The following is a 144,179-nucleotide window of genomic DNA, read 5'->3' on the forward strand; positions in this document are numbered from 1 at the left end:
GGATAGATCTGCTAATAATGGCTTTATGATTGTATGTCAACTTTAGACTCAATCCAAGAAGAGCTATAACTAATATGCGATATCTAGATTTATGATCTCTATAATATAACAATCCAATAATTATGTTTCCACACATCTATACCACAACACAAACATCATGCTAGTGTTCAGCCATAGCAATTGATATCCTAATTACAGAATGTGAAATATGCACATAACTATGAATAAAGATTAAGAAAAACAAAGAAAGATGCTTATTGCAAACATAAATGACTAATGGACAAGAATTGAATTCATTGTAGATAGTTTTGAATATCAAATTCACTTATTTGTGTGCATTTAGTAACTCATGTACTTGTGGCCAACCATTTATCTCTTTCATAAATTAAACACTTATTAATAACATTAAATGGCTGAGTAATTATGTTTTAGTAGAAACTGAAAATAAAATATTTTATTTCAGGACAGCTCACACTATTCCCTATCATATTTTAGACTCTCAGTTTTGTTAGTAGTGGTTTGATGTCTTTGGAGCTGATCATTGCATTTCTTTAGTTATGTTTGCCAGCCTACTCCCAGCCTGTGCCAAAATGGGAGCTTTGGAACAAGGTATGGACATCCATCAAAGCATAAAAGATAGAGGAATTTTGTCAAATGTAGTTGCAACTGCACAAAATGGATTTGTTGAGAAGGCTTTAGAAACTTTCAAGCAAATGCAATCGGCAGGTGTAAAGTCAAATTCCACAACCATTGCTACTATCCTCCCTACCTGTGCCAAAATGGGAGATTTGGAACAAGGTATGGACATTCATCAAAGCATAAAGGATAGAGAAATTTTGTCAAATGTTGTAGTTGTAACTACCTTGGTAGACATGTATGCAAAATGTGAAAGCATAGACAAGGCACGTGAACTATTTGATAGAATGGCTGAAAGAAATGTTGTCTCGTGGACTGCAATGATTGTTGGATATGCACAAAATGGATTTGTCGAAAAGGCTTTAGACACTTTCAAGCAAATGAAATTGGAAGGCATAAATCCAAATTCCACAACCTTTGCCAGCATCCTCCCTGCCTGTGCAAAAATGGGAGCTTTGGAACAGGGTATGGACATCCATCAAAGCATAACGGATAGAGAAATTTTGTTAGGTGTTGTACTTGCAAATGCCCTGCTTGACATGAATGCAAAATGTGAAAACATGGACAAGGCTCGTGAATTGTTTGATACGATGCCGCAAAGAGATGTGATCTCATGTGAACAATCAACACGCACATATATGGGAGGAAGGGATTGCTGATACAAAATTGAACGCTCACTCCTCAATCACAATTCTATGATTTTACGAGATTAAACTAGGACAATTAACCACCACATGTATATTTTTTGCAACATGAAATTAAAAACTAGGGCAATTTGAATCTACCTCCTGCGTGGGATTGCCTTTGACGTGGGTTTGATGTTCTTGGGGGTTGAAGTCGCCACGGACGTCTACGCGGGATTGCAATTCACAAATGAATTCCCTACCTCTTTTTATTTTTGTAATGGTCGTTGTCGTCGGAATTATGACGAACTCGAGCACTTTTTTGAAAAAAAGAAAATTCTCATTGCTAATGCCTTCTTTGTCGAAACCAAATGGGTAATTTTCGTCGGAATTATGACGAATGTGGGCATTTTTTCAAAAAAAAATCAAATTTGGCCACAATATACCTTCTCCGTTGGAAACCTCAGTTGAAAATCTAGTCCAAATGTATTAGTGTTAGTACTAATTATGGACGATCAATGAATGCTCTTTGGATCCTACCCTGATATTGTTGAATTTATATGTTGATGTCAATTGCATGATTTGATTCTTGTTTTTCTCAAATGGTCCCTTATGTCTTTTTTATGTTTCCATCAACCCCAAGAAAAATCGTTATAATGAGTTTACAATTGATTGTATATTTTGCATGTTTCTTACTTGTACCTCGAACTTAGTGTGTGTGGTGGCACACTTATTTCTTATTTCTTCAATCTGCTTCTTGATCTCTTCCATTACTTTTACTCTTATTGCTTCCTCTTGGTTCTACATTTACTAACCATGTATTCTAGAGTATTTGTTTGAGCTATTCCAAAGTCGATTAAATATTCCTAGTTGGTTGTGGGGATGTTTTAATGTATTTAGTACCTACTCTGCTTTGTTAACTATATCAACCTATTTTTTGAGTAAATATTTTCTTGTTGTAGGCTATGATACATCCCTTAGAATGTTTGTAGAGGTGAAATTTGTGCTAAATTTGTGATTGGAAGTTGCAAGCTTGGAGGTGTGAGTGGCTACATAACAAATGAGAATACACCTTTTAGCCTTAAAATCTAACTTAGGCCACATCTCTTATGAACCTAAGCAAGTGTCTCATAACCGAAGACCCACAAATTTATCACAAGTGGTTTTCTTCTAACCCACATTTTATATGACATCTTGTTTTGCAAGGTAAACATTAGAGACGCATTCTTCAATCATGTAATTATTTCTACAACTAATAGCTCTTGGCCTAATATAACAAGGTTCTATTTAATCGCTTAGCCATGTTGTTCTAATGTGGTGTGTATATGTATTGCTTTACTAAATAATTCCAACATGCTTACATAATACATAAAAATCTTTAGAGAAAAAATGCATTGCCTTAGAGAAAAAATGCATTGTCACTATCTATCCTTAGTACCTCAATATTCTTATCAGTTTGATTCTCAACAAGAAAATTGAACTCCTTAAACCTGAGAAAAACCTCAATATTTCCTTTAAGAAAATACAACCAAGAATATGGACAATAATTACCAATAAATGACAAATAGTATAAAGACTTGCTAATGGATGAAATATCCACCAGTCAGAAACATCATTGTGTTATCACCTCTAAAATATCCTCTTCTTTAGTGCTTACAGAGTTGAACTACAATATATTCCAAGCACATAATGCTCAAAAAAGTCAATACCAACCAAATAATCAACAAGAATTTTTTAACATATCCTCATTAGGGTAAAGTGATAAATAATTATAATCTAATGTCAGCAAAACAAAGGTTAGAACAAACCCTTACAACACACTAGCAGTACAACTAGGAACCCGCAACAAATGTGGGAAAAAAATGCCCATAACTCAAGGAGGAGTATGGGAGGAGGAAGAACTACCTTTCCATCTATGACTAAGTGTTAGCAACAATGAAGAAGGAAGACTGAGAGGGGGGGTGAATCGGTCTTCACCGAAAATTAGATAATCAAACACCAAACCATAAAGTGATAAACTACAACAACTGAAAGATAAGCAAATAAACAACACAACACACAACACCAAGAATTTTGACGTGGAAAATCTGGTCAAGGGAAAAACCACGTTGGGAACCTACCCACAATAAGATGATACTTTGCAGTAGTATGTGAAAATATTACAATGGGGAATGCATATGCATTCAGGCACACTACCTAGGCTCACTATCAAAAATATATATGTTTGGAAGGCTCCGAACCTCAAGGAAGTCTCACTAACTTACAGAATGAATCATACTACAATCCGAAAGAAATGAACTGCAATAATAGCATCTACATATGCCTGATAATAGTTCTGGTTAAGCACAGTTGTCTGCTCTGCAACACTGATCTCACCACAACACTTCACCAAATGATATATCTCTTGTTCGCACATACAACTCTCTCTGATAATGTAGACATCACATCAACTACTAAATTACATAAGTATATCACCTATATATACAAATCATCAACCTTGATAGCAAGGTCGGCTAAACCCTCAACTCATAAATACAAAAATTACATTACACGATACAAAGATCGACCACTGGACCAATATTATGATTTGCATTGCATAGCATGGACCTAATTCAAATTTCCAAATGATCACATCCACTGAAAATTGCGCCAGGATCAACCGCAACACGTTACACTACTAGAAATACCGCATAACACACAAATCATCACAGGTTGATAGAAATCGCCAAAACTTGCACAATGATCAATGCGGATCACCAAACCAAATAGGACATGATTAGGAGACACCAAAAAACACGTTAGAATCATTTGGAATAGTTGCACCAACACCTCAAATCAAATCTTCATCAGTCAATGTCTCAAAGCTCCAGAACACAACTAGACAACAACTGTCACGAAGAAAGATAAGTTGTGGCTCACCAAATCACAAACCATCTAAAATTAAGATACACAAGATCATCCCAAACAACATCCGAAAGCCTCAGCACAAGATCTGATCATACTGGAATATACTAGAGGGAATACCGACTGGAACACCAACAAGAAATGCCAGGAACCGATAACCAAAGAACAACAAACCGGATCAGAAAATCTTCACAAGCTCACCGGAAAAAACTCACGGGAATATGTTGACATCAATGACAACAACATATCAAAATCCAACAACCAAATCCAACAGACTACGACAATCTCCCAACAATCTCAACAACTCAACAATCTCCCCTTTTGGCATTGATGGCAACATATGAATGTGAAAAAAATTCAATGCAAAGAAAGAAGATATCACCAGCAAACTCCCCCTAAGATCAAGATAGATAATGCATTTTTCACATGATCTCTCCCCCTTTGACAACAATGCCAAAGCTTTCCAAAAACATAAATTCAAACACATTCTCCTCCTTGAAACATAGATCTCTCTCCACCAAAACATAGAAAGATGAATTTGTCACAACCAAATCAATAGACTACTCCAACAGAGGAGCAACACTAACACATCAATCCGGATAAGAAGAATAAGGCTCTGAAATTCGTTGGATCGATGCAACTCAATGCATCTAGTTCTCATCAGGAGAGGTGGTTACCCCTAACTTATCTATCAAATAGAAAAATGTATCTATATGCAAAGGTTTAGTAAAAATATCAGCAATTTGTTCCTTTGTAGATACATATTCCAGCTTCATCTTTTGTTCATCGACCTACTCTTTGAAGTAATTGTGTTTGATTGATATATGCTTAGTCTTTGAATGTTGTACTGGATTCTTTGACATGTTTATAGCACTCGAATTATCACAATATATGATAGTAGGCTCATCATAAATAATTTTGATATCTTTCAACATTTTCTTCATCCAAACTATCTAAGTGCAATTACTAGCAGCAACAATGTACTCAGCTTCAGCAGTAGATAAAGATACCGAGTCTTGTTTCTTGTTGGCCCATGAAACCAACTTCATACCCAAAAAGAATGCTGCACCGGTAGTACTCTTCCAGTCGTCTACATTGTTGAGATACATGTGTCTCAACCTTGCAATTTTTAGTAAATAGTTCCAAATGTAGTTGGGAGGTTTCCCATGTGTTGGTGCCTTGGAAAAAGGTATATGAGTTGTCAAAAGATGCCCTGTCCATAGTATAATATAGGAGGGCCTTTTTTAGAGATTATATGACACATTTCATGTTAGTTATGAGGGTCAAAACTAGGGGATAAGAGTTTGGACGTGAGTAACTATATTTAACCTGGTTTTCTTATCTTGAAAAAAACAAATGTCAAGGGTGGGCAACACGTGTCATGGAGATTTTGCCCATGGTATTGTAAAACCACAAATGGTTTCCAGGTTGTAAAATTCCTATATAATGAGGGCTTGGAGAGGAGTTTGTATGATGGAGTTTGGTTTGCAAGGTTGGGTGCTGGAAGGATGCTAGTGAAGTCTCTCTGAGCTTGAGTTGAGGTGATGCTCTTGTAAGAACTTGCATTGCAAGTGTATTGTAATCTCTTGTTGATTTGCTAATATACTATGCAGGTTTTAGAGTGTGGGGTTTTTCACCCGTATGGGTTTTCCCCACGATAATCACTGTGTTATGTGTTTCTTGTTTTATTTCTACTCTATTTGCTTCTTGTGATCTCTGTGATAGTTAAGTTGAAATTTGCAAAATCATCCTCTCAAGATTAGCGTAGGAAGCGTTTCCGCACACCTTTGCTTCCTTACATACATCACCTGCCCAATCTACATCAATGTAAGCACACAACATAAAATCATCTTTCTTAGGATGCCATAAACCATAATACATAGTTCCCTTAAGATATCTAAATATTCTTTTAACCAAAATAATATGACTTTCCTTCAAATCAAATTGATATCTAGCAACCATACATACAACATGCATAATGTCAGGCCTAGTCTGAGTAAGATATAATAGTCCACCAACCATAGATCTGTACAAACTCTTATTAGCTCTAGGAGATTCATCATTTTTAGACAATTTACAACCAGTCACCATAGGAGTTCCAACCGGTTTGGAATCATCTACTCCAAACTTCTTCAACAATTCCTTCACATACTTAGTTTGAGATATAAAGATACCTTTCTCTGTCTGTGCAATCTGCAAACCTAAAAAAAAATCATCTCACCAATCATTGACATTTCAAATTCCTTTTGCATATCACTGGCAAACTTCATACTCATATCATCATCACCACCAAAAATAATGTCATCAACAAAGACTTCAACAATCAAAATTTTATCATTTTCAATTTTAAAGTATAGATTACTATCAACAACACCTTTAGTGAATCCTAATTTCAACAAGTATTTATCCAATCTAGCATACCGGGCTCTAGAAGCTTGTTTTAGTCCATAAAGTGCTTTCTTCAACTTGCATACCATATCACCATCATGTGACAATGAAAATCCATCAGGTTATTCAATGTAGACTTCTTCATGACCACCATTCAAAAATGCAGATTTGACATCCATCTTGCATAACTTAAAATATTTATAAGCAAGCAACAACCTAATAGCTTCAATTCTCGCAACTGGAGCAAAAGTTTCTTCATAATCAATTCCTTCTTGATGTGAATACCCTTTGCAGGCCAGTCTAGCTTTATTTCTGACTACTTCATCGACTTCATTCAATTTGTTCCTAAAAACCCATTTAGTACCAATAACATTTTTATCCTTAGGTCTAGGCACAAGTTCCCAAGTATTATTTTTTTCAATCTGATCTAATTCTTTTTCCATGGCCCTTATCCAATTCTCATCTTTACAAGCTTCAACAACATCTTTAGGTTCAACTTTGGATATCAAACATACCTCTTCTACAACTAACCTTCTTCTAGTCATCACACCTTTATTCTTATCACCATAATTTGATTCTCATAGTGATTTAATCTAACATACCTCGGAGTCTTCTGATTCTCAGATTCCTGCACATCATCACTAGCAGCAACAACGTCCGAATTAACTGTCTCTGTCTCTACCGGATCATTTTGTTTAGGTCCTTTAGGCTGAGTAGGAGCTAAAACAACATGCTAACCTTCATCATAAGATCTGATCTCCTTTCCAAGGTTCCCATCCACCTTCACACATGCACTCTCAACAACTTTCTCAGTCTCTTGTTATAGCATCAATAAGCTTTACTCTTCGTGGAATATCCCAAAAAGATACCTTCATCACTTCTAGCATCAAATTTTCCAATATCCTCATCTCTCTTGATATAACATTTTCTACCAAAAACTTCGAAATATTTCACAGTAGGAACATGACCAAACCAAAGTTCATAAGGGGTCTTATCGGTATCACCTTTGATATGAACTATGTTAAATGTGTAGACTACGGTGCTAATGGCTTCTCTCCAGTAGATCTTCAAAATATTTCCTTCAATCAACATAGTCCTTGCAACATCCAAAACAGTACGATTCTTCCTTTCAACAAATCCATTCTATTGTGGGGTTCTAGGAGGAAAGTTGTCTTTTGATTCCATGCATCTCACAGAAAGAATTGAACTCACCGGAACATAATTCTCCACCTCTATCAGATCTCAAACACTTTAGCTTCAATCCGGACTTTGTTTCAGCTTTAGCTTTGAATATCTTAAATTTCTCAAATGCTTCTAATTTCTCCTTCAAAAAGGCAACCCACATCATCTTGGAATAATCATCAATTAGTAGAATAAAGTATCTATCACCCTACACACTTCTAAAATTTGTAGGTCCACATAGGTCAGTATGCACAAGATCCAACAATCCATCTGATGTGTATCATTTGTTCTTGAAAGAAATTCTTGTTTGCTTACCCAACTGACACTCCTTGCATACGAGATTAATAGGTTTAACAATCTTAGGCAGATCTCTAACTGCATTTGTAGAACTAATCTTGATCAGTGAATCAAAGTTTACATGACATGTTCTTTTATGGCATAACCAACTCTCATCTATTTTAGCAATCAAACAACTTTTCTTACTTGCATTCAAACGAAAAATGTTACCTTTAGTCTTAGTCCCAGATGTAATCTATATACCGAAGGCATTCAATATTTTGCATTTACCATCCTTGAATTGCATATCATAACCCTTGTCAATCATTTGTCCAACACTCAAATGATTATGCTTCAAACCTTCAACATAGAAGACATCATTAGTGTTATGCTTACCATCAAAAGAAATAGAACCTCTCCCACAGATTACACAGGCTTTGTCATCTCCAAATCTAACTATTCCACCATCATACTTTTCCATACTTACAATTTTTCTTTTATCACCGATCATATGATGTAGCAACCATTGTCAATCACCCATACACTATTTTCTTCAACTTTAGTAAGCAAAGGTTTTTCTTCAACAGAACAGCTAGTGGAATCAATAGGCACAGGACCATCTTCCTTAATGGCAATAAACACAACTTCATCTCCTTCTAATTCTTGATCTGCAGCATAATAACAGTTCTTTTGGTTCCTAAACTTCTGGTTAGACTTATAGGCTTGTCATACTTCTCATGCTTCTCATATCTATCATTCATATCATACTTATCAAACTTATCATGTAAGTCATACTTAGCCATTCTCTCTAGACATCTAGAGGCAAAATGTCCTATCTTATTGCAAGTAAAACATTTCAAAGGCAACTTTCCATCATACTTACCAGCACCTTTAGGCAATCTTTGGGCAATCAATGCTTCAAGATCATCAAGCTCTCTCTCTTGCTCTTCTATCTCTCTCCTTTCTCTTTCATACCTGGATATCCTGCACTCATTAGGATCATACTTCTTCTTACCAGAGACAGATGTTGATGCTTTAGATGTTGTCTCAGACTTTCCATGTGATTCTCCAAATTCTCTCAGCTCAAATGCAACAAGTTTTCCAACCAACATATCTCTTGTTACTGTAGTTACACTTCAGATCTCATCTATAGCAGCAACCTTATGTTTGTAAGCAATAGGAAAAGATCCCAACACCTTAGCAACAATATTATCTTCCTCAATCTTTCCACCAGCACATCTAATACCAAGGACAAGCTCATTCACCTTAGCCATGTATGAATGTATGTTCTCATCATCTCCCATCTTCAATGCCTCATAATTTCCTTTCAAGCTCTACAACTTAGCAACTTTCAGTTGACTATCACCTTCATACAGGATCTCAAGCTTCACCCAAATCTCATGTGCGGTCTGAAGTTCCATTACATTTGTCATTTCAGAATCAGTCAGGGCACTGAGTAATGCTTCCTTTGCTCTAATATTATATTCAGCTTCCTTAACTTCATCGGGAGTGGATGGTCCATTCTGAGGAACAACATAAACATTCTTAGTAATCTTCTATAAGACATTTCAAGTGCACCTCCATCCAGTTCTTACACATAGTATAGTTGCTTCCATCAAACCTCAGATTGTCCTTCTTGAAAAGAATACCTTGAGTTTCCATCCTAGATCTCCCCAAGCGATTAAGCTTCTACCGGAGGATCTAGCTTTGATACCAATTGTTAGCAGCAATCAAGAAGGAAGATTGAGAGGGGGGTGAATTAGTCTTCATCGGAAATCAGACAGTCAAACACCAAAGCATAAACCGATAAACTCTAGCAACTGAAAGATAAGAAAATGAACAAAACAACACACAACACCAAGATTTTTGACGTGAAAAACCCGGTCAAGGGAAAAACCACGGTGGGAACCTACCCACAATAAGATGTCTACAATATTATGTGAAAATATTACAATGGGGAATGCACATGCATTCAGACACACTGCCTAGGCTCATTATCAAAAAGATATATGCTTGGAAGGCTCCAACCCTCAAGGAAGTCTCACTCACTTACATAATGAATTGGACTACAATCCGAAAGAAATGAACTGCAATAGTAGCATCTGTATATGCCTGATAACAGTTTCGGTTAAGCACAGTTGTCTTCTCTGCAACACCATTCTCACCACAACACTTCACCGAATGATATATCTCTTGTTCGCACATACAACTCTTTGATAATGCAGACATCACATAAACTGCTAAATTACATAAGTATATCACCTATATATACAAATCATCAACCTTGATAGCAAGGTCGGCTAAACCCTCAACTCATAAATACAAAAATTACATTACACGATACAAAGATCGACCACCGGACCAATATTATGATTTACATTATATAGCATGGACCTAATGCAAATTTCCAAATGATCACATCCATCGAAAATCGCGCCAAGATCAACCGCAACACGTTACACCACCAGAAATACTGCATAACACACAAATCATCATCGGTTGATAGAAATTGTCAAAACTCGCACAATGATCAATGTGGATCACCAAAATAAATAGGACACAATTAGGAGACACCAACAAACACGTAGAATCATTTGGAATAGTTGCACCAACACCTCAAATCAAATCTTCATCGATCAATGTCTCAAAGCTCAAGAACACAACCAAACAACAATTGTCACGAAGAAAGATAACTTGCGGGCCGCCAAATCATGAACCATCTGAAATGAAGATACACAAGATCATCCCAAACAACATCCCAAAGCCTCAGCACAAGATCTGATCATACCGGAATATATCGGAGGGAATACCGACAGGAACACCAACAGGAAATACCAGAAACCAGTAACCAAAGAACAACAAACTGGATCAAAAAATCTTCACAAGCTCACCGAAAAACCTCACAGGAATATGTTGACATCAATGACAACAACATATCAAGTCCAACAACCAAATCCAACAATCTCCCAACAATCTCAACAGCTCAACACTAAGAACAGTCCAGGCAATACTATTGATTGGACCATCATTACAAATGGGATCAAGAGGGAAACCCCCTTAGAGAGTTAGTCAACACCAAGAAAAAAATGTTAACTGTCAATCACCAAAGGCTAGGACAAAATAAGAGCAGCAAGAGTAGATCCATATGGCCAAAAGAGGCCACACTATTAGTAAGAGGTGGAGTAGAATCCATGAGGCTTGAGGAGGCCACACTAGCAGCAAGAGGTTGAACATCATCTTGGGAGGAGTCATCAATCAACCTATGAGGATTCATCAAAAGAAGATTATGAAGGCTAGAGATTTAGGTGATCACCATTAGCGTTCTTTCACCAAGTACCAATGCCTTTACGATGCAAGAGAGAACAATACATAATTAAGTGACTTGTAGAAAAGCATCTCCGGCAATGAAAGGGGAGGCCCTCCTAATCTAGCAGCCGAGTCCATGGCCTATCCCCAACAATAAGAACCACATCCCTAGGAAAAAGCGTAGAGATGTCAATGTCAACAAAAATGTGAGGAAAAGTAGAGTAACCCATGAAGGAAGTGGTATCATCAACCTTCAAAAAGTGGCCAATAGAGTTGCCAATGACCTCATAACAAGAAATCTCCCAAAAATGAAGGGGAAGATTCGGAAGATGAATCCATATGGGACGCACATTGAGTGGTTTAGTAAGAGGGTTAAAAGAGGTTGTTTAGGGTTTGATCGAAAATGACTTTGCTCCCCAATTCCACAACTTGCTTAGCACCAAGTCACGGGCATCAAACAAATCAAAGAATGCAATAAAAAAAACCTTTAGCACAAGGGAAATGCTCAATGTTACCAACTACAAAGGGCTTCTAGGAATCCATCACCCAACAATGCATATCCAAGAGTGAAGGCCAAAGCCCAAAAAATCAACACACCAACCCACCAACCCACAACATTGGTAGAAATCCGCATTTTCCACCACATCTTGGCCACAAAGCGCAATAGGGGAGGTCTTGGCACAAAGTAGAGGACGGGATTTTCCTTTGGAAGAAAGACTAGTAGAAAATTTGGCAACCCGATCAAAGCTCCACCAACCAACTGTAGAAGAAGGTATTGGAGCAAGGACACCAACACCCACCACACCAACCAAAGAGTCGGGAGTAGGTCAACTGAGATAATGCATAGAGGGCAAAAGCCCCCAAGAGCAATAGTGAGAGTAGCGCCACCAAGGAGAGCCACCAAATTTACCATAGCCCCAAACCCATTTGCATCACAAAAGGGCTCAACAACCCCACACGAGAGCCAAAGCTCACCGATGTAGGAGGCAAAGACCCCATAACAGAGACAAGCATTGAAACAACAACGAGATCAATAAATGTTGCAGGTGCAAGAAACCCATTCAAAACCTTCGCATGGGCCAAAGTAGTTGCATGAGTAGGAGACATAATGTTTTTACCCTTTTGATACCCATTTTTTTGAGAGATTAATATTTTATTATTATTCTCCTTGTTGACTTGGAATATTAGTTTCAATGACATTCATGAAAGATATGACATTAGTGGCAATTACGAAGTTAATTTTAAAAAAAAGGTCTCAACTTGGACATTAGAATTGAGTAATGGAGCATCTTATATGTTGCTGGTGGTTCCCATATGAATTAGGTGGTGGATTTGGATATGAACCATTGTCAAGAATTTACAAGTTAAAAGATTATGTTTATTATTAGTAAGTGTTATTTTTACTTTTCATGGCTCATTTGAAGCTACTTTTACTACTCTTATAAGATCCTCTTCATTTCGAATTCAATAGCACATTATTTTAGGAAACTATTTGTGGTATTCTTATCCCATTTCTCTATAAATTAGAGGGATGAGATATTAGTTTCATGAGTAATTTTTATAGGTACACAAGTTGTGTCTAAAAGATGTCAAATTGAAGGGAGAAAGTTGTTGCATATGAACTTTGTTATAACAATTAATACATTATTGAGTCTCTCTTTGATAGTGGATTTTGTTTTGAAAGTTTTCCCCATAAACATCCTATCTTATATGCTTCAAATTTAGGGTTTTCTTATTTTCTTATTGTTGATTTAAGCTTCCTTATTTAAGATTGAGAGATTAATTTCAAATTTGTACACTTGAAAAAGAATTTATCACTAGCTTTTTTGCGCTTGAAGCTAATAGTTTTTGTATAGAAGTTATTAACTTTTTTGAAATTATTGAAAAAAAATTAGTGTACTAAAAGCTCTTTTTTTTGTGTGGTTTTTCATAAATTTATGAAGGATTAGAACTTTGGCTTCTACATCTCATTATTGAGAAATCCAATGGCAACAACTATAAGATGTGGAAGCTAAAGATGGAAGATCTTCTTGAAAAAAGAGATTAATAGAGAGTCATGGAAAAAGATAAGTCATTTGTCTAATCAAGATTGGTTAAATTTAGACAAAAAAAAGACAAGGAACTATTTGGTTGTGCCTTGCAAATTTCATCCTCTTGAATGTCTCTAAGGAGACCACTACATAAAAATATGGAAAGAGAGATTAAATTTATCAAACCAAAATTCTAATTGATGCATTGTATCTATAAAAACATTTTTTTAAAAGTAAAAGATGATTTAATCATACACCATTTAAATGCATTGAATCTCATTGAATCAGCTAGTTTGTGTGTGTACACACACATGCATGACATAAATACATATATATACACATACATATGCATATACATACGTACATAAACATATAAAGTAAAAGATGATTCAATTATAGACCGTTTAAATGCATTGAATCTCATTAAGTCAATTATATATATAATATTTTTAATTGTTTCCATTACAGGTGGTGGTGTGGGGATCAAGATGGGCAAGACTCATTGCTAGTTTGATTTTTAAGGATTACAGAATCCATGAATGATGGCTCAAAGGATGTTTTGCATAATTAGGGAATGCCTAAGGATAAAGGTTGGGCAAAAGAGAATGACAATAAAGACAGAATCAAGACACAATAATAAGCAAAGCTCCAAGGAAAAATAAAGTGTTTGGAAAAAAAAATTTGAAAAAGAGTGCAGGTGAAGAAAGATTACAGAAATTATAAAAAAGTCCTTAGATTCCTTCGTAGAGAAATTTTCTTATGACAATGAATGCGATAGCAGTAATCCATAATTGAATTCAACTATCATGGACGTGCAATTTGTACCTTCCACGGAGATCACTGCTTTTGAGAGAGAAGCAACAGATACAAAAGTGAGCGTGGGCAAAAGTGAACCATCATAATATCATGGACGTGCAATTTGTACCTTCCACGGAGATCAGTGCTTTTGAGAGAGAAGCAACAGATATAAAAGCGAGCGTGGGAAAAAGTGAACCATCATAATATGTTTGAGGATGATAGTTCTTTGAAGAAAATCTTTATCCTCCCAATCAACGGTGCCACCACTCAGGAGCTTTATTCGAAGGAGAAATTTGTAAAATATTTATATGAATTTGGAATTTTTATGATATTGATCAATCATCATATATGATGTCACGATAATTGTTTTTTAAATCCAGAACTAATAGAAAAGTTACCATCATGTTCTTTAAACTCCATGTGTTGCATGTTATTTAAGTTAATAATAGAAATTCGTCCACTTTTTAACATGCTAAGTTTTTGTCAAAGTCCGAGTCAAAATTTTGACATTTTGAGTTATCGCAGTCTCAACATTTAAAATATGATTTTATAAATTAAGAGAAATTTTTCCAACGGAATGAGTTATGTGATTAAGTAACTGACATTTTCTTCTTCAAGGATTTAGTATACATTGAAATACAACTTTATATTAAAGGTCGTTTTTTTTTGGCCACCGCCACACAACACGCTTTGGCATATGAGACTCCCTTGTAAAAACATTCTGCTGTTCTGTGTAAAGCATTCATACAGACAGTTTTATTTTAATGAAAGTATGCTGGATTTTACTCATAAGAATGTAACTCTTAGGAGTGTTTTTTAATGCCATTTACTTCTCTTTCCCCAAATATGACAGCAGAATAAAATCATTCAAAGACTATTTGTATGCATTCAAGTCATCCCACGTTGTTCATAAGCGCTACAGTTCCATCTTCTTATTAGGATTTTATAAACTTCTAGCTAGACCATGCTTTCAGTAAATATAGAGACCTCCACAGCACATATGAACAAATTTAGATCCACAATACTTTTTAAGGAATGATTCTTCCTCTGACAAAAATAAAGATGAGTTAAGGATCAAATTTAGAACCTATCAAATCAAATTGTCAAAGGAAATGATAAAGGTTTCTTCAGCAATCCAGCACATGACCATGCTCGCAACGGCATGTGCAGCCTAAGCAACATCATAGGCACTGCTTAAGATAAAAAACAAATTCACGTCATGATGTGAATTTCCTATATTGAGCCAACACGATGAATGATCACAATGTGTGGATCCATTTTAAAGCGAACAAAATTGCATCGAATTTAGAACCTATCAAATCAAGTTGTCAAAGGAAATGATAAAGGTTTCTTCAGCAATCCAGCACATGACCATGCTCGCAACGGCATGTGCAGCCTAAGCAACATCATAGGCACTGCTTAAGATAAAAAACAAATTCACGTCATGATGTGAATTTCCTATATTGAGCCAACACAATGAATGATCACAATGTGTGGATCCATTTTAAAGCGAACAAAATTGCATCCAAAGAGTTTGATGGCTATCTATATTACAGTTCTGTGTATAAACATAACATATCCTTATAGAGTGAACAGATTATCTAAGAAAATTCAAAATTAGGCTTCGGTCATACCCTTTGTTAAATAAGGCCATGTGAACAAAAAGTAACTAGTAAGAAACCAAGTAAATTCCTTCAGACACGACTTTAAGTATAACTCAATGCAAAAATATTTGATTGATCGGCCCGCGTAATTTATATAAGGAAATCAGCTAGTGCATATTTAACATGTATTCCAACCTCTTAGACCAGGCATTATGGAAGATCCCATGATTGAACAATTCCATCAACCTTACCTCCAAGCTATGCTCTTGAAAATAGAAAAGCAAAGCTTTGCTTTTGCTTAACCCACATTAATTTTTATGTTACAACCTCTAATAATACTCCAGTCACCATGTAGCCATTGATCTACAAGAATGGTCATACTTATTTACAGACTGAATCCATCAATTAAGGGGTATGATTTGCAAGGTTAAGAATTTCATTGAGCATATTTACCATTGTTTCTTGCCCTTTCTTTTTTTCTTGTTATTTTTCGCATGATTCCCACTTTTTGTGCCTGCATTTTCTGGCACTCCGCTACCATTGTCAAACATCCCAGAGGCCACAGCATTTTGCAGCCACTCAAAAAACTCTTCTTCCGTCATATTTTCTTCTAGGTTTGTAGGTACTCCCCCACTGGTACCAGCCTTATAGGTTGAACCACCTCCACGACCAGTATTTTTCCCAGCCATTGTAGTATTGACATGGAAAGTGGGTTTATGTGTGTTTGGTGGGCACTTCATTCCCTGTCACCAAAGCACCAACAAAATTCAATGAATCTGGAATATATGAGGAGAAGATAACAAATCAGCATCTACATCTTGTCTATAAACAAAAAAATTCAGCAGCTTGCATGACACTACAAAAACATATTCCAGAAAAGGGATTCTTGTTGATATAATACTTAAAACAGAAACCATCCCATATTATGAGGCACTGATTCAAACAAATACTGCCCAAATTCGAGGCAATAACAAAGGCACACAAGTGCTCAACCAACAATTGATAAAGATGATAGAACTATAAGCCGTCAATGAACTCTGAAATTTGTTACTCGATAATCTTTAATGTGCTTGAAAATGGCAACAACTAAATAAACATATCTGCAAAAGTCTGAACAAAACTTGTGGACACTAAAAATATTAATAGTATAAATAATTATGGAGCACAAGCAAGGGATTAGTTTAGATAAACATAATTATAAACAATATAATTTACTTTTGCATAAAAAACCAGACTAGCCATTCAATACTCAGAACTTGAATCTTACATTTTGATTTTACGGATAAGGTAAGCATTGTGAAGTAGACAAGTCATAAAATAATACAAAACAGGAGACAGTCATGAAGATTTATAGCAAATCTGCATCACAGATTTTGAGAAAGGAACAAAAATATACATTAAAGCTAAGAAAGATATTTGGATTCAGCTGGACGGGCACTTATATTTACTTGAGTTGTTTGTGTTCCCAAATGATATTTGAAAGCATGTCATAAAATCTCAGATCATTTCGACCACAATGCCAAATGGTAACTAGCTGGCAAAATTGCTTGTAAGATTGGAATTTCTCAGAAAAACATCACTAACAGAGTACAACTCAAAATCATCTTAAAATCACATCAGATAGAGCTACGAGAAGGCCTCATTCTATGGAATGTTAATATCATATAGGCATTTATAACTCTCATTGGAAGTATCTTCAAGTCATTAAATTACCTGACACACAAGCCACTCAGTTGCATCATATATTTTACCTTCGACACAGGCATATGCATGTGGTACATCCACCTGAAACATTTGAAAAAAAAACTGTTACTGCTTGTACTTGATACTTTAAAACATGCAATTTATAAATTCAGGTTTACAGGAGAGATAAACATTGGTCCGATAAATTTAACTTTCTTTGTAAGAAATAACTTCAACCACTCATTAACGCTGCAAAAACACAACAAACAGCCCAGACAGAACAAAGTCTGATATCAAGTAAGTGGCTCAAGCAGGCCCAAGGCAAACATAAGCAGGCAACCTAGGCTGGGTCTAGATGGATGTAAAGTGATCCACATATGACCAACATAGGAGGGACAATCCATCTCCCCCAAAATAGGGGTTGCTCTATCTTTCAAAATAAAAACATAATGGCTACATAAAACCCTTCTACTTTTTAGATATGTTCCAAGGCATTTCAGGGTGAGGATGGCGGGACAGCAAGGGATACATTTCAGTGATGGAAGTCTAAAGGCCATTATTTGGGGACAACCAGGGGACGACAGCACACACACACACCAATACTCAAATTTCTACAAATTTAACTAGTATTGAGTAACAAAATTAAGAAGTGAGAACAATATTGCAGCAATAAATAAAACATGACAGCAGTCTGTTAAATATATCATGAAAGCGGTGTCATTAATATAACAGCATTAAAAAAATAATCATCATTTTGATTCTTACTACAATAACAATATAATGGGAATTTCTAATTTCATTGTTAAAACTTCAAAGTTTTCAATAGATAGCAGCACCAAAAAATGTAGTACTACTGGTAAGTACAACTATTCCTGATCTGGGGTATCAATATCAAAAGAGTTATTTGTGTCACTCTGTGGCTGAAGTTGTGGCTCGTCAAATGGAAGCCCATTCAACCCCAACTACACCTCCTCTTCATCAATCTACCTAACATCCTCAAGATCAACATACCAAAAAGCTGTTGGAATCTGTCCTTACCGAGTAGTTTGCCAATCCTGAAGTCTTAAGGCACTATGAACTACATCTAGTTTCTCTGCTCATCTTAAGGTGAGTATGTTCCTCTTAATCAAATGGACGAAACCATAGGTGGACCAATTCTTCTTTGCAGCGAAGGAACTTGCAATCTATGAGAGCAAACAAATGGCAAGTTGCTTCAGCTCCAATGTGTCCTCCGCATGAAATATTCACCATCTAATAGGATTTTTTAGTGCAATAGTGGCCCTTTCTGTCCCAGCCTTTGGTTTGCCCCATGTAGAACCTAGAAGATCAGAAAACTGAAGCCACTGCTTCCAAAACATGTTTGCGCCCTCAATGCTACACATTAATAATATTAAAAATTCAAATGAAAAACAAAAACCAGATAAGATAGAACAAAAATATCTACAAACAACATTAATAATATTAAAAATTTAAATGGAAAACAAAAACGAAGTACAAACATATTAAATGAAAATTTCTTACCTAAAACTGGACCACCAAATATCATCAAACACATCAACAGTACCTACATATCAGAGACCACCCGTTGGAAAAAAATTTGGGATTTGTTGTGACGTTTTCACACCTTTCACTTGGAAGAGGTGTAGCATCTTAGGTGGCCAGAAGGTAATCAAGTTAAGTCTCTCTTTAGGATGAAGTGAGGTCAATCAGTTTTCAAGGCTTAGGAAATGAATGATTTCATGATGATCATTCCATTTGATCATCATCTTGCAAAATTAGAGTTAAGTGCTAAAATTTCGCTAAGGCATTTGTTTTCAATGCTTGGAAAGATAGGCTAGAAGTTTGAATCATCATGAAAAAAGGCTTAGGGAGAATTGATTAAGTTATCAAAGTTGACATTGTGAGGTCACTTCTGGTGGAACCCCAAAGGCACGACCTAAGCTTTTCACTTCCTACAATCCCCCCAAATCTGCGACCTAAAGCATAACCATTTCCACTTCCCGCCTTTTCCAGTACTGCTAGTGGGTGCTCAAACCCAACCACTCTCATCTCCATCCCCTATCCATTCCACCCTCACCTTCCATTTCCATTTCCTTCCATCTTTCCTTCACCTTCTTTCCCCTCATCTATCCTTCCTTCCACTTCTCCTTCATTTCACCACCTTTCCTTCCACCCTTAGCACATACTTCCTTTCCCTCACCTCCTTCCATTCATCTCCCACTTCTTTCCCTTCACTCCACTACTTCCCTTCCCTACACCCTTCCTTGCTTTCATCTTTACTTCCTTCCTCCCACCTTCAACCCCACTTCCTACCTTTCTTCCATCCCCTATACCTCCCAACTTCCATTTCCTACATCCTCCAACCCACATCTCACATCCCTTACCCCTTACTTCCCTTAGCATACCTTTCTACTACCCCGATCCTATCCTAACCTACACCCCTTAATCCCTTCCTTTGCCACAACATCCCTTTACCCCTTTATTACGCTTTGCATATCCTACCCCACCGCATCAATCAATCTAACCCACATCTTTCATCTACCTTAACCCCACAGCTTCTCCTTACCACTCATTCCCATGGCACCCTTCCACCTCACTACCTTCGACCCCCTTCCACTACCGTGCAACATTGCTTGGGCCCCACACATTTTAGAATGGAGATCGAAAGTTTTAAAGGCATTTACAATGCCACTTCACAAGCCAGATCATCATTTCCTTTGCCATCCCAAAAGAGCGACTTAAGCATTGAAAATTTCCTTTGACCCCTTCAAAGCACGAGCTAAGCATTGACATTTCCTTTGCCTAGCCAAATCAGTGAACTAAGATCTTCCTTTTGTTGGCAATGGGCCAACGTACCTTGTGGGGATTCGCGACATGGTTTAACAGCCTCCTATGGATTATATAAGTCCAGTGGTTGTATCGGGCATTGACAGGTTGATCTTTTGGTGCAATGGCAACCCTAGCTTGTAACAAGAGGTATCAGAGCTTGGTCACAAGTTCGAATCACGCAGGCCACGACAAGTGACGTTGGGAGGGGGATTCTTGGCAGTGGGTCAGCATCCCTCGCAGGGATTCACGACATGGATTAACAGCCTCCTATGGATTCTATAAGTCTAGTGGTTGTATCGGGCATTGACAGGTCGATCTTTTGGTGCAACAGCAACCATAGCTTGTAACGCCTTTGCCTATTGAAAAACACGAACTAAGGATAGTGTGACTTCCATTGACCCCCTGAAAGAGTGACTTAAGGGTTTGATGACTTCCTTTGCCATGTCAAAAATGCAACTTAAGTTTTAAGGACTTCCTTTGCTATGCTAAAAGTATGACTTAGGAATTTAATTTCCTTTGCCCTCCTAAAAAAGCGACTTAAGGAAATAAGATTGTGCAAAAGGGAAACATTTGATATGTTTAGTGCTAGCTTGTAGGAAGGGGCTCACATAGGAAGAAGACATGTTATATGCTGAATTTACAAGAATAAGACTAGTCGACCTTCTTCAAACGAAATTTGAAATTGTAAAGCATTAAATAGAAAGAAACAAGTCGGCCCAGTTAGATTAAATGATGTATCCTTTGAGGCCTATAAGAGATAGGTTGATCATTTCATTTGATCAACAATACTTATCAACGAATTTGACTTCTAAAAGTAGCGATCTTATTCGAGCACAAGGAGAATTCACTATTCAAGTTCAATAAATTTACCTTCAAGATAGTGATCTTCATCATTGCAAGCAGAAAAAATTCTCAAACATCAGCAATTCATCTCTTCATCAAATAAATAGTGAATTTGTTGCACCAAGAGGACAGCAACCTTCACCAAATTTCTGAGCGCCTAAGCAAGGTGAATACATGAAATGATCAAAGCAAGGAAAAGGCTGAATTGATCAACTTCACTAATGGCTAGAGGTAAAGATCAATATTTGTCTATTAAGTGAGCACTCGAGGAAGGACTTTTACAAATACCTTGTATTTCCTTCGGAAATCCAAGAATCAATGCTAGTATAGCCCGACGAAAGCTTTAACCCAGAGATGATCAAGATAGGAGATAGTTTAGTTAAGAAGATGACACGATTTGGGAATATCTCCCACCATCACCTCATTCATGATTGAGCTTGGAAATGTTGAGTATCAAGAGATATGCCCCATTCGATTATAACTTGTGATGAGTTACAAAGATCAAGCACATTGAGGTGGCGCCCAGTCATCACTTACCCAACTATATTATTTCAAGCTAAGACGTCCAAATTCAATGAACATGACCCATCCATCAAATAAGATAACTACCACATGTGGGCATAAGGTTCGATGCACCTACCCTCACCATCTATTGGTCAATTATTCAAGGAAGGACATGTGTCCAATAAATTGTAATTTTGTCATTGGTCAAGCATTAAATGCTTTGTAATGGGTGTAACAAACTCTAATTGTGGTTTCTATCTTTCAATCTTGGCCATTGATTGTTTATCAATCTGAGCCACTCATTGTAATGAGGGCACTATATAAGGCTCCACTTCTTCATTTGTAAAGGTTAATAGTTAGTAGTTGATCAATAGAAGTTAGATAGCAAGCAAATAGTTAGAGTAGAGTAGGAAGAGACAACAAAGATTGTTGCCAAGACATTGTTGTGTATATTGCGGGAGGTTTATTATATCTGTTGGGAAGGTAATGTCATTGCCCCCTACTATTCTAAAGGGCTCTGCGTAGATTAATTAAGAGGGATTATCTATTTGTTAGGTAGCTAAAATTCCTGATTGAAAGACTTGGATTCATAGGGCCATTTTTTTTGGGGAGATATCAGATCTCTCCCAGCCACTCGCATAGACTTCATACACAGGTTGATCAATCGAGTACATTCCAATGACATGGGAATGACGTTTTTGTTGGGCTGCATTGGGTTGGGGGTGTGACTATAGTTACCTTTCTTGATTCTATATGTAACATGCCTGGCACCCACCACTCCCTTGGAATAGTAGGGTCCCTCATGCACACCCAGTTCTCCCTCCCACAACTATTCCCGGAACTATAGATTCCCCATGAACGCGGGGTGGGTGAATGGAATAGAAGTGGTGGCAAGCTGATTAATTAAGCCCCTACTATTCGAAGCATGTAAAATTCATTGAAGATATGGTGAAATTCATGTGTCAATTCGACAATTTGCATGGTCTCTACGTCTCAATTAATTTTCATGTTGTTCAGATGAATGGAAGAACTTTGTGCATGATCAATGGTGAAACTTGTACATCCATACTACTAACACCTTACTGATCGTAAAATGTTTTGCGTAGTCAACTGGATCCATCTTAGCCAAGCTCAACTTCAATTGCTACTTCTTCATTGATATGCATCAACTTGATAGTGTCTTAGTGGTGATTTGAAAATCATCAAGCTATCCCTAGAAGATCGCACTAGCCTTGTGGAGATGTTCATGGCATGTCAAAGCAAATCTTAGATGAAGTTCATCAAAGATTGTCCATCGCTCTTACATTCCTAGAGTTATAATAGCTTTCTCAACCCTCATCCTTTTTCCTTTTTTTAAAATCAAGGAAAATTCCCCTCGTTAAAACAATATTCAAAGCATTCAACGTAGTCCCTGTTAGTTTTAATTAGGGTGAAGAGCGGATTCCAATTGCCTAAGGCAACATTGGAATCCGCCCTTAAGGGCTGGGCCCTTTTACCTTGAAAGGGTAATGTGTACCCTTTAGGGCTCGGCCCTTCTCGCACGCCACTCTCCTACAGGGCCGACCCTATAACTCACGCCTCATAATATGCCTCTCACTAAATGATGCGTGTTAAGGAAAAGGTAATTAATAAATAATATATTATTGCAAGCCGACCTAAAGGGCTACTGCCAAGAGAAAGGTATATATATGTGTACTTCAAGATGAAGTAATTCAATTCATTATTACATACATCATCAGCAAATGCGATCTGCTCTGCTCCTAAATGCGATCTGCCCTTCTACACTTGGCGAATCTGTTCTTTGAAGAACTCCAAGGACATTTGGTTATAATGCTGCTTCAGCCTGTTGAAGTCATCTTCTGCTGATTAGGTTCTTGGTCATCTAACAGCTAGGGCATCATTCTTCATCACCTTGGGATCTTGCTGTTTGGACAGCAATCAGAGATGAGTGTTGTAATCAGGACATTATGCTCAATACATAATCAGGTCCGAGGATCTTTCTTGCTGGGTTTTTCCTCCTAGGAGGTTTTCCCAAGGTACTTGTGTGTTGTGAGTTCATTCTGTTCATTTTCTCTACTTATGCTTAATTCTGGAAAATCCTAACACTAACAGCAATCAACATTAATCTGAAAATTAAGATAGATTTCTATTTTCTGAGTATTATATTAATCTGAAAGTCTAAAATCAACAGTCCCCCTTGTGATTCCAAAAATATCACATCAAACAACCAAGTCTATCCCAGAGCACGTCAAGACCTGACATCTAGAACCTTGGAGTCATCCCATTTGATCACGCAGCTTAGCATTTGGGAAGTCTTTGTTCAAGAGAGGATAGAATACTTAGTATTTTATTTTGTGTTGCGCAATGCATAAAAACACCATCAATAGGATCCATATCCCTCTTCCCCACTCTGGTGTAGCAGCAGCAATTAATTGTTTGCAACGGAGCATATGTAGGTAGGTTAATTTGAATTTCAAAAAACAAGAGGGAATTTTTGTGAAGGGCATCAAGAGACAAATAGAAGGAATGTTGTATGCAACTGTAGAGTTTTTTGGGTAGATCAGAAATAATGTTCTGGGTGTGCAGCAGCAACTGAGTTTGGAAAGAGAGTGCAGTGCAGCAGCAGGCAGCTCCAGATGAATATAAGAACAGGGAGTTTAGTGTAGCTCCAAGAAAGGATCGATTCGTGTGCAGCTCCAGACCAGGAGTGATGGGTAACAACTCTGGATAGCTATACGAAATATTTCTAGTAATCATACTATAATCTTAGTTTGAAAGTCATCTTGTAAATGTTAATTTTACGATTAATAAAAAAAGAAATATTGCCTGTCTCCAGCTATCTCTGTGCTTGGATTTGAATTTTGTTTGTATTGCCAGCAGTTTCGCAAACAGAGAAGCAGCTCTGTGTGTTGGTTTTGTGTTACATTGGGAGTTTAATTCTTATAGATTGGTATCAGAGCTAGGAGGCCCTAAGTCTTAAATGAGTTGCGCTTTATTTTTTTGGTATTGAAGATTTGTTGAGTTGGAAACATGGCTGGAGAAGAAAGTAAGAGTTGGCAGCAGCCACCATCATTTAACAGACAGCACTATGATGTTTGGGCAAAGAAGATAAAGACAATAATGATTGCAAATGATTTGTGGGAGCTGGTGGTCAATGGGTTCACAAATGTGATTGACCCAGCACAATATGTAGCCATCACAAACAACCAAAAGACCCAACAGAAGGAGACAAGAAGGAAAGATGCAAAATCCCTCAGTTTGATTGAGGCAGTCTTGACAGAGGCAATATTTCCCAGAATAGCAGCAGCAAACTATGCAATGCAAACTTGGGAAATCTTCCAGATGAGTTATAAAGGGACTGATAAAGTCAGATTAGTGAAGCTCTAGATGCTTCGAAGAGATTTTGAGACTCTCAAAATGAAGGACAATGGGTCCATTCCAAATTTTCACACAAGAGCCTCTGGTGTGATAAACCGATTGAGGACAAATGGTGAGACAATGGAAAAACTGAGGATTGTGAAGAAAATCCTCAGAAGTTCACCCTCAAGGTTCGATGCAATAGTGATTACCATTGAAGATGCAAAGGATCTCTCAAAATTGGCAATTGATGAGTTAATAGGTTCACTTCAAACCAATGAGCAACACTTGAATAGGTTTGCAACTTCTTCCCATGAGCAAGCTTTCAAAGCTCGGTCCAATACAAGAGGCAGGGGGAGAGGTAGGAACAACTCTGGATGGAGCGTGAGAGGCAAAGGTAGAAGCAACTCTAGACGAGGAAGTTCTAGAGTAGATAGCCATGGACAAACAAACAACCAAGAGGGAGCAAGAAACTCTCTGTCCAACTCTGGAGCCAAGAAGAACAGCAGCAGCTCAAGTCAGAGGTATGATAAGAAAAATGTTAGAGTGTTATTATTGTCATAAATTTGGTCATTATGCAAGTGAGTGCTGGAAAAGGCAACATGATCAGTCAAAGCAAAGTGCAAATGTGGCTGATGAAAAGGTAGTTGAAGGTGATCAATCAAAGGCCTTCATCATGTGCAACATTGGTGAGCAGGGCAGCGCTGGAGTTTGGTATTTGTGTTAGGGTTTCAAGCAGATCCGAAGCAAATATGAACTAACAATTATATGCAGATTTAAATACAAAAGATAAAGAAATAAAACAGGACACAGATAACACAAAGATTTAACGTGGTTCACCCAGAATGGGTTACGTCCACCATACACAGCCGTCCAATCTTTCTTATTATCCAGCAAAAACAGTACATCAACCTTCCAATGCCTTAAGCATCCCAGCCGCTTATAACATGCGTTTTTAGGGCAACAAACAAAGTCGGCCTTTTTTAGGGTTTTATTACAATGTCGGTTTTCATCAACAAAAAACGGCAAAAAAAATGGGGAACCCGGCGAGGATACGTGCTGAGTGTACAGTACTTTGCTGATCAGTCGCCACATTTCAACAATTTGGACAATGAATGTAGCAACCGCATGAGTTATAATGAAAGTATATTTTCTTTTATTGATAGAAATGTCAAGTCTTAAATTAAAATGGGGAGATATGAAATAGTTCCAATTGTGGGTAAAGGGTTTGTTAAGATCCGCACCAAGCAAGGTGAGAAGAAAGAGATAGAGAATGTCTATTTTGTTGAGACATGGACCAGCTAGGACTCGAACCTAGGACCTTCCATACGCCGCTGGAGTGCTCTACCACTGAGCTACTAGCCCCTCTTGGAGCAGTCCATCGTCGGACAGGGTGTGGCTTATTTCCAACACCAACACCCCCCCTTAAGCCACACCTCTCGTGTGCTTGGGGCTCCTAGCCTGGACCTGGCTCTGATACCATGTTGAGACATGGACCGGCTAGGACTCGAACCTAGGACCTTCCATACGCTGCAAGAATGCTCTACCACTGAGCTACTGGCCCCTCTTGGACGAGTCCATCATCGGTCCAGGTGTGGCTTATTTCCAACACCAACATATTTTGCCTCTGGTATTAAACACAATCTCTTGAGTGTTGGACAAATGGTCCAAAGAGGTTACAAAGTGCTGACGAAGAAAGGAGAATGTGTCATCTTTGACAAGCATGGGAACAAAGATATTATTGCAGCAATGCGAACAGAAAATCAAATGTTTCCTTTGAGGATACAAACATGTTTATCTACCCAGTATGTAGCTGCACCTCCCATGCATGGAAAATGTACAACAATACAACGGCAATCAGTCTTCAAGACTATCATCTAAGACCCCTCCAAACATCAGCATCTAGGATATGGACATTTAGGCTATTTTTGTCCAAAAGGGTATGGGTATGGTTAGAGATTTTCCAACTAGAGTAGAGCCTAGTGGTAGATTTGAAGCCTGCATTTTAGGCAAACAACATAGGCAACCCTTCCAATCAGGCAACTCTGGAAGAGCAAGAGCACCATTGGAACTGGTGCACACTAATTTGTGTGGCCCTGTTGATGTGTTTCTTAGGCACAATCGAACACAGAATAAAATACCAAAGTATTTTACCCCCTCTTGAACAAAATCACCTTAGATGCTAAATATCTAATAAACTAAGACGATTCCAAGGTTTCTACGGTTAGTTCTTGACATGTGGGTAACTCAATGGCTGATGTGATTTGCTATTTTCACTTGGGGACTTACATAATTGTTTTTGTTGACCACAAACTTATCATGAATGGAGTAGGCTTGCCAATGACTTATGATTTTGCAACTGAGCTCTTGATTTATTCTAACAAAGATTTTAAATAAAATGCAAAAGGATGAGGATTTAGAAATTCTACTCTAACTCTATCTAACCTAGAATGCAAGAGGCAATGAATGATTCAATGAAATTCAACTAGGCCAGGTTTCACAATCAAAGAACAATTCAACACAAGCTTAGTGCAATCATCTAAGGTAAATTCATAGCTGTTCAAATTACTACCATCAACATCAATACCATCGAGGCAATGCATACCAATGGACAAGAAATAATTGAAGTTAAGTTCAATTCAAATTCCAGTTGACCACACACGGCAAACTTACAATCAGCAAGAAGCTAGTGGTATGGATTAAACGAATTTCTTTCAAATGCATTCAACACTTCTTTCGTCCAATCTAAAATACTTGAAACGAATTCTAATCTAAATTTGGAGGCAATGAGAACCACAAACGCATACAAAATCTAAACAAAATCACCAAACTTCAATGATTATATTCAAACTTGCAGCATGTAGACGATAATTCTCAAAAATCCCTCCCTTACAAATGAGAGGCAAATGGGTTTATTTAGAGTCTCAAATAGAAATGCACGGCCAAGTTTCAATCTAGAATCAAGGGCCAAGATCATGCAAACACTGCCCTAGTATTGCCCTAATTAGGGTTTACATCAAAAGGTGGAATAAAAAAGGAGGTTCAATGGGATGACGCCTAGTCATCAAGTAAGGAATCTTCTAGAAGATTTTGGCTTGCATCCCTCTCTCTAGCTGCATACTCAATGAATCGAGCCAAGACCGAGTTGAGTTCCTCCATTGTAACACTAGGTAGACCTTCCTGTTGCAAATTAATCACATCCAAGGAATCTGAGCAAGCATCGAAAATGCTTTCCCAATCTGGCATAAGCTTCTGCAAGTTGTTGATGTGAATCAGGAGAGAAACCAGATCATCTAGTTGATTTTTCCTTATAGATTCCAACTGCTTGAAGTAAATGAACTTCATCTTCTCCCTCAATTCTTCCAAGTTCAAACTACTAGAAGTATGGACATCTTGTCCCAATAGTTCTTCAATAGATGTAAGGATCTTGGATTGCATTTCTTGAATGGATCCTTCCATCTTAATGCACTCTTGTTTTGCATGATCATACACTTACTTTCGCATGGCCAAAGACCAATACCATGGAAATCATAAACATTACCCTCTTGAACAACTCCCTCTTAGATCAATGTGGACATTGGAATTCCCTTCAACACTTTGAGGTAAGGAATAGTCTTCTCCTACACTGGTTAGAAATCTTCCCAAACTCCTTCCAAGTACAGCATCTTGAATATCAGCATAGCCATCTTGTCAAATGCTTGGACAAACTAAGCTAGAAAATCATCCACTTGTTTCAAAACGTCGTCTATCTATTTCCCAACCTCTTGATATGTATTCTCCATTGCCTCGTGATCAAAGGGGGATCCATGAGCGATAGCAATGGGTAAGACAAACGTAGGATCCTCACACCTTAGGAAATTCATCCCTTCAATGTACTCCTTGAGTCTCATGTTCTCACTCTCAAGCATCTCTTTCTTCTCAATAGTCTTATCCAATCGCACCTCAATTGCCTTGACCATATCATCTAGCTCTTGAAATTCTTGCTTCTTCGTAGTAGGTCCAACGTCAATTGTGGTGACCTGATAATCCATAGGAGTAACCACATCTCTAGTCTTGTCACCCATTGGGACACCCACTTGTGCAATACGTGCTCCTGTATCATCTCTAATAATCCTAGAGAACATCTTGGCTTTCTTCTGCTCCTTTTCCTTGCCAACCCTGGCTAGAGAGTCATCAATATCTTCTTCGAGTTGCACCTCTATCATTTTCTTCTTTTGCATGCTACTCAACAACCAATCGGGTATGGTAGAGAATTCTATCTCGTCCTCAAGGCATTGATCTTCATCAATTCCTCTCAAGGCTGAAATAACATCATCATCTATATCCTTATCCTTAGTCAAATCTACCACATTGTTGCCCAAGTCGACCTCCATCTAAACTGTGGGAGATCCTAGTTGTTCTTCATCATCATCATGCAGTGCCAATTGTGTTGTAGCAATTAAATCCTGGTTATTCTCTAGTAGGATCGTCGTGTAGGAACATTGTTTGGACTCTTTGTCCTTCTCTGTCATATCATTCTCCTTCACGGAAACTCATGGTAGATTGAGGAGTGTTAGACTTGTGTTTGTTTTGCCTTGACTCTTGGCTAACAATCTTCTTGCCTTGCGATTCTCCAGGCATACCTTTCCTTCTCTTGGGAGCCTGATTCTCCTCATCATTGTGCATTCTAACATTGTTGATCGTCCTTTCATCATCATCAAGAGAGGACTCCTCATTTCTCATCTTATCATAGGTAAAGGTGACTTTTAGTGTTCTAAACCCATTGACATACTTGTCCACCCATTCCCTGGAGTAATCATTTACTTCTCTCATCAAAACATTCAAGTCTACCAACTCAGGTTGCGTCCAACTAGGCAACATGATAGGCTTGTCTTTCTCATTTTCATATTGTAGATGGATGTGATCCCCATCATCTTGCACCTGATCTGGAATGGAGAAGAGGTTACATTTCCTCATGAAATCCACTGACATATGAGACCACATCTTCCTTTTAATTGAGAACTCATCCATGATATTAGCCCAATAGTCTTCGATGTCGATTTTGTGTATAAACTTCCCTCTGATTTTTACAATTCTTTGAAATGGATAGAATCGATCCCTGCCTCTATAGATTCCAAGATGATAGGATTCCAATTCCTCATTGACGATATCTATTGTGCCCGTGGTGTAGCATACCTCCATCATCTTTCCAAGTGTGATACGAAAAGTTATTCCATTCTGTGATTCACCTTCTAGAGGAAATCATACTCCAAAAGTTGTCTCACTACCTCAAGTAGAACCATCATGTCTATCGGATACCTAGGAAGCTTGTATGATTCCAATCTGAATCCTAGAATCCTTAGGTATGTGAAGCTAAGAAACTGGATATACCATGATCCGTACTTCTCTATAAGTATCGTTGCCTCCTTGGACAACCGTTTGTGTATCCTGCCTTGCAGCAGTCTCGTGATGTGCATGGTGAAAGCATTGTTCACCCTTTCTGAAATGTTCAATCTCGTGCAAGTGGAGTTGCAGATAGCACTTGTAAACTCTGTATTGTCCAAGACCATTGCCAACTTTTCCCTTGCATATCAATCCTTTGCACCCAACATATCTAATGTAGACAAGGTAGGAGGTCAAACTGAATGTCTTCATTTTCTCCAAACCTCTCGACTAGATATCAAGGTTATCACTAATTATCTTCCCCTAGTTGATCATCGTTCCTCTTACTATCTCTTCAATAAAATAGTACATCCATGATTCAAATAGTGCCCCTTGAGGTGCTCCCATGACTCGATTGAGTAGAAATATTAGATCAATATACTCCTCTTTGAAGTCTAAACTTAGGAGCCTCTTGGGTAACTTGGCATGGTGACGCCTTGTCTTAATGACCCACTCAATGTTGATAACTATCATACATGATTCTACTCTTCTATCAAATTTAGCTTGGGCCTCTTCCTTGGTCCTTTCTTGCATGTCTGTACACCTAGGGATTGCAAATACTTCCCTAATGGATTCCTCAGCTAGGTACGCAAGCACTATCCCCTTAGGTGACTTGATCATTCTAGTTTGTGGATCACAACGCTTTGCACACTCGACTACAAGCTCAGAGCATTGAATGGATGGTGGAAAACCGGTTGCTTGGTAGATTCCACTCTTCATGATATTAGCCGATAAGGTGGATGGGAGATGATTCTTTGTTCCGAACATTCTCCGCCTCATCCGCTTCATGTCTAGGTATTCCATGTTCATGTCTCGAACCTTCTTCCATCAGGATGATATCTGCGACTCCAGATAGAAGCCCTCCTCTACGATCTTCAATTGATTTTTCCTCACTGATATCCCTGCTTTAGACATGGTACCTATACGAAACTGGAAGTTAATATCATGATAAAATAACTCTAGTAACTTAATTTCAGAATCTCCTAGGTTCTGATTTTAAAAGATTTTGTCGCATTTATGAGTTCAAAATGTTGAAATCAATAGCTAGAATCAGATTATTTAAATTAACATTTTTAAATAACATATTTTAATAATTTAATGTAACTTGTGGCCATATGAGATTGGTCCTACTTGGGCACATAAACTAAGGGTAATGTGCTAGGGCAATACTAATGTAGCGTGTAATGGCATGACAGGTCAAGACCTATTCATGTAACTTGCAATGTAATCCGAACTTATCGTATTGTTTGGCGCCAAGGTTGCTATAGCCAACTAAGACAAAATCAATCAGTTGTATCGCCTATATAATCAAGACAATGTAATTCATTTCACACTATTGGATATTGTTGGCATATGATGACCCGGAATGTTGATATGATGATAATGTATGTTGTCATTGATGTCAATAAGTTTAAGTGAACCGGTATGAAGAGGTATGAGGAGATGCAGAGAACCGGTGTCAGGGTTTCACTAAGTGTGACTACCGGTTGGCAGTCTCAGCTCTAGGGTTATCAGTTTGGCGATCCAGCTTGTGCGATGCAACCAGTGATACTCTGTGATGAGTTAGCTAAGAGATATGAGTGAGATCGAGGTGCCACGTCAGCCTTGTGCGCGTGAAGGATTTCCTTGAAGATCTTGCATGTGGAGATCGATTGCATTAAATGTCTACCTCGGGAATGATCATTCTTCTTGGTGGTATGAGAAGAGAGTGTGATGGGTTACTGATTCCCATGTGCGGTGAAGAATGAACAATGCAGATTGTCTTGTGATCTGTTTGAGATTGTATTGCTCTATGCAAAGTGTTTGGACGGTCAAGATTGGACCGCCTGTGTTGTAAACCTAAGATGCTTAGGGTTTAGGGTTTATGCTACCGACCTAACTGTTGTCTATAAGGTCGATGATGTTTGTTGTTGTAAGTTGTTGGCAAAAGTTGTGTGTGTGTATCCAAGTGATGAGATACTTGCCAAACCAGTAAGTGGAGAACTACAGAGTGTGATTGCAGAGTAGAGGAACTGAAAAGGATCTACCTTGGCATGTAGTGCTGGTATCAGATCAGAAGTTTTACCTGTTGTCTTCTAATCATTTCAACAGTTGGGAAATCCCTTTACCGGGTAGCTTTAACAGGCTTATTGTAAAACCTTTAACCAAGTGACTCAAGATCATTGAGTTCTTCCAATCCTCTAGCGAGGTAACCTTTAACAGGGTTTCAACCTTTAACAAGGTATATAGCCATCCCTTAACCGGGTGATCTTTAACAGGATCGGTTCCTAGTAGAACCTTATTGTAAAGTCTTTAACCGGACTAGGCTCCTAACAGAGCGAGCTTCAAAAGAGTTCAAAACAAGCTTGTGGGTATTCATCCCCACCGTGGTTTTTCCCATTTGGGTTTCCACATGAAAAATCTGTGTTATGTGTTATGCATTTTTCATGTGATGTGTACGTATTATTTGGTTGAAAGATTATGCATGCAGAGTTATTAGGTTTTGGTATTATTGGTATACCACATGTATATGTTTATGGGTGAAGTTGTTATCAGGTATTGGATGTAGTTGAAGTGTTCACACTTATTAGTTTATGATGTATGATGTCTTACTGTGTTTAACCGGTATTGCCATGGTTAAGTTCAGTAATGATGACAATCATTTGGTATTGCTTTAACTTGATAAGTTGTGGAGAAAGTTTTTGCCTGTACTGATTCACACCCCCCCCCCCCCTCTCAGTACCGATTAGGGTATTTTATGTTCATCATTATTCATCACACACAATCATTCTTCAGCGGATTATCTATCCTTTAGTATGTGAGTTACCTCTGCACATCACCAGTGAGCTGGCGAATCATCCTCAGCAAAGTATATCTGCTATTCAAGATAGCGATCCACCTCAGGTCTCTAATCAGCAACATTAGCGTGTGAACTAGTGTTTCCTTCAAGCGAATTCTGTCTAAGACTGGCAATTCATCTTCTAGACTAAGCAAACATTATACATGACTGCATAAACATCATTCAGGGACAGTGAACACCTTTCAGTGCTGTTGAATGAAGTTATAGTGACAGCGACCTGCATTTGAAGGATTATCAAAGTTGTAGCACTTCAGATAAGTCTGCTCTAGCATAAGAATATTGTAATCGGGCTACTGTGATTGATCTAATTGAGATAAGTAATGCTGGGTTTTTCACCTCCAGAAGGGAGGTTTTCCCAAGGTATATGTGTGTCATGTGTTGATTTTGTGGTTGTTTATCTTGCATCTTGATTTTCTGTTCCTTAATGCTTATCTGATTACTAAAAATTAACACAAAATCATAAATTTCGACAATGAATAACATAAATTCTGAAAATTAGATGAAATTTGATTAAATAAGGCATATTGCCCACATAGAACCTTATTTTCAGACCTAACACAAGTCAGATCACAACTGGTAAAGTCTGAAGACACCCCACTAAACTCAGAAAATGAAGGATTTCGCTGTTTGAAACACTTTTCAAAGTCCGAATACACTTGTCAATGCTCAAAAAATGACTGATTTTGAATGCTAAAATGTATGTCAAGTCTGATTTTCTGAAGACAATGTCTGAATATGCCCCTTGAGGACTGGAAAATGTAGAGTCTAAGTGTCCTCAACACGTCTCAGGTCTCAATACACTCTTTAAAGTCTGGAAATACCTCTGAAAACTGTTGGCATTATGAGAACCGGTATGTGGACATAATGACATTGTATGTTGTCATTGATGTCAATATGTTGCAAAGGTGTGAACTGGTATATTAGAGAACCGGTATAACACTGTGAACCGGCATTTGTGCCAAAGTGAAGCGGTGTGCTTGTTCAAAGGTGAACCGGCATATGGTTATGGGAACCGGCACATGGAAGCGTTGAATGACTACCGGTTCGTAGTCTCAACCTTAGGGTTTCCGGTTGAAGTGCTTCAAGCCTGTGTGGCTCAACCGGTGACTTTGTGCGATGAGTTGGCATGATAACAAGAAGAAGATCGTGTTGCCACGTAAGCCTTGGGTGCATGAAGAAGATCTTGCCTATCTACCTCGGGAATATGAGAAGACTATAAAACGGTGATAACGTGTGATGGGTTATCAGCCGCCATGCAAACAGTGGAAAAAAGATCTTGCCTATCTACCTCGGGAATATGAGAAGACTGTAAAACTGCGGAAAACGAACGATGGAGATTAACGCAGTATGCTCAACGGTCAGGATTGAACCATTTGAATTCCTTAATCTATTAGGTTTAGGGTTTAGGGTTTATGCTTCCGACCTAACTGTTTTCTATAAGGTCGATGTTGTGACTCTTTCTAAGGTTGTTGGCAAAAGTTGTGTGTGAGTATCCAAGAGAAAGGATACGTGTTTCTTGCCAGACCAAAAGGAGAGAAGTGATACCTGCAGAGTGTAAGTGCAGAAGGAGAAGATGAGCTTAAGTGGATCTGCATTGGCATTGAGTGTTGTTACCAGATCATTGTAATACATGTTGATCTCTAACCACCTCAACAGTTGGAAAATCCCTTAACAGGGTAGACTTAACCGGCTTGCTGTAAATCCTTTAACAGGGTAACTCTAAGCTACTGAGTTTGAAGTCCTTTAGCTATTGAGTTCTTGAAATCCTTTAGCAAGGTAACCTTTAACAGGGTTTAACCCTTAATCAGGTATTGTAGCCATCCCTTAACCGGGTGATCTCTAACAGGATCGGTTCCTAGCAGAACCTATTGTAATGTCTCTAACCAGACAAAGCTCCTAATAGAGCGGATTTCTAAAGAGTTCAAAAACAGCTTGTGGGCATTCATCCCCACCGTGGTTTTTCCCAATTGGGTTTCCACGTGAAAAATATGTTGGTCATGTGTGATATTTTTATCTTGTGATGCTTTGCTATTGTTTGTCAAACATATGATGGTTTTGTGTTTTATGTCTGTCAATAAAACATGTTGAACTAGCTGCTATTATGATTTGATGATAGATTACCTGTTTATGCATAAGGGTGAAATGGTAGTGTAGTCTCAAGTTGAGTGAAAGGCTAAGCGAGTAACTGGTTAGTGCTTGTCTCAGACATTCTTAGCTTTACTGGTTGCACTCTGTTTCAAACCGGTATCTCTGTCTCCCAGTCTTTTGAAGTGCTTGCAATTAAACCGGTTTAAGATAGTGTTGTTTTGTATGTACTGATTCACCCCCCCCTCTCAGTACCGGTTCAGTACTATTTGCTCATCATTGAGTTATCAATTGGTATCAGAGTGTCCTCCAGATCCTCTGTGTTATAAGCTTAACCGCTTGAGGTAAAGATCCCAGTCAAATGATGAAGAGGGAAGGTCCAAAGTTTAATAGGGAAAATTTCGGTATATGGAAAGATAGGATGAAGATATTCATCAGAAGCATGGGTGCTCAACACTGGAGCTATGTTGAGAATGTCTATGTTGCCCCTACCGGTACTCTCACCGATGACCAAAAGAGAGAGATACAAGAAAATGGGCAAGTCATGGAAACCCTAATTAGTAGTCTATCTGACATTGAGTTTATTGATGTTCAGGACAAGGTAAATCCCAAAGAGGTATGGGATGCTCTTGAAAATATCTATGGCGGTGATGAACATGTAAAACAGGCTAAGGAAGAAAGCCTGAGAGGGAAGTTTGAAGATATGCGGATGGTTGAAGGTGAGACCATTCAACAGTATGGAATAAGAATCAAAATCGTTGTTGGAGATATCAAGAGTACAGGTGGTAAAATAGAAGATTCCACTGTGGTAAGCAAAGTCCTGAGATCCCTATTGCCGGTCTATGCAAAAAGGGTTGCTACTATTCAGGAGCTGAGATCAATAGACAAGACTAAGGTATCCTTGGACTCCATCATAGAAAAGTCGATAGCCTATGAGCTAAATAGTTTTGATGCCAGTGTTCAAAAGACTGAATTGGCTTTTAAAGCTTCTGCTATTCCATCCAGAAAAGGAAAAGAAGCTAGCACCAATGGTGAACCAAGACAAAGCAGAGAAATGGATGATGAGGAGATTCTGATGGCATTTGAAGCTCTCCTTGCCAAGAAGCTTCCTAAAGGAACCAGTAAATACAAAGGTAAGCTACCTTTGAAATGCTTTTCTTGTAACCGGATAGGACATATTGCTGTAAACTATCCTAATGGCGATAACAAGGACAAACCGAAAAGGTTCAGGAAATTCAAAGGAGGAAACCGGAGAAACTGTTTTGTGGCAGTTGATGAAGGTGTCACAGATGAAGAATCGGAGGATGAAGAAAATGAAGATATTGTGTTTGTTGTTGTCAAAGAAGAAGTGTCAGACAAGAAGGCTCTTGTCTCCCAGTTTGATAATTCCAATGAGTGGATCATTGACAGTGGCTGTTCTCACCATATGACTGGTGACCGGAGCAAGTTCCTATCCTTGGAGGAGTATGATGGTGGTGTGGTTCGTTTTGGCAATGATGCACCATGCATGGTCAAAGGCAGAGGGTCCATCTCTCTGAATGGAAAAAGTAGTGCTGACAATGTGTACTAGGTTGATGGTCTCAAACACAACCTTCTGAGTGTTGCCCAGCTGAATGACAGTGGCCTCACTCTGGAATTCAAGAATGGAGTTTGCAGAATCAAAGGAAAAGATGGTGAATTGCTAGCCATCGGCATGCAGACCAAAGGTAACCTATTTCATCTGAATGCAAATATAAGTACATGTCTTATGGCTAAATTTGATGACAACTGGATATGGCATAGGAGACTCTGTCATGTAAACTTTGATAACATTGTAAAGGCCAGTAAGATCAAGGCAGTTAGAGGGTTGCCGGTGCTAAGCAAACCGGATAATACCTTGTGCAGAGAGTGTCAATTGGGGAAAATGTCTTCCTCAACCTTTAAAGGTAAATCTTTCACTGCTGACAACTTGCTTGATCTTGTGCATACTGATTTGTGTGGTCCTATGAAAACTAGGAGTGTGCAGGGTGATAGGTACTTCGTGATTCTCACTGATGACTGCTCAAGAATGATGTGGGTCACATTCTTGAAAGACAAGTCTGAAGCCTTCGTAAAGTTTAAAGCTTTCAAAGCACTAGTGGAGAAGGAAAGCGGTAAAAGGATCAAGTGCCTGAGAACTGATCAAGGAGGGGAATTCACTTCTGGTGAATTCAACAAGTACTGTGAAGAACATGGCATCAAGAAGCAATTGTCTGCCCCCCAGACTCCACAGCAGAATGGCCTAGCAGAGAGGAATAACCGGACTGTGGTTGAAGCAGCTAGAACTATGTTGATTCAAGGAAAGGTTGCTCACACCTTTTGGAGAGAAGCGGTGAGCACTGCAGTCTACACAATGAACCGGGTACTCATCAAGAAAGGTAAGGATAAAACTCCTCATGAGTATTGGACCGGTAAGACACCGGTGGTTAGCTACTTTAGAATGTTTGGTAGCAAATGTTACATCAAGAGAAGTGAACACCAGAGCAAATTTGATGCGAAATGTGATGAGGGAATATTCTTAGAATATTCCACCAAGAGTAAAGCTCTCAAGTGTTTCAACAACAGGACTCAGAGAATTGTGGAAAGCATCAATGTAAGAGTTGATGAAACCTCTGAGAAAACTGAGGAAACCGGTAGTGTGCAAGCGGTAAGTGAACCGGTTGCAACCTTTTGGGAACCGGTTGTCAGTCAACCAAGTCCCAGCAGCAGTGTTCCTACACCGGCAGATGCAGATGCTGACACTGATGGAGAAGAGGATGAAGAAGAAAAGGAAGAGGAATCTATCAAGACCATTCCTCGGTATGTCAAGCTGAATCATGATCCTAAGCAAATCATAGGAGATAAGGATGCAAGAATCCTTACAAGAAGAAAAGTCAAAGAAAACTCATGCATGATCTCTGAATTCAAGCCTAAAACATTGCAAGAGGCAAATAAGGATGAAGACTGGATCAAGGCAATGGAAGAGGAACTTGACCAGATAGAGAAAAATGGTACATGGTCCTTGGTACCCAAACCAGAGCACAAAAATGTCATTGGTACCAAATGGGTCTTCAGAAATAAGCTGAATGAGGATGGCACAGTGATTAGAAACAAAGCTAGACTGGTGTGCAAAGGATATGCCCAAGAAAAAGGAGAAGACTATGGTGAAACCTTTGCTCCTGTAGCCAGATTGGAAGGAGTTCGTATGCTTCTAGCATATGCAGCTTTTAAAGGCTTCAAAGTATATCAAATGGATGTAAAATCTGCATTCCTAAATGGTGTACTTGAAGAGGAGGTGTATATAGAGCAACCAGATGGGTTTGACCTATCTGAAGACAGTGACATGGTGTGTAGGCTACATAAAGCCTTATATGGTCTAAAGCAAGCACCTAGAGCATGGTATGAACGCCTGCATTCCCATCTTGTGAAGATTGGATTTGAGAGAACAAGTGAAGATAGCAATATCTACTTGAAGTCTGAAGGAAATCAGATCCTAATCTGTGAGGTATTTGTTGATGACATTATCTTTGGTGGAGATGACAAGATAAGTCATGAGTTTGCAGATGAGATGAAGAAAGAGTTTGAGATGTCACTCATAGGCGAGATTAAGTTCTTCATTGGACTGCAGTTCCAGCAGATGAAAGATGGAATCTTTATCACTCAATCCAAGTATGTCAAAGAGGTGTTGAAGACCTTTGGCATGGAAGATAGCAAACCGGTTGGTACACCGATGGTGATCGGTTGTAAACTATCCAAAGAGGATGACTCAGCATTGGTTGATGAGAAGGAATACCGATCAATGATTGGTAAATTGCATTATGTAGTGCATAGCAGACCGGATATTGCACAAAAAAGTCCAAGGGAATCCCACTTGGTTGCAGTCAAGCGGATTCTTAGGTATCTAAAGGGAACTGTTGACTATGGATTGTGTTATCCATATAGCAAGGATTTCAACTTGAAAGTGTTCACAGATGCTGATTGGGCTGGTAATGTAGATGACCGGAAGAGCACAACCGGTGGTGCATTCTTCCTTGGTGGTAGACTGGTCTCCTGGATGAGTAAAAAGCAGAGTTGTATCTCTCAGTCTACAGCGGAAGCAGAGTATGTTGCAGCTTTCATGAACTGCACTCAGACAATTTGGATGAAGCATGTACTGAATGGCTTCAAAGTTCCTGTATCTGGATCGGTAAGTATATTTTGTGACAATACTAGTGCAATTAATACCTCCAAGAATCCGGTTTTACATTCTAGAACCAAGCACTTTGAGCTTAAGTATCATTTCTTGAGGGAAAAGGTTCAGAACAAAGAGATTGCACTGGAGCATGTTTCCAGTAAGGAGCAGCATAATGGAACAGGGGAATTTGTGCCTCCACTTTGGCATTGTTGTCAAAGGGGGAGCAGATGTGAAGCGGAGAGATATCTGTGTATATTGCCATCAATGCCAAAGGGGGAGATTGTTGGCATTATGAGAACCGGTATGTGGACATAATGACATTGTATGTTCTCGTTGATGTCAATATGTTGCAAAGGTGTGAACCGGTATATGAGAGAACCGGTATAACACTGTGAACTGACATTTGTGCCAAAGTGAAGCGGTGTGCTTGTTCAAAGGTGAACCGGCATATGGTTATGGGAACCGGCACATGGAAGCGTTGAATGACTACCGGTTCGTAGTCTCAACCTTAGGGTTTCCGGTTGAAGTGCTTCAAGCCTGTGTGGCTCAAACGGTGACTTTGTGCGATGAGTTGGCATGATAACAAGAAGAAGATCGTGTTGCCACGTAAGCCTTGGGTGCATGAAGAAGATCTTGCCTATCTACCTCAAGAATATGAGAAGACTGTAAAACAGTGATAACGTGTGATGGGTTATCAGCGGCCATGGAAACAATGGAAAGAAGATCTTGCCTATCTACCTCGGGAATATGAGAAGACTGTAAAACGGCAGAAAACGAACGATGGAGATTAACGCAGTATGCTCAACGATCAGGATTGAACCATTTGAATTCCTTAACCTATTAGGTTTCGGGTTTAGGGTTTATGCTTCCGACCTAACTGTTTTCTATAAGGTCGATGTTGTGACTCTTTCTAGGGTTGTTGGCAAAAGTTGTGTGTGAGTATCCAAGAGAAAGGATACGTGTTTCTTGCCAGACCAAAAGGAGAGAAGTGATACCTGCAGAGTGTAAGTGCAAAAGGAGAAGATGAGCTTAAGTGGATCTGCATTGGCATTGAGTGTTGTTACCAGATCATTGTAATACCTGTTGATCTCTAACCACCTCAACAGTTGGAAAATCCCTTAATAAGGTAGCCTTAACCGGCTTGCTGTAAATCCTTTAACAGGGTAACTCTAAGCTACTGAGTTTGAAGTCCTTTAGCTATTGAGTTCTTGAAATCCTTTAACAAGGTAACCTTTAACAGGGTTTAACCCTTAGTCGGGTATTGTAGCCATCCCTTAACCGGGTGATCTCTAACAAGATCGGTTCCTAGCAGAACCTATTGTAATGTCTCTAACCAGACAAGGCTCCTAACAGAGCGGCACTTCTAAAGAGTTCAAAAACAGCTTGTGGGTATTCATCCCCACAGTGGTTTTTCCCAGTTGGGTTTCCACGTGAAAAATATGTGTGTCATGTGTGATGTTTTTATCTTGTGATGCTTTGCTATTGTTTGTCAAGCATATGATGGTTCTGTGTTTTATGCCTGTCAATAAAACATGTTGAACTAGTTGCTATTATGATCTGATGATAGATTACCTGTTTATGCATAAGGGTGAAATGGTAGTGTAGTCTCAAGTTGAGTGAAAGGCTAAGTGAGTAACCGGTTAATGCTTGTCTCAGACATTCTTAGCTTTACTAGTTGCACTCTGTTTCAAACCGGTATCTCTGTCTCCTAGTCTTTTGAAGTGCTTGCAGTTAAACCGGTTTAAGATAGTGTTGTTTTGTATGTACTGATTCACCCCCCCCCCTCTCAGTACCGGTTTGGTACTATTTGCTCATCATTGAGTTATCAAAAACACAATTCCAAAAGCTGAGATCAATCAAAAAAAACATGGCGCAGCTCCCCAATATGGGATGATTTGGCCCCAAACTTGACTGAAAATGCACTTGCCTTCCACAATTAATGACTGGAAGTGACCACTAGACCAGCAAACAATACTGAGAACAAATCAATGTGGCATTAATGGAGCTGGTAATGTTGCCTCAGACCCTAGTTCAGCAATGGCATCCTTTCAAATAATGTCACAACTCCAACAATGGCACCCCTAAATTATATCGCCAGCTCCCCAATGATGGCTCCACACACAGAGTAAGACAAAAATCGCCCCTCAATCAGCAATGGCACCAAACAAAAGCTCAACAAGTCTTCTCAAATAATGGCACTACACCACACTAAAACAAATTCGAACTCCAACCAGCAATGGAGCACCTCCAATCAGCCTTCAAACTGTCACATCAATGGCATTATAATTTAACTGTTGGGCTGGGCCCTTTTATTCTTGTTTTTGCCTTGTAAATCCACCACACAAGCAATGTGGGATAAAACTTCTCTTCTTATCAGCCTAGTGGAAAAACGATTTGCATAGAGATTCCACAATTAGCATTAAATTTATTTCACTTGATCATTAAATGTTTGTGGTAAGGCAAAATAAATTCATTTGAGGCACACTTTACCATTTAAACTTCATTTGAATTCAATTCCAGACACCTGGGGGAAAATCGAATTCCATCTAGACAAATAATTTCACTAAAATTCATCTACATTTCCCACATATACTCTTGAGGGGAAAATTGCCCTCATTTGGACAACTTATTTTCATCACTTAACTTATTTTGAGCACAAATTCAGCTCCAGGGGAAAATCGATGGCTATCTAGACAATTAAAATTCATTATTTCATGCAAAATTTAACTTCTAGTGGAAAAACGTCCTTCATCTGGACAACAAAATCTCATTAAAACTTGTCAAATTCCATCAAAATGATCTCCACTTCGGGACAACATAAATTTGTTCGCACATTACTTTGTCTTGCTCATTTCCCTCTCTAGTGGAGATTCGAACCTCATCTGGACACTTAATTGCACTTAACTTGGTCATTTACCTCCTAGTGGAAAAACATGGGTCATCTGGACTCACTTTCCTTGTACATTTTCGCTCATAAAGGCCTAGGGAAAAACGACCTCTATCGGAACAACCATAGTGGAGAATCCAAATGCATCAGGATTTTTCCAAAAAGCACTTGAAACTTAATAGAGAAACGCCTCTCATCAAGACAGATCACTTTATGCCTTAATTTCATGGGGAAAACATTTTCCAGCAGGACCGATGATTTTCACCTTGTAAAAGCCCAAACTTGTCAAATTTTATCTTTTTGCTCATGGAAATTTTATTTCCATCAAGACTTTTAGCATTTTAACTCGATTTGAGGAGTGGAAAACTGGTGTCTATTGAGATTTGTGCACATTTGAATTGTTTAACCTCCTAGGAGTGAAAAAACGACTCCTATAGGGACTTTTGACACTCTAGCACAAAATTCACACCGATTTGCAACACTTAAAACACATTTACGCTCAAATTTAAAACAAGGTGCTACATCAAAACACTTAGGAAGAATTTAGGATCACCTTGACATTTTAACATTTTCCAACACTTTGATCCTATTGACTTCAAAACTTAAAATTTAAACAGTACTACCACTTTGAAGACCTTTGGGCATGATCAAATCAAAATGAGACTCGGGCATTGAAACTCAAAATTGCCACCTGACAGCCAAAAACCCTAAACTAACAAAACGCGGAAAGCAGGAAGAGGGGGTCCCCATTTGCAATGGGGCGATATGTGAAAAGGTCACAACAGGCCCTATGCAAACCATTTCAATATGGAAAAGTCAATATTTCATGAACTTCATAGATGATTACAACCATAAGACATGGGTTTATTTTTTGAAGCATAAATCTGAAGCTTTTGAGAAGTTAAAGGTGTTTAAGGCCTGTTGTGACCATTTCACACATCGCCCCATCGCAAATGGGGACCCCCTCTTTTTGCTTGTTTTTCGCTCGTTTTCGCTTTCGTTTTTAGGGTTTTGTTAGTTAGTTAGTTGTCTGGATTTAGGGCCAAGCCTTAGGGTTTTAAATTTTGCCTTTTCAAGCCAAAATCCAGTCGTTCTTTGAGAGCTTTTGAGCTTCCTTTTCTGGAATGCAAATTTTGAATGCAATAAATTCGCCAAAATGGTCTAATTTTCAATTGGAATGTTGATGCAGAGCTTTAATTTGTCTAGGTGTTGACAGTGAAATGTGAATTTTTGTCCGATTGAATATTTTGACCAAATTTTGACTTTTTTTTTGAATTTTGATCCTGGGCATTGGAATTGATTTGTTTTCGCCTCGTGAAGTGTTAAGATGTGAAAAATCTTGTTATTTTGGCCTGTAGGAGCAAAATCGCTCCTGTCCCTCAGTGAAGGACGGGAGCTCATTTTCAAATATCTCATCATCCCTGCAGAGTCTAGGCAAATTTCAAGTTAGACGTGATGGAGAACGGCGAGATCTTTCCATTGAATATAAATTGAAGATTTTCATGAGCACAAAAATACCTCCAGGAGGAAAATCGCTCCTGTCCCTCAGTGAAGGACCGGAGCTACAATTCAAATTTCGCCTTGTCCTTGCAAGATTTCGAAAACTTAATGATTTTAGGACGTCCAAGGGAAGATGCTTTGCCAAATGAATATAATTTGAGATGCAAAAACGAAGGAGAATGACCTATATTGACTAAATCGCTCCTGTCCCTCTCCAAGGGACCAGGGCGAGGTACCTTGTAGCTCTCGTCCCTCTCCCAGGGACCAGAGCGATTTCCTTAATTATGCAAAATCCAGACAAAGGTCAAGGCAAGTTTACGTTCAAAAACAAGGAAAGACATGAGATAAATGCATTGAATATAAATTGAAGATTTTTGGGACGTCCATACCAGTGTTAAATGCCTAGTTCGCTCCTGTCCCTCAGGAAGGGACCAGAGCGATTTTTGATATAATTGCTTTTCTTGCAAGGTTACAAACAATGTCAAGGCATGAACGAATAGAGTGAAGAAGGACGAGTCCGTTGAATATAAACTTGGAACCTGGCAAAGTGAAATGAAGACCACAAGAGCAAGTTCGCTCCTGTCCCTCTCCAAGGGACCAGGGCGATACAATGGTGATGATACTTCCTACGCAAGTTCAAGGTCGTTCCTCCAAAGTTCAAGGTCGACACAAGTCAAGACAAGGTGGCGAGGGACGTTTCAAGGCATTTTCAATCAAACACAAGCATCAAGGTCGTTATGATGGAAGGATTTGCGCTCTAAGACCCCAGATCGCTCCTGTCCCATGGGAAGGGACCAGAGCGATATTTCCATTAAGGCATCGATTTCAAAAGACAAGCAAGTGTTAAGCTAGCAAGGGGATCGAAAGGACGTCATTACACGCGTTGAAGATAATTGTAAGTTGAAATAAACAAGAACAAGCTCACAATGTTGAACTTCGCTCTTGTCCCTCAGGAAGGGACCAGAGCGATATTGAGTATATTGATCAATTCATGCAAGAATTACGTTGAGTCAAGGCTTCACAAGGTTGTAAAGGGTTCAAGATGTCTTTTGAGGATGACATGCAAAAGTTGTGAACGTCCAAACATTATCAATCAAGCTAAGGAGTCCATATCGCTCCTGTCCTTTGGACAAGGACCAAAGCGATTTCATCAAAAACACTCATACTCCTTCAAAGTCAAGGCAAGGCGAGGATGGACGAGGTAAAGGACGTTATTTCGAAGGCAATAAACAATGAACCAGGGTTAAACGTTACCAACTTGAGTTCAAAATGGAGAAAAAACATGGATCGCTCCTGTCCCTCTCCAAGGGACAAGGGCGATGATCCTTATAACATCAAAGGTACCTTGCAAAAGCAATTGGGACGTACGTGGAATAGACAAGCAATGATATTATTCGCCTTACAATGGAAGTTCGAAGGTCAAAGATACAAGATGAACGTGAAGACATGGAGATCGCTCCTGTCCCTCTCCAAGGGACAAGGGCGATGTTAGGCAAAACGCATGATATTTTTTGAAAATCACGTTAAGACAAGGACGCACAAGGTTTTAAATGGCACTTGGAAGATGATACAAGGAAAGGATCGTATCAAAATGGAGTATTTCAAGCAAAAACCTTAGGATCGCTCCTGTCCCTCTCCAAGGGACAAGGGCGATGATACATCTAAAGACACTTATGCGCACATGCAAGGCAATCTAATTCGAAGAACCCAACCAGATGATCGATTTGGAACGTGGAAATGAAGGAGTTGAACGTGAAAAATGCAAAATCATGACAAAAATAGTGAATCGCTCCTGTCCCTCTCCAAGGGACCAGGGCGATGAGGTACGTCCACTTCATTTTCAAAATTTTTGGCGCCAAATAAACCTTTTTAAATTCATTTTAATGCCAAAATTCGATAAGATTTAAAGTCCTATTTAATTGGCATTTAATATGGCGTTTTGCATTAATTAATTATTTTGCCTTGATTTAAAAAATCGAAATTTATTAATTAAAATAAAAGGCATTTAATTAATTAATGAATTAAATAATTAAAAGTCAAATAAGAACGCTCATGCATGTAAGTCGGCCTTGTTATTTTATTTAAAAATCGTTTGAAATTGCTTTATTTTATCAAGTCGGCCTTGAGGGTGAATTGTGATGTGAGCGCTATATAAGGGGGTTAAAAACTATCATTTCTACATCATTATTTTACCTTCCTTCATGCGAATTGAAGAAAGCAAAGGTGGTGCGAAGTGTGCTTGAAGTGTGGAGTGCGAATTGCGTTGAAGACCAAAGGTGGTGCAAGTTTCATTCATCCAAGGGTGGCGATTAGTTATCAAAAGGTGGTGCGAATTTGAAGACCATACTAAAGGCGAACTTGGGGATCCATCTAAGACCACGTCGAAGGTGCGAAACTTGGAGATTTATTTGTGCGAACTTGAAGATCCATTTGAGACCACGTCAAAGGCGATAATTGAAGATCACGTTCTCTCCAGAGGTGGCGAAGTCAATTTTGAGGAGATCATATTGAAGATTATTTTATACCTCAATTTTGCCTAGGCAAATTTTGTTTTTGCATTCTAGAGTTAGCTCTCTATCGAGGTATGGCGATTTAATTGTTATTGCTTTATTCATTCATCGTCATATTTCAAATTTTTGAATTTTGATTCTTGAATTTCTCTTGGCTCAATCGTTGTATTTTAGGAAATGATGACTCTAGAGACTTATCATGAGGTTTCCTAAAATTTATCTCTCTTATTTACGTTATTTATTGCAAAATCTATTTCTTATAATGAAATGTTGTGTAGGTATGGCAACCCCAAAGGCGGGAGCATCCACTAGTCGCTCGGCTCTCATGAAAGAAGATCAGAAGACCGAAGAAGTGGAGACCAAGATCGTGTCTAAATGGAGCAACATTGGAGATACAAACTTGGGGAACTTTAGCACGAAGAAGTTCCGAGAGGTCCCTTACATCGGCAAGCCATCACCTGTCGCCCGGAGAATAATAGAGAGTGGCATCATCAAGGCGGCCGGTTTTCCTCCAGCCATTCAGTGCCACGAGTTGATGATCGAGTGTGCCCGTCACTACAATCCACAGTCCAGGACAATTGTGTCCAACGAAGGAAACACTTTGGCATACCTTTCAGAGGAAGCCATAAGTGAAGCCTTCCATCTTCCAGAGCACAGGGACATGATATACAAGAGCATTGAAGGAGCCAGATCAGTGTACGATGATGATCCAGATGCTTGCCTAAGCATAATTAACAAGAATTGGCTACTCAAGAGTCGTCCCCGTCTGAGCAAAGTACCGAACACACCACACAGGATTGATTTCCAGGAGGAGTACAGAGATTTGATTACCATGCTCAACAGAGTTACAGGAGCACCTCATGCCTTCTATTTTGAGAAATGGATGTTTTACTTCATCCAGGTGATTGTTCAAGGAAAGGGTACAATACATTGGGCTAGGATAATTAGCCATTGCTTAGACGTACAGTTGAGAAGACTTGGGGCTACTAAGTCCTTCCACATGAGTTCATACGTCATCTATGCCTTAATCAGGAGCGTTGAGTACGCAGGACTACCTCACAGAGGAGTGATTGGAAGAGGACCCGGCGAGGTCAGAGTTTGTGAATCCTATACCTACTTGCATCATCCACCAGGGAAGAACTACAAGTTAATCAATGATACTTTCACGATGAACATCACAAGGACGTTGCAAGGAGGGATTCACAACAGATTATCTCAGGATGCCCAGGAATTCATCAAGAGGTACGGTGCTTGGTTCATTCAGTTTCCCAAGTTCACTTACATTAGAGTGTATGGATGTCCTTTACCTCCATACATGTTGCCGAGGTACCCGACAGACAAAATTGTGTTACTTGAAGTAACAAGGCAGTTGGCAGCATATGTGAAGGCATTCAGACACAGACATCAGAATGGAGTTCAGGTACCTATTATTTTGGGTAATTCAGTTGAGGTATGTCCTAATGTCTTAGCCATGGATGACGCAGAGAGGGAGTTAGCCTTGTATCCTTTTTCATCTTTTGCTTGGAGGAATAGTTTTGATCCACATGGACATTTAGAGGAGACGGTCGGTAGAAGATTTAGACATGAGCACTAGATTGAAGATTTTATGATGAATCTCCTAGACGATCTCGAAGTGAAACGAAAAATGCATTCTAGATTGCCTTTGGATTTCATCAGGAAATGTAAGATTTACAGAGTGGCCGACCAAGCTCAGGACAACGGCAGGCACATCCAATCTTCATATGATAGAGAAAGCAAAACAATAAGTTTGAATTGGAATGAGCCCGAGGCCGTGGATTTAGATGATTTGATGGCACCAGTCTTGTCTTGTACTCGCAGATGGGTAGACGTTCAGCATCAGAAGTTGAGAGAACAAGGCATAGCCATGTCTTTTACTTTGGAAGAGAAACCAGCCGAAGGTGGAGCCAGTGTTAGTGAAGGCAATCCTAATCCTAGGAATTCAGGTGAAGGTAACCTTCGATGTGCCAGTGAGGGCAATCTCCATTCGAGAGGTTCGAAGAGAAAGGAAAGATCAGAAAAGAAAGAGTCTTCCAAGAAAAAGCAAGGTGCTAACAAAGATCAAACACCAGGTACTTCTTCCAGACCAGAGGATAGAACAGTTCGAGTGGAAGAGTCCATGGAATCAATGGTACAGAATGATAGACAGGAGGAAGGACAGGCACAGCATGTTTCATCCGATGGATCTCTCCAAGACTATGATTTAGATAATGATAATGAAGTAACATCTCCTCCCAGACAAGAAGAAATAGTACATAAAGAAATTCAAGTTCAAGAGACAAGATCAAATATCCCAGATTGGTTGAAGGAAAGATTGACTAAGGTGATCGTAATTCAGGACGAGGACAGTGCAATTGATTTAGAGAGCCTCGTGGGACGTTCACATATGACAACAGAGAAGAAGAAGGCTACAAAGATGTCCAAGATGATTCGAGATGAGACTGGATCTCGAAAACTACAGATAGCTACACCGGCAGCAGACAAATATGAGGGTGAGATCCTAGCAGAAGACTACCATATACAGACTATTGAGTTAGGACCATCCACAGCAGAGCAGACTTTAGATGATGCCACCGACACATTTGAGGCATTGAAGGACAAGCTTAGAGAAGAAGTAGAAAAGAATAGAAAGCTTGAGAGAGAGGTTGGCGCATGGAGGACATATTTCAGTCACATCAATGAACCTTTGGGACGTCAGGATCCAGTTAGATCACCATTGCAGGCATTGCCCCTTCAATCAATCAATGAAGCAGAAAGATTCAGGAACCTGGTCCAGCGTACATGTAGTTGGATGGATAGATCTCACACGGTGGCCATTGAGTTTGTTACAAGGATGTCGAAGATCACCCATCAGGCTATCCAAGTTCTTGAGATTATTCACAGATTGATGGCAACAGTAGCTGCATTTGCCCATACCAAGGACGTTGTCATCCCTGTCTTGAAAGTTATAAGACACACATCCAGAAGAATTTTAGCACAAGAGAGGATCTTAGAAGGTGATTCTCACAGTTTGTTTCAGTGGTCAACCTTACTCCATATAAAGAGTGTTCTCTTCGAGGACATCAGTGTTAGATGTGGTCAAGTTGAGGAGGTGATCAATCCGATCCAGGACAGAGTATTTGAGGTACTTCGTACCATTCTTGGCAGAAGGATCGAGGTCGAGACAGATGTGGATTTACAAGAATTTGAGGATAGAATCAAGATCATCTTTCGCAAGGACGCAGATGTTACAGATGAGCAGTATGATCAGATGTATGCCACCATGCTCCTGATTGATAGAACAAAGGAACTTGAACCTACTTGGGACACGGCTCTTCTAGATGCATTTGATCAGGTTATCCACTTAGAAGAGAGTATCAAGAATCTTCCCGAGATTCCAAGCACAGAAATCGAAGGAATCGTGACAAAATTCATTGCATATGCTAAGAAAGAGAATTGGAAAGGGAATAAGATTCTAGATGAAAGGTTGTTACAGATGACATGACATCTTATTTCTCATTGGTTGATACCTCCTAGATTTTTGTGCCAAATTTAATATTTGGCTATGTATTTAATATTGTTCAGTAAAAAGGAGGTCATTTGTAACAAACCCTAATTAGGGTTTAGGTGTCATGATCTTGTCCATTGATTTATTTTCAATCTGGACCTTTCATTGTAACTGGGGATGCTATTTATACCCCCATTTTCATTTCAATAATAGTTAATAGTGAATAAGTGTGAGAGATAATAGTTGATGTAATAGAGAGATTAGAGTTAGAAGCAATTTTTATTTTGTAGCAAGATTGAGTCTTGAAGAGAGAAATTCAAGCAATTGTTGTATATGATGACTTGGAAATCAATGAAATATTGAAGTTATGGTGTTTTGTTGCAAATTTCTTAAGTTATCTTCATGGTTGTTGGATGTACTTGAATCACGCTCAATCAAAGTAGTTTGTTAATTTGAAAGACTAAGTGTGAGATTTGATATTTGGTAGGATTCGCTATCCAAACCACTAGCTTCTTGCTGATTGTAGGAACGCCTTGCGTGGTCGACTGGAAAACATTTTGAGTCCTTAACCTTCAAGCATTTTCGTATCTAGGATATGTACCTTCGTAGTAGTGTCCTTGGTCTTTGATGCATTGAACACCATTATTACCTTAGAAGATCGCACTAATTTCAATTGAGTTGTTATCTTATGGCAAAATTGAAGTTGGTTGAGTCTTGCCAAATCTCATTCATGCTAAGTCGTTCATAGGGCTAGGCTAGATTAGACTTCCTTAAACCCTGTCCTTTTGCCATTTTTTGAAAGTTCTTTTTAAATTAGTAAAAATCTTCGAGCCTTTGGAATCCGTAAGACGCCTTGGAGGAAACAGCAAATCACATCATACCACTAAAAAAGCTTGTCCACACGTGGAGACCCCACTAAAAGAACCTTGGAGTCCATCTAACTGATCCTTTTTGCAGATCTTCAGCAGTTAGAGACTATTTTCTCAAGAGAGGATAAGATGCCTGTCGGTATTTTATTCTGTGTATGATTGTGTACAAAATACACGTCAACAAGGCCCAAGCTAAGAAAGAGATTGGACTATTTATTAAGGTCCTAAGGTCAGATATAGTGGGAGAGTATACCTCCAATAAGTTTGTAATATTTTGTAAGTATCATGGCATCAAGAAGCAGTCAATAGCTAAATTTACTCTGCAGCAAAATGGAGTGGTTGAGAGAAAGAATAGGACCATCATGGAGATGACAAGAAGTATGTTGAAAGCCAAAGGACTCCCAAATGAATATTAGGTTAGAGTTGTAATAACAACAGTTTATTTAATAAATATTAGTCCTACAAAGGTTGTTCGTGACAAGATTCCACAAGAGGCATCGACACAACGCAAGTGGACAATTGAACACTTGAAGAGTGTTCAGGTGTGTGGCATATGCATTTGTGCCAAAACAGAATAGACAAAAGTTGGATGACAAGAGTGCAAAGTGTATCTTCATCAGCTATAGTGAAGAGTCCAAGGCATATAGGTCATATAACCCAGTCACCAAGAAGATAGTGATTAGAAGGGATATTGAGTTCATAGAAAATGAGTCATGGGATGGCTTCATGGACACCTCTTCAGGTATCTCAATTAGAGTGCCCATTGATAATGAAGATGAAGTACATGAAGAGCAGCAAGATGATCCTACAACAGGTTTGGAGCCCAACAATTAGCTGCAAGGAGCTCTGGATGCAGACAGTCAACCAAACAAGCACGCACAAAGTTTAGTTGTATATTCCTTTAGACAGCTCCGAACCACTACACAGTTTGTGAATACAAAGAACAAACAACTCTAGAGACGTTTTGCACAACAAAACAGCAATAATAGTGAGAGTTCGAACCCCACTTTTGCCTCCTTAATGCCAAGAAAGACCAAAAGTACGGGAAATTTACCACAATTAAAGGTATGATGATGAATTTGATGAAAATTTGAATTTTGCATTATTTTCTCATAGTGATAACAATTTCTTTTGAAGATGTTATGGAACAAGAGAAATGGTGTGAGGCCATGGATAAGGAAATAGATGCAATAGACAGAAATAGAACATGGTAGCTAACTGATTTGCCTCCAAGTAAACAAGTTATTGGTGTGAAGTGAGTCTATAAGACCGAGAATAAATGCAAATGGAAGAATAGGGTGAGCCATAAGGAAAGACTGGTTGTTACAGGATACAAACAATAGTTTGATAGATATTATGATGAGACATATGTTCCAGTTGCAAGGATGGAAACTGTGTGGGTAGTCTTAGCAATAGCAGCCCAATGCAAGTGGAAGATATTTCAAATGGATGTGAAGTCCACCTTCTTGAACGAATTGTTGAAAGAGGAAGCTTATGTGGAGCAACCACTTGGTTACAAAGTTCCAAGGCAAGAGAACAAAGTGTAAAGGCTGAAAAAAGCTCTTTACGGGCTAAAGCAAGCACCACAGGCATAGTACAACAAAATAGATTCATATTTGTTGAGCAATGGCTTTAGTAAAAGTAATGGTGAGCTCACTCTTTACATCAAGGCAAGTGATGGTAAGATTTTGATTGTTGTCTTGTACGCAGATGACTTAGCTTTCACAAAGAATGATGACTTCCTAATTGGTTATTTTAAAGAGGACATGAAAAGAGAATTTGAGATGACAAATTTAGGTCTTTTAAGGTATTTTCTAAGCATAGAAGTGAAACAAATGAAGTGTGGTATATTTATCTCCCAAGCAAAGTACATAGAAGAGATTTTGAAGAGGTTTAGATTGCAACACCAACATCCATAGGTCTAAAGTTGAACAAAGAAGATTGTAGCAGCATAGTAAGTCCAACTATATATAAAAGTTTGGTTGGAACTTTAATGTATTTGACAACTAGGTTTGATATAATGCATGCAGTAAATTTGATTTTCAAATTTATGGAGACTCTAAAGGACACACATTGGCAAGCAGGCAAAAGAATCCTAAAGCATGTGAATGGGACCAAAGGATAACGTATTTTGTATACTATAGCAAACAAGTTTGGTCTGGTTGGATACATGGATAGCGATTGGGCAATTAGTGTAGATGATAGGAAGAGCACATCAGTACATGTGTTCCATTCAGGTTTGGGAACTACCACATGGGCTACCAAGAAACAACTCATAGTTTCCCTTTCTACAGCTAAGGCTGAGTATATAACAGCAAATGCAGCAGCATGCCAAACTATTTGGCTAAGGAGAATCCTAGTTGATTTGAAGGAAGAACAAAAGTATGACAACTATATTTTGTGACAATGTGTCATCAATAGCTTTGACAAAGAATCCAATTTTTCATGGAGGAAGCAAGCATATAGAAATCAGGTATCCATTTTATAAGAGAGTTGGTTGAAATCCGTCGCATAAAAATTAAGTATTGTAGGTCCAAGCAGTAGCTTGCATAAATTTTCACAAAACCACTTGGTAGAGACAGTTTTGAGCACCTAAGTTGTTTGGGCATTATGGATTCGGTTGCAGATTGAGCATGGAAGACAACTCAAAACAAAGGGGAAGTGTTGGAAATTTTTGTCTCTGAGCCCTCCTATCAGGCACCTACCTATTAGAGGCCACCCATTGGAAATTTTCTTGGGTTCCATATCCCTCTTCCCCCCTCCAGCATAGCGACAGCAGTTAATTATTTGCAGTGGAATAGATGAAGGTAGGTAAATTTGATTTTTGAAAAACAAGAGGGATTTTTTGTGAAGGACAGCAAGAGACAAAAAGAAGGAATGTTGTATGCAACAGTAGAGTTTTATGGGCAGATCAAAGAGAATGTTCTGGGTGTGCAGCAGCAACTGAGTTTGGGAAGAGAGTGTAGTGCAGTAGCAGCCAGCTGCAGATGAATAGAAGAACAAGGAGTTCAGTGCAGCTCCAGAAAAGGAAAGATTTGCGTGCAACTCCAGGCTGGGAGTGATTGGTAGCAGGTCCAGATAGTTGTAGGAAATATGTTTAGTAATCATAGTGTGATCTTAGTTTGAAAGTTATCTTGTAAATGTTAATTTCATGATTAATAAAAAGATAAATATTCCGGTCTCCAGCTATCTTTGTGTTTGGATATGAATTTTGCTTGTATTGCCAACTGTTTGGCAAACAGAGCAGCAGCTCTGTATGTTGGTTTTGTGTTATATTTGGAGTTTAATTCCTACAATGAGGCCATCAAGCACCTGTTGGAAGCTTCTTGTGACTGCCCAAAATAACATGCATCAAATGGCCCCTGACACTTTCCAAATGGCTGAGTGTACAGTCCCTTCAAACCACTGGAATACAATACAAGGTGACTGTGTGGAAGGAGGCACTGCTGGTTGTGACTGGAAAGCTTGTATTGTATTGTAACTTGTAAGCCATCATATTAACAAGCTGCAATCTGCTCTCTTCCATCCCAGTTTCTTGAGGTATGCAGTCCTAGGAAACTCTTAGGGTCTGTTCTTTCAGTATGCAGATATTATCTAATTCTCTAATCCATCATGCTCATCTGAGTGGACATTGTAATCTCCCTATTATATTGGTCTGAGTGAGCTATGTCTGGGATTTTTGTAACGTTTATCTTTTCTCAATATAAACTCGATCATTTACTAAAATATTGTGATACATATGTTCAGAGTTTTTCCAATCCAAGAAATGCTTTGCAGTGAAAGTCCCTAGGTTGATGTGTTAGCGTCTTATTTCTCCCTAATGCTAACATTACGTACATACTTGTGTACTTTGTGCATCTTTGCATTGTGATTATTGACAACGTCTGTGAGATAAAAAGGTAATGAAAGAAACAACTAGAAATGAAAATTGATCATCAAGGAGATGACCTATGCAGTTAAAAATTCCACAAAACTAAATATCTAACCCAAAATATCATTTTTGATATCAATCACGAAAACAATGAACAGAGAAAATCACAAAGTAAAAAGCATGCCTTACTGGTTTAAATCTACAGCTTTAAAAGCTTAATGTCTTCCATGGCATACCGAAAGGCCACCTTAATAGGTGCAATCCAAAATAGTTTTCAAACCATAAGCATGTAAGACTAGAATTGTCATGAAGATGCTCCATAATTTACAATGCCGATTCAATTGAATACAAAAGAGAGGTATGGGACCCTTCTAAAATTCTTTTACATGCTACCATCAAACAATTGTTTGCACAGGCACAAGCATATTAAATAGTTTAATTGCCATATCTGAAACACACGGATTACTGCTTAAATGGTCAGTATAATAAAACATTGAAAAAGCTATCATATCATATTGATTACTACAAAAAGCACAAAAACAGACAGCCAATTTTAAGGATAGTGCAAAAAAAGTGCAGAGGGCATTTTTTCCATATACAGAGAAGAGTCAAGGATACTTCACTGAAGGTTCATAAATCAAATTAATAACCAAAATAAAAGCTCTGCTATTCCAACTGTTTTGAGGGTCAAACCCTAGACATAGTAAACTGTAACAACTTTCAATTTTAGGATGTAACACTTAACATTGTTAAATATCATTCAATACCTTTCTAAGCATCCCGAACAAAAAGCTCTGGCCACTTTGTTCAACCCATCCATCTCCATCTTTTGCTTGATGGTAGTCTTGGCACTCCTGTTTATATCAGAAAACCAAATTAAGAATGTGACCTTGAACAAGAATTCCATCTTCTGGAGTGGTTGAACAAAATCATAGTTATGTAGCTTATCCTTTTAGAGTAATCAATCAAGCAAAGCAGTCAGAAGTATGAAGAGTCACTATATACAATCAAATCAAGAAAACAAAACACTGCAAACAGAAAGGGTAAAAAATTAAACCTGACACCACCTAGCCTGTGATTTGGTCCTTTCAGTCTGTATCCAAACATGTGAACCATTGCACTTCTTGCAAGTTATTCTTCTCGACTCCGGTGGATGTTCTCCTCCATTGTCTTCAAAATTACCATACCCATGCTTAAAAGGACCATATCTGCCATTCTGCATAACAAATTTTAGTAAAACATGCCACAAATGAGACTTATTCATCCATAGTCATCAAGACATGTTTGCAACAAAAAATTTGATATGTTCCAATGCTTTCTTATATACAAACTTTCCTTTAAAGAACATAACAAAGCTGCCTAGCTGCAGAATATCCTGTTAACTGGTAAACTAGTAAACCCCATAAGGAGATCTAGGAAGATACAAATTTGATATCATTTGGAAAAAGAAAATACCGAACAGCAACATTTACAAGAAAACAAAACAAAATAACATGAAATAAGTTTATCCCATAACCTTGTTAAAATAATGAGGGTAAATTGGTTTCCTCTAATGACCACCTAAGTGCTGCCTTGTATGGATCATATAAAAAAGAGGAATCAGGCTTTCAAGTCTGAAATACTTTAGGGTAGATTGTTTCCTATGAAAATGGTGAGTTAACTCACATTGAATAACACAGGTTCATTCCAAAGATAATCTTTTTTCAGAAGAGTGAAAAAAAAATACAGACACCCAATTTAGGATTGGCTGTTTGGGAGATGCAAATGAGAGGAATGGCTCTGAACTCCCTCTCACTTAAGCTGTCATCTATGCCTTGAAACCAAAAGGTGATTTTACCATTTGACAAAGATTGTGAGTGTGAGTGTTCTCCTGGTAGAACCTAGCAACAAAATATTGCCCAATTTGGTAAACAAGGAATGTACATCTGGTACATAGCATGTGAAATACTGTGAAAAAAGTTTTATTGCAGATTGGGTGCCTCAATAGCCACCTAAGCCATGCCTAAGATGAGTCATTCCAAGAAATCTAAGATGTACTTAGGGGCAAAATGTTTGTAATGTCCCCACTTTGAAATAGAATTTAATAATAAATAATAACAATAATAAAATTTAAATATTAAAAATTAAATTAAAATATAAAAGAATATAATTAAAATTTAATTAAGTTAATGAATGGTCAAAAGACATGGAAGGAAAAGTTGTGACTCCCTCAACAATGAGATATAAAAGGGAGAAGAGAACCTCATTTAAGAGGGGGATAATTTGGAAATCAGAAGTGCACATCTGATTTAAATAAGAAATGCAGATCTGATTATGAAAGGTTGTGTCCCTTTCAAAGGGCAGAAATAATGAAGAGTCGCACTCTTTCAAAAGGTGCTAATGGTGAAGGGTGTGTCTCTTGCCAAAGGGCATGCGTGCTGAAGAGGTGTGACCTCTCCCTCACATTGAGAGATATAAAGGAAAAGAATCAAAGCATCCAGTAACATCACCATGGATTGGATCAGACCAGAACTGTTATTAAGTTACAGCAGTAGCATCTTTGTTCTTGGTGGTATACATGGGGATGTGCTGAATATGTATACTTAATTATGAAGCCTAATAATGTTGTTATGCAGAATTTAGTAGTAATATTAATATAGACTGCAATATGTATGGCAGTCATACTTAATTTCATATATATTCATGTAATACATGAGAAGTTAGTATACTTATAGTCTGAATCATGTTATTATTGTCAATATTTAAGATGGGAATGAGTTGTTTCCAAGAGGGGCAAACTAAATCCAGCCAATAGGATGATTCCCAAGATAGGATAGGGATCAGCGTCCTGTAAATCTTGAGGGCATAGTCCCAAGATAGGGTAAGGGCATGGATCTGTGAACTTTCAGGGAGCCTATTGATTTTGGTATCCAAGCGCTTGGTAACACAGTCATCTCCTCCTTCCTTAAAACTGTAGTAGTAACAAGGATTGAACTTTGCATTAAGAATTATAGATGATACAATTAATTATCTAATAATAGAATAAATTGCCTAGTATGGTGGATTGACAATTTATTCATGAATAATTGATGAATTATTTAAAGCTATGGAGTATCACAAATTTGATTTATGTTAAGGAAAGAGCTAAAAAATAAAGTTGTCTCATAATCAATTTAGTTATTTAGTTTAAGTCATAAGTATATTGAAATAAATTAATTACTGTTATAACAGGCCTAAACTTAGTAGGGGCCATTATAATGTTTTCCAAAAGAATTAGTAGGGCTAGAACCTTCCTCTAACCTGACCTGTCATTTCCATCTAAAATCCCTAAAAATGATTTCATTGTCTGAACAAGAGAGTGTGTTCACCTGGTGGTGTACGGCAACAAGTAATCGGCCAGCAATGGACATAAGGATATAACCACCTCTGATACATAGCACGATAATGGTTTGCTTTTGATGCTGGTATTGGGAGTTTTGAGCAAACAATATTCTAAATGCTGTGTTGCCCGAATATTGATAATTGCGTTTTTTCAGACCATAGATATAATCTTCTGGCAAGTTTCAAATAATAATTGGTAACATTTGAAAAGCTTTTCAACTAAAAAGTGCAACAGAACAATGAGATCTTCCTTTTTTAACTAGAGGCCTTCTAACTCCTTGCATACCATCATTAAGGTGTCCCAATCTTTATTCTCATTCTAGGAGATGTGGATCTACTTTGTTTCTGCATTAGAGGCATTCAAACTTCATAGCCTCTAGTCAGGATTATGGGGTCAGCCAGAAATCACTAGTTTCTTCTCTACCACCACAATATCATTGGCCTTGGATGCTGGAAAAGATTCCAGGAAATTCCCTTACTTCAGCCTAGGATTGTCCACCCAAGCCACATCCACCCTGCCAATTCTCTGACCAAATAATTAGTTTGCATTGACAATTTGCAATTATTAATAATGTTATCAGTTCTTTTGGTCCAACCTCTGCTAGATATAGGTGACAACATTATTTTCCATTCTTAGCATCATAGCTTCATCGATTCATAGAGTAGGGTTTTCCTACCTTGGTTTTTCTCTATTGTAGTTGATTATAATTCCAAGTCCCATTGACCCACGTTAGACATTTGTGGATGGTAAAAAAATTTCTTTCTTTCAATTATATTCCTAATGGCACCAATTTCCCTTCTCATAGGCCAAATATTGTATTTATTCAATTACATATATGTCTCCCTTCTAACCATGGCCAGGTACCTTATCCTCAGGGTTTGATCATGTGAGAATTCCTATTAATAAAATTTATTTTGAAACATGTGTGATGCCCATTATGGACATAAACCATGATGACTAATAGAGTGACAGAAATAAGCCATATTAATGCCGTCGTGATCAAAAGAAATTACTTGGAGCCAGAGGGATGTGCATTGAGGCATTTCCCAAATACAGACACTAAAAAATGCATCAAAGGTTGAAAAGCACTGAACCTAAGGAATACAAAGTAGATGAACCCTTGAGAATGTAGAAAGTTAGCTATTTAAGCAAAGTTCTGGTAGGTTAACATTTTGCAAAAAACATAAAGATTTTGCTATTGAATTCAAGAATGGTAGCATTAAAGTTTTTCTTCCTCTTATTTTCATGGACTTCATTCCAGTAATGGCAAACTCTCAAAGCAGGTGCAAGAATATGCAAAATTTTAATTGAAGAGAATTACAAGTGACATCACCCCAGACTTTTAACCTTTAAAGTATGCTTTTGCTAATATTGACATCAAGCACCAGCCAAATAATGTCATCTAGAGAATGAATGGGCTCAGAGGGCCAAACTCAGCTATTCTATAGCATTAATGAAACCTTCTCCCTCATTCAAGAATGACAGCATTCAAGTTTTTCTTCCTCTTATTTTCAAGGACTCCACTCCAGTAATGGCAAACTCTCAAAGCAGGTGCAAGAATATGTAAAATTTCACTTGAAGAGTATCACAACTGACATCAACCCAGACTTTTATCCTTTTAGGTGTGCTTTTGCTATTGAAACTCCAATGATACAGCCAAGCCCATTCTCATGGCCTGCAATAATGCTAAGTCATGTTTTATGGTATATAATACTATCGAACAACCTCCAAAGATCTGTGAAATCTCCAAAATCATTAAATAATATTTACCAAATGCCGCACATCATTTTCTAGTAGAGCAAAGCAATCTAGGAAGATTGCCCACACTGCCATCCAAACCCTCCCCAAAACTTATGCACTTTTCCTCCTCGTCTTTGTCAGATTTCCAGAAGCATACAAACAAAACCATTAAGGGAAAGAACCAGAAGAGGATAGATGGATTTCTGAAGATATAGAATGAAGTTGCTGAAACATTTTTCTCTTTCTTCAATTTGAGCACTCAACTCAACATTCTATTTCCTGACGTGTTTGATGCAAGAGCTTCTCACAAGTCATACAATCTTGCATCACCCAAAAATATTTCTTTAATGTTTGTTTGTCTTTTGCAAGCTTTCTTTCTTGCCACAGGTGTCTTGTTATTATCACAGATCCATTTTCTTGCCGCAGTCCTTTGGTTGCTCACGAAAAGCTATAGTCAGTTATTATCCTGTGTAGTATCGTATTTAACTGTTGAACCTTGAACATCTCCATGTGTCCATTTTGAATTTTGTAAGCTATGGCATGTTCTTTTGTAAAGAGGAGATCTCACTTCTATGAACCAATGTATTTGAATTTTGTGCCAATTTGTAAGGTTCTCAATATATGTATTGATCACAAACAGGATTATTGGGCATAAAACCACATCTGTAGTTGACACCATTTTACTGCATAAAAGTATCCCTATAAAAGGAGGACAAATCAGTTGATGAAAAGTAGTCAAGGGCAGAAAGAGAAGATTGAAAATCAAACGTCAAAGAGAGTAGTGAATCTTAGCATGTAATTCTTGTGAACAATTATATTGCGCATGGATTCATTATAACTTATTCAAATGAATATATATTCTGAGCCAACCTGTTGTTTTAAGATTAAGCTTCTATTGTGTACTCTTGCATTGGGTTTTCAATTTCTGTGATTACACTGCATGAATAGACTAGCTTTCCTATGTGTCATTCTTTAAATGATATTTCTGAATCACTACCTAATATTGCTTCCACATTTATCACATATAAGTTCCAACAACTTAGAGTGCTGTTCCCCAAACATCTCCACAAAATTGGATCAGTACCCAAATTAAAATAGAAAGCATGACTGCATGTCACAATGTACCTTTAAAAAAGATTCATAAGCAAGGGCCATATTCTTCTAGTATATTTCCATTGCATTTCCAACAAATTAATAAAAGTTGTGTGACCCTATGTGACATCAATTACAAGTTCTCCTCAAGCAATAGATTATATGTTGTAATCAAGCAAATAATCAATAGTGACCATATAAAACCATGTACCATGAATGAGCAGAGGCATAGGTTTGAAACTACGTCACAGGGGCCACCAAATTTCAGTCATGAAGTTTGAAATTCGGCAAAGTTCAAAAAATTACAGAAAAATCATTGAAATTTGCTTCATATTCATTGGATTAAAAGGCTCAATATTTTTCAGAAAAATGTTTTCTTCGCATTTTTAGCGGCTTTTTAAGGTTCGGGAGGGTTTTTCCAGCCATTTTATAGGGTTTGGGATAGATGACACATTCAAATCACTGTACACTTGTAAAGAATCTATAAAAAATTGCAAGCCCTTTTCGAAAACTCTGCAAACCGCATTTAAAAACAGAAACCGATGCCTATCATGATGAAGTCCCCCAACCTAGAGCTGGAAACTCATTTTGCAATCGTTGAGCCTTTGGCATTTAACATGTCCAATCTGGAGTTAAATACCAATGTGTATTTTCTGGTGTACTCATTAGTGCAGATGACCCATTTTGGAGGCGTCAGGATTAGGAACTTGTCGAGCAAATATGCATGACTAATACGGTGGAGAATGCCTCGAATATCAGACTTAGTGAAAAAAACAGATTGTTTAACTAAAGTAAGAATGCATCTAGCAAAACAGCAAGAAGAAACACTCAATGTTGCCTCAAGATCCAGGTAATAAGTTCATATACTGTTTTATTCTGCTGAGCAATTAGTATTAACTTTAATATTTTAATATTTAATACAATTATATTTGAAGTTCAATATTTTTTATTTATTAATAAATATTATATGTTTAAATATTATTTTTAAAGTTCACTATTTTTTATTTATTATATAATATTATATATGTTTAAACTTTTATATTATTTAATTTTTAAATTATGAATTTAATTTTTATGATGATTTTCCTTAGTATATTCATACTAAATGCTATCTATGTGAAATTCTAAATTGAATTTTTATTTTATATTGTAAATATTTATATATATATAATTTTATATGTTTTTTTTTTAACAAATTCAAATCTATTTACCAATGTTAAAACTATTTTGATCATTTTGTGAATATTTTTTTAAAAATCAAATTTTATGAAGGCAAATGTAATCACAGTTGTTTTTTCAAAAAAAATCCCCTCATCAAATTCCATCCTATTGTTGCCAAACATGAACTCGAACACAAACCTTTTGACATAGGTTTGAGATATACCTTCACACCATGCAGAGACTTGCTAAGAATTGCCCTTTGTAACCCTATCTTTCAATAAGGCAGCCTTCAAAACCCAGCTATTTTGGTTGAATTTTTGAGAGTTCATTCATTCGTTGACTTTCCAACTTGAGATTGATCATGCAAGTGCGCAGGTGGACAGTGTATTGTGAAGATCTTGTATGCAAGGATTGAGAGTGAATCCATCATGTTTTTCACTTGACTTTGTTGTCCCTCTAAAATGTCTTACAGCTCTAAACAGACGTACACTTCTTAAGGAAACAATTGACTGTACTTTCCATATCATGGAAGCAAGCTCACAGACAAACACCAAGATACATTTCAAGATGAAAGCTAAAACTTGATAAAACCTGCATCATCATCCCTAAGGAAACTTTTCATTTTAAAGATGTCTAAATTGTCCATTTCAGAGCACCTAGTGTCCCTAGGCTCTATAGACCATGGAAGCTTGAGGGAGAGTGCTACTCTCTAAATATTGTACGAAAGTGTGATGTATCAATTTTTGAAGTATTCTGAACAGCATGCATTAAAATATTTCTGTGATTATGCTTGAATTTGTATATTATATAGCATCGCAACTTTCTGAAACTTTATGAACTTCCTAACTTTGGCACCTGTCACCTTATCAAACCTACAAAAAAATTTAACATTGTGTCAATGATATTTACTTTTATTTAATATTATGTATCTCTTTGTGTGTCTTTTCTGACTTATGAATATTCAAAGCTTTCTTCCATTTATTATGAATAAAGTAATAGTTTGAAGAACAAAGTAATATTTACCATCATAGATTTAGAGTCCACTGTAATGTCCCCTTCTGTAAAATGCCCCAGTTTGCCCTAGATTACAACTCTCAGCCAATAAGGGAGGGTTAGAGAGCAAGTACCTTTTATCTCCTTAAACAGGAAAACCAATTGATTACAAGATTACTTAACTAACTAAAGGAACCCCAATCATATCAAGCTAGGATGGTACTTGATAGGGTGTCTTTACAACCATTCCCCCTCAATCAAGCCACGGATAAGTAACTTGATAGGTAGGATGGGTAACTTGATAGGGTGTCTTTACAACCATTCCCCCTCAATCAAGCCATGGATGGGTAACTTGATAGGGTGTCTTTACAACCATTCCCCCTCAACCAAGCTTACCTTCTCCCACTCGTATGATTCCATCCATCACCATGGTAGAGAGGATAAGGATTTACCCCAATAGGATGCCCTAAGTCTAACCCTCCTAAGCCCAAAGGCAGAGCACCTTCACCCCCCTTTGGCCTCATGTGGACCCTGTCACACATATGAGGTGGCATGCTTAGGGGTGACCCAAACACCATTGCCCCTATTTAGGGACCCTTCCTTCTCTTACCATGATTGGGTAAATACATACATATAAATAAATTGTAAAGAACTTATATTTGTTACAATTACTGGCAGCCATGTTCTTAATTCAGCAGTAATTGCATAAGTATAATATTGATCTTTCACATCTATGTAATGATTAAATATTATTCAGTAAGTTAATTATCAAACAATGGTTGATTATTCTAAAGATCAGATGTTCTGTATAACCAGGAAGGAAAAATGCCAGATCAGCTTGTGCCTATTAATGCAATCATAGAAAGTTCTTACAGTTTGCTTGCCCTTTTATGTGTTTCGATTCTGCTGGAGTATTCTTCCCTTCTTCAATTCTTATTCCTTCAGGTTTTTTGTGTCGATTCCTTCTCCATATATATTAATAATACTACTAAATTCTGCATAAGAACATTATCAGGCTTCACATATTAAGCATACGTATTAAGCACATCCCCATGCATACCACCAAGAACAAGGATGCTACTGCCTGTAACTTAATAACAGTTCTGGTCTGATCTGATCAATGGTGATGTCACTAATTGCTTTTGATTCCTTCCCTTTATATCTCTCAATTTGAGGGAGAGATCACACCTCTTCATCATATATGCCCTTTGGCAAGAGACACACCCTTTCACCATTAGCACCCTTTGAAAGAGAGTAACTCTTCATTATGTCTGCCCTTCGAAAGGGGCACACCATTTCACAATCAGATCTGCACTTCTTATTTAAATCAGATCTGCACTTCTGATTCCCAAATTATCCCCCCTTCAAATGAGTTCTCTTCTCCCTTTTATACCTCATATTTGGGAGAGTCATAACTTATCATTTCATGCCTTTTGACCATTTATTAACTTAATTAAATTTTAATTATATTTAACTATATTCTTTTATGTTTTCATTTTAATTTTATTTTTATTCTTTTGAATAATTAATATTTATTATTAGATTTTATTCCAAAATGAGACATTACATCCACTGTGCTCAAATACCACATCATATGCATCAAAAATTTCAGATGGCCTGGATAAACAAAATGATGAAAGCCATGCAAAAGCAAAAGCAAACCATACAAATGCAAGTTCAGAATCATTACAAAATATGGGGTAAGTGATGGAAGGTCTGTATAAATATGGATATCCCTATAAGCAAGGATACAGAATCCTCTCTCCCCTCCACCATCTCATATTTTTCAGAAGCAAAACCAATAGGCTTCGACTTGAAAAATAAAATATCTACTCAAATATGTCTCAAGACAGTTAATGTTACTTCCAATTATGTGAATTAGCAACACAGTTAAAGTTCAATCAATGGTACATAATTCGTTTTGAATGGTACAATAATATCCAAACCATAGATTTAGACTTTGCATGATGCAAGTGCAGTTGACTTACTTGCCAGCAGGTTTGGTAAATTGCAGGCTGGAAGTCATGAGTACTCGGCCAGTCCATGCTGAAAACTTGCCCAATGCAGAGTTTTTGCTGAGTATTTACAAATTAACTGAATTTAAACATTTTTTTAACTTGTTGAGATTTTGCCAAGTCCCCAAGTCAAAATTGGGTGTGCAAAGTTTTGCCAAGACATGAGTTGTAAGAACACAATTAAAACATTTTCAAACCAAAGTAAAAAAAATTCCAGAACCAATAAGCACTCAATACAGACCTAAAGCCACAGTGAATAAACATTTGCCCATCAAAAGAACATACTATCCTCATAGAAGCGTTTCAACAATGGCTAACACTTGGGCAAACAGATGCTGTCAACACTATAGAGAAAAAAGGGCTAAAAAAGTGTGGTTGCTAAGAATAGCCAACCTTCCTAAGAGAATAGATTGAACACTAAGGTTTGTACAAGGCCTGAAACATTATATCCTATAATCCATAATTCTGAAGTCCTAAAATCAGAGAAGCCCATAACTTCAACCCTCAGAAGAAAAAAAAATTAAACAACCTCCTTGTAAATAAATTGATATGGAAATTTGGGTTCTGCTGCTCGTATAGAACCATGCTGATTGTGAAGTTGAAGTGTACTAGATCAAAGGATCTGATAAAGCGCATTCTACATTCAACTTATTGATATGTTCATATAAGGAATGATCTATACAGAAATATACCCCAATGTGTGCCTAGACATAAGAAAATCAACAGCAATATCTTTGTAAGATGTAACTCATGGATGAAGCCAATGCAAGGTCTTTGCTTCAGCTGATTTATGATAATCATTATGCTCTAGGGAAGATGAAACACAATTTGTACATAGATTTTAAATATAAGTTGAAAGAAAAAACTAAACGAGAGAAATTAAACCACTTATTTTGGGAAAGCAACCAAAGCTTGTTGAACATATGCTTCAACTACCATATCATGTGACAGTGGACATCATGGTTCCTAAAATGTAAAGACAGTAAACAAAATAACCAATGGTATAATTAAAAATAGTCATCACATACATAGAAATGTAATAAAACGAAGATCACAACAGATAGCTCTATCAGTACACCAAAACCACTCCAGATGCATTATCATTTATCAGAAAGATGTCTCTTGCTATCATAATTAAAGCCTCAAAATATGTTGAATGTATGCTTTGACTAAAATACCATGCAACAGAGGATACCAGGGTTCCTAAAATGGAGAGACAGAAAAATGAGTAACTAATGGAACAACTAAAAATACTCATCATATCCAAATTCCACACAAATGTGATAAAGTTACCACAGATGTCTCTATCAGTAGACCAAAATCACTCTAGATTCTTATCATTTTTGAATTTCTAAGATAATAGGGTCACAGCTTAAGATATTCACCCTGGAGTAAAATATTAATTAACTAAAGGAAAAAACCCCAACCAATGGCATTACCAAATTGACATGGCGAGAAAAAGCATGCAACATTATAACCAAAGCTCCATGACATGAGTAGAAGCATCTTGCCTCAGAAGGGTTGCAAAAAATGTCAACATACAACGAAAAAATGTCACCATATCCATACATGTGACAAAAGGGAGGTGACAGAAGATGGTTCTTTCAGTATGCCAAATTATTCTAGATGCACTCTCATTTTCAGACAGATGCCTTTTGCTACCATATTTAAAGGCTCAAATAAAAATCTCTGTTATAGCCTATAACCATATAAAAGGGTTGCAGGTTAAGATATTCAACTGGGCGTAATATTTTAACCAACTATAGAAAGAAAGACCTCAAACAAAGCCACTACCAATTTAACACAATGGCAAGGTAAAGATTGAGAGGTTATAACCAGATTACTATGCCACAAGCAGAAATATCTTGCATCAAAAACGAGGTCACAAAAATCATTGCGGTTTTCACTCAAATTCCTAAATCCAACAGAAAAATAATAAATGATAAGTGACATGAGTACCTACAAACAAATACACAAAAAAATATTGTGAAAAATCCTACTTTGACATACGCATTATCATATTTATCATCTCTATTGTAATTCCAACACAAACAAATACACATCCAAAGAAATTCTATAGAGCCAACTTACTCTCTGAGCACCACTTTGAAATCTACGGAAGTAGCTGATAAGCTCCTCCCTTCTCAAATCCTCATCATAAACTTTCCTCTTAACAGAATCTAATAAGACCTGAAAATGTGTTCTACAAGTAAGTCGTACAAATAATTATAAGATGACAAAAACAAATTTGGAAACCTCAAATGTCTTATCATACAATTTTGAGTTCAATTAACCAGCTCAAACAGGAATTCAACCTCATATGCATTTTGGAGTTTCTTGAATGCTTCCTCTGCTTTTACATTGCCCATATTTTTGTCAGGATGAACCAGCATTGCCTGTCCAATCAGATCGATTAAAAATTAACAATGGTTAAGATTTGACACCATAACATACCGACAAAATAATAGGTTTACACATATCCATAAAGTTGGCCAGGTTTCCAAACTTGTAACACAAAATTGAACCTGTTTTCTTTTAAATTTGAATAGGTAATGTGGTAGACAAATACCTTTTTCCTGTATTCTCGCTTCAGGACAGCAACATCTATATTGTCATAACGAGAAAAACCCAGCACAGCATAATGGTCAGGGCTATCCAAAAGTCGGATCACCTCTTCTTCAGAAGTAAGATCTCCTCCACCCAATCCACTAGTTGAAGGACTTGCATGGCTATCCACAGACTGGCTGCTCTGAGAGCTTTCTCCAAAAGACCTATAAGAAGCAAAATTGCCTTGTTCGCTTGAACCACCAAATCCAGAACCATTAGCGGAACTTCTTGTACCACCATTAGTTGCACCCGTTTGTTGAGCAAAACCTTTCCCCTTACTTTCATTTGCACCACTCTTCAGAATGTAAATCAATATGTCACCAGATATGAAGGCCAGGTTCATAGAGATAATGATGCCAAGCCATCCAACATGACATTTAGCACAATAGATGGAATACAGAATTGTGATTAATAAGGCTATGTGTTCACGGTTCAGAGCAAAAATGATACCTGCCCATTCAACATTAACAACAGGTATGACTCACATTTTCCATCCTACCATTGGACAAAAATCTGTGCACGAATCTTATCAACTTTAGCATCCATGAAAGTCAATTAGAATTTAAGGTAGTCCAGTTACATTTCAATTTGCTTATGCTTAGCAGGAAGCTGTAAGTGAGTGACTTGTTTTAATGCCTATAATATATTACTAAACGAGATAATGTTTTCAATAAAAAAAGGAATTACAATCTGGCCATGTTTTGTGTTTCTTAGCAGATCACCAACAGAAATACACTTCAAGTAAAGCTTTATGAGTTTGTATTGAGCTTAAGCACAACACAATCCTCCTAACTTGAAAGAAACAGCATGAATAGGCATTTTATACAGAAATTTATCTTCCACTGTCAAATGCAAACTGAAAATCTACAGTTAATCTGCCTAATTTATAGTTGCAAAGACAAGGCCAGTTGTGTTATAAGAAAGGCATCAATTTGCAAAAATTTGCACTACCTGCAATTATCATCACTGAACCTGTCATCCAAAAGCTGCCATGCATCCATAGAACCAGAGCCCCCAAAACAGCTGTTATTGAAATTGCAGCGGTGTAACCAACAAAAAATGCTACTACACACACTGCAGCCTGAATCAATCAATCCATATAGTGTCAGAATTACAGGTGAAAAAAGTCAAGAAAATTAAAGACATTATTTGAATGATCTGCAAAGATTAGAAGAATCGAGGAGTTTCTTATATATCAAATGGCTCAAATCCATGAATATGGTTAGGATGTGTGACACAAACTGTGTAGAAAGATGCTTAAAATTGTCAAGAACCTTACGAATTCTATGAAAGATTCAAGAGAATTTGAATGGACTAAAGATACTTCTAAAATAAAATATCAAGCACAAAACAAAACAGTAGACATTTCCAAAGGTTCTAATCAAATGGCATACGACCAAATGCAAAATGATAGCCCAGCATCATGAAAACTCTTCTAAGCATCATAAAATGAAGATTTAATGAACAATATAAAATTTTATGAAATAACTACAAAACAAAACCCTATCTGCAACCCATCGTGATGAAAATCAACACCAGAAGTATTCAAAGAAGTCACCAGTAAGTTGTTGTGCTGGGATACACACACAAACAGTCGATAAATATTGAACTTGGAGAAATTGTCAACAACATAGATTACAATGTAGACATCATATTACAAAAATCATGTTTCGCGGTCTCATTTAGGATACCATCAAAATCATTGTCACTGGCCGTCACAATTCTTTATCAGTTAAAAGTTTGCAAAAAGACCAAATTGTCAACTCTTTTCAAGTTAGAAAAAACATATAATTTCCTGCCAAGTTTCAAAATAAATTTTTATCAGTAATCAAAGGATTATTCATCAAATGCATCATCACATGAACCAAACTAAATGGGAATTGGTAAGACAAATAAAAGCACTAATAATCAAATGGGAAACATGATAATGATTAAAAAAAAATTGCAACTATGGATGACTCAAGAAAAATAAGAACCAAGCCAACTCAAGATTTTGGCCATAAGATCAGTTCTTCTCTATAATGCTGCCCTGTTTGCCTTTGTTTTTTTTCTTTCAAATGTGTTTTGCAATAGTTTTGAGGTGACAAATTAAGTGCAGGTAATAAAATAAATTGAAGCAAAATTTAACAACTCAGAAAATTGACAAAATTGAGAAATGTATGAAGCTGAAAATTCCAGATTTTGTTTCTGATCTGAAATTAAACTTTTTCCCAAAAGTAAGAGTGACCAAGAGCATTAAAAAGCATTACACATCTAATTCAAACGTACCCAAAAAATGCAGCAATAAAATAGATTGACTGGTATTGAAATCAGCTAACTGGAACTTGTAGTTTGGATGCCAATCTTCAATAACTTCTCCAAAAGTCATGAAATGGATAGACATAGTAGTGCAGACCCTAAATGCCTCCAAACAGCAATGCAAACCTCTTCAAACCCCAAGCACCACCTTCCTTTATGCTCACACCACTCCCTAGGTGGTACAGCCAACAAATAAAGGAAATAAATCTGCAAATAATTCTTTCAATCTGCACCTACAAGATACAACTGAAATCTTTCATGATGAAGCCCGATGTGATCTCTGTGTGAAATCACAAAGTAATCCTCCAGATTGGATCTTTCACCAACATAGAAGATGTTCCTTGCAAGGGTTTTTGTCCTCAAAAAGCCAAAGCTTGAGCTAAACCAAATCCAACTCAAGAAACCACATAGGGTTTTCTCAAAGAGAAATATTAGAAATAATAAACGCAACATACCAAATAAGCTCTCAATTCCCCTTTTTATAAGCCTTTTAGGGAACTTTCTAGAAACTCTTTTTTAAAATCACTTTATTAATTTATTAAACCTTTTAACTCCAAAAAATGATTTCATTTACTTTTAATACATTTCTAGCACTTAAAAGTCATTTTTAAACATCCCGTCATTAGAAACTTTCCATTCTCTTTCAACAAGCTATAACACTGAGGTGCCTGATAAATAAATTTAATTTAAAAGGCAACTATTGTCACAAAAGTTTGCACCTTGCGATGATCAGACTTGATCATCAACATCAACCTTGTGAAACATTGAATCAACCTCCAAGTGTGGGACCTTGTGCCTATCGAGGTTGAATCTCCAAAGAAGGTCGGCCTCCTTTCCAAACCAAATGCAAAGTGTTGGACCAACCCAACACTAGTAAAACGAATCTATGATTTGACAGGCAAAAGGGAGAGAGAGAGAAGGGTTGCTTGAAAGAAAGGAAAGAGGTTTGCAACTAGACTAAAATGATGATCTTCCCTACCTATAATTGCACAAAACACAAATAAAACCACCCAAGACATGCACAAGATTCTATCCTAATTAGCTTCCAAAATGCAAAGTGAAGGTTAGAGTTGCAAGATAGCTGGAGGAACTGATCCAGTTCATGGATGATATCCACAAGGGATCAACACAATCATCTATACTAAGGAAACAAATTAAAATACATTCAAACAAAAAGGTAAAAACATTACACAAGTTGAAAGAACTGAATGAAGACAAAACAGGCAAATTCTATTCATGCAAAGACAAAGCAGATTTTTACAAGTGCAAAGAAACATAGTTTTATGCAGAAGAGAAGAAAGATCACTATAACAGGGTTACAAAATTGCCTTTATAGCTCAGGCATAACTCAGATGAGTACAGTTAAGAAACCCTAACCTTGGTACAAAATATTAGAGAGGAGGACGAATCAGATCGACAAGCTGATCTGATTGTGTGCAAGGACAGCTCTGAAAATATCTTCCCCACTTGGGAAGAAGCAAAACCCCTCTACAGAAAGAGAGCTCGACGCATAATGGGTCTGAGATGGTATCAGCAGGAGCAAAAGTCCTCATTATGCATTGAATGGGCATGGGCAGTGTCTAAAACGGCCTACATAAGTCATGTCTAGAGTAATGGTGAAGAAATCCGATGGTTAGATGAAATCTGATTGGATCTGGAGCGTCAATCGAGCAAAGAAGATCGTCTCGACCATTGGGTCAACAACCACCGCCTGTAGAAGAGTTTAAAAGCCAACGGCTCAAAGAAGATTGAATGTTGACCATCGATCTGAGAGATTTGCACAAAGATGGCGCACGAGATCTCTCCATGTAAGCATCCATTAGGCCCAATGCAAGATTAAAACATGGTCGTCGAATCGAGCCTTTATGAAAATCCGACGGCCCCGGATATCTGACGTGGCAAGCCGGGTCCACATCCTCTTCATTGTTTCCCTGCGAGCTCCCTTGGAACCTTGAAAATTCACCGCGGGATGGCAGAGCTATATTCCTTGTTATGTTACCTCGCGAGGTCTTGTCTCTGCATCAAAATCTCTCGCGGGATGGTGGGGAAGAGGTATTTTACTTGCCCCATGAGGTCGCGCTAACCCTTTAAAAACTGTTGCGTGGTGGCAGGGAGTGCCTTTGTCTTTCTTATTGTTTACCCTACAAGACCCATTCAGACTCCACATTTGGTCCACGGGATAGCAGGAAACCCTACCTCCTACGTTTTGGTTACCGCACACAACGAAACTGATTCATTGAAAACTGTTGCGGGGTGGCAGGATGACTATCCGGCCAGCCCACAATTTACCCCGTGGCACCCATTGATTGACCGCTTTCGCCTTGCCAAATGGCAGGGAGCATCACCTGCGCCATGTGTTTTCTACCCACGACCAAACTGCTTCCTCAAAATCCCTTGCAGGATGGCGGGGAAGCCTGTCGCTCTCTTTGTTTTCTTACCCCGCAAGCCGCCCTTAGGCACATTGAAATGCCTGCGGGGTGGCGGGGAACACCTTCGCTCATCTTACTTTTGTATCCCACGCCCGTCTTTCTTTCCTCCAGGTAGCATCGCTTATTACCCTGTTGCGCCAAAGTGGAAGATTGGAACAGGGAACAAAAGTGGAGGTGTTCCTATTCGATGCGACAAAGCAATAACAAGGAACTTTGCCATCCAGTAGCAAGTGAAAAGGGAATGGTCTCGTCATGGAGAAGGGACCCTCCAACCGATGGAAAGACCATCTGACCCGATCAACTCAAAAATAGAACTTGGAGCCTGAAAAAGAGTAATACGGCAAAACAAACTCCTCTCTTTTGCCGCCAATACAGTGCGCATAACACGAAGGTTATGCGAAATATTACTCAAGCCTGATGAAGTTGACACAGAAATAGTCAACAGCAGCCTTAGTAAAAATAATTAAATATAGCTCAATAATACACTCAATTAGCGACAATGGTCCAAATGCATCGGAATTGAAATTTGAATGCATAGGAGTGATCCCGACAATGAAAGATGATAAACAGACTTAACTAACTTTCTAAAAATAGACGCTCCCTTCAAGAATCTTGGAGCCCAATACAAAAGTCATAAATAACATCTAAAAGCATCATATGACTCCTATAAACCACTTGAGCTCACTAGTAACATCAAATTACCCCTTTGAACAAACAGAAACAAACCCACAAGCTTAAATCCCCGGAAATAAGATCTCGCCGCAAAGCCCAGGCCGGATCTCATAATATTGGGTAGAGGGCCCTCCACTTGTAAATTCTCGGTTCATAATTCCCCGCTGTTGTCCACGGGTACGATCGAACTTATACATTCTTATGGATTATCACCAACAACAAAATCTACTGAGATTGGAGCACCCACCTGCTACGGCTCAAATTAGGTAGGCCATCACCCCCTGCAGGGAAGATATAGTTGGGTTGGGAATAGGCCCTACTATTTGAAGGGCAGAACTGGCGGAGGACAAAAGTATAATGCAGCGTAGAAGCTCAAAGATCACAGACGTAGGTTACTGGGTGGGTGGGATCTATAGTATTGGTACTTGTTCGAAAGAACCTCTTCATGGGCCCTACTATTCTATGGGGATCTCAATTCATTAAGTCTTGAAAGTTGGCTACTGAAATGCGCCCGATCGGGGATCCATGGATCACAGACAGAGGTCTATGTACGAATGCCCTCGATCCATACTAAGAAGAGAGATTCAATTCACTAGAATATAGAAGAGCAACATTACGATGTAAAGTCATTATCTCGGAGAAGGAAAGCTTGCCTTTCCATTCATTCCCGGTGTGACGCCTCCGGTTCTCTGCAGGGGTGTTGGCGTTATCACTCAAGAACTATAGTTCCTGATTGTGCTTCACACATATGCTTCGTTCACCAATTACACAGTGACTCACTCACTCTTAGTAGATGGAAAGACTCCCCGGGTCGCTCATTCTTGTTCGTTCTCCTAGAATGATAGGAATAGGGCTCTTCCTTCACTATAGCCGGTTGGGTTTAGCGATGAAGAGCAGCCTGCCCGATCAACCCTATCCATATCCATCTGGAGAGGACTATCTTCTATAGCTCTTTGAGGCACCAAATACCTTCGACCTAGTGCTACTCTCCCTCTCCTATCTTTTGGGAATGCTTTCAACAACAACTGCACTGCTAAAGAACCTAGAAATGAGGACATTACAGTCCATCCTTTCTAAAGATTGCTTGTCCCCAAGCAATGCCAATACAACCCTACAATCATTTGACCGATCCAAACTAAAACCAAGAACGATCCTTGGGTCCCAAGTCAACTTAAGAGATCTATAGCACCATCTGCACTAGGTAATTTTGTAGTGTCCATTTTCTAGATCACCTAATATTTTGCTCTAAATTCACAAATCCAATAAAACAAGGAACATAATATAGTTAGAGATATAATTTTCACTCAAGGATAACATAAGACAAATCCGTGTTGGAAATCTGCAATCATTTTAGACAAATATTAAAGATATAATCCATAACATAAATCCATTACTAGGGTTAAAAACATATATTCATAAACAGATAACAAATCTAATCTACTATGTGGGGTTCAACCATAAAGAGTTAGAATAAGGAGACACGATAGGGTGCCCAAAGAGATCCCCTACCCTAGGCCCAAGAGCAGATATCCCATCCCTCTTGGCCTCATGGCTTTTCGCCATCTCATATGAGGTGGTGTACCCAGTGAAGCATCCATAGTCGTTCTTCCTCATCATGCCATCCTTGTTCACCCTCTTATGATTGAGACTCCATTGAGTTTGTCTCAACAATCGATTAATGTAAAGGTTGAACGGGAAGTTGCGATAAAATGCCCCAAAATGATCCTCTACCCTATGCCCAAGAGTGGATATCCTATCTCTCTTGACCTCATGTGGCCTTTCGCCATCTCATATGAGGTGGTGAGCCCGATGAGGAGTCCAAAGTTGTTCCCCCTCCTTGCATCCCCCTTCCTCACCCTGCCATGATTGATTGTTGCAATTTGGAAATCATATTACTACTTATGTATAACAACAACGAATTAGAGTATCGCATCAAATATGATCTAATCACTTTAATGAAAACTCCTAATCTTCTTTGATGCCCTCTTGGAATGGTCAATTTGTTGTATGTCCTTCCCTCAACTGCGGGTGAGCAGTCATGTCTGTTCATGAAGTCACAACATTCTTTGCAAGAAACATCCCTTCATATCCCGCCCTTTGCCTTTTCATTAACCGTTGGAGCCTTGTGTGAATCGCACCTTATTAGTGTTTAATAATATATTAAACTAGGCATAAATCGATATACAAATTGTTCGAATCATTATGTGAGATCGCTGCCATTGATGTTATCATATAGGTGTCTTATAGAGAACACTCCTTAGTGAATTCGCTTCTCATAAATATTATCAATTTCTGTAACCCAAGTTGATCACTTACTCTTGCTATTGGTTCAAGTTGAGATTCAAAAATTTATTAAGTCTTGACTCTTGATACAAGACAATTTTCTCTTGTTAACAATGGTGTGAGTATGGGTGTCATGGCAAGGGCATGACAATATGCCCTTCCCGAGATTGCTTGTTATTGAGCAATTTAAGATTTGGACGATTGAATATCTCAATCCTTGCCAAGTTACATCTTTCATAGATAGACCCTTCCATTTAACTAGGTATTGCTCAATAGTTTTATCCCTTAATCTTTTCTTTCAAATGTTAAGAATGGTCTCTGGTTCCAAAATCAACTTGCCTTCTTCATCTTGTGGTAGCAATTGTGAACATAGGGTATTATGTTGTCAAAATACCTTTTTGGGGCGAGACCCATTAAACACATTGCGATTCCTACTATCTATAGGCAGTTCCAACTCGTGAGCAACTTCTCTTATTTTCCTCAAAATTTTGTATGGCCCATAAAACCTTGATTTAAGTTCTTGGCCCCACTCACTTTGATTGATGATTGTTTATATGGTTGCAATCTTAAGGAGACCAAGTCCTTGATCTCAAATGTCCATTCGGGTCTTTTTAATCCGCATATATTTTTTGCTGATTTTGTGCTTGATGTAGGTTGCCCTTGAGTGTATTCATGATATTTAAATTCTATTATATAAAAATTTTAGCTCCTAGCACACGACTCTCTATGAGGATCAAATCTCCAAAGGATGTTGCTTCATATCCATATAATGCTTGGAAGCGACTCATCCCTATAAACATATGGTGGTTGGTATTGTAGTAGTACTCTCCCAAATGTAACCATTTAATCCATGCATTTTGTTGCCTGATGACATAGTTCATTAAGAATCCCTCCAACCATTTCTTAACAATCACTATTTGCCCATTTGTTTGCAGGTGATAAATGGTGTTGGGGGTTAGTCCTATACCGATTCATTTGAATAGTTCTTGCCAAAAATAGGTTGAAAAACGGTTGTCTCGATCACTTACAATATTTCGAGGTAGACCATGAAGTCTAAAGACTTCTTTGAAGAAAATATCAACTGCTTGAGGAGCTCTAAAATCTATTGATATGGCCATGAAGTGTGCATATTTGGTTAGACGGTCTACTTCCACATATATGCAATCCTTGCCTTGTACCTTAGGTAGTCCAATTAAGAAGTCTATAGAAATGATTTCCCACTTCTAATTAGGTAATGGGTTGCATAAGACCTGATGGGAATGTATATTCTTCTTTATTCCTTGGCACACCCACCATTCCCTAGTCTGTTTTAGTACATCTCCTTTGAGACTTTTCCATGAAAATCTCTCCCTAATTTGTTTGTAAGTATTGTAGTATCCTTGATGCCCAAACAAGGGATTGTCATGGTAGGTTTTAAGAATTTCCTTTTTTTATCTTTGACCCATAAGTGATGTATATTTTGTCTTTGTAAAGGATGAGGTCATCAATGACTCGGTATCTTTCATCTTGTACCTTTCCTTCTAATATGTCATTTGAGAGTGCATCCTTAGCATATTTTGTAATTATGGATGTTTTCCATTCTGTGGATATTGTTGTCATAGAGGCAAGGTGGGGTCTTTGTGATAAGGTGTCCGCTACAACATTATTTTTTCCATGTCGAAAATAAACTCAACATACCATATGAGCTCTTAATTCCCTTTTTTATAAGCCTTTTAGAAAATTTTCTAGAAACTACCTTTTAAAATTACTTTATTGATTTATTAAGCCTTTTAACTCAAAAAACTGATTTAATTTACTTCTAAAACATTTCTGGCACTTAAAGTCAATTTTAAGAATCCTATCATTTAAAACTTTCCATTCTCTTTCCAACGAGCTATAACACTGAGGTGCACGATAAATAAATTTAGTTAAAAAGGCAACCTTAGTGAAAATAATTAAATATAGATCGATAATGCACTCAATTAGTGCCAATGGTCCAAATGCATCAAAATTGAAACCTGACTATGTAGGAGTGATCCTAATGATGAAAGATGATAACCAAACCTGACTAAGTGACTTTCTAAAAATATAATCTCACTCCAAAAATCTTGGAGCCCAAACCAAAAGTAAAAAAAAAACATCTGAAAGTGTCATATGACTCCTCTAAACCACCTGAGCTCACTAGTAACATCAAATTACCCCTATGAACAAGCTGAAACAAACCCAAAAAGTCAACAAAAACTGCATTGCTAGAGAACCTCGAAATGGGGACATTACATTATCTGATAAATTCTTGAACAAATATTGAGTTAGAAATTCTTCTGCCAAAATCCAAATAATATTGAAGGAGGATTTTGAAGTTTATTAAAGCAGAATTGTGATTAGTCACTATAAAGAATTTTGGTGGTTAGATTGCAAGCAATAATAATGAAGTTTGCACATCCAAGTTTCCAATCAAACAATTAATAATCTCAAGAATGTTGTACACATAGAAATAAAATTGTAATAAGATGTGTTATCTTTAGTGTCTAAGAATGATTGTAATAAAACAGACAAAAGCATCGTATATGTTATGTATCATTGTCTCTTTTAATTTTGCTGGTTAGACACTGTTGGTTGCACTCAAGATTCACATTGTAGTTAGAAAAATGTACTCAATGTGGTTGACCAAAGTTACATATTCGATGTTGAGTAGAGGCCTTGTCCTATCCTATTATATGTGAGCTGTTTTACTGAGGTTTTCTATCTTGTGGATAAATGGCTTATTTATATTGCACATATTAATCTGGTTCTATGGTAAATAGTTTGGCTACAACTCTTATGCTACAAAAAATGTTGAAATTGTCTGATCAATGTATTCATGGTAGAGCCACATCAACGACAAACTAAATGAGGCCAAGACATCAATGAACTGAAATTGGTTATCTTATCCAATCATTATATTTTTGCTGGTATGTTTCTTTTTAAAAGTTTTATATATATAATCATGTGGAAACCTTTAGGAATAAGTTAAAAAAAATTGTCAATTTTAAAAATAAGGTATTATCAATACTCAAAAGAATTATTGATTGAAGGCATCATGACATGAGCCAAAATAAGAGGGAATTGACAAGACAAATAAAGTTTGGCACTTTTAATCAAATAAGTAACAAGACTATTATTGAAAAAGTAATTACAAGCCTGGATGACTCGAGAGAGATGAGAACCTATGCAGCTCAAATTCAACATTTCAACCCTAAGACCAGTTCTCTGATAGGTTCCTGGAATAATATTGTGCTAGAATAACTTCTGACAGTATCCAAAGAAGATCTACAAAAACAAAGTTTGAAGAAGAGCCTCAAGTTCATTAAAGAAGAATTGTGACTGCTCATTACTAAAGAAATTGTTGTATACATTCATATAGTAAACTCCAATAAAGATGTTTGATCATGTCTAAGATTATTAAATCATACAATCCATAATCTGAAAGATAATTTATGCAGTACAAATAAAATAGTAATGAGAGGTGTCATGTTTGGAATCTAAAAATTAATTTAATAAAAAGAAACAAGTGTAAATATGACTCTGATTAATTCTTAATATTTGTTAGTTAGATACAGATGATTCGAATTATATAGATTTAAATATAGCATGACTGTTCAACCCATGTACCCAATGTTAGAAACAGAATATATGCTCATGTTCTAACTATCATAGAGGCAGCTTTTAACTAACTTTGGACAACCATATTGTATTCTCCCTGAGTTATGGGAGAATTCTAAATTGCATATTTGATGCTGATAAATACCCTATTATATCCTACTTTATGTAAGTTGTTCTACCAGGGTTTCTATCTTGTCAATAAAGGGTTAATTTATCTAGTGTATATTGATTTGAATCTATGGTTATATTGCTTATCTACAGATCTTGTTGAGATCGTCTGCATCGGTGTTATTAATGCTGGAACCACACCAACAACAAGCTACACTTTATTTAGGACTTAAACTTCACTGAACTGGATTTGGCTATACCATACAAAATAATAATATTGTTTTGGTGTTACATTCCTTTTCATAGCTTCTTGTATCTGTAAGCAAATGGAAGCCTTTGCGAAAGAAATTAGTGTGTTAGAGATTCAAGAAAGTACCAATGCAAAAGTCATGAAGGGTGAAACTTATGACATACTGTGACAATGAAATCTAGATATTAAAGACACTTCAAGGATGAAGCTTGTCAACAGAGCAGGACATGTAATATGTCTAATACGCTATAATAATATATCAGTAAGGGGTATAAATTATCATCATGTGACCCTCAACGTGTATAAATGTCATACAAATTATACTAAACATCTATTTAAAATATAAATATGTTCTATCACTACAGTTTCCACATTCTTTTGTGGTCCAAACCACAATAAATAACAAGTCTATAGGAGAGAGAAAACATAGCCATCAGCATAAATAAGAGACTCTATAGTATTTGAATTTTCTATTAAAAAAAAAACTTGTATATAGATATGATTTGAGTCTTGAAATTTATTTCAACAGAATGCACCAATTTGAGAACTATTGTTGAGACTTTATTAGTTCCTACTAAACCCAAGGCCTATCATAAAGAGTTACTCTCTAGCAAATGAGCAACTATCATGTAGGATAACATCATAGCGCCTTCTATTAAGGAGCTGTAGACACCTTAAAAGTAGAAATTATTCTAGCATCACCTATCGCATATCCTCTTGTCCATTAATTAAATAAATTAAATAATTTATTTAATTATCGTAATCCATTTCCGTAAAGTCCTAATAAATAAATGTTACATTTATTTATTAATTATTCCCATTTCTATCTCACATGATTTAATCCCACCTTTTACACCCAAAATCCATAGAACAATTAAAAATCCCCCTTTTTAATCTTCACCCTCCATCTCATAACCAAATAACCAGCACCTAAAATTACATAAAACCTCAGTTACCAATTCTGGTATGAGTACCGAGACCAAGTACAACAAATGGAGTCAAGGTGGGGTGCCCCTGCCCACGAACCAAATTAATGCCTATGAAACCACACAAACCTTCATGACACACCATTTTCACATTTTTATCTATTAAAGGCACGAGCGCTTTTTTGTTTATGAAAATGTTTTAACAAACTTCATTTTTTCATATTTTGGGGGCAGCCCATGGGTTCACCTAGATTTGCCCCAGGTTCACTTAGGTTCCTTGTGAATCCTTCTATGAAGGACCCACAAGGAAATTGGGGTTCCCGAGAGGGACCCTAAGCAAACATAGTGGAGAACCAGTCCAAGACCCAAACCTGAATTGTACTCACATGGGTACAAAGGGATTATTTGAGGAACCTACTAACAGAGCATAAACCAATCAAAATTCCTCTGTTTATCTCCACCCCTCATCTCACAACCACTTCACCAAATTGATCCCAACCATTGATCATTTGATCTTGACCATTGATCAATCCAATCTCAAATCTATAAATCCACTCTTCCACAAGCCATTTTTTATATAGAAACTTGGTGACGCACCATCATGTTGCCACTACGAGATGGGCACCTTCGACATATTGACGAGGTGCTAGGAATTCTAGAAGCAAAGGCTTTGTTTGCAAAGAAGTCAAAGTACAAGTTTGCCATGATAGAGATCTTGTATTTGGGGTACATCATCAACACAAATTGAGTGAAGTGCATATGTATAAGATCAAGGCAATTTGAGACTGTCCTGCCCCGAAGACCTTGACACAACTAAGAGGATTCTTCACTTTGCAACTATTATAGATGATTTGTGAAGAGGTTGCTTTAATTGGCCACATCCTTAACTAATATAACAAAGGGAGTTTTGGTGGAATGAGGTTGCACAATAAGCATTTGACAAATTGAAATAAGTTATGAGCTCATGCCCCATATTGGCTATTATGGATTCCACCTTTCCTTTCACTTTGGAATATGATGCATTGAGAGAAGGAATTAGAGTCATGCTCGTGCAAAACAAACACATGATTGCATTCAAGAGTCAAAAACTCATAGAGGTGGAAAGGTGATTCTCTATATATGTAAGGAAATGTTGGCTATCATGCACACATCAATCTAATTTAGGCAGTAATTGGTGGGTGGCTAATTTCTATTCAAGACTAATCACAATAGCTTGAAGTATTTTCTCAAACAAAAGGATTCGAACAAGGCAGAAAAAGTGAGTAGGAAAACTTAAGTGTATGACCTTGACATTGAATATGTTAAAGAAAGATGTTGCTGTCGATGCTTTATCTAGAGAGCCAAAACTATATTCAATTTCTTACATCTCTACTATTGGAAGGCAAAAATCATAGCAAAATATGCTAAGAATGTGTTTGCAGCTAATGTATTGGAAGGGAAGTTGTTGGGTAACATGTACACAATTTGCAACAAACTTGTTCTCTACAACATTAGAATCTCCTTCGTGCCAAAATCTCGAGTGGAAGGATTTTATCAATTGATGAGCTAAAGGGGCTCTATAATGAATGGTTCATAAGGCACAACACTTGCTAAAGGTTTTGCAAATGGGGTTGCAAGCTAAGTGGGTTTAACCTTGGAGGAAACTCCATGGTTAAGCATGCTTGAGTTGGAGTAGTGTTGAGATGGGTGACCCCTCGAGAAGGCGCAATGCTTCACCTCTGTGAGCATCACCTAGATGCAATGAGTGCTAAGTGGACAATTCATTCTCATGAGAGATGGGTTCTTGTGAACCACTACTTATGAAACATGGGTCAATGAGTTTGACTCAAAAACTACATAGTTGAATCCTAATAACAATATCATTAAACAAACCTTCCCAAAAGGTCTTTTGCAACCCTAACCTATTCTAGAGCAAAAGTGGGTGAGTATTTCAATGGGCTTCATCACTAGACTTCCTAAAGTCTGAAGTAAGGACTACATATATATTGTTGTAGATAGACTCACAAAGTATGAACATTTCTTTGCAATTTCTTCAAACTTTAAGGCACCACAAGTTGCTGACCTGTTCTTTAAGGAAGTGTTGAAGCTCCATGGACTACCAAAGAGCATCATGAGTGATAGAGATGATCGTATCATGAGATTTGTTTTGGTAAGAGCTCTTCCTTTAGGCAGGGACCAAGATCACACCCAACACTATCACCCAATAACAAATGGCTAGATTGAGATTGTGAACAAATAGGTGAAAAGTTATTTGAAAATTATGTTGTTGATTAGCAAAAAACATGAATCAAATGGCTCATCTGGGGGAGCACCATTATAACACTACTTATCACATGTCAATCAAGATGTCGTTGTTCATGGCTTTGTATAGATATTAAGCCCACTTCGTTGATCTCATCTAGCGGACAACAAAGTTCCTCGGGAAAGTGATCTGATCAAACAAAGCTAAGACATTCTAAAGTTACTCAAGAATAATCTCCAACAAGTCATAATCAACAAAAGGTGCATGCAAACTACCATAGGATCAAGAGGACATTTGAGGTTGGAGACATGGTGTTTGTAAGATTGTGGCCATACAAGCAATCTTCTTTGAAGGCAAGTGGATCTAAAAAGCTCAAACCACATTTTTAAAAACCTTACAAAATTTGGATAAGGATTGGCAAAAGTTGTGTATGAGTCAACGCTGCTGAAAGGAAGTAATATTCACAATATCTTTCATGTCTTGTTTCAAAGGAGTGCTTGGTAAACATAGAGTGCCTTCAAACGAGTTGCCTTTGATTGATGAAGTAGGCAAGTTGATTCCAATTCTCAAAGCAGTCATGGATGTGAGGCAAGAGAAGTTAAGAACAAAGGTACCAAGGAATACTTGATTTGATGGAAAGATCTTCCCGTGGAGGATGCAACATGGGAAAGCCCTCGTATTTTGGAACATTTGAACCTATGATTGGTTGAGATCATGCAATTTTGAGTGGGGAGGGCTTGTCATGTCCCATTTCCAATTTACGTAGGTCTTTATATATTAGGTGTGTTCTTCTGTGTTTTCCCTAGTCCCACTTTCTATGAGTTTTCTCTTTTTGAGTAAGTCTTTCCTTCAACTCCACTTTTCCCTTCTTTCTATTGAAGTTTCAGACTTCTCCGTCCTATCATGCCTTCCATCCTTCCCCTAATCCACCACTGTATTTGTTGGATTTTCGGACTTGTCTTTACAGGCATGCTCATTGTTCAACCCCCAATGCCCCGACCTCTAATATGTGTTTTATGGTATCACTGCTCCTTGATCCCTAAAATTCCCACCTTTGCGTCCATTATCTTCTTGACTTCCCATCATGTGTCATAATATCACTAGTGGTTTGTTTTTGGAAAAATAACTTTCACAAGTAGAATCTTTCTTGCCCATAAACTTTGTTCAAATTTGAAGTTATAGGTTTACTTTGTGGTTGACTTGTTATTGTTTTGATGGATATAAACAATGAATTTGTCCTTTCTGCTACACATTACACAAATCTTTTTCCGAAAAATTGTTTTGAGCACCAAAGATTAAGCAAGAAGATCATAGGATATAAAACCATAGTGATTTCGAAGGGCAATCTGATATAGAGTTTGCATTGAACTTCGTTGGGCACGAATTTTAAGCACATTGTGTTGGTCCGATTTGCTATTGCTGTAGGTATGAACATGTTAGCTTACTATTGACATCGGTTGATATTGCAAATTCATTGAATGTAATACAATCATTATTGTAATAAGAAATAGATCAAGAAATTACATTTTCTATTTGTTGTTAATTGTAATAAGAAGACTGGGAATTATATATGCTGTCAATATTTAGAAATGTGACGATATTGCTGATGTGTAAACAGTGACTTACATCTGATTTATTTAATAAATTTGATTGAATATTAGAATCCAATTATTTTTCTCACAAACACCAAATGTTTGTAGAATCAGGTAAGCCAAATATATTTTGATCGGAACATTACACCTTAATTCCTTGTTTGTAGGCTAGGGTTTCCTTTGTCATCAATTACCTAAACCGAATTCCATCCTATCCTAAACTACCCTACAATCCAAACATCCCCATCACAATTAAATCAAATGCACGCAATCCTAATCCATGCAAACTTGCAAAGCATTCTAGCACATCATCCAAATGCATCTATCAATTTTGTTATCAGCCTTGCGGCAAACCTTGATCCATTTCACCCAAATTATCATCATCAAGATACCATTCACAATCCTCACGCTCTTATTGTCAACAATGCTATCATTGTAATCATCAATCAAATTAATCAACTTTCAACTTGACTATCCCTCTTTGTCTTTACATCATTTGTGCATTCTTGCTCGTTTGTATCATCGCTTGTTTGTATTTGTAACAGTCCTTGCAGCATCTCAACCCATAGATGGAACACTCGCAGAGTACTCGGCGAGTTTTAAAAACTCGTCAAGTTTTTGAGCTCTACGAGTTTTTACCACTTTAACTCGCAGCTAGAGTTTTTGCAAAAAACTCGCCGATTTTCCGAGTTTTTGCCAAAAAATCGCCGATTAATCGCAAAGAACTCGGCAAGTTTCTATAAAAAACTCAGCTAGACTAATTAAAGAGGCCCAAACATGTCAAAAATTTATCTATTTTTGTTTTTTCAGGTCAGATTCATTCTCTTTATCAGAATATATACATGAAATATAACATTTAAGTATAAGTGGCATTTCAATATGTCTTAGAGTGGTTTCAGATCTCTAGGAGTTATAATGCAAATTCTAGGTTTTAGAAGATCTTTTAATTTTTCAAACAGTCAAATTTCAGTAATCATTATGCTCCTATCAACATTCTCTCGCTCTCTCCATCTTACTCACTTTATCTGCCTCGAATTTTAGACCTATCTATCTCCCTATCACTTTTCCTCTATCCCCCTCTCTACCACACTCCATCTCACTCTCTCCTCTCTTTTCCAAGATCTAGACCTATCACTCTACCCCTCTTTTTCTCACCCTCAGAACCCAGCGAGGGGTGCTACTCTCAACCTAATTTTGATTTGCAGATGCTTGGTGGCAAAGTTGGGGTGGAAATACCCCAAATCTCAAAAAATTGCCCTCAGAATCTTATGTCAACCTTGTAGTTCATCCAATTGTGAGCTCAATTAGAGCTTGTTTGAAGCCATCGACATGAAGAAAAGAAGCAAGTTAGCTCAAAAACGCGTCAATGACCTTGTCTTTGTGCAATATAATCTTCGATTGCACGTAAGGAAGGTAGAGGAAGCGGCGGGTGGTCCACTTGACTTGGATGATATAGATCCTTACAGTGATTGGACATCACAGGAGCAACCTCCATTGTTTTCCGAGGATGACATCAATGATTTGGAGAGACAGGCCATGGAGGAGGAGGGGGGTGGATTTGGTTTCACACTGGATGACACTGAGGAGGAAGAGGAAGAGGATGAGGATGAGGAGTCATTGCCAATGCCACAAGTAGGTGTAGACATAGCTTCATCCAGGATGGAGGATGAGCTAGCCATACCGAGCGAGGAGGCACAGTCACGCCCACTGCAGACTTCTAGGACTAGACCCTCTAGTTCTACCTCTCCCCTAGTTTTTGCTAGAGCTAGGAAGAGGAAGTTGTAATTGTAATTTGTAATTATGTATTTACTTTTGGTTTTACAAAAACTATTTACCATTTTGCTTCCAAGATTCCAGCCATCAGCATTCCTCATGAGGATGCGATTTTGTAGACACTTTGCATTTAAATATATCTAGAATCAGCTTGTTTCTTTAGTGTTATCATTTATTGACTCATTGGATGCATCTTCTCATTAAATTTTGCAGAAAAAATGCATTTTTTATTAAATTTAAGCGTGTTTTTAAGTTGTCCAGTTTTTCGCCGAGTTTTTTTCCCAAGGGCTTGGCAAGTCGAGCCGAGTCGCGAGTAGTCCAACTATGTTCTATACCATGATGTCATTCAACATAATGTTTGCATGCGACCTTTTCTTTGGGGTCAATCATTCATGCATCTTCACCATATAATTTCAAGTGATAGATCAAATATCAGGATTCTCACACCAACCAGCATGACTATCATCCCGCCCCCTTTCATCCATCTCTTAAATCCATTTGCTTATCATTGTCCATCCATCCTTATGTATCCTTTTATCTTTTATCCTCCAATCCCTTTATCTATTTCAAGAACACACTCGTGTTCTTCAAACCTACATATCCTCTAGAGGAGGCATCCTACCTCCTTCCTTGTCATCACTCCCATCCTTCCAACAATTGGGCCATCTTGCCACCAATCCCCTCTCTCCCCTCTCTTCCAAAGCCACCTACTCTTCTTTGAAATGACATTGCTTCATCTAGTTGCAATGCAATCCCAAGGAAGGGCAAAATGTAGACACCTAAAAAATACACATTATTCTAACATCACCTATCTGATATCCTTTTTCCATTATTTTTTTTAACCAATCAATAGAGGGTAAAGGCCCTCTCTCATACATGTTAATATTTAAAACAAAAAGATTCCATAAATTAACCACAAAGTGGTGTCACAAACTAATCAAATAGACTGACACAAAAGCATAAATCAAGAAAAGTATCACATCATTAAAAGGGCAAGAAACAAAGCGCCCACACCATCTAAGAACCCAGAAATAAACCAATAATAGAGATGTGTGAAACGGACTAAGAAAACCCCAGAAAGATAACAACCCCAAACACAAAGAAACTAGATGATACCACCATAATCAAATCCATAAAAATTATCTTCCATTTAACCAAAGCAACCTGTTTGGCTAGGAACTTCACACAACTTCCTTTGCATTAGCAACATTAAATCTCTCTTGCTTAGGAGAAGACTTTTTTTTTTTACCTCAAGAGCTCAAGCACATTTACACCCGACTTAAAGGATGAACTCCCAACATCAACACAAAGAAATTTCTGAATGTCAACTACCCCCCGAACAAGCACCTCCAGACACCTTTCAATGATCCTCACTGCACTGACAAAAGCAAGGTTGCCGAGTTCAAAACCCATGACAGAAGAGATGCCAAACACTCCACCGAGACTTTATCAACCTTGTCATCCATGCTGGCTCTAAATTTATCCCAAATATAATAACAACCCAATGCCTTAGAGAGCTCCTTATCTCCCATAAGCAGAAGCAATTTTTTAACAAACGATGAAGAAACTTCAGGATTTACCCAATGTTGGACAGCATCATCAACACAATCACTCCCCAAAATTTTCACAATTAACCTCCATGTTATATCCCTAGGGTTTAACCAACTCCAAAATCACTGAGTTGGGGTTAGGGCACTACACATGATATAGATATGCAACACGGCAAATTTCAATGAACTAACGGTGAGCAAAAAACAGACTACAAATCACACACAGCTAGGTAAACAATGTACAGTAAATAGGGTGGATTGTAGATCTCTGATATAAGTTCAGGTTTAAATTCAAGAATGACTGCACAACAAGGAAACACTGCAGAAAATAGTCTGATTTACATTTTTTGAAGTAAATACAAGCCCACAAACCTTACCATGCTACTGTAATAACAGTTCTTGTATGGAAATCTGCCAATGGCAGTTCGGTTATCAGGTGGTAGCATCTAGGGTCTAATGTTGACTCATTACTCTTGTATTGTGCCCTAACTCTCCCATGATCTGGCCTCAAACTTGATAGATTTGGTGTTGATGTCCCCTTGGATCTGCAAAATATCTCATCCAGACCTCCTTGTGAGCATGAAACCCCTCAAAACAGCAATTTCTTGTCAAATCCTAAACATGGCATGGGATACCCTCCTCATATATGCACTGCTTTATCCTTGTGTCACCCATTCTGAGGCTGCAAAAGGACTGTAAGAGCTTCAAGACTCCACATCAGCTACAATCTGCACCGACCAAAGCTTGAGAAAGCCTCCACCAGCTGCATATTGCTCACACTGAGTTGAAATTGCTGATATAAGTGGCCCAGTGGCCAGTTGCTAGGCAAAAATGCCCAGTTCCTTCAATCTAACAATGGTGCTCAACCTGGTAGCACTAACTAGATTAGATTTGCAATTTTTGATCATAAAATAGCAAAGAATGAGAAGACTAGGCAAGATTCAAGACCATGGTTTTCATCCTAACCTTGTTCGGCAACTAGAGTTTGTATCCCAGCTGACCTGCTTGAGAAAAACGGAAACCTCAAAAATCATGCCAAATCCAGATAATAGCGTCCAGACACCAAAAACCAAATATATACCTGCTTCGACAAGGCACTGGGGCCCAAAATTTGGCACCTACTTTTGAAATTCAAATTTTACTTTTTTCTTTGTTATTTTATATTTATTATTATACTATTTATATTCTATTTTGTAAACATTTATTAATTAATATATTTACATGGTGTTAATAAACATCTTTATTATTTGTGTGATTGCACCAATTTTTGTCTCCCTGTTGTTTACTTTATCTTGAGCTCTCCTTTGGTTTTTTGAGCTCTCTTTAGGACTCTTTAGTCACTTCATTATTTTTTGTTTTCCCCATTCATGGGTCTGAAGCAATCTTCATTATTTTATTTGTTCATTTATTGGGAGTGGGCCCTAATCCCACAGTTTACCGTTCAAAAAGAAAAGCATCTTTATTAGACTGGGAATTGGCTGACCTAACTGGTAAGGGACGTGACACTCCATGACCTCATCTTCTTGAAAAAAGATCTTCCTTAGCCTTGAAACTGTAATCTCACCACAAAAAGACATCCATATTGAAGTAGAGTGGAGTTGTAGGGAAGGCTCCATGACATGTAGAACACTACAACAGAAAACTTCAATAAATTGAGAATAGAAAAGACAGCTTCAAATTAAATTTAGAATTCTCTTGAGTGGTAATGGATGTTATCATACACCAAGATAATTCCAACCACCTTGACGGATCATCAACAACCTTTAACATGTGGCATTGATCAATAGTCATGTTTGATAAAATTAAATGCCACCACATTTCCTTCTCTTAAAACAACATTGTATTGTAAAATTCAGAATGGAATCCTGTATGAGCTAAGACAACATCGAGATGTTCCTGATTTTCCGATTCAAAGAGTGTTGATTTCTTAAGCACAATGTAACAACTAACAACCATTAAGTCGCCTTTCATTACTCTATTATCCAAGTTACAAGCTTTAACCATCTGGAGGCTAAGAAGCAAAGCTTTGACCTCCATTTTGCTATTAGTCCCAAGGTGAAGTTTCTTTGCCACCACTTTTAATAGCTTACTAAAGGAATCCTGTATGACACAGCTAGTACCTGAGGGACCCGGATCCCAACAAGAGGCCCCATCAAAATTTAATTTTCACAAACCAAGCATTGGTGAGGACCAGTTGACTTGGAAGTGATCAATCTGAAAGTGTGAGGAAGTGGAAAGCCCATAAACAAGAACCTTTTCTCCATTAATCAAATAAATTGAAACAAGTTATTTGATAATCCTAACCCATTTCCCGAAAGTCCTAATAAATAAATGTAACATTTATTTATTTATTATTCCCATGTCTATCTCATAACCAAATAACCAACATCCAAAATAGCATAAAACAATTAAAAAATCCTCTTTGTATCTCCACTCCTCATCTCACAACCACTTAACCAACACGAGAATGACAATGGGTAAGGGAACTGGGTATGCCAGTATGGTACGCTATAATATATATATATATATATATACAGAGAGAGAGAGAGAGATAGAGAGAGAGATTCCAGTATGGTACATTTGACATACCTGATACGGGTGGAGAAGGCCTTAAGGGTGTAACCAGTAACATACAGATTCCCAACCATTGATCTAAGATCTCTCATCTGACCTTAACTATCAGTCAATCCAATCTCAAACCTAAAAATGCACTTATCCACAAGCCATTTTTCATATAGAAACTTGGTGATGCACTGTCATGCTGCTGCTGTGAACAACCGCACACCTTCCAACAGCAAATCTTGGAGCACAACCGCCTTCATGGTGCTACAGAAATCATGTAGGAGAAATTTTGTTTGATATCTTTCACTCATTTTTCACAATTTGTTGCTTAAAATAAAGTGTTTCTTAGATTTGTAATAGGTTTTATTCTTTACGGTTTTAATCTTGATTTGATTTCCTTTCTGGCTGTACACAGGAACCATACTGAAATATACTATTTATCCTCTACATGAATTTGTTTTTCTCTAATTATTTTTTTTCCCGCTAATCAATTACTTCTTATTTAAATCTTGATGTTATACTCAAGATAATACTTTTCTGCATACAAGTAAACAAAATATATTGCTTTCCAAACATCAGTGTGTGCAAAGTCCTTGAAAATGAACATAAAGCATCGTTTTCACTATGCATATTCAAATGAATTGCATCATATTGTTCATTTCAAAATTTTAGAAGGTGTAATCCAAACAAAATAAAATGTAGAATGTCTGTAAACTGCCATATAATAGATTAAGTGGAATTTTATGATTTTGCAATACTAGAAAAACTAGCAAGATTAAAGGGCAGCTATATCTAATATATTGTATATTGATTATATTTTTTAGATGAACCGACTATGAATGCACCTGTCAGGTCCATGATGAAAGAGAATCAAATATTTTACTAGTCAAGTATTAACAAATAACAAGGGATCAGATAAACTTAGAAGACAGAAGTTGTTTTTTACTTTTTAGAGAATCAAATATTTCACAAATAAAGCATTGAAAAAAATTAAAACAACAGGTAATTAAATCCCAAGCAAATTTTGTTTAATCATGGCCAAGATATACTAATAATTCAGAAATAGCAGGACACACAGAAACAAGCATACACTTCCAGACAAGGAAATGGAATGAAATTAATTGGAGGACTCATAGGAATGGAAACTATTGGGAAAGAGATTGCAATGCCTAATTAGTAATAATTCGAGCATTTTTGGTGTATGGTTGAGATTTTATAGATATATATTTTTGTTACATATTAGGAGACATGTATCTCCCTAGCTTCAGAGCTTCCCTGAGATTTCTGACTGGTGCTAAATTTTGCTCAAATGCCATATAAAAAATGCAATGCCTTCTTATACAAGCAAAAAGATGGGAGATGGTATCATCCAGAATAAACCATGGAGCATTAACAAATAGCAGAAGCACAGAAAGCTTCCATAGAATGGATACGATATGCAAACAATTACATTTAGCTTAAAGAAAAGGCAGCAACTAGTCAATATCAAACTGAAATAAAGGACATATGCTCAAATTCTAAGCCAAATAAAGCATACAAAATAGAACAGATTAAACTGGTATTTCACTTTCAAGAATTGCAGATTTTGCAACTGGAGGTTCAGTGAACTTACCAAACTCAACAAAACACTGAAAAATCCTGCCATTGCAATGACACTAAGAAAACTGCACCAAATAACAACAAAGAAGGAAGTTGTGCCCAAACGAATTACAGAGCCAAGACCCCTGAGACTACAGTCCAGCCACAACACAAGAAATAGTAAGGATAACTTTCCAAAATGCAGAAGCCATGAAGAAACTATGGGCCATGTATGATGAACCCAAGAGATCACAAAGTCTTTTGCTTGAAAAGCACTTGCAGACAATGCTATTAATATGGGCTTTTGCTGTTGGATCCACTCTGAAGCTTGCTTGAACCAGATGTAAGCCTGTGAAACTCTAATTTTTCTATCTTCATTGCCATTTGTATGTTCGGAGCTTCCACTTATCCCATTGACTATGTTTTCTTCAATCCCTGAGTGTGACGAACTAGTAGATTGGGTAGCAATATCTGGGCCACAACTTTCTACATTTGTCATCCTCTCAACATGTTCCACAGGCTCGCCAACAGTGCTTCCATCTGAATTTGCAACAGGTTCTCGCCCTCCAACTTCTCCAGAACTACTTACCCCTTTTGACATAGAATAAGGCGCTTTTGCCCCTGATCCCCTAGACATTGCAGGCCTTCCTTTATTTGTATTGGCATCTGTGTGTCCTGAACCCTTTTTACCATTCTCTGAACCTCCACCCTTGTGTGATTTATTTCTAGAACTACCATTTTGTTTTCCTCGACATTCACTATTCTGACCATTCTCTTTGTTAAAACCAGAACTCTCAGATATAACTGAAGTTTCAGGCTTCAAGCCCTTCTTTTTGAAGGGTGTGTCAGCTGATTCTGGAGATGCAACTATATCTACTGAGGCATTCTTTTCAGGACCATTACCACGCAAGTTACTTTTTCTGGCCATGAAACCTACAGCTTCAAACACTGTGAGCTATCATGTGACTGATTTGCCTCTACGGGCTTCTTCAGCTGCAAGAACTTCAAATTTATCTATGACAGTCCACTGAATTGTACGGATCAAGAACATTGACCGAGTAAGCTCAATTTGATTTCATAGCTAGTAGCAATTTTTCTTTTGTATAACTGCTTCCGTCATTTGAAAGGAGAAATGTCGCAGCACTGAAGCAAGGGACTAGCTCAATATCTTGCATTTGCTATCAAGTTCGTACTCAACAGACTGAATAGAAACATACCAATAAAGGATAAGAAAACTGAGCACATTTTTAATTTGATGTTTCTACATAAACTATCTGCAAAACAAAAAATACCGAGAGTATTTCTTTTCGGGCAAAAACTTATGGTAATTAGAAAAAGACCAATTAAACCAAAAACACATAATCAATCTGCATTTTAGTCAAACAGAACCCATTCTATCAATTGCTTACTTGAAGACCTACTCAAATTTGCATAGAATCTATGAAAGCCTTCCCATTATTGAAATAAAAATTAAAAACTGACCATCAATTAGATGAACTAATCCCAAAGAGTGCAGAATCAAGAACGTGAGCTTACCATAATCATAAAATCAATGCCAAAACTACCACCCACTAAACAAACAAATCAAGTTTCCTTTCCCAATTATTAATTACCACATTAATTTTGTATCCACATTTTTGTACTTAAAATTCCCATGGGCATCACATAGTAAAGAATACCGCCCCCTATTGTCCCAAAAAGTTGACAAACACACATACAAATCTTCCCAAAATCCAAACATCTAATCCAGCTGAAACGTAAGATTCTGGACCAAACAGATAGAAATAAGCAACCTATGAATACCAGATTACATAATACAGCAGAAATACACAAATCTTTCATAAAATAGATTCTTCACTCTTAAATTGTTTTGCCTATATTTCAAGGCGACAAATCATCAAAATGTATAGCTCCGCCACCAGAGGAAGACAACTTATAGTTCTTATTGACCGTATTTCTCAGATTCATTTGACTCTTCGTCCAATATTTGTCAGAAATAACTAAATAGAAAATTAAAATTTACGAAAATTCAATTTTCAAAACCCAGTCTACTGCACAGAGCTAAAGGAACTGGCTATTAGGAGGGGAAAAAAGAATTGAAAACGTACTAACGCCAAGCACATTGAATCAAATAAATGGCTATTCTAGACACAATATTGACCGAGCCCAAATATCAACTTACACTTTGAAATTACCAGTCAAAAATACTAATTATGTACAATCAGTTTTTCTCAAAATAAATTTCTTAAAAACCTCTACAGTACAAAATACAGATTTTATTGTTCTACAGGCAGTAACGAGACCAAAAAAATCAATTACTGTTTTAAGAAATACCAGTCAATAACCATAATAGTGAACACTTAATTTATTTTTTTGAAAACAATATTGCTTAAAACCTCCGCAGAAGCACGGAGCTTTAAAAATACACTTCGGCTATACAAAAAATCGATCATGTATAATTAAACATTTTCTTTACACAGAAAGTTCCAGAATACATTTACATTTTTTGAAACCCTAGCTGGCGGCGACAATAACAATAAAACCCATTCAAAAAACACGCGATTGAAATCAATACAGAGCTTCAAAACCTGCAAACAAAATCTGCCAATTAAGGACATTATGACTAGAGAAGAGCGAAATTTTGCAACTATTTACCTGTAATCACAAGCTAGGCAGAAAAATAATATTATGTTGTTGAAACAGGGTTGCCATGTACAAATGAGTGCTTATAGCAAGCAAAGTGTATACGTTTGTAATGAAAACATTGCAGAAAAGTGGCTGTAATTGAGGAACTTTGTCAGGTATTAGTGAACGCACTGGTCATTTGCAAAATCCTTATCCCTCATCATAACGATTTAGTTTTTATTATTATTATTATTTTTCATTTTTTCTCAAGGGAGAATAAATGAGCCCCTGTATTAGCGGGTGGATATTTGGTGGCCCACCTACAACATAAGATCAAAGTATTGTTGTCATGTGTTGGACCGTATGCATATGTCTGCCTATTTTTACTATTATTATTCTCAATGAGTTTTCCGAAGTTTGTGTTGGAAGTGTTTTTACTTCACATCTATAATGATGAAAATTGCATATGCACTTTTCTCCCGTGTTTTTGGCACTTTTCCCCCTTGTTCTTGGGCACTCCTCTTGTTGGGTTAATTTTGATGCATTTGTTTTTTTTATGATTTTTTATGTATTTGGGCACTCCTCTTGTTGGGTTAATTTTGATGCATTTGTTTTTTTTATGATTTTTTATGTATTTGGGCACTCCTCTTGTTGGGTTAATTTTGATGCATTTGTTTTTTATGGAAATTCAATTGAGTGATAATGCGCTGGAGTTTATAGGTTAAAACCTTTTCGGCTAAGAGCTAAGGACTGAGGGATGTCTATTTAATCAAATTCACCTCGGGCACGATGTCAACCCCATCCCTTTTGATGTCAGAGTCTTGCACTCAACAAGACTTGATGGGCTCATTTGGAGTCATTCAACTTGGAGTCATTTGTTGATACTTCCATTTGTATTATTTTAATATATCAATATTGATTTTAAATTTGAATATTAAAATTGGATCAAGTTTTTTTTAATTGAAACAATGTAGAAGGACTATCTGAATGTGCTTTTGGATTTGATTGTGTGAGTTTTTTTTGCATCAACGTTTCGGATCACACTCCATTATCCATCATTAGGATGATAAGAGAGCATGAGGAGAAGAAATCTAGAAGCACATTCAGACAATCTCGTGGATTGTGGAAATCTACTCACTTTAATATAAAAGGAATTATAGAGATGAAGACAACTAGCATGTTATCAAGAAGATAAAAAACAATTAGACAACCACCATCTTAAATAAATAAAAAAATAGAGTAGAAGCAAGAAGAATGTTTTTCTCGTACCTCACAAATCAAGCAAAAGAGAAATATTAAATTTCTAAATTTTAGCATACATTGTTGTTGTTTAGAACACAAGGTATCCTTTTTACGGAGCTATAAAATTTGAAATTTAATCTCATCTAAATGATAATTGATTGTATCATCATGGAGCTATAGAATTTGACATTTGATCTCAGTTGAATGACTATTGATCTTAACATGTTATTTGGGGACCCTTGCAACTAAGAACATGGAGATATTAAGATCTATGAGTTTAAGTGCAAAATGTTTCATTTACCACCTTTGGAGTTGTATTAAAAAATTCATTTATTTTTTATGTACTAATAAGCGTTGGTGTGGTTTTCGTTGAGAGTTAATATATAATTTGATTTTTAATTTTATTATTTTAAGGTATAAGTTTTGATTTTCAGTTTTTTGTTTTTTTGTTTTTCTTTGTATTCATAATTTGTGAGATTGATATGGGTCAATGTATAATTTATGGAAATAAATATATACGTTCATATTCAAATTTAAAAATTGGGCCATGTTTCGTCTATCTTTTTTTTTGTATTGAAACAATGTCGAAGAAATTCCATAGAAGAAGGCAACTAGCATGTAGGTAATAAGATTTAAAATAAAAATAAAAACAATTAGACAACAACCAACCCAAATCAAACCAAAATAGGATAGAAGCAAGAAGAATGGTTTGCCCACAACCCACATATATAGTAAAAACTGAGCAAAAGAAGAAGAGTAAATTCTAAATTTCAACATACATTATCTGAACATTTGATGCATCCTACATGCAATCAAATTATTCAATGGAAACCTTATTCATTTATTATACATGATATATACATAGGTATTTGTTGAGGAAAGAGAATCAGCAGTTCATTTCCATTTAACTATCCCATATATCGCATACTTCTCAAATCCAAATGCACTTCTATCTAACGTTTCATAGAATCCAAAAAGTTACCAATACATTTCATCCTATTAAAAAAAATCATTTACTCAACTAATATCAACATTATCTAGTTGTTTGCTAAGTCTAGTGCACTTCTCTGTGATATCCTCCCTTGCACACACTATCAAAGGTTCGAAGTGAACAAGATAGAAACAACACTTAACACAAAACGAGGGCCCACAATACTCATCATTCAAAATGATCGCTATAGACAACAACAAAAAAGAAGGTCCAAAAGAAAGGAATATCAAATTCAATGTCAAATCACGAAAAATGCCGACAAAATCCACAAGAAATAAAGTGTGACAGGTGCCACCGTAAAGAACAAAATAAATGAAGGAAAAAAATTTAAATCCAAAAACCAAATTAACTCCAATGACACTTCATTCAATCACTAAATAACTCAAGACAATATAGCTAACTCATCCAAATCTACATCACGAGGTGACCATTATCTGTCACACCAAAGGGAATAACCGCTACATAGCCACCAAGGATACAATGCCCTGGATGTGTTAGAGAGTGCACACCAGACATTTAAGACCATAAATTTATTTATATATCCAAATTATTTTATTATCTTTGATGCAATGCAATCTTTTATGAAAGTATAAACAATTATTCTTAATGAAGAGGGCATATACTAGGAAAAGATAAAGTGTCTCACACAAGTTCTTCAATTACACCTCATAATCTACACTAAATAATTCTTATACACATAATCCAAACACTTCAGCTTCTATTCATAAAGAAATTAATGTATTATTCCAACGTAACAAGTAAATACTATAAGCATGGCATTAGTTAAGAGGATATACACAATTTCTCTCACTCTATAGCATTAATCATTTACATAGTGAAAACAATCTTTAACATACTAGAAATTACAGAGCAAGGCAAGACCGCATAGAATCATTTTAAAATACTCGCAACGAAGAGGCATGTATAACGAATGAATAAAAGTGTTGCACACAATTACGATTTCTAGAGAGGATTAAGATGAGAATACAAAGCATGAATTTCTAAAATCTCCAAGGTTCCAGTTACCCTTTCCAAACACAAATCTCAAGAACAACTCAAGTTACAAAGAACATCATAGTACACCATGCAAGACTAAGAGCAACAACTTTAACTAGAGATCCCAGTGTTTGCAACATGGGCTCTGATACCAGATGTAATGCCCGCCAAAATACCCTAGAGAAATTAACCAACTAATATACAATACAGATAAAAATAAATTAAAAAACATCATCTATTACAACATATACCACTATCTACTCATATGCATTTACATCCATTGGTAAGATAAACAAATAACCATCACGATCATAATCACCAAAGCACTATACACAAGTGGAAAAAAATACAACTCTACAATTAATCTTCATTAGGGTATCTCAACATCATCGCTCACAACATCACCAAGAACATATCAACATAAGCATAACATCACAATTGCTACCATAATCCAATGCATTCTATTTCAACTAACATTTCTCTTCCCATGCCTACATAAGATACCTCACTAATCTATCCATTATGGTTCCATTCATTAATAACGTGAATACCAATAACTCCCTCTTAAATTTATTTTAAGAGCACCAATCTAATTTTTCCTAGTCTCAATCACTTATTCAATAACATCTTCATTATCATTCCAATTTCGATATTATCTACCGCATACCATAAACATTCATATATCACAATATGCACTTACATAGAATCAATTCCTTTATTTCCATAAATGAACAATATCGAAATACAACAAGATACAACATTAAGTTATCTTACAAGTATCAAGACCATAGCCTACTACATCTTATACCAATACAAAAACATTATCCTTTATATCAAAGAGTATAGCTCTCATCAACAAGTACAATTACATCATGAATTGTACAAGATACATGTGCCATATGAATCATATACATCAATCTGCTATAAGAATCCTTCCAAAGTTGAAGAGATATAGAATCCATATCCACGCACAAGAGCATCCAACAAAGAACATCCCAATGGAAGAAGGCATCAAACCACCTGACCATATGGAACCATAAGGAACCACACCCAATGCTAGGAGATGATACAAGATCTCACACACACTCTAGATCTAGGTTGAAACCTAACAACCAAAGGATAACACTCCACATATCACGCAGCTAAAATCAAGCTCAATATAAACATAAGACCTCCAAAGGCTACTCACAAATCAAAACTCAAGGTGCTAGGACCTACATGTAGGGAAAGAGTGTCATCGCATGCAGTCATAATGGGAATCTGGGAACTAGTCCCGACATCCATAATGCCCATGCAAAGCCATCTCACCCTCGAAGGAGTAAGGGATATTAGCTTACCTAGATCACCAAGGCCTTCCCAATCCTATCCCGAATACTACCCCTGGGCAAGGCATTAGGGCCACCATAACCATTTCTTATCTCATTATGGTGATTTACTATTACCCAACCCTCCTAGAATCAATTAATTTAAATTGTCACTTGATTACAAGGTAAACTCCCAATAAGATATTCTAGCGGTCTAGACCCTGAGTAACCTGGTTGTCTACTCCCCATGACCCTAGTCACTCACTTGGAAGCCCACTCCCCCTAGCATGCACCTAGACCTTAGGGTGAAACACATACAAAAACATAACATGACCTAGAGCTCTCAACAACAAATAACCTAGTTATCCAAGGTTCTCAATTAGATAAAGATCAACAAATGAATTCATGGCAACCTCACAAGTGTTATCGAGAAGATAAAAAAACAATTAGACAACCACCATCTTAAATCAAAATAAAATAGGGTAGAAGAAAGAATAATGTTTTGCTCATACCCCACAAATCAAACAAAAGAGAAATATTAAATTTCCAAATTTTAGCAAACATTGTTGTTGTTTAGAACACAAGGTATCCTCTTTACAGAGCTATAAAATTTGAAATTTAATCTCATCTAAATGATAATCGATCGTATCATCGTGGAGCTATAAAATTTGACATTTGATCCCATCCAAATGACTATTGATCTTCACATGTTATTTGGGGACCCCTTGCAACTAAGAACATAGAGATATTATGTGTTATACGAGTTTAAGCACAAATTATTTCATTTACCACCTTTGGAGTTGTATTTAAAAATTCTTTCTTTTTTTTTATGTATTAATAATCATTGGTGTGGTTTTTATTTAGAGTTTTTTTGAATAAAAGGGGTAAAAACTTTATTGAAACTCAAGAACAAGAATTACAAAGAGAGCCAGAGCCCCGGGCCCCAGGGTAGAACCAACAAGCCATCCCCACCACAACCAACAACCTAATCCTCCATATCCCCAATAAAAATCTTCTACAATTCCTGAGATTGATCCTCAGAAAGATGCTCCCAACTTTCAACCTTCCAATCACTACCATGTTCTGAGGCCCACTTTGCCAGACAATCAGCTACTCTATTCCATTCTCTAGGGACGTGGATAAAGGCCACCTACTCCATTAAAGAACTAATATGGAGAATCTGCTGAACAATCCCTGTCAACTGCCACTGAATCCCATTATCCTTCTACTCATTAAACAAGTTAGCAACAATTTGTGAGTCTGATTCACAAATCACTTGCCTATGACCCTGCTCCCAAGCCCGTTCAAGGGCGTAGAGAATTGCAAATCCCTCCATACAATTATTAGAGTGCCTCCCTTTATGAACCGAAAATAGGAAAACAACCTCCCCCCTGCTATTCCTGCCAACAACCCCAACACCAGCTGGGCCAGGGTTACCCCTAGATGAGCCATCAGTGTTAATCTTGATAATCCCATCCTGAGGGGGTATCCACCTTCCCACCCTTTGAACCTTCTTCGAAGCCCTTCTACCTCACCTGACACAAGCTGAGGTCGGAGACAGCTCTTGCAAGCCAAACCTACTCACAATGTCTGCCTCATCTCTATTCAACGGAAAGTTCACCTCACATTTAGCTTCCACTAACTCCCAGATCATGGCCATGATCCTATTCTAAACTTGCTGAACAAACATTCTGACCTCACGAAAGATCCTTATGTTCCTCTCGAGCCAGATCTGCCACAGAATGAAGATGGGCCCGATATACCAGACAGTCTGGAGGAAGGAGGACATGATAGGAGGTCTGCCCAAACTACTCCAGAACTCCACCAGAGAATTAGCATGGACACACAAATGCTTCCACACTCCCCACCAATAATGCCAAATAAGCATCGAGAAGGGACATTTGAAGAACAAGTGTGAGGAATCTTCCTCCCCATTACCGCACATAACACAAATAGAAGGCCCCAAGAATCCCCGCTTGCGAATATTATCCCAGGTTAGACATTTATTCAGAGCCAAGGTCCAAGCAAAACAGTTACACTTCGCCCAGGAAACCTTATTCCACACCTATTTCCACCAGTTCACCTCCCCTTCTTCCAAACCTCGGTTCAACAATTCCTGGTATCCACTAGCTACCGTAAAAACTCCCTTAGGATTTTGGGACCAAGCAAGCCCATCCCTTCCCTTGAGGAAGCTGCAGTGTCTACTCACCAGAATGCCCTGCAACTCTGCACACTCATCCTCCATCCCAGCAACCGGCCACTCATTAGGAGTTTTCCACTGCTCCAAATCCAGCCTACCACACCTATAAGCAGCCTTAAAGTCACTCACCCTTGACCAACCCACCTCCAAAAACCTTTGGCTCAGATTCACAAGATGAGGGAACTAATCAAGGATGGGAGGATAACCATCCCATGAATCTTTCCAGAAAAGGACCTCTTCCCCCCTCCTACAGATCCAAAAAGCCCAAACTTAATGAGAGCAGCCCCCCTCTTGAGAGTGACCCAAATTGAAGAGCCCTTTCCCTCAAGCGGATACCCAGGGATTTCCTCCATTGGGATCCTCATCATATATTTGTTGGCCAAAATCCTAGCCCAGCCACGATCCTGTTCCACACACTACCTCCAATACAATTTAGCAGCCAATGCTTCCCTAAAAAGAGTAGATTGCCTTAGACCAAGTCCCCCCGACTGCTTCGGGGTGTACACTAAGTTCCAATTAACCAGACTCCATTTGGATGAGGAAAGATTGCCTAGCCAGAGAATCCAATCCCTTCAAGAACCACTTAGGAGCCACATGAAGCATGCATCGATAGATCGAAAGAGCCTAAACCACCGACTGAATCAGTTGAACCCTCCCAGCAAAGGAAAGCCATATGTGAGTCCAGTGATCAACCTTTGTGCAGAATCTATCAAGAATGCCCTGCCAAGACTCCCTAGGAGGTTTGCCAGGAGAAATAGGAATACCCAAGTAGATCAAGGGCAAGGAGCCAACTTGGAATCTTAATATAAGTGCAATCCTCCTTTGAACAGCTTCAGGAGTGTTAAAGAAGATGATAGAAGATTTATTCTCATTGATCAACTGGCCCGAGGCCTCGAGATAAACATCCAGGGCCTTCCGCAAATTAGTAGCTTCTCTGACCCGAGCCAATCCCATAAGGGTTGTGTCATCCACAAATTGCAAATGTGACTGCAGCTGGAGGTCATTACCCCATCTCCAACCTTGAATAATACCTAGCCCCACATTTTTCTTAATCAACCTCCCCAACCCCTCAACCAACAGAATGAATAAATAAGGTGAGAGAGGGTCCCCCTGGCGAAGACCCCTGGAAGCACCAAACAGCTCAGTATGGTCTCCATTAATAAGAACAGAGAAAGAAGTAGTCGTAACATAGCTCATAACCCACTAAACCCACTCATCAGCAAAACCAAAGGCCCTGAGGATCTTTTGAAGGAAGGACCACTGGACTCTATCGTACGCCTTAGCCATATCCAGCTTGATAAACATAGCTTTTTCCTTGGATGAAGCCATGGAATGAATGGTCTCTGTAGTAATGACCACACCATCTAGGATTTGGCGACCTTCCACAAAACCACTTTGCTCCTCTGAGATGACATTCCCCAGGGACTTCTTCAATCTCTCCGCGATAAGCTTGGAGATGATCTTATAAACCACATTGTAGAGAGAGATAGGTCAGAACTGACCTAACCGATCAACCCCTTCACACTTGGGGATAAGAGAAATGAAAGTCGCATTCAACGCCCTAAGAATTTGCTTGTTCCTCTAGGACTCCTAGACCACCTCTAATAAATCCAGTTTGATAATATCCCAGAACTCTTGAAAGAATTCCACCAGGAACCCATTTGGGCCAAGAGCTTTTCCTTTCCTCATGTGAAAGACAATCCTTTCTAGCTCTTCCAATAAGATAGGACACAAAAGCTGCCCATTCATCTCCCCCATGACCAGAGATGGATTGCAATCAAGAACTTGATTCTCCGCCACCGAATCCCCCGGGGGGTCCTCCCTAAATTGGGCCTGAAGGAACTGTAACGCCTCCCTAGAGATCTCCTGCAAGGACACACACTGCTCACCTCTATCGTTGACCAAAACAGGGATAGAGTTACCATGTCTTCTTGCTTTTACTGAGTTGAAGAAGAAAGCAGTGTTCTTGTCCCCCTCCTTCAGCCAATCAATACGAGCTCTTTGCTTCTAGTATATTTCTTCGCAAAGCTCCCATTCCTTGACCACCTTGATAGCCCTTTCCTCGTCCCTAAGCAACTCCCCAGACAAGCCTTGCTCTCTGATTTCGCTGGTGATCCCATTCAACACCAATTGAGCAGCCTTCTTTGCATGAAAAATATTCTTGAAGCCCTGGCGGTTCCACTGCTTAAGCTGATACTTAATAGATTGAAGATGCTTGGAAAAAGAGTACATGGCAATGCCAAAGGGTGGCTTCCCCCTCCTCCACCACTCTGCAACAAGGGCCTGAAGGGAGGGATCCCGAAGCCACATAAGTTGAAATTTGAAAGAAGGAGAGCGAGCTACCCGAGCTGAAGAAGAAACCAGCTTGATGGGCCAATGATCTGACCCTCTCCAGTCGAGAATCTCGGAGCTAGTGGACCACCCTCCACCAATCCAGAACCTAGAGACCAAAAAACGGTCCAGCCTCTCTGCAATCCAATACTCTCCCAATCTCCTATTGTTCCAAGTGAACAAACCATTGCTAGTCTTAATGTCAACCAGTTGCAGCAAGGATATATTATCCTGGAACAAGACAGAAGAGGGTTCCAATCGCATGACACCCCCTTTCTTTTCACTCAACTCAAGGATGGCATTGAAGTCGCCTGCCATAATCCAAGGATGAAAAGGGGCCAGCCTTCGCATACAAGAAATATGGGACCACAGGTTTTGCTTACCCTGAAACTCTGTAGGGGCATAGATGTTATAAAACAAGATGGGTTCCCCAGTCTCAAGACTAGAAAGGACCCTAGATAAAGAAGATCTGGAAGCAACCCACCAGACCGGGTGAAATCTTGAGGGGTTCCAAAGACATGCCACCCCTCCTAAAGATCCAGCTGCCCCAACAGACTGACACTCGCCTCTCCCCCACAGCTTTGGCACTAGACCCATCATACTTTCCACTGAGATTCTAGTTTCTAGTAAAAATAGGATGTCTGGTGAATGATTCCTAATCAAATCCCGAACAACTTTTTGTTTAGGGCCACTGTTCAAGCCCCTCACATTCCATGAAAGCACAATCATTTAGGGGGATTGGAAAAATGCGTATCCAAGGTCTTTACTGACCCTGACTCAACCAAGTTCTCCCCCATCAATTTGATCTTATCCAGATCCTTTTTTCTGCCAGCCTTTGAGCTCTTCTCTGAAGCATTTTTCTTTATATCTTTCTGGTGTAGACCCAAGAGGGTAGAGGACTTGTTACTTTTCCCCCCAGTCGAGTCCAATTTCAAAGCTAATGGGGAACCCTTCCCCTCAACCATATTCTCTTCCAACCCAAGGGTGGGTCCCAGCTGAACCCCTACTATCTGATCCATCTCCATCTGTTGGCTTCCAACCACAAGTAGGGCCTGGGTAGAGTCCTCAATTCCACTTTCCGGTGCCTCCCCTGGTGCACCTTGATCCAGAGGGATAAACCCCGGATTAACTTCCTGGTGGCTAAGATCATCCAGAACCTCGAATCTGTTGAAGGAATCCTCCCCCTGTCTCTCCTGTAAGGGCCTCTTTTGTCCTCAGTTCTTGCTTTTTGTCTTAACTGCAACAAAACTATTAGTACCCTCAACCTCAACCGACATGGCAACTTTCCCTTTCTCAACCCTATCTGGGCTTGGGTCTGACTGCTGATATTGACGCACTACCGGTTTATATCTAGGATATTTACATTGTAAATGACCATACTCATGACACAGACAACACCAAAATGGGAGAGTCTCATAATATAATTGTTGAGTCCAAGAATAAGAACCTGCGCACATATCTATAGCATCTGACAATGGTTTACTAAGATCAATTTCAACACAAATGTGCGCGAAGGTCATTACCTTTCTCCCTAGGGTTTGCATTGAAGATCCCACTGGCCTCCCTAATAGAGTAGCAAGCATCCATAGCACGTCCTCTTGACAGCATTCTATAGGAAAACGTGGTAGTCGTACCCACACTGGAACCCTATTTGGGAGCTCCTCCGAAGGATTAAACCCTGCATGCCAAGGTTTGATGAACAAACCCACTTGGTTGTAAAAATACGTGTTGGCATTTTTGATGTTTATGTTGTGATTGTCATTGATGGACACACACTTGTATTGAGATCCCCTTTATTTGTATGAGCTAGAGCTCAACCGGTATGTTGTATTCTAGTCTTTAGACTAATGATTTTGCAGAATGTGTTTCCCAGTCTGAAGAGGCATATCGACCCCAAGCGGTTCGTAGATCTTGAGCGGTTCAAGGGAGCAAAGTGGCACAACACATTCTTACTAGTCTTCATTTTTGTCAAACCAACAACTGGTATTTTGTATGAATCGGTAATACTCTGTGATGAGTTACCAACCGACATTTTGTGATGAGTTACCAACCCACTGATTGATTGATGGTGCCAACACATTGATGGTGCTTTTTGTGTCATGCTACTGAGTATGTCTAGATTCATTGAACCTATAAAATTGTAATGTAATCCTATTGGATCGGCATGAAATCAGATTCCTTTAAAAGGACATCATGTCTAGGGTTTTAAGTTGTTGCTGAAAGGGTTAATATCGTGCTAGGGTTTAAGGTGGATGTTGAGTTGTTGTAAGAACGATCTTATCTGAGAAGATCAAGCTGTAACTGAGAGAGAGAGAGAGAGAGTTAGAAAAGACTGAAGTAATGTTGGAATGCATTAACTGTGAGCAGTACTGGATCTAACCAAGCAATTTGTGCTATTAGATAGATCAAACACTTGTTGATTACTCACATCTTTGACAAGTCTGTAGCCCTTAACCGGGTAGGCCTCAAAGCCTTTGTAAAATCCTCTAACAAGGTGGTTCACTTCTGTGAATCTAAAATCCTCTAACAAGGTAGTCTTTAATCGAACTTATCTCCTAACAGAGATTGAGATTCCTAATGGGATCTGTTCTGGTGAAGAACATTGTAAGACCTTAACCGGTTTGGTTTCTATTCTGCAGATAGTGACTCGTGAGTTCCATCTCACTGTGGTTTTTCCTAGTTGGGTTTCCACGTCAAATATCTTGTGTTATGGTTGTATTGCTTTTGTGGGTGAATGCTTTATTTGCATTTTGGTTTGCATGTGTGATAATCGGTCTGTCTATTAAACTGTTCTACCGGTTTATCTTCAGACTGTGTAAGTGTTTAAGTGCAGAGATTTTTGGCATACTAATTCACCCTCCCTCTTAGTATTCATCAATTGGTATCAGAGCCTACCTTTCTATAAGTTTAACCACTTGGAAAGAGATATGGGGGAATACACCATGAGCGAACTTACTCAACGACTCACTCAGTCTGAGCAAGCCTATGATGATCTTATGGTCAAATACAAGGCATCTCAAGCAAAAAGGAGAGAACATGCAGAGAGGCTGATGGAGCTATTTGAAAGCAGTTTTGAAGATGAAGCTAACATGGAAGCCATGATTGCAGAAGTGAATAAGCTGAATGATTCAAACTCCAATCCGAGAAAGGAGTTGGAAGGACTAACTATCCAGTTTAGTCAAGAGCTTGAGAATCGTAGGAAAGTTGAAGATCGGATAAAGGATAAAGATCATGAGATCTCCAAGTTGAAACAAGAGATTAGTGCACTGACTGCTCGCCTTCGTGAAAGCAGGATGGAAAAGGAAGACATGCAAGGTGAACTAAACATAGCCATCTCTGAAAATGCAAGTCTAATGGAGACAAATATTGCTATTTCCAAAGAACTCTCTGAGTCAAAGGAAATACTTACTAAGTTTGGCAAAAGTACTGTCAAGCTAGAGAAAAAGCTTGAGTCATCTAGATCGACAAAGAATACCAATGGTCTTGGTTTCTCTGGACATGAGGAAGGAGAATCCTTAGGAACAAATGCTGAAGCATCAAAGAAGCAACCGACACTCAAAGGAAAAGGTAAGCAAAAATTCAAACCTGTTTTCTTTAACTGTCTTAAAGAAGGAGACACTGCCAATGTATGTAGGAGCAAAGCCTACAATAATTTTCCATATTTTATCAACAATGTACCTAGATCCAATAAGTTCAATGGTCATTGTTATGCATGCAACAAGTTTGGGCATAGAGCATCTAAATGCAGGTCTGTCATGAACAATACCGGAAGATATCCTCAGAGGACCCAAGGAGCTGGTCCAGAATCTTTTGCAAACCGGAACCCCAACCAGTTCAATGCCTACAACTATCAGTCAAGCAACAATGGTTATCAACCAACAACCAGATGGAGAGCAAATTGTTAGATTTGTCATGGACATGGACACACTGCGACTACATGCAGGAGGAAGAATGGAAATATGAACAATGGACCTTGGAGAGCACCTGGATTGGTTTGCTATCACTGCAACAAACCGGGTCACATTGCAAGATTCTATAGAAGCAGAAAGAGTATATCTGATGATATACCGGTCACTCAGAAAGGAGAAGTTGATGTTGAAAAAGTTCAAGCAGACATGAACAAAACCTGGAGGAAGAAACCAACAATGTTGGAAGAGGAACCGGTTTCTACACCTAGTGTGGAAATATCGGAACCGGTAAACTAAGCTCCAAAGAGGCTTAGGGGGAGCAAACAACTAAATAATTATGAACCCCCAGTTACATCGGTAAAAGACCTTAACCGGTACGTGATACCTATCGCTTGGCAGAAGATCGAAAACGGTAAAGGAGGCAAATTAGGGTTTTTGCCCTAATAAGAGGAGAATTAATGGTGGTAGGTGAGAGTCATGTATAAAAGCATATTTCAAATCATTTCTCACTATCTATTTTCGAGTGAAGAAAAGTTTTCAAGTGTAGAAGCGAAGAAAAGGCGATTTGAGCTAAGATTTCAAGAAATTGATAAATCTTGAAGGAGATTCAAATCCAGCGTGCAAGCAGTCGTGGTGAACTCAAAGTGGTGATTTGGAAACTGACGAAGAGTGAAGTGAAGCAAAATCAGGAAGCCCTAAATTCGCATTGTAAAGGTATTTTTCGTGTTCTTGAAAATACTCAACAATGGCTTTTGCATCTCATACCAGTTCTAGTACATCCATTGAGTCAAAAAGTTTTATTCAGAGGAAGTCCAAATATAATGCCTTATCACAAGTTCCGGCTGGAGTCATAGTTGAAGAGGGAATTTTAGATTATATTGATTGCAAAATAGAAGACCTAGGGTCTTTATCTATTCACACCTAGTTAAGTTTATTTTGTGGCAAGGACAAAAAGATCAAACCGGAGTTTAGTATCCTAGAGAAGAAGAAACTCCATAATGCAGTATACTTTCTGGAAGATTTTACGGAGGATCACATCAGGATCTTTTTGAGCAGAGTCCACGATGACAAGATGTACCTGGAGAGGACACATGATATCATGCCTCAGGCAATTCATGCAGTCACCGGTTTTTGCAACATAGGGGAAGTGCTAGCCCTAAGAACGATAGGCAAAACCGAAATGGCCAAGCTCACCGGTTCAACAAGTGACTCACGGGGTATGATAGTTAATCCTATCAAGGATGATTTGGTGAAATACGCCTGCATGGTGATAGGCTACAGAACGTTTTCAACCAGTAGGATTAATTATGTATCTGCTGCCTACCGGATGATTAAAGAGGATGCATCTTTTGACTTATGCACCGGTATGTAGAGGCAACTCTTGTTGAATCTAAAGGTGATCAAATAGGACAATGCACTGAGGTTTAAGTCTGGACAACTACTGATAGGGTTGTTCTTCTATTTCCAAGGCTACTTTCCTGGTGTAGGAGATGTCTAGTGGTCTCCTGACTAACCGGTAACCAAGCAGATTAAGGAAAGCATACAAGCCATTGGAACCAGTTACTGTGAAGTACTGAACAAATATTTTGATGAGTTCAGAAGAAAGATGAGTCAAAGGGTAAGAATCTCAGGTGATATAGTAAAGAAATACGAAGATGACATCTGTTTCACCATCCAGGTGGATAAATGCTTAATGGAGGCTATTGAGCCTAGAATGGAGGAAGTGGAGCTAATGGGCTATGAAGTTATGTATGATATGTTGGAGGGGTATGCCTCAACCCTTATTGCCTCACCTCTTGATCCAAAGGCTAAAAGGATCAGAACCTACTTGGAGAGGATTGCACCTACTGAAGAACCATCGGTTAAGAAAGGAAGAGAACCGGCAGCAAAGAAAGCCAAAGCAGTGCCTGCAGCATCGACACCGGCTACTACTGCAACTCCAAGAGTGACCAAGCGATCACCGGCAAAGAAGAAACCAGAGGTAACACCGACAAAATTCTTTGAAAGAAAAAGGAAGATGAAGACAAATGAACCGGACTCTGAAGAGACCGAGTCTGATGAAAAGCCAAAGAAGGCTAGACAGACAAAGAAAATGAAGAAGAATGAATCGGCAGCATCCACACCGGTAAATATTAACATCTCCTCATACAAACCTTTGACACACTTTCAAAGGACAGTTAAGAATATTAGGAGAAAATTACTTCATGATTTAATAGATTATTATGATGATTTTAGTGATGAGGAAAAGGAAGAAGTATTACAGGAAATCATCATTTATTTGTGTAAAAATGACCAGTCGCCATCAGAGATTAAATCTCAGACACCGGATTCTTTATTTAAAGCATTAGATAATAAATGGTGCATTGCCATTGAAAAAGAACAGGAGATTAGGGAGAAAGTCTTTTCACAGTACTTTCCCGACTTCTCAAATTCATAATTATTTTATGTCCTGGATCAAAATAAAGGTCTCTTCTTCACAAGGAGAAGAAGACACTGGCTGTTGGAGGGAAGAATTGATGATGTTGAAGAAGACACTCATCAGCATATGAATCATGTTGTTCTAGCTCACAAAGCAAAAATGGCCAATCTCCAAGCGGAAAAAGAACCGGCTATTTCCAAACCGAATGAAGTCTTTGATGAGGAAGGAAACCTGGTTGAAGAACCAATCGACGCTATTGATGTCGATGCCCTGGATGTTGAAGATGTCACTCAGGGCATACCTTCTGAGGGAATAGAACAAGGGCAACAAGCTGAATAGGGTGGTGAGCAAGCTAAGGACACATAGGAAGCGGCTCAAGAATAGGAAGAGGGAAAGAAGAGGAATGAAAATGAGAAAAAGAGAAAAGAGGAAGAGGAGAAACGAAAAGATGAAGAGAAGAAGAAGCAAGAAGAAGAAAGGAAGAGGAAAGAAGAAGAGGATAAGGAAGAAAAGAGGAAGAAAAGAAGAAGATGGAAGAAGAAGAAAAGAGGAAGAAAAAAGAGGAAGACAGGAAGAAGAAGGAAGAGGAAGAATAGAAAAAGATGGAAGAGGAAGAAAAGAAAAAGAAGGAAGAGAAAGAGAAAGAAGAGAAGGAGAGGAAAGAAGAAGACAGGAAAAAGAAAGAAGAGGAAGACGGGAAACAAGAACAGAAGAAAGAAGCAGAGAAAAGGAAGAAGGCAGAAGCAGACAAGGCAACGAAAGCAATGGAGAGCACTCAGATGGAGACTCTTAAGGCAACTGGGAGTCAAGCCAAACCGGCTGACATCTCCAGTCCTATTGATCTCCAGTCTGCAAGTGAGTCAGAGCTTATGCAGAGCATCAAGGTTTCCCAAGAGCGCCTTGAAATCATACGAAGGAAAAAGGAGCAAGATATCATTCAAGCAGCTGTAGACATCCTTACCAGTTTGATCCCCGGTACCAATTTTCCTTACACTGAATCATCACTAGCACAGCTCAAACTACTGTGTACTGTAGTGGATGATCAGGTGCAGAGCCTGGAAGAAGCAGCTGAGGCCAATGTCAAGAAAGAGCACCAAAAGGCTCTTAACATTGCTCTGGTGAAAAAGATGAATGAGCTTAGGACTGAACTGCTGAAAGACCAAAAGGACATAAGGAATGCCTTGGATGAGGGAAACTTGCTACTAAGCAAAATCTGTCAACCTCATTTGTTCTACGATGATGTGTTAGTCAAGAAGCAAAAGCTTCAAATGGACTTACAGTCCTACTTGGGCACATTTAAGACACCTTATGATTCATTTGCAACATGTGGGCAAACTGTTCACCTGTTCCAGATCCAGTTAGCCAAAATAGAGCAAGAGATCAGTACACGATCTAAAGATTTGCAGAAGCTACAACTGGTTTTACTTCCATGTCTGCAAATTCTTCAGAAGTGTTATCTGAACCTGGATGCCTTGACAGTCACGTAGGAGCTGAGCACAGTTGATGCCATGGAGGAATAGGTATACCAGATGCAAACAGAAAAAGAAGTGGCCACCTCCTTACTTGAATCCTGGTCGCTATCCATGAAACAATTTTTGCAGGACTATAAATCAGTTTTTGACAAGTATTATTCATTATTGTCATAAACTTTTTTTTATATATATGTGGAAACAGGTTGTTCAGGAGAACTTTGTCATTGTTGGCAAAGGGGGAGAAGTATCTGTTTTTGGTTTTGAAAATTTTGATCTTCTGATACAGGGGGAGAAGTGCTCTATCTATTTTGCATAGGGAGACGCTGTTTTTGAAATTTTGATATATGTTTTGATATATGCTATATACTCTGATGATTATGCTCTGTATGAAAAATTGCTATACATTGTGTTGATTAAGGGATAGTGTATATGCTTAGGGGGAGCAATTTTGTTAATGGCAAGTTTTTGTTGTAAAACACTTAGATGTCAAAATTTTATTTTCCTAAGTGTTGCCATCAATGCCAAAGGGGGAGATTGTTGGCATTTTTGATGTTTATGTTGTGATTGTCATTGATGGACACACACTTGTATTGAGATCCCCTTTATTTGTATGAGCTAGAGCTCAACCGGTATTTGTTCCAACTGGTATGTTGTATTCTAGTCTTTAGACTAATGATTTTGCAAAATGTGTTTCCCGGTCTGAAGCGGCATATCGACCCCAAGCGGTTCATAGATCGTTGGTTCAATGGAGCAAAGCGACACAACACATTCTTACTAGTCTTCATTTTTGTCAAACCAGCAACCGGTAATACTTTGTGATGAGTTACCAACCCACTGATTGATTGACGGTGCTGACACATTGACGGTGCTTTTTGTGTCGTGCTACTGAGTATGTCTAGATTCATTGAACCTAGGAAATTGTAATGTAATCCTATTGGACTGACATGAAATCAGATTCTTTAAAAGGACATAATGTCTAGGGTTTTAAGTTGTTGCTGAAAGGGTTAATATCATTCTAGGGTTTAAGGTGGATGTTGAGTTGTTGTAAGAACGATCTTACCTGAGAAGATCAAGTTGTAACTGAGAGAGAGAGAGAGTTAGAAAAGACTGAAGTAATGCTGGAATGCATTAACTGTGAGCAATACTGGATCTAACCAAGCAGTTTGTGCTATTAGATAGATCAAACACTTGTTGATTACTCACATCTTTGACAAGTTTGTAGCCATTAACCGAGTAGGCCTCAAAGCCTTTGTAAAATCCTCTAACAAGGTGGTTCACTTTTGTGAATCTAAAATCCTCTAACAAGGTAGTCTTTAATCAGACTTATCTCCTAACAGAGATTGAGATTCCTAACAGGATCTGTTCTGGTGAAGAACATTGTAAGACCTTAACCGGTCTGGTTTCTATTCTGCAGATAGTGACTTGTGAGTTCCATCTCACCATGGTTTTTCCCAGTTGGGTTTCCACGTCAAATATCTTATGTTATGGTTGTATTGCTTTTGCGGGTGAATGTTTTATTTGCATTTTGGTTTGCATGTGTGATAACCGGTCTGTCTGTTAAACTGTTCTACCAGTTTATCTTCAGACTATGTAAGTGTTTAAGTGCAGAGATTTTTGGCATACTAATTCACCCCCCCTCTTAGTATTCATCAATACGGGCCTACTTCAAATACCCTATGGCGATCCTCCATGTAGTTGAAAGTAACCATGAAATAGTTATTCGCCCACAATATAATCTCCATTTCTCCTTCCGGTGCCCAAGTCCTCTGTGCCCAGTTTTCCAAAAATTGCAAGGACACCCTCATTCCCAAAAACTTGCAATAAAGGGAGTGCTTTGAAAAATACTCAATGTCTTCAGCTATCATCTCAAGAGGAATGACCAACTTCGGCCTCTCGCTGCATCTCTCCAAACATCTATTAATCTTAAAAATGCAAGAACTGCCAGCACTCCCATTCCCAGAATTAGATGAAAAAAGATTATTGTTGAAAGTCTTCATACTCTGAGGTGGGGGTTTTAAGCCCACCGTAGCCCGAAAATTCATAGTTGACGCATCCAGCGATGCCACACCACCAAGCGACGCCATCCGAAGAACAAAAATAAAAACAATGACCACGCACCCCACCCTAAAGGGGCCACACAAGGAAACACTGCTCCCGAAGCACCCTCCCTCCCTCACCACCAAAAGGAGGGCCTGTCGACACCCCAGACCCACAAGAAGAAAACCCTAGCAGCCCGAAGCCCACCCCCGCACAGCCTACACCCCGCCCCCGCGCAGCTAAAGCCCCGCCCCCCAAAACCCCTGCAGCCCCCTTCGCACCGAGCACCACCCCCGCAGCTGCTGAGCACCCCCAACCCCTTGCAACACCCTTCCCCGTCGCACCTACAACCACCTCACACGCGAGCTAGGGCCACGAAACCCTAGCTTGGCAGCTCAGGGACCCTCGCACGCACGCCATGCCTTGACTAATATAATTGAGATATCTATTATTAGTGGGAAAGCATTGCTATATCTGTTTTTATTTAGAGTTAATATATAATTTGATTTTTATTTTATTTTTACTTTTATTTTAAGGTATAAGTTTTGGTTTTCGATTATTATTTTTGTTTTTTTTCTCATATTCATAATTTGTGAGATTGATCTGGGTCAATGCATAATTAATGGAAATAAATCTAAACATTCGTAATCAAATTTAAAAATTGGACCATGTTTCATCTTTCTTTTCTTTTTTGTATTGAAACAATGTTAGAAGAAGGAAACCAGCATGTTGCCAATAAGATTTTTTTTTAATTTTAAAATGACAACAACCAACCCAAATCAAACCAAAATGGGATAAAAGCAAGAAGAATGTTTTGCCCACGACCCACAAATATAGTAAAAATTCCTCAGCAAAAGAAGAAGATTGAATTATAAATGTCTCCATACATTATGATTGTTTAGAACACAAGCTATCCTCCTCTTCAAGGAGCTATTAAATTGGCTTTGTAAAATATGTGTGTGTGTGTGTGTATATGTATATGTATATGTACATGTATGTGTATATGTATGTGTATGTGTGTGTATGTGTGTGTATATATACATGTATGAATGCATACATATATACATAAACATATTCATACATACATACATACATACATACATACATACATATGTAGACACTTAAATTTGATCGATTAATTTGATTAAATTTAATTCTCTTGGTCGCTTGTATTAATTAAATAATCCATATTACTTAATTAAATATAGCATCCCTTTTGGGGATGACCCCACAACGCATGTGTTAGTTGCAAGCCTCCTACATGGGAGGTCTTGGGTTCGAGTCTACTTGACTAGTTCTTAGCTCCAGGGAAAAGATAAAAATACCCCTTTGGCTATGACTTATCAAATTTTATTTTTTTATCCCTTTTGGCTAAATTAATTTAATTAATAAAGCCATGTCCAATTAATTGATTAACCTTTTAATTAATTAATTCCCCTTAAACCCTTCTTCTACTAAATAAAATAATGTAATTATTTTATTTAGTTCACGTCGCCTTTTAACTCCTTTTATTTGAATTTAAATAATTCAAATAACTAATTTAGTCACATGTCTCCTAACTTAAACCCACCTTCTAACCCAACCTTTATCCTAACCCATGGGTTCTAAACAATCCCATCCCCTCGACCAACCTTATCCATTCTAACCTCCCCCTTTATATGTGTGTGCACATTTAGGAAATTATAACCAATTTTGGGTGGCCATCTCCCAAAGGACATGTATCTTTGAGGACACAAGTTATTCCCTTTTTTTGACATTTTTCCCTCTTGGGAAAACTTGTCATTTCTTGATGAGCCACTTGTCCTCTTTGAGACCTCTTTGAGGACAAGTGTGTAATTTCATTCCACATCTCTTTCCACTTGTCCTCTTTGAGGACAACTGTCTCATTTCCAAATCCCTTCATCTCGCTTCTATTTTCTATTTAAGCCCTCCATTTTCCAAGCAAACGATCCACTTTTTCACTCATACCGTCGTCATACCAAAATAACTACTCACATTGCATGTCATTTCCATCAATCTCATCTTGCATCGAACATCATGGAGCAAAATCGAGCATCTGCAATGTCATGAGCACACATTAAATCGTGGGATAATCAAATCAAGGAATTTGAATGGGTTTTGCACTCTTTATTTGCTATTTGATATTTTAACCTTGTTTATTCTTTTTTTAGCATCTTGATCTTGAGGTGTTTGATTTATTTGTGGTTGTTTGATTATTAGTTTAGCTTTTAATCACTAGTATTTTGCACCCACATTTTCATCACACATTTTCTGGCACGCTTGATGGGACCCACTTCACGAGTCAAAGTTAATCATTTTATTGTTGTTTTTAGTGATTTTACTTGCAAATTGTCAACACTTGGTGGAAAAACCGTGATTTCAGAGGTCGACTTCCACTTTGGTCGAAGTCATTTCAGCACCAGATCCTTTTTGTACTTCGACATGTTCGTTCCCAACTGTAGCAGGTTCGTGGTCAACTATAGCGGGTTCGCTACCAACTTCAACAAGAACACATTCCCGCCATTCGTCCACAAGTTTACATTTTTGGTGATTTTTCGTACTCAAACGTATTTGTGGTCAACTCTCGTTGGTTTGTACTAGTGAAATTAATTATGGGTTTTTTATGCTCTCTAATTTGTCTTTGAAATCAACTCTAGCGGGTTTGCGGGTAACTCTAGCAGGTTTGTGGGTAACTCTAGCAGGTTTGCATTCTATCTACATTTTTCTGCATTGTTTAATTAAAATGATGTATTTTTTAACAAACTATGGCGAGTTTGTGGTTAACTCCAGTGAGTTCATGGGTAACTCCAGTAGGTTTGAGGGTAACTCCAATGGGTTTGCATTTAAAAAAATAAAATTGCAGAAGTCGCGAGAATGCACTAAGAAGCCGCATGAATGCACTAAGAAACTACAAGAATGCACCAAGAAATTGCGAGAATACACTAAAAATAGCGGTAATGCACTGTGCTTCTACGAGTTTGGGGTCTTTGTGTTTTAACAGTTATTTTATTGAATCTTTATTTCATCAAATCATTTCTAACCCACTAACTTTTATCGTTTGATTAGATTTTCACTAAAGTTTGTGAAGCTATCTTGCTTATTGAAGACCCCACGCCTTTGAAATACTAACGATTTATTGCAAGATCGCCAAAGAGGGGTAGCACATTGAAAACATATTTTTCCTTTGATCTCTTTCAATTTTGCATTGTGTCTTTTGGTTAATCTAGTAGCACACTTCAATTTTATAAAGGAAAAGAACAACTCGTTTTTCATGTTCGACACACTTGTGCATCTATTAAGTGGACCTACTACTAACACACACTATCCTCTCCCCTAGCTCTTGTGGTCTTGGGTCCAAGAGAAAAGTTCTAGTGATGCTCGTTTCTGCTTTAGTAGGTAGAAGGGCCTGCCTCCCGAGTAGCTGATAAGGTCAGGTGAGAGGGAACGACCCAAGTGGTACTCTTTCGATTCGCTATATAAATATTTGTGATTTTGGTGAAAGCCATAATCAACTAGTGTTGTTGTGTTATACCAATGGTTTCCCTCAATATCTACATGCAAATACCTTCATGGTCTTAACTAAAGTCAAAATCTTCTGGTGTTTGTGTGACAGATGTGTAGAAACCTATGTTCTATAGGTTGGGATATCTCTTAAATGAGCTGGCCACCATGTGTATAACCATTGAATTATGTTGAAATTTCCTCCACTATGAACCAGTGTTTTAGAAGCCCCAAACCCTTCTACTTGTTAACTCAGGTGTTGTGATACATGCATACCGAAGAAACCCCTCATGTACCCTTCAACTTTAGATAGTAAATTTTTCAGGATATTCGAGTCCTTAGAAATTCTAAGTTTGGCATGCCCAAGAAGTGTGTGTTGTGGAGTGGAGCCAGTTCTATCAAGGCTCTATCTATGCAACTGAATGTGGTATTTTGAGAAAGGGGATTCAACAAGTACTGTCATTTAATCAACCTAGGATGTACATGATTGTTCATGCTTTTATCATATTTGTGTGCTTGTTGTGTTTGTGTCACAATGATATTTTGTTGAAATCAGTATGTCATCAAACACATCATGTTTCACATAGTCCTAGTTGTTGTCCTACAGCAAATTCGCTTCTCGATATAGTGGGCATGCCTTTGTTTTGAGCTAGATTGACATACTTAGCGTAGTCACTGTCATTCAAATCTCTTGTGGGTTTACATTGAAGACTCGCAGGTTCACTCTTTACTCTAGCGGGTTCACTGTTAGTTTTGCTAGTTCTTTCAATCCGTGGTACTCTAGTGGGTTCGTACCTAGGTCTAGCAGGTTTGCACCTTGATCCAATGGGTTCATTGTTATTCTCTCCTATCATTTTAATAATTGATACTGTTTATGGTGAAAATGGATACAACAATATTGAAAGACTAAATGAATTCAACCACAAAACCCTAGCCTAACAAAAACAAAGATCCAGCATAACATATGAAGATTACCTAAGACAATGCAAATCAAATGAAACCACAAAGATTATACCATCACATGTCCAATAGGGTTTGGATCTCCATTCTTCATATCTCCATTGATCTTGCTTGATATATTTGCTCTCAGATTTTATATGCACAAGAGCTTTACAAAGAACGAAAATGTGGTTGCAAGTAGGCTTGACCGCATATGAAAGTTCGAAAGCGTAGAGTAGTCTCCAAGATTGATTAGCTAGGGTTGATAATGAAGGAAGCATCTCCTTATATAGAAGACACTATAAGAAATGGAGGGATAAGATTAAGAGGTGTAAATGGTCGGCTATGATTAGAGGGTAGGTAGAGAAAATAAGAAAATAATGAGAGGGTAGGTAGTGTAGGAATTAAGAGATGAATGACATGTGTCATGGGTAGAAAAGGCTAATGAATTAATTAATTAAATAAATATTCATTTAATTAATAGATAAAGTGGGATCAATTAAATAAATAAGATATTTCTTTAATTTAGGAAAAAGGATAATTTAAATAAATGAGAAATAGGATAGAAGAGGATAAATGAATTAATTAAAAAAATAAATATTTATTTAACTAATAGAAGAATTAGGCTTAAAATAATTAAATAAATAAAGATATTTATTTAATTAGACAAGACAATTTTAGGTGTCTACATTTTGCCCCTCTTTGAGACAATGCAACTTGTCGCATTATTTCAAAGAAGATAAGATGAACTGATACAAAGTTGCCCCAAGATGGGAATGATATGCCCCCTTGAGAGATTGGATGAAAATGTTTGAAAAGATTGCAGACAATCTCTCGATAAGAAAGAAAGGCTAAAAATGACTGACAAGATAGAGTGACAGAGTCACGGGATAAAGAAAACTGACCCGAGAGACTAGGGCTAGGGCTAGGGCTAGGGTAGTTTATAAGATAGACCAAAAGGGGAAAACATCCTCATTGTCATCCACACATCCAAGAGATCAGAGTGCAGAGAGAGAATAGAGCAGCAATAGTCAGTAGCGATGGATTTGGTGCATAGATTCGATCGCGTTCGCCGATATCAGAGGCCAGCAGATGCAGGACCGATAAGTACCGCAAAACCTCCTTGTACTTTGTCACAATAAATGTTGTCATTAATGCATGTTAAGTAGCACATTTAATGTATTCTAGATATGTCAAGCAGGGGGGAATAAACGCTAAGGCGCTTCTGTACTGGTGCCAGGCATGTCTAGGTTGGCTAGGCGCATCTGTGTTTGTGCTAGGCGCGTCTATGAATGCAAAGGCGTCTGTGTCAAATGCGAGCACGTCTATGCTTTATGGTCGAATCGACGGTTCTGTGATAGACATACGCTTTTGATTGGATAAGTTGCTGAGAGGATACACTCAAGCAGGTCCTCTAGGGAAGACCATAATAGATTAAGGCATTTTGTGATGAACAGGGAATGCCAAAACATAGTACTTTGTGATGAACAGGGAGTACTAAAAAGAGCAACACTTTGTGATGAACAGGGAGTGCAAAACACGTATTACTTTGTGATGAACAGGGAGTACCACTAGGATAGACAACAACACTTTGTGATGAACAGGGAGTGTCACTAGGATAAAAAGCAACACTTTGTGATGAATAGGGAGTGTCACTAAGATAGAATACCATAAGGACTTAGGATAAAAAGAAACATTTTGTGATGAACAGGGAATGCCACTATGACTGACATGATTGATTTGCTTGACTGCAGGAGTACCTACCTATGCTGGAGTCACGGGAGAGATTCCCATCTACTCAGAGTCTGCAAGCAGAGCTGACAGTTGAGGAGAGAGTAGAGGTTCAGGCTATGGGCCTGTGACATATTTTGTATGCGTTCGAGTTTCGGGTGAACATGGGATTGCTGACTATGTTGGCTGAGAGATGGCACTCAGAGACTTGTAGTTTTCATTTGCCGATGGGTGAGATGACAGTCACCTTAGAGGATGTATACAGGATATTGCAGATACCGATCGATGGGGAGTTAGTTCCTTATGATCGAGAGGGAGACATGGATGCACTGAGATGAGTGTTCCAGGATCTAGGATTGGAGATGAGGGTTGGACATGTGGCATGGGACACGATGACATAGACTAGATTAGCATTACCAACAGTACTAGCAGGAGTGATCAGTGGGTTCCTCTGTTCGGACAGGGCGACACGAGGGTTGGCTGTGTAGCCATATGTATTTTGACATCATTGTATCATGACACTTATATATACATATATATATATATATATATATATATATATATATATATATGAGATGATTTCTTGTGACAACTATATGCATGTGTACCTATTTGATGAGATATTTCATGATGTATGTTTTTATGTGATGCTTATGATATGTTTTATGATGATGATTATGATATGGATGCAAATATGTACATGATGAAATGCAATATTTTTTGTTCTTTTATGTTTTTTAATATGTTATGCATATGTGAATGTATGAAATGCAGATGAATATGATAATGCAAAGAACTATTTACATGATGAGAATGTAAAATGTGCTAACATGTGTTGTGTGCAGGATGTGATGCAATTGTGATATCTATATGTATGTATGAAATGCTTATATGTGGTAATGCAGGTGAAACTACATGAGATGCAAATGTTTTTGGTGTGTCATTATACTCAGTCATGTGATAGCAGGCTACATGGACTCAAGAAGGACGATGGAAGTCAATCAAGAACGAGGGATGGAAGATAGAAGATATGAAAGTGAAAGAGCTTCTTGTGTGTTATCATCATTGAGCTTTATTATGGCAAGTAGGTTATGACAATCGAGGCATATATTTGACCCAGAAAGTCATTGTACCTGTTTGCATGGAGATAAGACAGTCTCAAACAAGGAATGCCCCAGTTCATACTAGACTCACAGTGTCCTCATATCCTTGGACAAGTCATAGCATTACTAGGAGACAATCCACAAACAATAAAAGAAAAATAGGTGACGATACCCCATCCTCACCTTTCTAGTCAAAAACATCCCGAAGATAGAATCTCTAGTCAAAGACATCCTGGAAAAGCTAAAAGACATGTCACCAAAAAGATAAAATCAAAAGAAAATCAAAATTCAACACCAACTTCCTTGTAGTCCTCAAGTTTAGTGTCTCTTGTCACTTATATAAGTCTATTTGATTGTGGTTACAATGTTTACTTTCACAAAAGGATAGATAGCATTGAACCATAATGTTGCCTGAGTCTGTTGAAATATTTTATTTTGTTAAAGCCCATTGTTGCTGATGTGTCATCTGAAACTGACTGAATCCATGAAACTGATACTTTATTGTGAAGAAGATGAAACTTTATTGCGGATTGGCGATGCAAGTGTTTCTTTATTGCAGATTGTGCACGGATAGATTGAAGAAAACTGGAAGAAATTGTACTCCTTAGAACTTGTGATGCTCTTAGTTCCACACCCATCACTAGATGTAGGATTTGCCTTAGCCACAGATAGGCGCTGATTTATTATGGATGGAAAGGGTGAAAAGGAATGTTATTATGAATGGCTAACCAATCTTAGGTAGATCAATAACAAGCCATTATGGGAATGAGTAAGTTTATTATGGATGGATAGGTTGTGAGTGTGTGCAAAGTGAAAGGATGAAATGGAATCCTAAAGGAGGGAGGAGCAATGTCTCTACGCATGGCGCTGGTGACCCAGTTTTCACCATGGTACTTGCCCAGAGCACCACCGAAGTGGTTTTCACCGTTGGACGAAATGTTTTTCTATTTTTCAATTTTTTTATGTCACAAGGTGCCTGTTTGCTAGGTTTTCACCAAGTAACGATTTTTTTATGTTTATGATTTTTTTTTTGGTATTTTTTTGAATTTTTGTATTTTTGAATTAGGATACTCTGAAGAGCTATGTGTAAAACCTGCAAAGGTGCATGTTGTTGATAGGATCCTCCAAAGGTTCACCCTCTGTGGTTGAGAGCTGATATGCACCAGATCCATATGCTGTTGTGATGATGTAAGGACCAAGCCAGTTTGGTTCGAACTTTCCCTTCTTTTCTCTGTCTTGTTGATTTTTAGGATTTTCTTTGAGAACTAAGTCACCCACCTTAAATGTGTGAGGCTTCACCTTGTGATTGTAGTTGCGTCATTCCTTGACTAAATGATGTGTAGCTCGAGTGACTGTCTTCCTTGATGAAGGAACTGAGATAGAATTACTAGCGTGTGGACTACACAAGCCCATATGCGTGTCACCTAAAGAAGTTTGGGCATCCCTGGTAACAAAGTCCTTCGAGGAAGCTCCATTAAAGGTCCATGATGTATCGCCAGAAGGGAAATGATGTATGGAACATGCAGATGAGTGATGAAGGCTTATGATTGTGAAAAGAAGTGAAAGTAAGATGGCATGATAGAGACTTAGGATCAACAAGTATGTGTTTTGACTTAAAATTGTGGAACTTTTGCTCCCAGTTATTTTGATATCAGGGGAGATCATCTCTTGCTCTTTTTCTTTGATAGGATCTTTATCCTTGACTTTGATTTTTGCAGAGTTCAATAGCTTTTGGTTTTGATTTGGACTGAAGGACTTTTCTTTATTTTTGACTTTTAGATTTTTCTTTTCATATCTTGATTTTTGATCCCCAATTAGTAATTTTCTGATTCTTGTTGATTTGAGTCTAGGAGCTGAGTGGAAATGGAATGAGTGGATGAAATGGTAAAGCTATGTGAGTTCTCAAGAGGGCTGGTGATACACTCAATACATTCTTCGCTGGAACCACTCTTAGGACTATTGATATCAAGAGGTGCTTGCACCACTAGAGGAGATTTGCATTCAAACTTAGTAGCCACAACACTAGGTGGTTCATACCCAATTCCTTGATATTGCAAATTGTTTATAGATTGTTCCTGTTGACTGAATACCTTAGAAGATAGTGGGAGTCGATCAACATGAAAGATATACTCACCACATCCCAGGTCTTTAACCTTGAATTTTTGTTTGAGCTCTATTTGTTTTGATGTAGAAGCTTTCAATGATTCTGGATCCACATATGTTTATGAAGGAATAGCTTCTCGATTGACTGGGATTATTATTTCTGATCTAGGTTGCATATTGTTGCAATATATAAATGGATTTGGATCAGCTTTGACGGTCACTTCAACTCCATTGTGTGGAAACTTGATACATCGATGATATGTTGAGGGTACTGCGTTCATCTCATGAATCCATGGGCATCCTAGTAATATATTGTATGTGAGATCCAGGTCTAGGACTTGACAAACCAAATCCTTTGTAACTGGCCCAACTCTGAGAAGCAAGGTGACTGTACCTTTGGATGAACGCTCTTCATCATCATATGCCTTGATAGTAATTTTGTTTGTAGCATTCACAACTTTTTCAGAATATCCCAATTGTTTAATAGTGCTCAATGTACAGATGTTTAGACCTGCTCCTCCATCTATCAGGACTCATTTTATTCGGTGCTTGTGTATGAAGGATTTGATGTGTAAAGGTGCATTATGTGGTTGGCTTACAGAGGCATCGTCAGCTTCTGTGAATGTAAGGGAGTGTGGAATGGAAAGGTATCCCACCATGGCTTGAAACTGGTCCACGTTCAGATCAATAGGGACAAAAGTGTCTCTCAAAGTTTTGTCAAGAATGGATTTATGTGCAGGGGATATGCATAAGAGCTCAAGGATGGAGATAAGAGTGGGTGTCTTCCCTAATTGTTCTACAAGGTCATACTCAGGTTTGGTTGATGAGGAAGTGGTGTTTTTAGCTGGAGCACCTTGCAAGGTGAATTTACCTCAACGAGTTGTGATATTACATTCAGAGGTAGGTTCAGAAGAAGATCCAATGCCTTTTAGGACAATCTTGGGTCTTTGAGTAGAACTTTCTGATGTTTTGTCCTTGATGATAATGGTAGAGACATAATTGTCCATTGAAATGTGATTGATAGTTGAATCATAGTTATAAGATGCTTTGGTATAGTTGGTTTGGTCATCTATGGATTTAGCTTTTCCCTTGTCATGTTTTGGGAATGGTTCTTTAAACATTTCATGTTCTTGATTGGATGAGTGTCCGTCAATCTCAATGTCACCTCTATCAATGAGATCTTGTATGATGTTCTTCAATCGATGACAGTTTCTTGTTTTATGACCCTTGCTCTTATGAAATTCACAATATTCGTCGTCATTCCACCAATTTGGTTTAACCTTTGGTTCATATGGAGGTAGATCTGGAATTGTGATTATCTTGTTTGCCACTAGCTTCTTGAAAACTGATTCTAGTGGTTCTCCCAATGGAGTGTACTTCCTTCGTGACTTGGAAGTTGTTTGAGTATTCACCTGATTGTTTGTAGAGCTTGATCTAAAAATAATAATATTGGATCGTACTGTATTGGCATCCACAACACCATCATTGATTGTGTTCTTGTTTTTATTCCAAAATCTTGGCTTATCTTTTCCTTTAAAGTCATCTTTGTTTTCCTTGAATACCTTAATGACTCCTTGTTCAATTAGGACCTTCTTTGTTGCTAAGCCTTTTTCAATGACATCTTTGAAGGTGGACAAGCAAGCTTTTCTTAGGTCATAACCAATGTCTTTGTTAACATTTTGAATGAACATCTCTACCATTTGTTTTTGTGGAATTTCACAAGAGCATCTACTGGCTAGATTTCTCCATCTCTGTAAAAATGATGAAAAAGACTCTCCATCCCTTTGTTTGGTGTTGCACAAAGTAGTGACTGATATGTCTGTCTCTATGTTGTATGAGAAATGTTGGATAAATGCCTCTGCTAAGTCACCCCATGACTTAATTCCAGGTGGGAGTTGGGAAAACCATTCCATAGCTTGATCACCTAAGCTTTGTGGGAATAATCTCATCAAATATGTCTCTTTTGCTGCTACCTCCATGCAAGCTGTGAAAAACTGTCTTATATGTGCCTTAGGATCCCCTTTTCCTCTGTATTTATCAAACTTAGGTGTCACAAAGTGTGTAGGAAATGGAGGCATTGGAATGCTTTTGTCAAATGGATAGGGACATATGTCTCTCATTGTGTATGTTGGCTTCGGTGTATTTATGTCCTCCATTTTCTTTTGTAGGTCCTTGATTTGCTCTTCCAATTTGTTCTTAGGTGGAGACCGATTTCTTGGACCATACCCGATGCCTGAACCACTGGGTGGAGGAGGAGCATTTTGCACATATGGATGGTACTGATCATACAAATGTTCATATGGAGGAGGTCTATAGTGATGCTACATATAAGGACCACTTGGTATAGAGTCATGATGAGGAATGGAATATCTATTTTGTCCATGTATACCATACTCTACAGGAATGTCATGAGTTTTTTCTAGTGTGTTGCCCCCAAATTTGACGTGGGGTTTCCTTGTGTCCAAATTTTGAGCATGCCTTTGGATATCGAATTGTCTTTGTGGTTGGTCCTTAGCATTGGTATGTGATTGAGTGTATTTTTTTGCATAAGACTTCCATAATGGTTTGCGAAGGTGAGTATCATATGCTTGACCATGTGTGTATGGGACCTCAGGTTTTTGAAACAAAGACGATGGTGATTCAGGCACCATATGTGGTCCTCTATTGCCTCCACTATTAGGCCTCCTTTGATCCATGTTGAGGTGAGGTTGTTGCAAAGGTTGATTTTCCATTATTTGAGATATGTCAAAATCATGAGGGATCTTGGCTCCACTTTGTGCCATCACTTGTAAGAAGTATTGTCTATCTCTCCTCATTATTTCCTCAACCAATCGATTGAAACGGGGATCCATAATGGAGTCTTCTACTTCTACTGACTGTATGGAAAAGTTGTCCATATTGTCATTGTGTGTGTCATTGTTGTTTTTGTTATCCATGTTCTCAACATTTGGAATGTTTCTATAGGCATCCATGTCAGGTAATGTGGTATGATCAGAATTGAAAAAGATATCATTGTCAAACTCATAGGAACTCATGTTTGCGGACTGTTGATCCTCTTTAGTTTCTCTCCTATATTTTTGGGAACGGGTTTCAACCATGAACCAGGTATTGACCAAAATGTGAGAGACTAGATGAAAATGGAAAGAGTATGGAAGACCAAGAGTTGGATGGAATGTAAATGAATCTGAGGTGTACTTGTAATGTCCAAAGTGTAAGACCAAGTATGTATGTAGTAGAGTAGGTGTGGCTTCCAAAGAGATGATAGTTTCTCTTGATGAGGGACCACTTAGAAAAATGTTGTTGTATGTAGTGTGTTGACAAAGTGTGATGAGGACAAGCAAGTGACCTTTTGACTCAAGTTTAGAAAAATATGAATGTAATGTAAGGTGTAAAGCAATGATGGACTTTGTGAGACCTAAAGATAGGTTGAATTCTAGATGAAAACCTGAAGAGATAGCTTAGGAAGCTCAAGAATTCTTAAACTGATTGCTCTTATTTGTTGGACTGTAAATTTTTCCAATTTGTGAAGTTGTTGTGGTGACCAAATCTGAATTTTTTTATACTGTTTTTCGTGACAAGATGACACAATGTTGATGAGAACTCAATGTTTGCAAGTGTTTAGACTCAAAATGACTCAAAAGAAAGTGTATTGTTTGATGTAAAATTGTTTTACATACACTTGAAGACACAAAAGACACAATGTTTTGATGTTTGATCTTGAATGTTTGATTGTTCAAAAGAAGACAAGCACAATTCTTATGGTTGGCCAGGACAATAGTTGTTGATCCCACATGGGGTTTCCCCCGAGGCTACGCTATTCGGAGTAGATACTTAGATGCTTGACCCCACTGACTCCACCCTCGGCACTTACTTCTCGGGGTAGCCAAGCATCAGTCCCCATGAAAACTCCCCGTGGCGAACTTTGTATCTCTACTAAGAACTGTATGTGTGTGGGTCGCTCTAGAGGTTCGACCTCCTGCCCCAACAACTAGAAGGATTTTGGCTTTCTAAAACAAAAAGCTGCTAGTAAGGGCATCCGCTCGTGTGGCCATACATGCAACACTTTTAGCTCTGTAAATACAGAAGGCTCCCAGCCAGTAGGGGTTATGCCCTACAAATGATCAAATAAATTTGATCAAACAGGTTTATGGGGAGACATAGTGTCAATATGAACTAATCAGCACACGTTATCCATAGTTTTCACCATGAATACAATTGTTTATAGTGGTTTGGAAGAGGTGGGTTTTCCTCGCTACCACTTGGTTCGTTCTCTCCTCACTAGTAGTCCTAATGACCACACGGGGAGACAGACCCTCTAAAGATGAAACAAAAAGAGCCTATTGCCCAAGACACAAAAGACACTGGTTCAATTTTAGTGCACCAATTGAAGTGTTTTCTAATCTATGAAAACAAGGCACACAATAAAGATCAAAAACCCTTGCCAAAATTCTGCAACAAATATTTATTAGTAGTTTTGCAATAATACCCCTCCTGCAAGCACACAAGTGAGGTAAATTTTAGATCCAAAAGACTTTGTGAAATAAGGGCCTTCAACAATGCATTTTTTTGACCAATTCAAAGATCTGATTCATCATAAAAAAATACCACCTGTAAAATTTCAAGAAATTTCCATAAATGTAAGAAAATCCAAAAAATTTGCTAATTTGCTCCAAAAATTAATTTTTTATGAAAAATCATAAAAATTTCATATAAAATGCAAAATTGATCCAAAAAATCTGCAATTTTTACTGGACAGTCTTGATAACCTTCCAAACCTACATAAAACAATTCCTGCAACAAATCCGAGCAGTTTGTGAGATATGAGCAAAATAATGCAAAACCCTAATTTTCAAAGATCCAATTTTTGAGGAATGATTTTGCATCAAAAATAACAAAAAACAGAGTCTATGTATAAATCAAAGAGCTTTCCAAAAATATAAGAAAATCTGAAATTCGCTAATTTGCTCTCAAAATTAATTTTTCATGAAAATACATAAAAAAAATTCATAGAAATTTCCAATATGCTCCAAAAACTCTGATTTTTTTACTGCAAATCTTTGATAATGTTATTGACCTGCAAAAAAAATTTGATGCCAAAATGAAAAGCCGTTTGTGAGATTTGATCAAAACAATGAAAAACCCTAATTTTTAAAGATTTGATTTTTTAGGAAATATTTTGCATCAAACTTAAAATCACAAAGAACAGATCCTGTGTATAACTATGAGAGATTTCCAAAAATGTAAGAAAATCTGAAAAATTCGCTCATTTGCTCTCAAAATCAATTTTTTATGAAAATTCATAAAAAAATCATAGAAAATTAAAATATGCTCCAATAGATCTAAATTTTGGTTTGAGAGCTCTTGATACTGTCTTCAACCTGCAAAAATAATTTGGTGTAAAATTTCCAAGCCGTTTGTGAGATATGATCGAATCTCTCCAAGATCTTGATTTTGTGTCCAAAACCCTAGCTGCAGAAGGTTATTCTCCAAATTGTTTTACAAAACAACAATATATGGTTAGGAAAACCTACAAAAAAAAACATAGATCTAACAAAAATCCATGTCCCATGGGGCGTGCCAAAATGTTTATGGTAAAAATGGATACAACAATATTGAAAGACTAAATGAATTCAGCCACAAAACCCTAGCCTAACAACAACAAAGATCCACCATAACATATGAAGATTACCTAAGACAATGCAAATCAAATGAAATCACAAAGATTATACCATCACATGTCCAATAGGGTTCGGATCTCCATTTTTCCTATCTCCATTGATCTTGCTTGATATATTTGCTCTCAGATTTTATGTGTGCACAAGAGCTCAACAAAGAATGGAAATGTGGTTGCAAGTAGGATCGCATATGAAAGATCGAATGCTAAGATGCTTGATTAGAATGTATATGTCCAGGAGTTTGATAATGAAGGAAGCATCTCCTTATATAGAAGACACTATAAGAAATGGAGGGATAAGATTGAGAGGTGTAAGAGATAAATGGTCCGCTATGATTAGAGGGTAGGTAAAAGAAATAATAAAATAATGAGAGGGTAGGTAGTGTATGAATTAAGAGATGAATGACATGTGTCATGGGTTGAAAAGGCTAATGAATTAATTAAATAAATAAAGATTTATTTAATTAATAGAGGAAATGGGATCAGTTAAATAAATAAGATATTTATTTAATTTAAGAAAAGGACAATTTAAATAAATAAAGGTATTTATTTAAATGAGAAATAAGGCTAGAAGAGGATAAATGAATTAATTAAATAAATAAAGATTTATTTAATTAATAGAAGAATTAGGCTAAAATAATTAAATAAATAAAGATATTTATTTAACTAGACTGGACAATTTTAGGTGTCTACAGATACTATAGTGGGTTTTCACCTAGGTCTAGCAGGTTTGATCCTTACTATGGCGGGTTCGCATCTTCCTTCAATAGGTTTGATCTTTATTGACTTGCTATGCTACCAAAATTTGTCCAACAATTTTCTTTCATAGTCTAGAAAGCTTTCCTTATTCCCAAGGTCTAGTTTTCATTCCCTTCAATCATTATTGTCATCCATCTCATTTTGAATTTGCGTTTTTTTAGTATCCTCACTGCTTGCATAGTTGCATCGTTGTCATCACCTCAATTCTTGCGTTGTCATTATCATCCATCATCGCCTTTTGTCTCCCAATTAGCGTTATCATTACCTTCTCCCTAAGTCACAGATTGAACATCAAGCTTCATCCTCTTTCCAACTTCATCAAAGTCAATCCCCATCCTAGTCTGAGCTTGTCATTTGTCCTATTTTGAGCTTTTATCTATTGTCCATTTTCATCTTTCATCTCTCCAACTCATCAACTAATTGTCAAGTTCATAATTTTATTATGAGGAGTTTGTTCGTCCTTCATTTTCTTCCAATTCATCCCATTCTGATGATGATGAGAGCCTTGATGATCAAGACGAATATAAAATTGAAAACCTTGATGTGCTCGTCCTTAGCAATCTTACACCAAGTGTTAGATACCAAAATCCATTTGTTCATCCTAGCTACCCTACCATTCCTCCATGCACATCCACTCATAATCCTTACACACCTTCAACAAGGGAAATCCATTATATCTTTCACCCATAGCTCCCTCATATATCACATCCACGTATCCCTCATATGCAACATCCATGTCTCCATCTTCTCCCATTATCCTATCCCAACACCCATCTTTTCATAACAACACTGCACCTTACGTCCATAATCCAAATCCACCATATCATTATCCCCAAATCTATTACATAATCCATAATCCTAATCCCCCACCCTAACTCACTCCACTATATAATCCTAATCCGCCATCCTACCTCAATCCTCCATCTAATCCTAATCCCCCAGCTTACCTCAAGCCTCCATCCAATCCTAATCCCCCATCCTACTTCAATCCTCCATCCAATACCAATCCTTCCTCCTACCTCAATCCACCACCATCCACCTCATCCCATCTCCACCCACCATCCACTTCGCCCTACCTCAATCCACCACCATCCACCTCATCCTATCTCCATCCATAGTCCACTTCATCCTACCTCAATCCACCACCATCCACTTCATCCTATCTCCACCCACCATCCACTTCGTGCTATCTCAACCCACCATCTACTTCATCCTACCTTAATACACCACCATCTACTCCAGGCTATCTCAATCCACCATATTCCACTCCATCTTATCTCAATCCACAACCCTCCATTCCCCCCTCTATTTTTGCAACTTCCCTTACACCTCTCACACCTATCATTCATCTCCCTCTTCCTAACACCATCAAAAACCTCCCATCCCTTGAGACCATCCAACCACAATCCCCATCACCTACTCCTACCATCATTCAAACTCAATTTGATGAAATTTACATCCTTCCATCCACTCCATCTACCCTAGTTGATGAACCTCCCATCCTTCCATCCACTCCATCTACCCCAATTGAGGAACTCCTCATCCTTCCATCCACTCCATCCACCCAAGTCAACAAATCTCCCACCCTTCCATCCATTCCATCTGAAGAGTCTACCCACTTACCCCTCGTCACACCATCCACACCAATCCCATCATGCGAAGATCTTGTTCTAAGGCATGTTGAAATATTTATCGATCCAAATCAAGATCCTACCATTTTCCCTCCTCCATCTCAAGATCCCTTATCATCCCTTCATTTGCATTATGATCCTACTGTCCCATCTACTCCATCTCACGAGCCCTTGTCATCCCCTCATCCAAGTCAAGGTCCTCTCATCCCATATACTCCACTTCTTGATCCTCCATTTCCTCCTATCCAGACCATCCCACCACCATCACTCTATCTCCTTGGTTCACTTACATTTATCAATGATAGTTCACTTGTAGCAGAAGAACATCTCATATACACCACCCATTCTCCTCCATTTGATAAAGGACTCACATCTTGTTACCCAAAGAACAAGTATCCCACTTTAGATAAAATGCTCAAAAAAATAAACTATCAAGGTAAAGGCTTAGGCTTGCATGAGGTACTTTTGAGCCCATCCATGTCAAAGCACATCCAGGATCTCATGGACTCGGTTACATATCCTAAGGCACTTCATTCAAAAATGTTGGTACAATTAATGAAAAACACAAGTATGCTTCTAAACCTACCATCCCATCATTCCTCCAAATTATTTATTGCCATCCCCCCTCCTCCATCATATAAAGCCAAAACATCCATCCATCTCCCTCCTTCATCCTTTAAATCTAGTTTGGGTCCCTATATCCCAAAGTCCACCATCACATATCCCCCACATGCTAAATCCATTTTAGGCCCCTATATCCCACAACTCCATTCTCCATCTTGTCTCGCTCATCCCCTCATGCACAAATCCCATATCCCCACCACCCATCATAGACATCCTACTCATTTCATTCCTAATCAGGATCAACAAAGGCACATATCCCCACATTCCATCCAACATCCTACATCCATCACTTCATCCATATTCCCTCCATCTCCTACACCTTTTCACACTCCTTCCAAGGCTTCTAGCAGCAGTTTGGATACCAAATAAAAAATGCATAAAGATGAACATCCACAACAATGTAAAGATGGCCATGTCCACTCAAAAATACATGCTCCCACAAAGAAAACTTTGATACAAAAATGCAATGAATCCCAAAGACCGCAGAGGCCCACTAAAGAAAAAGAAAAAATAGTGTGGATCCCAAAGCAAAAAGAATCAATGCATCCAAAAGAAAAATTCCCAATGGCATCCAAAGTTATTATTTCACCAACCAAACATTATGCCCCTCCATCTCCTAAGTCTATTTTGGGTCCATGTGTCCCAAAGCTACCTATCATAATTCCTCCATCCTATCCACGTGCTATGCCCATCTCCCTTCCACTCATCCCATGTCCCCCACAACATGTGTCTATGTTGGTCCTGCCAACATCCCCCCATCACACTCACTTTCCCTCATTACATCTTAACACTTGTCATTTCCATATCCCCTACACCACATACATTCCCCATCAAAACCATCTAATCCAAGCCTTTGCATAATCCACTCATTCCTAATAAAGTTGTACCAACATCCAGTGTTCACTCCAAATGGGCTCCTATTACCTTGATATGGATCTTGATGCTTGAGTCCTCCATCCATATCCCTTATCATCTATCCTCCAACTCATTTATCCTCGTCTACATCCATCCATAAGTTCCTCCCAAAAATTAGAAAATACCCCCAAAAAAATTGGAAAAAAAGAGTAAAAGTAAAGAGAAAAATTCATCCAATGGTGAAAACTTGGCAAATAGGTGCCTTGGACAAGTACCATGATGAAAACTTGGCAAATAGGCGTCATGTGTAATTATCTCCATCTTTTTGTTCTCCACATTTGGGGGCAAGTTCTTATAGCCTTCCATCCATCACTTCCTCCGTCTCATCTACCTACCATACCCATCATATCCTATCCAGTTCACTTCCTCCATCCTCCCTTGGATCTTGATAAAAGTGTAAAGGGGCCACCATGTATACGTTCTTTGGACACCTCTTGACTTTCATTTCCCCATCACACTTTGTCTCCATTTTCTTACCTATCCACCCATCCTTTTGTTGGCATTATAATAGACAAAGGGAGATTGTTGGCATTTCTATAAGGATATTGAGAAGGTTGTTGATGATTATGGATAAAACTGATTAAGGATGTTTTACTGTCTTAATATTATTATTTTGTCATTGATGTCAAGAAATTGATTTTCTAATTCAGTATGATGTTGCCATATCTTGAGAAGTATGATTTGATGAGTATAAAGATGTCGGTAAAAGACACAAAAAGAATATGATGAATAAGGGGAGGAATAAGTTATTCAATGGGCAACTATTACCGAGTTAGACAATGATGAGATCATGATGTTTAGATTGTTTTGATATCATACATATGTTATTGATTGTAAGGTTAATACTATACTATGTTACCGAGCAAAGAACCTAGTCGGTAAACCCTAAGGAACCTAGTCGGTAAACCCTAAGGTTATCGCTATCGGTTAATGAAGGCAGAATGTCTACCGAGTGAAGTTTAGTATTTACCGAGTTGCAACCGAGTAATAACAGAATGCATTAAATGATTACATGCATTATTTAATGAAGGAAGTTGATGAGCTGGCTATGATTAAATGATTGGTATGCTATGAATGAAGTTTGTTAAAGAATCTATGGCAAAGGAAAATCGACAGGAAGATCTACAGCTCAGATTGAACCACAATACCCTAGCACAAGTTCCAAGAAATGTATGCAAGTTCCAAGGTGGGGTAAAACATTTTCAGATCAAAGGATACATTGAACCTGGTCAAAGTTTGAAGATCTGATGGCTATTATTGATCATGGGAAATGTGATCAAGGAGATTAAGCGGTTAGCTATTGTTTATAAATAAGGAACTGTTGATAAACAATGTATGTGGGCAAGTGTATGCACAGGGATGCTACATAGTGATTAGCGAGAAAAGAAGCTTGAAGACCTATTTGAATAACATAGTATAGAGCCCAACAGATGGACAAGATAAGTCCTAAATTGTATTGAGCAAATAAGAATTTGCTTTAGCATTTTAGATGTGAAGTTGCAGATAGATTTTTATTACTGTTATTTAGTGAAGTGACAGAAAATCTCTTAACCGAGTGGACTTAACAGTCTTATTTGTAAAACCCTCTAGCAAGATGACATTCTGATTGAGTGTTTGAAATCCTTTAACAAGGTCACTTCTAGCAAGGTGAAGATCCTAACAGATCTGAGGGAAATCCCTTAACTGGGTCACATCTAGCAATGTGTTTGTAATCTTTAACAGGATTTGCTTTTAACCGAGCATACTCTAGAAGAGTATATTTCTTAGTGGGTCCAAAGTCCCACAATGGTTTTTCCCTATTTAGGTTTCCACGTTAAATCTGGTGTTATGAGTATTATGATGTTTATATGCTTTTGAGTTTGCATGTTTAGCAGTTTTGGTTATATTACTGAAGCATATGTTATCGAGGTTGAATCTGATGTTTTAATGGAAGATTAAGTTTGTATGATTCACCCCCCCCTCTCATCTTATTAGCTTGGCATCTGTACTTATCTTTAAGTATCAGAACTATCAATTGGCATCAGAGCTTTGGACTCCGGAAGGAAAAGTTTAAAGGTACTTGAGGCAAAGATCCAAAGATGTATAAGAGGGATGCACCGAAGCTGAACAAGTCAAGTTTCTCTACATGGCAGAAAAGGATGAAGTTGCACCTATTAGGAGTTGGAGAATATGTTGTATATTACCTGGAGAATGATTTCATTACACCAAGCACCTATCCATTAACAATGGAAGAGATAAAGGCAAAGCAAGAACATATCCAAGCAATGATTGAAATAACATCTGCATTGACCGATTCAGAGTTTAATGATCTAGAAGGCTGCAATGATGCAAAGGCAATGTAGGACAAGCTCATATCTATATATAAAGGTGATGAACATGTTCAAAGAGCAAAAGTGGATAGTCTAAGAGGACAACTTGAATCTATGAGGATGAATGAAGGTGAGAACACAACCCAGTACAATACAAGACTAAAGGAGATTGTCAATCAAATCAAAGGAGCAGGTGGAACTATTGAAGAAAAGGATATAACAAGTAAGTTGTTAAGAACCCTTCTACCAGCTTATGCAATCCGAGTCTCTGCAATCAATGAATTAAGGTCTGTACCTAATATGCCAGTTTCTTTAGATGCTACTATTGGTAAGCTACATGCATTTGAGTTAAGTAACTTTGATAACAGTGGGTCATCGGTAAATAAAGTTGAATCTGCATTTAGTTCTTTTCATCTTGATGAATCTAATGATTATAATGAAAGAAAGTATAAGTACTCTGAAGGAGATCACAATGGAGCAAGTGAAAGATTTTGCAAGAACATGGAGGAAGTACACAAACTGTATGAGGAAATCAGAAAGCAAGAAGAGTTTGAAGCACTATTAGCCAGAAGGTTACCGAGAGGCAAAGGTAAGTATAAAGGAAAACTACCTTTGAAATGTTTCAATTGTGATAAGATAGGACATATGGCTTCTAACTGTCCTGACAAAGATTCTACTAAAAAGAGAGATTACTGAGATGATAGACAGAAAGATAATCATTACAGGGGACACCGAGACTTCAGAAGAAGAGATAGAAAGACATGCTTAATAGCTGATGAGGAATCCGATGATGATCAATCAGATGAAACTGATGCAGAGGAAGTAGTTTATGTGGCTATCAAAGATGGAACAGATGAAGAAAGGTATGAGGAAAAAGCCCTTATATCTCACATAAATACTAATGATTCTTGGATCATAGATAGTGGATGCTCACATCACATGACAGGTGATAAACACAAGTTTGTTATGTTAGAAGACTATGATGGAGGCTATGTAAGATTTGGTAATGATGCACCATGTCTGGTAAAAGATAAAGGATCTATAACACTTCTTGATAATGCAAGATGCAATGATGTTTATTGGGTTGAAGGTTTGAAATACAATTTGTTGAGTGTAGCACACCTAAACAATACATGATACCGAATATAATTTCAGAAAGGAATTGTCAAAGTTCATGACAAGCATGGAAAGTTAGCTGCTACTGGGACACAAACAAAAGGTAACACATTTCACCTTGACTTAACTCAGAATAAGTGTCTATATGCAAAGATAGATGATACCTGGTTATGGCATAAAAGGTTTTGTCATGTAAATTTTGATAATCTGATCAAAATAAGCAAGAAGCACCGAGTAAGAGGTCTACCGAGTCTTGAAAAACCTGAGAATTCTATGTGTCGAGGATGCCAGATGGGCAAAATGACAAGATCAAGCTTTACAAGTAAGTCTTACACTTCTAAGGGAATTTTAGATCTTGTGCACACTGATCTTTGTGGTTCTATGAAAGTTCAAAGTTATTATGGTGATAAATATTTCATATTATTTGTGGATGATTACTCAAGGATGATGTCAGTAATGTTTTTAAAAGAAAAATCATAAGCTTTTTGAATGTTTAAATGGTACAAGGAAAGAGTTGAAAATGAAATAGGAAGACAACTGAAATGTTTTAGATTAGATAAAGGAGGAGAGTTCACATCTGATGAGTTCAACTTATTCTGCAATGATCATGGTATAAAAAGACAAGTCTCTGCACCAAGAACTCCACAACAAAATGGAATAGCTGAGAGAAGAAACAGATCTATTGTGGATTGTGCTAGAACCCTGATGATTGAAAAGAAAGTGCCACAAACATTTTGGAGAGAAGCAATAAGCATAGCAGTTTACACCCTGAACTGAGTACAACTGAAGAAAGGTACTTTGAAGACACCTTATGAAATCTGGTATGACAAGAAACCTAATGTGCGTTACTTTAAAATCTTTGGAAGTAGATGCTATGTACACAAGGATGATAGAAATGGCAAGTTTGATCAGAAAAGTGAAGAAGGAAAATTTCTTGGTTATTCTTTTAGAAATAAAGCATTTAAATGTCTGATCAAATCATCTAACAAAATAGTAGAAAGTGCAAATGTGAAAATTGATGAATTTGCAGAAAGAAATGATGAAGGAAATTCCAAAGAACCAAAAGATTATGATGAATTTGTCTATGTTCAATTGACAAGTCCTACCGAGAAAACTGCAGAAGGAAATGAAGAAAATATTTAGTTACCGAGTGATGAAGAAGATCATACAGAGCCTACCGAGCCTGTATTAGCCAAGTATGTTAGAAGACATCATGCACCAAGTCAGATTATAAGAGATAAGGATGATCCAGTGATGACAAGGAACAAACTAAGACATAACACATGTCTGATATCTGAATTTGAACCTAGAATAGTGAAAGAGGCATTTAATAGTGAAGATTGGATAAATGCTATGATAGAAGAGATTGATCAAATCAAGAAGAATGACACATAAACACTAATCCCAAGACCGAAGGACAAAAATGTAATCGGTACAAAGTGGATTTTCAGAAACAAGCTGAATGAAAAAGGAGAGGTCATTCGAAATAAAGCAAGACTAGTTTGCAAAGGTTATGCTCAAGAAGAAGGAATTGATTATGGTGAGACTTTTGCACCCGTGGCTAGACTAGAAGGAGTAAGAACATTGTTGGCATATGCTACTTACAAGAATTTCAAGGTCTATCAAATGGATGTCAAATCTGCATTTCTGAATGGTATATTAGAAGAAGAAGTTTTTATTGAACAACCTGAAGGATTTGTTGAAGACAAGAATAAAGATCAGGTATGTAAATTGAACAAAGCTTTATATGGTCTGAAACAAGCACCTAGAGCATGGTATGAAAAATTGCACTCTTATTTAATCAAGATTGGTTTTATAAGAACAAGTGAAAACAACAATATGTACATGTAGAATGATGAAAATGGAATACTGATCTCAGCCATATTTGTTGATGACATTATATTTTGTGGAAATGACTCTCAATGTAAGAACTTTGGAAATGAAATGAGCAAAGAATTTGAGATGTCATTAATCGGTGAGATAAAGTATTTTATAGGTTTACAGATACTACAAATGAAAGATGAGATTTTCATTACTAAATCCAAGTACATAAAGGAAATCTTGAAGAAATTTGGAATGGAGGATTCAAAACTAGTAAGTACTCCTATGACTACCAACTGTAAACTATTAAAGAATGATGAATCTGCATCTGTTGATGAGACACTTTACCGATCCATGATTGGAAAGTTGCAATATGTTGTTCATAGCAGGCCAGACATAGCACATGTAGTAGGTATAGTTGCAAGATTCTCTGTAGATCCTAAAGAAACACACATGACAACAATCAAGAGAATTTTCAGATACTTGAAAGGCACTGAAGATTATGGCTTAGTATATCAGAAAAGAAATGATTTTGATTTAAAAGTTTATACTGATGCTGATTGGGCAGACAACATTGATGACAGGAAAAGCACAAGTGGAGGAGCTTTCTTTTTAGGAGAAAGACTAGTGAGTTGGCTTAGCAAGAAACAAGGATGTGTTTCACAGTCAACAACAGAAGCTGAATACGTTGCTGCAGCATTGAATTGTACCAACATAGCATGGATCAAACAACTGTTGGAAGGTATAAATGAGAAAGTTACCGAGCCAGTAACTATATTCTGTGACAATACTTGTGCCATTAACATTTCAAAGAATCCTGTTATGCACACTAAGACAAAGCATATCTCTATCAAATATCATTATCTTAGAGAAGAAGCTCAAGAAAAGAAAGTGGTGTTGGAGTATGTTAGCACAAAGGAACAAATAGTAGATATCTTCACCAAGCCACTACCAAGGGACACTTTTGAGTATCTCAGACGTAAGTTAGGGGTCCTACCCCTATCTTCTACTCACTAACCGAGTTCGGTGAAGGCATCAATTCGATGACTCTATAGAATATCTTTTAGGAGTTGATGCTGATTTACACACTTTAGGATGTTTTCTAAAGGTGTGCAGGAAACAATACAGGAAACAATACAGGGAACATGAATTGAAGACATAAATGCTCTGACCGAGACTAAGTTGATACATAACAACAGGAAATCACTTCATACAGGAAGAAATTATGTTTTAGTTCTTTACTTTTTGGCATTGTTGTCAAAGGGGGAGAAGACTGAAGAAAAAGCAAGACTGAAGAGAAAAGAAGAGAAGACTAATGTATTGGGGAGAATTCTGATAACAGAAGGAGAGCATTTCAGCATTTCAGAATTTCACAGCAATCCGAATCAATTAGGTCAAATCAATTGGTTTTGCCATCAAAACCAAAGGGGGAGATTGTTGGCATTATAATAGACAAAGGGAGATTGTTGGCATTTCTATAAGGATATTGAGAAGGTTGTTGATGATTATGGATAAAACTGATTAAGGATGTTTTACTGTCTTAATATTATTATTTTGCCATTGATGTCAAGAAATTGATTTTCTAATTCAGTATGATGTTGCCATATCTTGAGAAGTATGATTTGATGAGTATAAAGATGTCGGTAAAAGACACAGAAAGAATATGATGAATAAGGGGAGGAATAAGTTATTCAATGGGCAACTATTACCGAGTTAGACAATGATGAGATCATGATGTTTAGATTGTTTTGATATCATACATATGTTATTGATTGTAAGGTTAATACTATACTATGTTACCGAGCAAAGAACCTAGTCGATAAACCCTAAGGAACCTAGTCGGTAAACCCTAAGGTTATCGCTATCGGTTAATGAAGGCAGAATGTCTACCGAGTGAAGTTTAGTATTTACCGAGTTGCAACTGGGTAATAACATAATGCATTAAATGATTACATGCATTATTTAATGAAGGAAGCTGATGAGCTGGCTATGATTAAATGATTGGTATGCCATGAATGAAGTTTGTTAAAGAATCTATGGCAAAGAAAAATCTGCAGGAAGATCTACAACTTAGATTGAACCGCAATACCCTAGCACAAGTTCCAAGAAATGTATGCAAGTTCCAAGGCGGGGTAAAACATTTTCAGATCGAAGGATACATTGAACCTAGTCAAAGTTTGAAGATTTGATGACTATGATTGATCATGGGAAATGTGATCAAGGAGATTAAGTGGTTAGCTATTGTTTATAAATAAGGAACTGTTGATAAACAATGTATGCGAGCAAGTGTATGCACAGGGATGCTACATAGTGATTAGCGAGCACAGAAGCTTGAAGACCTGTTTGAATAATAGAGTATAGAGCCCAGTAGATGGACAAGATAAGTCCTAAATTGTATTGAGCAACTAAGAATCTGCTTTAGCATTTTAGATGTGAAGTTGCAGATAGATTTTTATTACTGTTATTTAGTGAAGTGACAGAAAATATCTTAACCGAGTGGACTTAACAGTCTTATTTCTAAAACCCTCTAGCAAGGTGACATTCTGATTGAGTGTTTGAAATCCTTTAACAAGGTCACTTCTAACAAGGTGAAGATCCTAACAGATCTGAGGGAAATCCCTTAACCGGGTCACATCTAGCAATGTGTTTGTAATTTTTAACAAGATTTGCTTTTAACCGAGCATACTCTAGAAGAGTATATTTCTTAGTGGGTCCGAAATCCCACAGTTGTTTTTCCCTATTTGGGTTTCCATGTTAAATCTGGTGTTATGAGTATTATGATGTTTATATGCTTTTGAGTTTACATGTTTAGCAGTTTTGGTTATATTACTGAAGCATATGTTACCGAGGTTGAATCTGATGTTTTTATGGAAGATTAAGTTTGTATGATTCACTCCCCCCTCTCATCTTATTAGCTTGGCATCTATACTTATGTTTAAGTATCAGAACTATCACCTTCCTCCCTTGCATGTAATCCTTTCACATACCTTCATAATCCTTATCCACTCATCACCCTTTCTTCCATCCACTTCTCTCAACTTCGTATCCTTCTATCAATCACCTTATCATATCCATCCATCCACGAACCCTTATCTCCTAGTTCCTCCATCTCTTCATCCATAACTTAATGCATCCACCAACCCTTATCTCCTAGTTCCTCCATCCATTCATCAATAACTTGATCGTCTCTCAATCCTCATCTACCTCTATCCCATTGTCCCTCCTCATTTCATCTCCCATCCACATCGATAATGCTTCCATCTTCAAATATTTTTCATCCTATCCTCCATCCTTTCTTCCCTCTTATCATATCATTCCATCACCTCTTACATCCCTTGTCATTGGTATCTAGCTCCAGGATACCCTCATGCAATCCAATATCATATATCAAATCAATCCATCTGGTTCTCGCAATCCACCATCTTGTGCAAATCCTATCCATATCCCTCAGCTATCCAAAGTCCACACAATAATCAAATCATCCAATCACATCCTCAATATTGTTCCTTGCCTTGCTATAAGCCTTGATCACAATCCAATCATCATCATCATCATCATCGAGAGGCATCCTTCCCAATCCTTGTGTTATTTCGGGATATCTTATTCTCACATCAACAACACCCCATCGATATTCAATCTCTCATGGATTTCATCTTGACTAGGGCGACATCATGCTTGTCCCCGGGTCTCCATCCATCATCCATAGTTCTTGTACATCTTGTAAATAGTGTCTTGTACATAGCGTTGGTCGTGTGTCTCCATCTAGGTCCATGTGTACATGAGTGTCCTTAGGTCTCACCTATTGCATAAGTTGGCCATGCATTATCGAGATCATGTCCCATCAACTGGTTCTTTAATAATCATCCTTGAACATCTTTGTCATCATGATCGTATCAAGTACCTTTTGTTATTCAACATAATCAATATTTTATCCAATCATCAGTCCGTGCATGATGTATCCTTCCTCAAGTCAAACATCATCAAATCTAGTTCGTCAGTTATCCTTTTGACAAAAGACATTTGAGGAACTTGTGTTGGCTTTGTTTTTGAGCTCCTTTGTTTTGGTTCCTCTTGGTCACCATGATCTTTTATATCATGGTGTGCTAGGAGTAATACAACTAGGGATGTGATCTTGTTGGTGTTGGTTTTTCTTGGTGTGTTTTCTTGATGTGTCCCTTGTTGTACCCCCATGAGGTCTCAACTATCTCATGTTACACTGGATCATGTCTTATGCTTGTGGTTTTTCTCGCACCATTTTCCATAGGGTCTTTGTAACTCTGTGTGGTGCTGGATTAACCTTTCGTGTATGTTCATATGTGTCAGTCCACGCATTGGTTGTGAAATTCCACCATGGTTCCTTATACCTTGGTGACTCACATACAATGTTAAAATTAAAATAAGTGCTCGTTGCATGGCAACTGTAGTACCCCTACCCTAGTCAGCTTTGTAAAATCGGTTTGACCTTGGTTGACTTTTTATGTGGCAATCTTGAATGGTTGAATTACCATGAGGTAATGTTTAGTCAGATATTATGATTATTGTGCGTATCTGTTAATGTGCTTTCACATTGATTCTTATGTAAGTTTAAACTGTCCTCCTGATTCTTGTTATTAATCTCGAGCTAACATCTTCATATATATATATATATATATATATATATATATATATATATATATATGCTTGTTTGCCTCTTGGTTGTAGGAGATTGCAAGTACAGTACCACCTAGGTGTAAGGTTCGTCTTCACCTGTATTCGCAGGGTTGAGTATACCTCTTTCGTCCTTAGAATTTGGGTTAGGTGGTCGTAAAACCTTCAGTTTACCCTAGTCATACTCAAATGAGCGTCACTTGTGTTCCGTCAGTTTTCTTTTCATTTGGGTTTGCGGGTCGGGTAATTGGTTGGCTTACTTGGTTTGCGTGCTTGGCATGTGGTAAATAAAGTATTTAACCCTAAGTATTTATTTTGATTTAATGTGTTCATTTATGCATTAGTAATTGAGGAATTAAAATAAACAGGTTTCTTTTATGCGATTAATCATTAATTAAAAAGATCGCCCTATTTATGTTTGTAGTGAGTTTAATTTAATGGTTAATTTTAAATAACGAATTTATTCAGTTTATGCATTTTATAAAAGAAAGATTTAAATTTATTCGAAATAGAAATAATTTAATCTCTTTTGCTTTTTGGAATAGAAAGATTAATTTTAATTATTTAAGAAAATCAATTTTGATTAGAAAAGTGAGTTTTATTCATATTTATTTTATATAGTGTGTAAGATTGATTTTTGGAATTTAATTTAATTAATAATATTTTACCCTCATTAATATTGTGAAATGTAACTATTAGCTTTGTTAATTAAAAATTAAATGAGGGAGAAAAACATTTCTTTTAATTAACTAAATTCATAATCTCAATGCATAAACAATTCAACTATGAGATAATTCCATAAACTTAATTAATTAATTAATTAAATTAAGTTGCAAGCTGCATGATATTAGAAATATATTTTTATTTAAATTTTAGTGGAAAAATAAATTAGATTAATTATATTTATTGTTCCTAGAATTTTAAATAAATAAATAAAAGAATAAAAGTAAATAAAAGAATAAATAAATAAAAAATGAATAAAAGAATTAATTGGAATTAAAGTATTGTTTTAATTCTTTATTTAGAAAATTAATTAATTTGCATGAGAAAAGAAAAGAAAGAATAATGATTTTTAATTATTGCATGTTAGCTTATCTTTTGTTATAAAATTAGAAAATAAAATAAAATTACTTTTATTCTAAATTTAAGTTTTTTGAGAAAAAGCTATTGAACCTAGAATTTTAGTTTAAATAGGGAATAGGTCTTTATTTTAGATACACAGGAAACAGGTCAGGAATTGAAGTGAAGAAATTTATTGGAAGCTTATTGAAAAGATTAGGGCTCTTCTACATATTTCTTCCAGGAAAGCTATACCAGGTTGGATGGCTTCTTTGATTTGTTGGTTTTTTAGAAAATAATTCTATTTTTCTCTGAATGGTGTGTGTATAAATTATTTGTCAGATCCAAAACTCTCTTCTGGTTAATTCAGGTTTTGATTTAAAATTTTTGCATGATGTTAATTTTCTAGTTAATGGGAGTAATTTAATTTTGAGAAAATTAGGGAAATTATTATGAAAAAAATTATTCTCTCTTGTTGATTTGTTCTGATAGTGCTTTAAATAAATCTTTGTGAAATTAGTTGATTTCTTTAGAAATAAATTTAATTGTGAATTAAATTTATTGGTTTATCTAGTTTAAAGAAAAAGTAATTGGAATAAAATTCTGTGAATGAATTTTATTGAGTTGGGAATTTTATTTCTTTGTAAATTCTGTCAAAGGAGTTTTAAACTGACCCTTTTGTCATCAATGGCCTATTTATTATAATGAGTTGGGAACCCCAAGTCCAGGTGTACTCACTTGGGTCGTTCCCCTCTTACCTTCTTAAAGAGAAAGTTGGGAGGGCAGGCCCACTAAGGGTAAACATTCAACAAACATGAAAAACTTGGAGGGTCTGGATTTCTGTTCGTCTAGCTAGACGAGAGCATACTCTCCTACCATTACGTTTTTCACAAAACACAAAGGATAATGGTTTATTTACCTTCTAATTAGATCTAGGTGCCTAGTTAGAAAAAAAGACACAATGTTTGCTTGAACCTCCTAGGCAACCTGCAAAACCACTTGATTAGTAGTTTGAAAATAAAGTCTTCAATAAGCATCTTGCAAAAGACAAAATAATGGCAAAATAATATTTTTTAAATTTTTTTTGGGAATGAGTAGAAAAACAAGAATAAAAACTTTTCTACTAAAGACAAATGTGGATTTGGAGGAAATTTTGATGGGTAAATGGGGTTTGACTAGATTTTTGACACTTTCTAAGGGATAGGCAAGCATAAAATGGGGATTTTAGAGGCGAGGTGAAGGAATGGA

The 144,179-nt window shown here is 37.7% G+C and overlaps 1 protein-coding gene across 2 annotated transcripts; it reads right to left on the reverse strand.

Moving 5' to 3' along the window:
• Positions 1 to 15,144: 15,144 nt before the first annotated feature.
• LOC131044885 (uncharacterized) lies at positions 15,145 to 94,415 on the reverse strand. Of its 2 annotated transcripts, none has more exons than XM_057978359.2 (11): positions 94,130 to 94,415; positions 91,509 to 92,675; positions 68,542 to 68,671; positions 67,553 to 68,040; positions 67,299 to 67,379; positions 67,075 to 67,173; positions 55,679 to 55,837; positions 55,389 to 55,475; positions 17,461 to 17,532; positions 16,201 to 16,490; positions 15,145 to 15,558 (listed from the first exon to the last, which is right to left on the reverse strand). In XM_057978359.2, exons 2-11 carry the CDS (start codon positions 92,400 to 92,402, stop codon positions 15,540 to 15,542), a joined length of 2,319 nt encoding a protein of 772 aa, XP_057834342.2. In that variant the 5' UTR covers positions 92,403 to 92,675; positions 94,130 to 94,415; the 3' UTR covers positions 15,145 to 15,539. The 2 variants fall into 2 exon arrangements, with proteins under 2 accessions (XP_057834342.2, XP_057834341.2); XM_057978358.2 differs by having other exon boundaries at positions 15,145 to 15,561.
• Positions 94,416 to 144,179: the final 49,764 nt, after the last annotated feature.

Source organism: Cryptomeria japonica, chromosome 1 (assembly GCF_030272615.1).
Source record: "Cryptomeria japonica chromosome 1, Sugi_1.0, whole genome shotgun sequence".
Classification (NCBI taxonomy): Eukaryota; Viridiplantae; Streptophyta; class Pinopsida; order Cupressales; family Cupressaceae; genus Cryptomeria; species Cryptomeria japonica.

Coding starts and splice junctions, on each gene's coding strand:
- LOC131044885 (XM_057978358.2), bottom strand. CDS start 92,402: ATGGCCAGAAAAAGTAACTTGCGTGGTAATGGTCCTGAAAAGAATGCC. Junction 55,838..67,074: donor TTCAAAGTGGTGCTCAGAGA/GTAAGTTGGCTC, acceptor TTTGTTATGCAG/AATGGCAGATATGGTCCTTT. Junction 17,533..55,388: donor TGTTCGGGATGCTTAGAAAG/GTATTGAATGAT, acceptor CAAATGTTTCAG/GTGGATGTACCACATGCATA.